General features: G+C 36.4%; 3 protein-coding genes and 1 long non-coding RNA gene across 5 annotated transcripts; 2 read left to right on the forward strand and 2 right to left on the reverse strand.

Moving 5' to 3' along the window:
- Nucleotides 1-3,855: 3,855 nt before the first annotated feature.
- On the reverse strand, nucleotides 3,856-38,976 carry plcb2 (phospholipase C, beta 2). The gene is made up of 32 exons (XM_049463530.1): nucleotides 38,853-38,976; nucleotides 37,579-37,656; nucleotides 36,508-36,576; nucleotides 34,412-34,552; nucleotides 33,368-33,447; nucleotides 32,597-32,650; nucleotides 31,884-31,959; nucleotides 30,564-30,664; nucleotides 29,250-29,407; nucleotides 28,078-28,224; nucleotides 27,007-27,164; nucleotides 25,827-25,909; nucleotides 25,627-25,711; nucleotides 24,408-24,642; nucleotides 23,892-23,968; nucleotides 23,276-23,372; nucleotides 22,629-22,713; nucleotides 22,202-22,326; nucleotides 21,481-21,632; nucleotides 20,467-20,631; nucleotides 20,170-20,269; nucleotides 19,570-19,674; nucleotides 19,411-19,466; nucleotides 18,245-18,317; nucleotides 16,966-17,421; nucleotides 15,821-16,007; nucleotides 14,867-15,008; nucleotides 11,108-11,172; nucleotides 10,438-10,476; nucleotides 8,835-8,886; nucleotides 6,835-6,927; nucleotides 3,856-5,652 (listed from the first exon to the last, which is right to left on the reverse strand). The coding sequence occupies exons 1-32, from the start codon at nucleotides 38,934-38,936 to the stop codon at nucleotides 5,473-5,475; spliced, it is 3,798 nt and encodes a 1,265-aa protein (XP_049319487.1). The 5' UTR covers nucleotides 38,937-38,976; the 3' UTR covers nucleotides 3,856-5,472.
- A 3,812-nt stretch (nucleotides 38,977-42,788) lies between these two features.
- On the forward strand, nucleotides 42,789-46,449 carry LOC107197737 (putative transmembrane protein INAFM2). The gene has a single exon (XM_015606965.3). The coding sequence runs from the start codon at nucleotides 43,485-43,487 to the stop codon at nucleotides 43,905-43,907; it is 423 nt and encodes a 140-aa protein (XP_015462451.1). The 5' UTR covers nucleotides 42,789-43,484; the 3' UTR covers nucleotides 43,908-46,449.
- Nucleotides 46,450-55,472: 9,023 nt separating this feature from the next.
- On the reverse strand, nucleotides 55,473-91,026 carry ccdc9b (coiled-coil domain containing 9B). Of its 2 annotated transcripts, XM_022672574.2 has the most exons (14): nucleotides 90,741-91,026; nucleotides 90,458-90,603; nucleotides 78,762-78,869; nucleotides 77,999-78,103; nucleotides 77,620-77,763; nucleotides 76,319-76,468; nucleotides 67,979-68,163; nucleotides 63,193-63,236; nucleotides 62,910-62,963; nucleotides 62,497-62,593; nucleotides 61,806-61,839; nucleotides 60,514-61,144; nucleotides 59,754-59,836; nucleotides 55,473-57,812 (listed from the first exon to the last, which is right to left on the reverse strand). In XM_022672574.2, the coding sequence occupies exons 1-14, from the start codon at nucleotides 90,757-90,759 to the stop codon at nucleotides 57,786-57,788; spliced, it is 1,827 nt and encodes a 608-aa protein (XP_022528295.2). In that variant the 5' UTR covers nucleotides 90,760-91,026; the 3' UTR covers nucleotides 55,473-57,785. The 2 variants fall into 2 exon arrangements, with proteins under 2 accessions (XP_022528295.2, XP_022528296.2); XM_022672575.2 differs by lacking the exons at nucleotides 90,458-90,603; nucleotides 90,741-91,026 and adding an exon at nucleotides 87,380-87,705.
- An 8,299-nt stretch (nucleotides 91,027-99,325) lies between these two features.
- LOC103036887 (uncharacterized) lies at nucleotides 99,326-101,552 on the forward strand. Its single transcript, XR_452795.4, has 4 exons — nucleotides 99,326-99,443; nucleotides 99,684-99,737; nucleotides 99,865-99,878; nucleotides 101,283-101,552. It is a non-coding gene; the product is annotated as an uncharacterized LOC103036887 (long non-coding RNA).
- Nucleotides 101,553-102,423: the final 871 nt, after the last annotated feature.

A 102,423-nucleotide genomic window follows, 5' to 3' on the forward strand; every position in this document is an offset into this window, starting at 1 on the left:
TGCAAAAACAATAGAAATCTGTAAGGGTGCACTTTTCTTAACGTGATTTTTTAAATGCCACTGCACGTTTATTAGCAATGCTACAATACCACTGTTTCTTTTTTTAGTGGATAATACTTCTGACTCCTGTTCTCTACTGTCTTCACATGACGTTATCAGGTAGTTACTGATGAATCATTTGACCTACTTTTCAGCACAGTGAATAATTCTGCACTGTTTCCATGCTTCTTACACAATCAGACGCATTCTTCTCCAGTAAACTCTAAATAACAACTCATCATTTACTCATAAAAAATAGAGAACATTTTGCTCTCGATTTGAGAAAAGTTTACTTCGTATTGTGAGTACATTTTACATTAAGATACACTACAATATGATAAAATACAATGTAATTAACATTTACTTAACAAGTACAACTTTCCTATTTGTTCCTGGCATAATGTGCATATCTCCCACAAATAACTCACCATCATTATGTAGCATTTGTAGCATATGGCTTTATATATTTATATAAAATATTAATTAATTTTACTCAAAGAAATTAAGCTAAAGTTTTTAATTCATCCTTTAATTAGCTGGTTCTCCCATTAAATGGGAAATATTTGAATAACTTAAAATAACTTCGGCTAAAGGAAGTGTATACAAAAATGTGGGCTAAATGTTGAAATATCAAAACTTTTGTCTTTTGTCCAAAAACCTTTGATTCAATGGAGGAATAGAGTTGTGTACAAAACGTCTGGTAAATATGGGTGACAAAGCCTTTGCCCAACAGCTGGTTTATCCAGCAGCTCCTCCATACACAAACAGTGCTGGAGAGCAATGCAGCGACGGGAATCTGGGCGTGAAAATTCATTTTCACTAAAACTGTTAATGGGGTTTATTCGAGAAGTTTTTTTGTAGGAAACGCTGTGGTTCTACGTGACCTTTGAAAATCCTGTAGGGAAATATCCGAAAAGGTGTTGTACAAAAACAGTAAGAAGACTTGATGCGAAAATATTTATATAGATTTATATGATCCTGTAAAGTTTGGTGATTCTACCTAAAAAAAGCTGTGGGAGAAGAAGCATTTAACATTTTGAGGGAAGAGTTCGGTCTGAATAAGTGGTAGACGATGGATAGATGGATAGATAGATGGATGAATGGATGGATGGATGGATGGATGGATGGGTAAAGTTGGCTTCTCCAAGCTAAATCATTAGGATATTTTAAAATAAATAAAGTTCACTAATGTTATTTTCAAAAGTAGTGATGTTTCCACTTTTTACACTGTATTACCAAAATTTACAGGGTTCTAAAAAGGCCTAATCTGGGCATTTTTCAGCCCAACCAAAACCATGCACCTTTTATTTAGACATCAGAGCCACAAATTCAACAATCTATCAGGTGCAGAGACACAAAAATAGCTGAAATACTCAAGACTGGATCTGCTGGCAGTTTTCCTGCAGGCACGTGTCAGAGCTCTTCACTCACCTCAGCTATTTAAAGAGAGCGAGCCATTCAGCGGCTCCTGAAATCATAACAGTGGTAATTAAGGAACATTAGAGCCCAATCCGCCGTCGTGACTCAAATCGCTGCACAGAGCAGCGCGAGAGCGAGTTCAGCAGGGCTCTGAATGCAGCTCTCCTCTCCCAAAACGCGAGCACACGCCACAGTTACGCGCCATGTGACGGGGACCAGTAGTCCGGACACGTGCCGATTATTACCGGAGCCTCAAAACAAAAGACTGGCTGTTTTCTGCACAGCTAACAAGTGCTGCCTCGCTGACAGCAGCGGCGGCTAATGGCTTTTAGCATTTCTGAGGTAGGTGTCTGAATAAAAGCAGACCCTGCCGTATTAAGAAAGGTCAGCAGGCTTGTTATTACATTTTACAAGGGGAAAGGCCACATGCTGAATATATGAATTATTCATCGCTAGCTCAACATGCGCTAGTAGTTCATTATGTGTTTGTTTATTTATTTCCTCCATCTTTGACTTAATTGCAATTCACTCGCTGCTGCTACACACTAACTTTCTACTACTTCCTACTTTTAATATTTATCTCAGAGCGTTTTCTCACCTGTAGAACTAGTTTCTAGTTTCTATGCACTGGATCAGTTGATCCAGAGTTCATTTACTTGGAGCATGTTTTTTCTCCCTCTGTTTGGTTTGGTTTAGTTTCACACAGGCATAATGCACCTAAACGCACCAAAATGCAACCCTAAACATGCTTTAACACAGAACACTGAAATCCTGTGCTTTCAGACATAGTGTTTTCAATGTACACTTAGTAATCAGAGTTGTGTGACTGCGAGCAGTGAATGCAGCACAGGCCCCGCGTATAAACAGCATGGGGCAGCAGAGACAGCATTTGTTCATAGCTGTGGTAATTATACTGTAGCGTTATCTTGTTAATTTTTCTGATTAAACTGTGCCTTATCAGCAGTTTAGCTCAGATAAAAAAAATACATTTCATAGCTGGGACGAATCGAGACTGTATTACAGCATAGTAAAAAGTATTCAGCCCCAATATATAGATATATAGATACTCAGTAGAGCCACCTTTTACTGCGATTACGGTCTTTTAGGGTCCGACTCTACCAGCTTTGATGATCTAGAGAGTGAGATTTTTATTTATTTACTTTATAAAACAACTGAATCTCCAGGTTGGATGGAGAGCGTCTGTGAACAGCAGTTTTCATGTCTCTCCACAGAAGATGAATGAGATTTAGATCTTTTAGGACTTTGGACCTTTATAACACATGAATATTCACTGATCTGAATCATTCCACTGTAGTTCTGGCTGTATGTTTAGGGTCATCGTCTTGCTGGAAGGTGAATCTCCTTTTAGTCTAAAGTGTCTGCTGAAGAAAAGCATCCCCAAGCATGATGCTGCCACCACCATATTTCACAGAGGGGATGGTGTGTGCAGTGTTACAGCACTTTGCATTTAAGCTAAAACTTTAGCACACATATCACTTTGAATTCAGGCAAAAAATATCGATATTGGTCTCATCTAACTACAGAACCTTCTTCCACATGTTTCCTGAATTTCTACATGACTTGTAGCTACGAACTGCAAACAACACTTCTTACATCTTACTTCCAACAATGGTTTTCTTCTTGCCACTGTTCTGTAAAGGCCAGATTTGTGTATTGCACGACTTATAGTTGTTCTGTGGAGAGATTTTCTCCTAATCATTGGATTTTTATTTGATTAAAATGTTGAAAACCATGTTTAACCACAATTATGTGCCACTTCACTTAAAAATCACTATCACTTAAAATCTCAATAAAATACATTTATGTTTGTGGTTGCTGGGTGACAATGTGTATGAATACTTTTATACACCACTTTAACAGGGAAATTGAATACATTTGATTGTTTTTCAACAAATAATCATTTAAATAGCAACAATAGAGTTAGAATAGAGCGTTAAGACAATGTGTGACTTGGTCAGACTGGTCGCCAGCAACATCACGGCCAAGCTTTCTGCGTACAGGACACCTTCCCATCCAAATGGATGAATAATTGCAGATTTGAGAGACGGAGACCTTTGGAGAAATGTGTGTGTAGGTGTGTGTGGAGTGTTTTCAGAGTGCCAGTCCAGTTTGAACTGTAATGAACTAACAAAGCGCCCGCTCTCAATCAGTGTTCTGAGAAAGCGCTATCAGCGCCGCAGACGCCGGCTTCACGCCGACTATTACCCGTAATAGTTTGGGCCATTTGTTGAGCGAGAGGAGTGTGAGCAGATGGAAGCATTAAGCATTACAATAATACGCTTTTGCTTCTGAGAATGCTCTCCATCTTTAATCTCTCTCTCAGAACTCTTACATAAAAATCACACTTCCAAAAGATGAACAATTCCACACAGACGTTTCCAAAAACTTTATTTCCAAACTTGAGTAACTGAAAATATGATATACAGAGTTGTTCAGCTGAAAATTTGAGTCTTTTTTTTTACATTTCACAAAAAAAAAGATAAAAGATAAAACCAAAGGGAGCTATAGCTAAATATATAAAGACTAATATGTTTAGGTTTTATTATAAACCATCCCCCTTTATTTGGATGGTGCATTGTAGATGCCTCATTGTAGATGCTAACCTAACAATCAACTGAATGTCTAATATAAATGCAACTTAATCCTAAATTGAACATTAATCAACCTTAAACCACCAATGATTGGGAGATCGCTGGTTCGAATCCCATTCATGCATCTTGCCATCAGGTGCTGGAGTGCTGAGAGAGCACAATTGTACTTGCTCTCTCTGGGTGAGTACAGTACAGTAGATGGCACTCTCTCTCTTTCCCCTCATCACTCCTAGGGTGATGTGGATCAGCACAAGGCTGCGTCTGTGAGCTGATGTATCAAAACCAAGTCGCTGCGCTGCTTTTCCTCCGAGCGTTAGCGCTGTGATGCTACTCAGCAATGCTACAGCATCAGCAGCAGCTCAAAAAGAGGCGGAGTCTGACTTCACATGTATCGGAGGAGGCGTGTGCTAGTTAGTCTTCACCCTCCTGGTGTGTTGGGGGGCATCACTAGTGATAGGGGGAGTCCTAATGAGTGGGCTGGGTAACTGAACGTGTCAATTGGGGAGAAAATGTGATGAAATTAGAAAGAAATTTAAAAAAGCAGTGTGTAAGACTGGTGGAGGAGAACATGATGCCAAGATGCATGAAAACAGTCATTAAAAACCAGGGTTATTCCACCAAATATTGATTTCAGAACTCTTAAAACTTTATGAATATGAACTTGTTTTCTCTGCATCTTCTTGTTATTTTAGCAATTTCTCATTTTCTTTAAATAAATGCTCTAAATTACAATATTTTTATTTGGAATTTGGGAGAAATGTTTTTCTTAGTTTATAGAATAAAACAATATTAATTTTACCCAAACATAAACATAAACATAAATAGCAAAATCAGGTGTTCTTTTTACAGAATGTAAATAATTCAGTGTTATTCATTAGTAAGATATATTTACAGAAATGAAGACCACCACACTACTCTCACTGGCAAATATATTAGAACCACCTACACTGCAGCTCTCCAGTGTGCCAGTTTACCGTCAGCATGCCCAGTTTCTCCTGCAGAGTCTCGTTCTGACCACAATCTGCCTCACCAGCTTCAGAAACGCATCAAATTCAGTAAATTCTTAAAAAAGAAAGGTGTTGCAAAGGGTTTTTTGAGAGTTACCAAAAAATAATCATTTTTGGTTACATAAATGTATTACACACTGAGGATTACTATTTAATAAATACGCTCATTTTGAACAAAATAGTTGCATCCAAAAGGAAATTGCAATGATATTTTCTCCTTAACATATATATTTTTAAATGCAAATATACAATATGACACAATAGTGTAGAGTGCTGTATATTATATTGCGCTTGACTGAATCACAAAACATATCAGTGTCTTCTGTTTTTAAGCACTCGAGTCTTACGTTTAGAGAAGTGTTTTAATAGAGGAAGTAGAGGAATCAGAGCTGCTATCAGCCGAGGAACACGTGTCCGTAGTGTCCCCCCTGAGCGCTGTGCTCCGCTCTCCTCTCCGCACCTTTCTCCACCTGATCAGGGAAGTGAGGACTGACGCAGGCGTTCACCGCCTCCCGCAGGTCACAGGGCAGAGACCACATCCTCTTAGCGTGATCTGACATGGCCTCCTGGTGCAGCTGAAGAAACACATTAAGTATTTAAATTAATACAGTGCTAAATAGTTTAATATTTAACTTGTTTAACATTTAAAAAGCCCCTGGCATCTCTGGTTCCCCTTGCAAAACTTTCTGCATTTGCTTTTTTTAAGTAAATTTAATTTCAGATAAATTTAAGTAACTTCAACTCAGTTTCAAGACTTAAATAGAGTTACACAGAGTAAATAAGTGAACTGAACTTCAGTCAATCCTTTCTTTTAGTAAACTTTCCTTCATTTATTTTTACTGAATCAATCCTTTCTTTTAGTAAACTTTACTTCATTTATTTTTACTGAATCAATCCTTTCTTTTAGTAAACTTTACTTCATTTATTTTTACTGAATCAATCCTTTCTTTCAGTAAACTTTACTTCATTTATTATACTGAATCAATCCTTTCTTTTATTAAACTTTACTTCATTTATTTTACTGAATCAATCCTTTCTTTTAGTAAACTTTACTTCATTTATTTTTACTGAATCAATCCTTTCTTTCAGTAAACTTTACTTCATTTATTTTTACTGAATCAATCCTTTCTTTTAGTAAACTTTACTTCATTTATTTTTACTGAATCAATCCTTTCTTTTAGTAAACTTTACTTCATTTATTTTTACTGAATCAATCCTTTCTTTTAGTGAACTTTACTTCATTTATTTTTACTGAATCAATCCTTTCTTTTAGTAAACTTTACTTCATTTATTTTTACTGAATCAATCCTTTCTTTTATTAAACTTTACTTCATTTATTATACTGAATCAATCCTTTCTTTTAGTGAACTTTACTTCATTTATTTTTACTGAATCAATCCTTTCTTTTAGTAAACTTTACTTCATTTATTTTTACTGAATCAATCCTTTCTTTTAGTAAACTTTACTTCATTTATTTTTACTGAATCAATCCTTTCTTTTAGTAAACTTTACTTCATTTATTTTTACTGAATCAATCCTTTCTTTTAGTAAATTTTACTTTACTTTACTAATTTCGCCATACAATATTACTCAAATAATTTATGATACATAATATATTATAATTACTGAAATTTAAAAATACTGTCTCAACACATGGATGGCATGTAATACATTCTTTTTAATATACTACAAAATAAATATTTGAGATTATGTAAATATTTGAATGTGTGTTTTAAATAAAAATATTAAAATTTTACCTGTCCGCTTTTGGCTCTGATATCAGCCAGAGTATCAGCCTGTTTCTTCCTCAGCTTCTTCTCCAGCTCCAGACTCCCGCTGCTGCCTGTGGGCTGGGTGGTGGAACAGACGTCATGTTAATATTGCCACATGATTCATACCGCACATATATATTTCTCACATTTCAGTTTATGTAATTGAATGCATGAACATGTTTAATTTCCCGTACACGTCTTTTCACTCAAATGTCAGATTCGTGGATGAATGACGTGTGAGATCACAGTGCAAACAGGACATTTAGCTTTAGCCAAAACTGGAGAGTGCTATCAACTTCAGAAAAAATATATATATTTTACAGATGTATGTATGTATGCGTGTGAGTTATGGGTTGGCTGATAAGGCACTAAAATAATATCACTATAATTCACTGAAAAAACAGGAGAATAGGAAAAGTTTGAAGAAAAAACAGAAGAAAATTGAAATAGGAAGAAAGAAGGAGGACAATAAGCAGAAAAAACTAAGAATAGGGAAAATTAGAAGAAAAAACTAAAGTAGAAGAAGAATACGAAGAAAAAAACAGAACAGTAATGAAAACTAGAGGAAAAACAGAAGAAGAAAGAGAATACAAAGAAAAAACAGAAGAAAAAGGAAAATTAAAAGAAAAACAGAAGAATATGACAAAAATGAGAAGAAAAAAACAGGAGTAAAATGAGAAGAAAACAGAAAAAGAGGAAAATAAGAAGAAAAACAGAAGAATAGGAAAAATGTAAAGAAAAAAACATGCGTCTTAAGATGTGGGGAAATAGAAGAAGGAAAGAAGGAAAATTTTAAGGAGGATAAGAAAGATATAAGGAAAGAAAGCCAAAAAAACAAGAAGAGAAAAAAAATAATATAATAATCAAAATAATGGATTAAGAAGAAAAATACCAAAAAGAAGAAGAAAGTGGAGGAAAAGGAAGAAAATTCTAAACATACTATTAATTCTATTCTACTATTATACAGTTACACACTTTATACAGTTTACACAGTATCTCTCTCTCTCTCTTGTTCTCTCTCTCTCTCTCTCTCTCTCTCTCTGTGGTAGATAAAGAAACCTATACAGCTTCTGAAATGCCTGTAAACGTTCTCCTGTACTGCAGATCAGTGTGTGGACGGCGGGTGACTGTCCCACAGAAACACTGAATGAAATTTGATGAGTCAAAACATGAAGAAAATTAATCACATCCCACCTGCTAACCCCGATGTCTGAGTGTGTGTGAGTGAGTGTATAAGTGTGTGTGTGTGAGTGAGAGTGTGTGTGAGTGTGTGTGTTGCAGTAGAACAGATCTGAAGCTTTTTTGTGTATAAGCTCTACAGTAGTCATGGTTACTGACACTTGTTATCCGGGTTGATTTCTCTTCAGTTTCAGAGTCTCACTGTCTCCTTTTCTCTCCTGCAGAAGCTCTTACTACATGAGTGTTCATCACACCTTCATTCATTCATTCGTTCATTCATTCATTCACTGTCTCCTTTTCTCTCCAGAATCTCTTACTACATAAGTGTTCATCACACCTTCCTTCTCATTCATTTATTCATTCATTCATTCACTGTCTCCTTCTCTCTCCTGTAGGATCTTTTACTACATGAGTGTTCATCACACCTTACCTTTCATTCATTCATTCATTCATTCGTTCATTCATTCATTTATTCACTGTCTCCTTCTCTCTCCTGTAGGATCTTTTACTACATGAGTGTTCATCACACCTTACCTTTCATTCATTCATTCATTCATTCATTCACTGTCTCCTTCTCTCTCCTGTAGGGTCCCTTTTACTTTCACACCTGTCCATCGCACCTTCCCTCTCGCATCCATCCATTCATTCATTCATTCATTCATTTATTCATTGTCTTCTTTTCTCTCTCCTGCAGGGCCTTTTTTATATTTCACAACTGTAACATCACTCCTTCCTTTCCTCCATCCCTTATTCGCCTATTCATTCAGTCATCCATTCACTTTCTTGGCTCTGTCAGCATGTCTTACCTCCGTGTTGTTTTCCTCGTCTAGCTGTTCGCAGCTCATTCCCTTTTTCAGCCTGAAACACAACAAAAACTCATCATATTCTAAACGGCTTCAGCGGCCAAGGACATCAGAACCGGCCCTCAATACAGCAAAAAATACACATAATAAAAAACTAAAAAAATGAGGAATTGAGTCCCTGTTGCTAGAGGTTGCTAGGAGTTTGCTATGTTGATGCTAGGTGGTTGCTATAGTATTGATCAATTGTTGATGTGGTGCTGCTACGCAGTTGCTATGATCTTGCTAAGTGGCTGCAAGGTGCTTGCTACGATGTTGCTGTGTTGTTAGTATGATGCTGCAAATTGGTTGCTATTGTGTTGCCAAGAGGTTGCTAGGGTGTTGCTTAGTGGGTGTTAGATGTTTCTATGGTGCTGCCAATAGGTTGTTGCTAAGTGGTTGCTAGGTATTTGCTACAGTTCTGCTAAGTGGTTGCTATTGTGTTATTGTGCTGCTATGTAGTTGGTTGCTGTGTAATCCCAGGAGGTTACTATGATGTTCCAAGGCAGTGACCAAGTGGTTGCTGCGGTACCCTATTTACTAGTTTGAGGTTGAGTGTATCAGAAATCAGTATTTAAGCTCCTGAACATATTCACTGGCTTTCTACACAGTGCTTTGCAAAACTATTGAACCCCTTTAAAGCTTATTTTTTTACATTTTGATTTAATTTCAATTCTGTTGGTCAGAATGGAAGGATACATTTGTGTAATAAAGAGATAAAGATACAGGCAGGAAAAAGCTACACATAATATCTGAAGTGTTTGGATATCCCAGTGACCACTGCTGAATCAACTGTGAGTAAAGCTGCATCATAACACCCACATCATACCACTTACTCACTCAGTGACCAGACAACACTGTCCTGCTCAGCTGAAATGTGTGAGGGCAGCCGTTCAGAGACCAACAGTACGTTTTAAAGGAGAGACAGAGTTTCAGTGGTGGAGACTAGAGTAAAGCTGCTTTAGTCACCAGTATCAATAACTCTGCCCACAGCAGATCTTACCACTGGGTGGTGGTGGTGGGGTAGCAAAGCTAAGCTAATTTATGTAAACAAAACTGTAATTCTTAAAATAAAATCCTTTTCTTTTAAAGGTAAACAAGCGCTGTAAACTGAAAACTGTTTATTTGGGTGAGTAAAGGACTTTTGTTTATTAACAGTAAGCTTGGGCCAAATTTCCACTAAGGCTGGGTGCAGCAGCATTAGCATTAGCACTGGCAGCTAACTGCCACCCAATAGAGCTACACTGAGGAACCCTGAGTGTTACAGTAAGCAGAGCAATATTAACTAGCGGTTCGTCCCACGTAGCCAATAATACCTTTAAACAGAGAAAGAGCTAGTGCTTAGCACGGTTAGCAGCGAATGCTAATGCTGCTCCAGTCTCGGTGCTGGAGAACTAAACTGAATCTCCTGTATAACTCTGTACTTCAGTGGAGTGTCTTTACTGCTCCTTAATACCTGACTGATAGAATTCATACATAAGGAGCACCGGATTATAAGGAAAATTAGAGGATTTTCACTTTTTAACACACCTGTGTTATTGTGATGTGTGTGTGTGTATTATCAGCTTACTTGCACTTCGATTCCTTCTTCTTTCCTTCTTTACTTTCACTGGAAAAAGAAAAAAAACAGCATGGTATTGATACTTATAATCTCTCTCTCTCTCTCTCTCTCTCTCTCTCTCTCTCTCTCTCTCTCTCACACACACACACACACACACAAACACATTTGACTGGTAGCACTCCCACACAAGAAAAAGAAAAAGCAAAGCCGGCCAAGGACAGCAACATGAAAACACACAAAAACACACAAAGAAATGAACACATAATCAAACCACCTCACTTTACTCTAAATGTAATTCTCAGAACCTCTGTTACCAGCAGTAATTCAGTAATTGAAATTACAGCAAAGTACAAAAAACTAAAACACACTAAAACAACTGTATTATACGCCTTTAGCAAACCAACAAGAAGAGATTCATTATCAAAATATATATATATATATATATATATATATATATATATTAGCAACTCACACACACACACACATATACACACACACACACTCACACACTCTCACACAGCACTCTGATCCATTAGGAGAATGAGAAAGCTAAATAGCCTGCAACACAAGGTGACTCATCACTCATTTCTCTGTTTTTCTCTCGCGCAAAAGGTCAAGGGCACACACACGCCCACGCAGCCCAACACACACACACACACACACACACTCACTCCCAAACCTGGTTAGTGCCTTCGTTTCACTACAGTGTCTTTCTGTGGCCATCTCCAGCAGCTTGGTCACTCGCTATAAAACAGGAGGCAGAAATCAGAACACAGGAAGTTGCAGTTTCACACTGATAAAAAAACACACACACACAGCACACACCAGCTGCCCTGTCTTAAAATCAATCTCCACCACTCAGATATATAATAATAAAGCAAACACTTTCATTTTTATTACAGCATTATTATTACTAAGTTTTCCTCCAATCCGAATGGATTCATTCCAATTCTATAATCTGACTGAGGTGTTTATATCTACACTTTACCCCTCAACAGAGTCTGCAGAGTAAACTCTCTGTTTATATACACGCTACAAGTACAAGTAATCCAATCAAACATGACACAGTGTATGCATGTGCAGCATCACTTAGTGTACACGTAACCATGACAACCAGCATCTCTATCTCATCTCTGTAAAAAAAAAGAGCACTTAAAAATGATGAGTTTCTTTGATTTTACCAAATTGAATATCTCTGAAATATAATCAAGAGAAAGATGGAGGAATCTGAACTGCTTGAGGAGTGAGGAGCAAAGCAGCATAAAGTTCGCCAAAAGCAGTGTGTCAGACTAGTGGAGGAAAACATGACCCCAAGATGCAAGAAAACATCCTGATAAAAACCAGGGTTATTCCACCCAATATTCTGATTTCTGAACTCTTAAAACTAAATATAAATATGACCTTGTTTTCTTTTTTTGCATTACGTGAGGTTTCAGACATTTCTCATTTTCTGTAAATAAATGCTCTAAATGAGAATATTTTTATTTGTAATTTGGGAGAAATGTTGTCTGTAGTTTATAGAATAAAACAACAATGTTCATTTTACTCAAATATAAACCTATAAATAGCAAAATCAGACAAATCGATTCAGAAACTGAAGTTGTCTATTTATTTTTTCCAGAGCTGTGTGTAAAATTATATTATACTGTCTGTCTTGTTTATTTACTTGTTTATTTTTTTATTAGTTTTTTTGTATTAGTTGTGTATTAGCAAACTATATAAAATATCCTAAAAAACAGTTTTTTTCTACTGCTGGAGTCTGTGTGGGATTGACTGTGTGTGGTTAATATATCAGGTTAACAGAGTACAGCATCCTGATCCAGGTGAGCCCCCAGACGAAGCCAGAAGAGCCCTGACTGACTTCACTGATCCATAGAGATAATCTGACTGGAGGAATCAGTTCAGAGAACAGCTGCTGTGATGGAGGATCAATGCTGAGCTGAGCAGAGGGAACATCTCTGTATTGACCAGCGACAGTTCAGATTCAGAACGTGATGATTCCTGATTGTTATTCATTACCTGACGTGCTGCACCGGGTGAACTGAGGACAAAACAACCCCCCTGACCGGAGTGTGTATACACACACACACAGCGGATCACTAACCGGCCCCACAGGAGCCTGAATAAACCAGCGCTGAGTAAATCAGTTTTCCCCAGAAGCAGACTGCAGGCTTTAATGAGTGATTCTAGACTCCTCGCTCCTCACGCGGAAGAAGCTGCTCTGCAGTTCTGTTATATAACATGAAAAGTTTGTATTTTTTCCTGCAACAGGTGATGGACAGCCATTCTGTAGCTGCTTCATCACATGGATGATGTTCACGTGGAGGAAAACAGCTGCAAAACTTTCTCTGGTAGTGAACTGAAAAAAAGCACAGGTCTTTTTATTTAATTTCTACTTTTTATCCCATTTTTTTCCCAATTTACAAGGCCAATTACCCAGCCCACTCATTAGGACTCCCCCCATCACTAGTGATGCCCCACACGCCTCCTACGATACATGTGAAGTCAGACTCCGCCTCTTATTGAACCTTTTTGCCAAGTAGCATCACAGTGACTCGGTTCTGATACATCAGCTCACAGACGCAGCCTTGTGCTGATCCACATCACCCTAGGAGTGATGAGGGGAACAAGTGCCATCTCGGGGCTCCAGCAGCTGATGGCAAGCTGCATGACCGGGATTCAAAATGGCAATTTAAACATTTAGACATAAACTATACTTTTTCTACTTCTACTTATATTTTTACCTGCTTAATTTATACTTTATCTGGCTCTGTTTATTTTGTACTGCTGATGTACTTAATAAAAATATGTAATATAATGCTTAGTATTATTTTATAATACTGTGTTTTAATGATAAAAGTATACTTTTACTAAATGTGTTTTACTAAATGTGATACTTCTGCAATAAAACTGTACTTCAGTGAAATTTGCTACCAAAACATTAATATTGTGTTATCAAATTAAAACTGTGATGATGAACTTTTATATGTTGAAATTATACTTTAAAAGTTTGCTTTAGTTTTAGTTTATTTTAGTGTAGGTAAATTACTTTAACAGCTGAAGCTTGCAGTTTTTAAAAGTTTATATATATATATATATATATATATATATATATATATATATATATATATATATATATATATCATTACTTAAAATGAATGTGATGTTAAAACTATATTTTAATCACACATTTAATATGTTTTTAATGTTCAGTTGGACACAGCTCAGACAAATATACTTAAAATGTATTAAATAGTGGAGAAAATAACATGAGTAGTATAATTTATATTATTTTAATTACAATTAAGTAGTAATTAAGTACAAATTAGTGGTTCAAAAATAACATAACTTAAGTACAGACCTACATCAGCATAATTTAAGCACACTTTTAAGCACATTTTCGCAAGTGATAAGACAAAGCTGATTTTAAAAGAAATGAGCCCAAAAAGTTTGGTAATAGCAAATTAAAAATAAAATGAAGGACAATAAGCTATATTGACTTTGAAGATTTGAACTAACAGAACTAGAATCCAGCTCTAATAAATGTAGACCATATTACCATTAACTTTATTGTTCTAACACAGCTGATTTACCTGACTGAGGGTTTGTTAATTAGCAGGTACAGGGAATCCGATTCCTGCTTTGTTTAAATAATGAGGTCCCTGAAGACATTATCCTAATTAATGATGAACTATATAGTTAAATGAATTACCTCTAGACCAGAGGTGCATTTCAATCACGTTAATAGTTCCCTGTGAACTGAACTACACAGAGTGTTTAGTTAAGGGTGTTTTTAAACCTCAGAGAGTGAAAACATGCTGCATAAGAAATTTAAACTATGTGGGGAAAAAACAGCTCTGGAAAAAATGAAGATTTCACTTCAGTTTCTGAATCAGTTTCTCAGATTTTGCTATTTATAGGTTTATGTTTGAGTAAAATGAACATTGTTGTTTTATTCTATAAACTACAGACAACATTTCTCCCAAATTCCACATAAAAATATTCTCATTTAGAGCATTTATTTGCAGAAAATATGAAAAGGTGCAGAGCTTTCAGATCTCAAATAATGCAAAGAAAGTTTTAAGAGTTCAGAAATAATCAATATTTGGTGGAATAATCCTGGTGGTTTTTAATCACAGTTTGTTTTCATGCATCTTGACATCATGTTCTCCTCCACCAGTCTTACACACTGCTTTTGGATAACTTTATGCTGCTTTACTCCTGGTGCAAAAATTCAAGCAGTTCAGTTTGGTGGTTTGATGGTTTGTGATCATCCATCTTCCTCTTGATTATATTCCAGAGGTTTTCAATTTGGTAAAATCAAACAAACTCGTCATTTTTAAGTGGTATCTTATTTTTTCCATAGCTGAAGATCAAATAATTTAAATAACAGACATACTGTAACTCGAATGATTTCTGAGTTGGATAGTTTTGGTACCTCGGTGGCGTGCTGCTCCTTCTTCTTCCTCAGCTGATCGTATTGCTCCACCCACAGCGCCCTCAGCTCCGCCTGCATCTTCTGTTTAAGGTCAGTGACCCGCTCAGCACTGGGTCCTGCGTCTGCCTTCTCAGCTCCTGCCCTGAAACAGTAAGAGTCAGGATGGTCATTACAGTCTGACCCCGAGACCCTTATGAGCCAATCTGGCTTCAGACCTAATCTGGTGTTCAGTGATTTAACGGTTAGCTTTAACTCTGAGCCTGAGGATAATTACACTGTGTAAAAAAGATGCTAATCTATGAATACATTATTTTACTGATGTTACAATATGAACTGATCTGTGATAACGTTAGCTTTAGCATCACTGAGTCAAAACATCTCCCAAACATAAGGCAGGTCCTGTGGTATAAAAGACAGGATCATGGGATCCTGTCTTACATATGCTGCTACCTCGATTTACAAATGAAATGTCAAATTTACTGATGATCAGTGATGGTTTAATGGAGAGACATGTCTGGCATCAGCTGGTGTTGATCCACTGTGTTTTATTATCAAGACTAAAGTCAATATCTTACAGCACTTCATGCTTCCCTCTGCTACTGATAACTTTTATGGAGATGTGAATTTCATTTTCCAGCAGGATTTGGCACACTGCCCACACTGCTAAAAGTACCAATTGGTCTTATACTGTATATAATATTCTATAAGATACTGTATAAGATACTGACTTTTGGGATTTCATTGGCTCTAAACAATTTTTTAACAAAAACAATTTTAATTATTGTTGATAAACAATCATCAACAATAAAAGAAACAAACTCTTAAAATAGATCACTCTGTGTTTAATATATCTATATAATATATGAGTTTCACATTTTCGCAACTGAATTACTGAAATAAAGTCATTTTTTAATGATATAACTAAACAGAAGCAGCAGTAGGTGTCTTGTTTACTCTTTCTTCTTGAGCGAGGTCTTCTTCTTGATGGATTTGAAGAGGTCACTGTATTTCTGACTCAGCTCCTCTGCTTTCTTCTGGAACTTCTTCTCCAGCTCCTTCATCTCTCTCTCTTGCCTCTTGGTCACCTTCACGAAGCTCTTGTGCTCCTGCAGCTCCGCACAGGTGACGGAGGACGGAGGCTCTGTGTGTGGAAACAGGTGGAGGTACAGTAGGTGGGTGAGGTGGGGGAAGGTGGTGTAGGTTTTAGGTAATAAGAATTCAATCGTTAAAGAAGGAATTGCGGTTGTAAAAGTTAAGCCCTATTTAAACAGGATTAGTTTGATCTAAGGGTGGAGGAATAATGTATTGGTATTACAGGATGTCAGGAAAGTATATGACTGATTAGCCTGGGATAAGAAATTTTTGAATAAGTGGCAGAGATGAGAGCGTCTACTGGTGTTTCGACCTCCAAAACACTTTGAATATGTGATAAAAAAAAAACATGCTATAACCTACTTACACAAGAATTATTTTATTTTTTTAAACTAAACACTGAATTTGTGTCAATTTCAGTAGAGGTTTCTGATTGGACAGTAATTACATTTTTATTTTGCCACAAATACTATGCTGCTCCTAGACGAAATGCAATCCTGAGCATTGTGAGTTTCTTTTTCTTTTCTTTTTTGCAGTTGAGCTGATTGCATTGCACTTGAATGATCTGTGGTGGCATTTAATAAGGCATTTAATAATTTTACAATATAATACAATAATATAATATTATTTGTGCAGCTCTGTATTTGACAACTCCTTTTTTTAACAGTATTTGACAAAATGTTTACCCATAATTTGATAAAATTACAGAGGATATCCGGTAAAAATTACTTTTTTTTTATTTTTCAGACAATTATCTCATGAGTATATGAGATGAGATATTTTTGCAGATGTCTATGAGGTATTCCTGTACATAATTGATACTGATCCCTCATGTTGGCTTGCCATGAGCACATTGGTCAGTGTTCAACTTATAAACTATACAGTTGTGTGGATTACCCAGCTGCAAGCTGTCTTCTGATGTAACATGATTATATATAACATGATTTCAGGATCTTAGCCTCTTAGTCTTTTTCATTCCTTATTATAATTCCAATATATAAACACACCTGAACCGTCACAGACTGTGGAAGCATCAGGAAGCTCTTCAGCTTCTGTAGCTGATCCAGAATCAGTTGCGGATGCAGATTCCAGTCCAGAGTCCTGCTGCTCTGTGGAGTTTAGTTCAGAGTCTGGAGTCGTGTCAGGAGTTGAGTCTGAGACTGGAGGAGGGTCTGGTTTTACCTCTGGTTCCTCCACAGTGGGCTCATCCTCTGGAGCACTGCTGGTCTCTGCAGGTGGATCTGGCTCTACAGGAGCTGCAGGTGTTTCTGCAGGAGGATTCTCAGCGTTAGGCTGGAGCTCAGGGGCCTCTGGTTTCTGGTCGGCTGTATTCTGATTTTCTGGGTCAGTGGGCTCTGGAGTGGATGAGGGGGGATCTGTATCAGTGGAGTCTGGAGGAGATGATCCGTTTTCTTTAGGAGGATCAGCAGCACCCTCTGCTGGAATCTTGGACACATCAGGTTCTGTAAAAGTGTTGATTTATTAAAGAAAAACTTAAAATACACTGTTAAAATGCACTGAAAAAAATGATGCTTAAAATTTACTTCATGAAAAATTTTCTTTTTTTGAGTAAATTTAATTTCAGATAAATTTAAGTAACTTCAACTCAGTTTCAAGACTTAAATAGAGTTACATAGAGTAAATAAGTGAACTGAACTTCAGTCAATCCTTTCTTTTAGTAAACTTTACTTAATTTCTGCATACAATATTACCTAATTAAATTGACTTAATTTATACAATATTACTCAAATAATTTATGATACATATTATTTATTATAATTCCTGAAATTTAAATATTTTTAGTTAAAACACTCATATTACACTTGGTCTGTTTACAAAATAAATCTTTGAGATTATGTAAATATTTAAATGCGTGTTTTATTTTTGTAATTAGGTAATTTTGTATGCAGAAATCAAGTAAAGTTTACTAAAAGAAAGGGTTGATTCAGCAAAAGTAAATTAAGTATCTAAGGCTGGAGCATTAGCATTAGCAGATAACTGCTAGCGGGTAATGCTAATGCTAATGCTGCTCCAGCAGTGCTAGTGGGAGTTAGCACCAGGCTACAGCCACTAATGCTAATAGCGGTTAGCGGCTAATGCTAATGCTGCTACAACTGAACTGAACTCTGTACTTCAGTGGAGTGACTTTACTGCTCCTTAATACCTGAAAGATCACTAAAGATTTTTCCTTTAATTTTGAATTTAAAAGGATTTTAAGTGCACCTTAAAATGCATTTAAAATCTTTAGAGCTCATCAAGAAGAAAAAACACATCAGTCTGACTCACCTGCAGCAGGAGCAGGTGCAGAAACATCTGCTGGAACAGGAGGAAGCTCATACGGGCTGACGTAAGTAGCGCTCTGAAATCACCCAACAGATTACCACCCTCAGGTGGGTTATTATGAGCGATGCTCTGTTCACTCAGCTACATATTACTCAAGAGAAATTGATGTTGGATTACAACTCTGATATTTATATGTCAATGACATTTAGTGTTAACTCATTTTTGTAATTCATTTCCTTGATATTTTGCATGATTTTCAGAGCTTATTGTAAACAAAGAGTGCATCAAAAAGAAAGAAAAACAACAGTAAAAAGCCTTGATTTCCTAAATTGATAGATACTGTATATGGTAAGATCTGCATAATACTTTATAATGCATTAATAAGAAATTATTAACACAATCTGTTAAATGTATAAAAGCACTTTTTAGATGGGATTATATTACATATTATATACATTATAACCATGTTTATTATGCATTATGAATTGTAATTTCAGTGCAATGCTATAATATATTGCATATTTTTACACAATAAAGCAATGTTTATAAAGCAATATGCATGTACTATCCACCTTATAATCCCATACTTTTGCTTGGTGTGCATTTTTAATGGTTATTAGTAATTTGGGATTAATAGGACATAACAAATATAAAAGCTAAACTTTTTACAGGAAGCAAAAAAAATATTTTATCATTTAAGATGTCCCTTGCCATTTGGAATCAGAAGATCTAATTAGTCCAAAAACTAAATTTTAGCTTTCTACTGTGAGATATCCCCTTTTTTGTTTTTACCAGTTTAAGTATATATATACTATATACACTACTCAGCATGAATGTGATTTTAAGTCTATATTTTAATCACACTTTTAATATGTTTTTAATGTTCAGTTGGACACAGCTCATGCAGATTTACTTAAATTGTATTAAAAAGTGACAAAAATGACTAGTAATAACTAGTACTAGTATACTCAGTGTAAATTTGACTAGTATACTCAGTCATTTTTAAATTTAGTGAAATTGAGTGTAATAATTAAGTACAAATTAGTGGATAATTTAAGTACAGTCCTACTTCAGCATAATTTAACTATACTTTTTCAAAAGCAAAGCAAAGCTGTTTCTGTGGTGTCAGTTCTGTGTGTAACTTTGTTTGTTCTGCATTTAAAACTTGCCTCCTGTTTCGCCGGCTTTGTGGATTTGACTGGATTAAAGAGAGCATCTGTGAAATCTGAGAACCAAACACAGCACAGAATTACAGCACTGATTAATAAAACTCATAAAAAAACAAAATAATTATTTCTAAAATAGATCAATGTTTTATTTTTGGGTACCAGCGAAGGCAGCAGGGATGTAGTCCTTCACCTCGATGTAGACGAATAACGCAGGCATAGTTAGAGGGATGTTACACTCACTCCTCAAACAAATATGATGAAATCCTGCAGATGAGATTAAAAAACATATATACAAATTCATAAATACAAATATTGTAATTTAGAGCATTTATTTGCAGAAAATGAGAAATGGCTGAAATAACAAAAAAGATGCAGAGCTTTCAGACCTCAAATAATGCAAAGAAAACAAGTTCATATTCATAAAGTTTTAAGAGTTCAGAAATAATCAATATTTGGTGGAATAATCCTGGTGGTTTTTAATCACAGTTTTTTTCATGCATCTTGGCATCATGTTCTCCTCCACCAGTCTTACACACTGCTTTTGGATAACTTTATGCTGCTTTACTCCTGGTGTAAAAATTCAAGCAGTTCAGTTTGGTGGTTTGATGGTTTGTGATCATCCATCTTCCTCTTGATTATATTCCAGAGGTTTTCAATTTGGTAAAATCAAAGAAACTCATCATTTTTATTTGGTCTCTTATTTTTTTCCGGAGCAGTATATACACATTTTTTACATATAGCATAAGAAGCTTTGCTTACCTGACTGAATGGCATCTATAGGGATGATTCTGTGACCAATGAATTTCCCTCCTTCCTCAAAAGCCACTATCCTGAGAGAGGCCATATCTGGGCACAGAATCTGTTCACAGACCATCAAAACCCTTAAACACACACTTTAAAAACTGTCTACTGATAATTAATCAGAATTATTCATAAGTACTGATTTATTATGCATTTAAAAATTAGTTTTAGGACATTAACCACATCTTTCTGCACCAACACCATCCCAACAGCTATATATATATTCTAATATTATAGATACTGTAGACCTGAGACCTTCTCAAACACAAACGGCTCCTCGTTCCACACAGGGTTGATGGCGTTGGGCACCGGGGACGGCTTTGTGCGGTATTTGCGCTTTGGGTCTCCAGGCAAGCCGATGATCTCCACCTCCACCAGCGTTTTTACATTTTTATCAGCCAGAAACTGACCTGAGTAGATCTGAAAAAAGGAGAAGAGAAATGTACACCAATGTCTGTCCTGTATTTAGAGTACATTGTATTTTCTATAAGAGAAGGTTAAGAAAGTAACCTGCAGGCTAAACTGCTTTTCTATTGGCTTTTGGCACAATTTATTCCAATACTATTTAATACCACAGTTACTGACACTTACCATCAGTGTGTAGTAGGGGTAGGCAATAATATCATAATGGTATTTTTGCGAAAATGATACTCTAAATAATCACTGAATAAAAAAAATATAAAACAAATAACCTACTGCAACAAAGTGAAAATTAAATGTTATTATTGCATACGATACGATAATTAACACTGTTTACTCTATAGCGTAAAAATTCAATTCAGTGTAGAATTGCTTTGCAAAGCAACAGACATAACAAAAGATATGTTTTTCGTGACATTACTTTAAATTAATTGCCCCAATTTTTTAATAAATTAGATGCAATTTCTTGCATTCTGTTTTTTGCAGGTTGTTAAACACTTTATTTCACCTTCAAAAGTGACTTAATTCAATGTTCGCTATCGCACACCCTGGCGATGCTCATTCCTATTCTACACCTCGTCAACAGTCTATTTTCATGCCTTGCGCACACGATTTATTAATAAATCTACACTGATGCCGTGGTGGTCTGGAAGTGAGGTGTGTTCAGGTAAATGTCTGGCATGTTTCTAACTTGTTGTTGAAAAATACAGGTCTGCCACTGACTGATTAAAACCCTGACAACAGTCAATCCATCACCCGTCCATTCCTATCTTAGCTTTACACACTAATTCAATAAATAAACAACAATAAACAGAAAAAAGAATAAAAAACGGAAATACGGTAACTTGCCTTAATTGTGAGAGTATTGGCCACAATGGTGTCGATCCTGTCTGAGAAGGGGTCAAACTTCTTGTCGTTTCTCCGCAGCAGGTCGTGTTTGAGAAGATACCCCGTCCTCCCGTTATACTCAAACATAGCCAGATTCAGCTGCATAGGGAAATCTGCACATAACAACACAGGAAGTTAAACTGATAGTTCAGAAACGAACTGGGTCATGGGCAGTGTTGGGCAAAGTAATTAGTTATAGTTACTAGTTACTTCTCCAAAAAAGTAACTGAATTACTAAATTCAGTTACTTTACTATACTCCACTATAAAAGTAACTAGTTACCAGTAAAAGTAAATATTGCATTACTTTAGTGTTACTTTCACCCAGCCTTAGTGGAAATGTGGAAATCTAAGCTTACTGTAAACAAATGGAAGCGCTTTGCTCATCCAAATAAACAGTTTTCAGGAGAGAAATCTGTGTAAATTAACATTGTGCTCATTTGACATTAAAAGAAAGTGTTTTTTTTTTTTTTTACCAAGAATTACAGTTTTGTTTACTTAGCTTATCTTAGCTTCACACCTGCTGAATCCTGCTTATAATGTGAAAAATACACTTTACTTTTCTTTGCTTAAAATAACACATTTCTGAAAGAAATGATGTTAGGATAACAAGCAAAATGCTTTCCAAATGTATTTACAGGACCTTCTGATAAAAAAACAAAAAACAAAAAGCAGGATTTTACCCAAAGTCTGGTAGTTTAGTGCCACCATCTGGCAGCCTGCGTTCCAGAAAGGCTGAGGGTTGTAGTTGGAGGAGTCCATTCGAGTTCCTTTAGGGTAAATACGGCTCATCTGACGCTTGTTATATCTAAATTATTAAGTAAAAGAAGCAACACTGTGCTAACAAAGGGAGAATTATCACATTACTCTGTAGGTAGAAGTATACTGTAGATACTGGTGTTTAATAAAATACTTCTGTAGAAGTTGAAGAAGAAACAACTCAAACGTTTTACTTTTTAAGTAAAAGTGTTTTAAAAAAGTACTGATTTTAAAACTACTTTAAGTACAAAAGTAAAAGTAATTGTAGGAGAAAAAATAAAGCCATTAAGAACAAAAGCTTAGGCCACGCCCACAGAGTCCTATAGTGCACTGATGATATTAAAAGGATACTCAACAAACTCCACAGCCGTCTTGCTGATCAGACTCTCACCCTTGGTTTCCACAAAGGAGGAAATCACGTAACTCTTGTTCTTTTCTATGTTTGGAAAAAAAGTTCAGACAATCAGTTTTATGATATGGCACACCCCTAACTGAGACATTCAAAAAATACAGGAATTTTATCAGATTTGTAACAGAAGTCAATAATTCAGAGAAAAACAGAGAAAGTATATTTAATGTTTATTTTCATAAAGTATATTAAATAGCAAATGCACTTTTAGTATTCTTTACCTAATTAAACTTACTCTTATGCATACTTCCTTTACACAAGGGTAGAGCCAGCTATTTTTTTTTTTTTACTAATTTTATGTGATTTAGAATATTTTGTATCATGTTAACATGTTAAATTACTGTTTATGGATGATCTAAAAGGTCTATAATAAATCTAAAATTAAAATATTAAACACAGGCATTCAATGCAATAGACTGCAAAAAAAATTACTTAAATATTTTTGTTAATTGGTTTTAATTTTTATACAGATTTCTCTTTTTGTGTGCATTGCAGACAGAAAACAGCCTTCTTATATTTTTTTGCTGGAGCATAATTCAGATCTGAAAAGATTAAAGCCAATATAAAACAATACCAGACCAGGACTCACTTTTAGCGTTCTCAAAGGAGATGAATTTGTTGGGCTGGATGTAGTTGACCAGTGAGGACATCGCCTCATACGCTGTTACTTCCTGTCCAGCTGTACCCTGATGAAGAGGAATAAGAAGAAACATAAATTCAAAACTTTATTTGTCGCAAATCTCATCTACAACAGGAAGTGACATCAGCTGGTTCTTCTGAAGATCATGGGAAGTTCAAAATTAAGTTCCTCATTAGTTTTTTTCTGTATGTTTGATCTTATTGTAACGATGACTGAGGAGCTTAATCTCAACACTCAGTCCTGTTACCTAAATTCATTCCTGTTACTTTCAGTCCTGTTGCTTATAATATAAGGAGTAACATTAGAAACCTCGTAAAAAATTAGGTAAAGCTCCCTGAAATTGACCAGTACATGTTTTGAATAGTTAAATATATGTGTTATTAAAATCAGAGTTGAAATAAAATTACAAAATAATTATATATAATATATATATATAAAATTAGCCCATATACAATCCAGGCAACCATACAGAAATATGGACTTCAGTGTATTATATAATAATTAAAGGAAGTGTATTATAGTATATTATGCAAGGATTTCAGACATGAGAGGAGAATTACAGCACCTCATCTGAGTTCTTCATCTTCTCCTCATCCTGCTCCTCCTCCGGCTCTTGCTCCTCCTGCTCCTCAGCCACCTCCCCTTTTAAAAGAGACAACATACATGGGGTGCATGATAAGACTATTATTTATAATCAAGATAGATGGAGGGATGGATGGATAGATTTTGCAATAATTTAGTACTCAGGGGCAAGACTTGGATATACTTTAGAGTAGTCAGAGGTGAAATTATTTTGATGGGAGCCATGATGCTCCTGAATGCACCCCATCCAGGAGGGGGAAAAAAATCACTGCCCGCTTGCACTAAAAACTGATTGGCTGACTCACAGACTGTTTGCAGAAAACAGGCCAATCAGAACCCTCTATGTTTTGCAAGCACTTGGGCCACTCGTTCCAGGTTCCGTGAGTCATTATTCATATGCGGTAGACTCCTGTGTCTTCCGCGAGACTTGGGACGTCTGAAGATGGTAAAGAAAAAGTCCTTGTTTAAAATGCAAATAAAATGTTAAAAAGTATTTTACCTGTAGTGGGGGCGGGTGCTGGCTGTGCTGTGTTCTCCCCCTGGTTGTCCGGGTTTGGAGGGGTAGTTTGGTTTGGATCAGATGAGCTGGAGGCTGTTTGCTGCTGATCTTGACCTGCTGCTTTCTTTGTATTAGATTGAGCTGCTTTAGCCTGAGGCTCACTGTTCTTTTTATTCTTTATCAGGATTTTACCCATCAGCTCTGCAGGACTGGGGATCTGCTGACCTGGCTTCAACTAAAACACATAATAAAGAGTGTTATTATTAATGTCAATTAGGTTTTTGCAGTGAATATGAACTATGTACGGTTTATTATATGCAGGAAACTACAGAACAGTGAGCAAGTACTGCAGATATATTTACCCCTGCTTTTATCTGCCTTTTAGAGCACTCAAATGATGAAAAAAACATTTTAGTAAACGACACAGACAGAAAAATGGAAGCTTCTTCTAACTGGTGTATGCGAGATATTGTTTATGTCACGTAATTATCTATAAATTTATTGTCTGGTCCCAAAGCAAAAATCATTGCTGATTATTGATGATTGACTATATATTGATTATAAACTTTCATCTTATTACCCAATCTCAGTCCTGATGCTGTCAGTCTGCCTTCTCTGGACTCTGAACTACTAAAACATTATTAAATTTCCAGCATGCACTTATACCGGACTTCCCTAAATATGCTGATCATGTGATGCTGCGGCATTCCGGCTCCCCCAGTTACTGATTGTTTGCACCTGGTCTGGCTTGTATATACACACCTCTTTTTCTGTCCCTCGTCGAGTATTAAGTCTAGTTATCTATCACTTGGTTTTATCTACCAACGATATTTGCCATGCCCTCTTTAGTGTTTGTTTTATTGCCAATTTCTTTATTTTTTAGTACTCCTTAGCCTTAGCCCTAATTTGATGGATTTGCTGTGTATGAACCTGTTTTGCCTGACAGCGCTCTGTTAGGTTGATTACATTTGCTGTTACCTTACTATTACTGACCCTGCCTGTCCCATACTACTCCTGTAAGCCTAGCCCTTTATTAATAAATAGTGTATTTGGTATTCATGAGTGTCTGTCGTTCGTCTGGCCTGCATTACACCAAATTCATGCAGATGCATTGAATAGATCACTGACAATCTGCTATATTGCTATATTCTGCAGTAACTGATACCATAAATAAATAAATAAATAAATAAAGGGTGTACTATCAGTGTGTCTCACTTACAGGATACTTCTCCAAGGGTTCAGTGAGAAGAGCATCTCCAAATATGGTCTTGCAGTAGTTGGCCATCTTCTCCTGCTGCTTCACTCTAGTAGACAGAACACAAATCACAGTGTATTTAATAGTGCATTACACAACTGCAAGAGAATAACCAAACAGTATTAATAGATATAGCAAGAGAGCATGCAGTAAAAGTGTCTTACGAGTCCACGTGGTTCTCGAAGGAGAGAATTATGGGATATTTGGAGGTTTTGAAAGCACTTTCGGCTATAGCTTCAATCACATCCTACCACAGACAAAAAGAAAATGACAAAGGTGTTACAATTTAAGCTTCTTATCTGTGCAGTAAGTGTTTATTAGCTCAGTAAAACACTGAGCATTACAATAAATACCAACAAACATTTTACGAAAAACAGAGCAGCTTTTACAGCCCTGTTTTCCTTAAAACATCTCCTAATTTCTAGTTATTTCTAGTTCTCATAATATTAATCAACACCTGATTTGGTAAAGTACAGGTAAATTTGGTAAATCAGGTGAGCTGCTGACATAACTGAACATATACAAATGCAAATGGGAATTCCTTGTTATGTTTTACTGTATGTATGTTTATTTGCATCTGTTCAAATTATATGTGGCATATAATCTGGAATATAATCAAGAGGAAGATGGATGATCGCAAGCCATCAAACCACCAAACTGAACTGCTTGACTTTGCTTTTTGCACCAGGAGTAAAGGCATTAAGTTATCCAAAAGCAGTGTGTAAGACTGGTGGAAAAGAACATGATGCCAAGATGCATGAATTAAACTGTGATTAAAAACCAGGGTTATTCAACTAAATACTGATTTCTGAACTCCTAAAACTTTTTTCTTCACATTATTTGGGGTCTGAAAGCTCTGCATCTGTTTTGTTATTTCAGCTATTTCTCATTTTCTGTAAATAAATGCTCTAAATGACAATATTTTTATTGGGAATTTGGGAGAAATGTTGTCTGTAGTTTATAGAATAAAACAACAATGTTCATTTTACTCAAACATAAACCTATAAATAGCAAAATCAGAGAAACTGATTCAGAAACTCGAGTGGTCTCTTAATATTTCACAATGCTATAGAACCTTATGTAACAAGATAAATAAATACATCAAATGCTGCTTAAGGCTAAGAGGCCACTTCTATGTATGTAACTGATAAATAAACAGTTTATTATCAATCTTCCCTCATTAAATATAGAGCTAAATTCACCTGTAACCTGCATCTAGACGCCTAATATATCACTCTGACAGCTCTTCACACACAGACACACCATTCAGCCTCCAGAGTGTCAAGCCTCCTCTAGTATTTATACCACAATTACAGCCGCTGCTCTGATTGGTGGAAATCTGACCTTGAACAGGATCTCGGTTGTCATGGTGAAGCCGTGGGTGATGATTGGCTCCTCCTCCGGCGGTTTGCCCTTCCAGCAATCCAGCTCCAGACAGCGGCAGCCTGCCAGCAAACACTGCCGGTACATCTCCGGAGAGGACACGCCGGAAAACTGCCCAGCTTCACACACACACACACACACACACACTGACCTGTTACTATTAAATAATAAACAAATATATAATAAATACTCTATTCTAATACTAGAATAATTCAATTGGTCAAACTGAAACAGTTATCATTCCAAAAATATGCACACAATGTCCAGAGGATGATATCAAATAATTCCAAATAATCCCTGATTTATTTTTATAATAAATTAATATAATAAAGAGTCTATTTATACAGGAGGTAAATCCTGAGAAAAATAACACTAAAACGAAAACACTAAAATAAACACAATGCAAATACCATTTTGCACTTTCTTTTTCCAAACGTGTGAAAATATTATGACACAAATTTAAAAACGAAAATCAGAATTAAAATAAAAACCCAAAATGGAAAAATCAATAGCCAAAGTGACAGTTTGGGATTCAGTTTTTGTCTGGCTGCATGGTGCTTTAGGTGTCAAAATTAAAAAATGCAAACACAAAGGAATAAAAAGAGAAAGATTTGCCCTGTCTGCTGGTGATTTACTTTTTTTACTTTACATTTTTCACTTTTCTTTTTTTTTTTTTTTTTTTTTACAGTGTGCTTAGGGTCATTGTCTTGCTGCGTGACCCAGCATGACCCTCTTGAGTTTCAGTTCATGGACAGATGTCCTGATATTTTCCTCCAGAATTCTTTCATGTTGCTTATTGTGATGCAGCAAAACAGATCCAAACCATGATGCTACCACCACCATGTTTCACAGATGGAAAAAAAAAATACTTATGCTGAAACATATACCTATAAATAGCAAAATCAGAGAAACTGATTCAGAAACTGAAGAATTTTTCCAGAGCTGTATATCTATGTAAAATTAATAATAAACCAAAAGCCATAAATAGTAATGCATTTTTTAATACAACTATCAAATTTCAAGCCGTGTTACCAGTGAGATAGGTGTTGTGGGAGGATTTGACGAAGTAGTGAGGGACTGGCTGGGTCATGTCGTGACACTGGGCCAGTTTATCTAAAACCACAGGTGATGTCTCGGGTCCCATTAGGAAGTAGAGCAGACCCTCGGGGGATATCTGACCTGCAACAATACAATATAAAATTCATTTTATCAGGCTTTTATACTAAACAAGAAGAGCTTATGTGCAAAATAACCCCCTATCTCACATTCTGATATAGTTTATACACATAAGAGAGAGTATTTACCACTATAACAACTCAATAATTTAAGTTTCTCTACTAGTAAAATGTTAAATCTGGATTAAAATGACGTGATTATTTTTTTCATGTTTATTGCATATATTAGACTTTTTCTACCCAAGCTAGAAACAGAAAAAGTTCTTGTCATATATTAAATTAGAGTTATCTTTAACATATTAAGGCAAAACAGAGTGTTCACATTTCTCATTCCACCTTAAAAAGGCGCATATGTTACATTGAGTCTCTCTAGTAGATGTTAAGTGATTTGCGGATGTCTGTTTATATTTTACAAAAATCACAGACAGTTCACATAAAACTAAACCTGTATTCTTATTAGAATCATCTGTTCCACCTTAAAAAGCTAAAAATGTCCAATTTAAAGCTCCTGAAAAACGCATCTTCAGTCTGAAGTCTGTGTGTGTGTGAGCCACAACAGCATTTAAGGTGGACTGGTAGATTTGACCAATCTTTTCCGCAAAATCTTACAGCACTTCATGGCTCTCTCTGCTACTGACAACTTTTATGAAGATACGGATTTCATTTTCCAGCAGGACTTGGCACACTGCCCACAGTACTGCCAAAAGTACCAGTTGGTCTTATATAATATTCAAATTTTCTGAGACATTGATTTTTGGGTTTTCTTTGGATGTAAACCATAAACATCAACAATAAAATAAATAAATGCTTAAAACAGATCACTCTGTGCGTAATACATCTATATAATATATGCGTTTCACATTTTATAACGTAACTTTTCAATGATAATCTAACTATTTGAGATGTTCTAGTGTATGCATCCTCCTGGGTATTTGTTTTTACATCGGAATAAAACTGTACCGTGAAATCTAAAACTGTATTAAAGTGTCTAAAGGTGTGTAGAAGAGTGAGATGTGTATCAGGACTCACTGCGGTTAGCGTTGGAGGAAGTCTCGTACTTCTCTATCAGAGCTTTCACCTGCTCAGATCTCAGAGGAGGGTAAAGCTCATCGTTCAGCCGAGAGTCTCGCTGCTTCTCATGCAGGAACTTGGTGAAATTCTCCTTCGTCATGTAGGGTTTAGTCGAGCTGAGAATTACAACATTAAAATAAACCCACAAGTTTTAAACAGTCACTAAAATAATAATAAAATAAAGCAGATTAACAGAATATTAATATATTTAGTTTCATTTGTTCATATGTGACAGTAGCATTTTTCTTAAAAATAAGGTCATTTATCAATATATTTGATTAAGGTTTGTGATAAACATTCTGAAATCTGAAAAAAATTAACAATATTTCAAACTTCTCCTGTTTTCTAAATTCTCATGCTGTTCCTTTAATCCTGTGGTTATTTCTCCATTACTGAAGTCCATTATAGTCATCATCTCATTATACAGTGAAATGGATATCAGAGGCTTGTGTGCAAATGGCATCAGGAATAATGTAACATGAAACAAATTACTAAAGGCGCACCGGATTGTAAGGCGCATTTTAGGCAACTCTAGTAAGGAACAGGGGTGTCCCCATGTTTTCCTTTTAATTGAGTAGGTCTTGCAGCTAGGGGACGAGACCTGTAAAGCTAAGCTAAGCTAAGTAAACAAAACAATAACATGAAACGAGCTGTTTATTTGGGTACAGTAAGCTTAGATTTCCAGATTTCCACTAAGGATGGGTGCAGCAGCATTAGCCTTAGAAGTTAACTACTAGCACTAGCCGTGGTTAGTGGCTAACCGGCTGAGAAACTGAGTGTTCTGGTAGGCGGGGTGACATTAGCAAGTGGTTCGTCCCTCATAGCTTGTTTTAACATGATAAATGCACAAACTACAGGCCAATAATACTTCCCTCTGAACGGCGAAAGAGTTAGCGCTTAGTGTGGTTAGCGGGTGGTGCTAATACTGCTCCAGCAGTGCTAGCTAGGGTTAGCAGCAGAGTACAGTCCGATAATACTTAACTATGAATGGTGAAAGAGCAAGCACTTAGCATGGTTAGCAGCTAATGCTAATGCTGCTCCAGTCTCGGTGCTGGAGAACTAAACTGAAACTCCTGTATAACTCTGTACTTCAGTGTTCAGAGTGTCTTTACTGATCCTTAATACCTGACTGATAGAATTCTTACATAAGGAGCACCGGATTATAAGGAGCTCTGATGATTTTGGGGGAAATTAAAGGATTTTAAGTGCAGATTATAGTGCAAAAAAAACAGTAAGAAGAAAAAAAAATAAGTGTAGAGGAGAAAGACTCACTAGGAGGTGAAGATTTCATAGATCTCTGGGCGTGGGCACAGGTTTATCAGGAAGGTCTTGAACGAAGCTTCAGTGAAAACATCAGGCTTCATGTGATCAAACTAAAACGACACAAAACACTTATAAAATACAACAAACTTATTATTATTACTACATAGTAGCAATTAAAATACATCAAACTTGCATGAATTACAAATCATGCTTTAAATAGCTGCAAACCAATATGCTCTTAAAGTATTTTTAAATTAAGAATTACATTTTATATTTTTTTGTCAGTAAATTACACAGAAATTCTGATATTAAAATTGACTTGTGCACCCTCACTCCAGTCTAAGCCAATAATCTCCACAGCTCTTTTAAAGTGATTGTTGGCTTCTTTGCTTCTTGCTTTGATGCTATGTGTACTAGTGCATCTCAAAAAAATAATCATTGAAAAATTACTTTATTTCAGTAATTCAGTTTAAAATGTGAGACACATATATTATATAGATGTATTAAACACAGAGTGATTTATTTTAAGTGTTTATTTATTTTATTGTTGATGATTATGAAGCTTACAGCCAATGAAAACCCAAAAATTCAGTGTCTCAGAAAATGTGAATATTATATAAGACCAATTGGTATTTTTAGTAGTGTGGGAAGTGTGCCAATTCCTGCTGGAGAATGAAATCCACATCTCCATAAAAGTTAGATAGAGGTAGATGTTTTTCTGCAAAATCTTACAGCACTTCATGCTGCCCTCTGCTACTGACAACTTTTATGGAGATGCAGATTTCATTTTCCAGCAGGATTTGGCACACTGCCCACACTGCTAAATGTACCAATAGTTTTTCTATTGGCTGTAAGACATAATCATCAACAATAAAATAAATAAACGCTTAAAATAGATCACTGTGTGTTTAATACATCTATATAATATATGAGTTTCACATTTTCAACTGAATTACTAAAATAAAGCAACTTTTCAATGATATTCCAATTTTTTGAGATGCACTAGTATGATGCACTTTATATGTTCTTTTCCTACTTTATATATTTCTATAACTTTGCCTCTAATTTCACTGGGTGTCTGAGCAGCGTTCCTAAATTAGCACATATCTTCCAGGAATCTGACTTTTGTATTTATCAGCATCTAAACATGGTCTTTTTGATTCCATTTTTTACAAACTAGCTAAGGGTTTTTTGGAAGGAAATAATAATGCAGCACTTTTTAGTAAGTTGCTCTTGATAAGGATGTTAACTAAATGCTTTTAATGTAAATTAATGTAAAATAAACATAGAAAACAACACAACAACAACACTCATACACTAATATCTCACCTTTCCCTTGGGGAGGTGTGCAGCCGCCAGCGCACTCTCCACCCTTTTCTTATCTGCTGGAAACATCTTATAGATACTACAAAACACAGACATGTAAGATATATAGAAGTCTGCACAGTATAAACACTAATTTAACATGCATCCCAATATAAAATACATGTGTTTGAATATATAATTGTTGTAATTTAATACAAATAATAAATGTATATATAAAATGTTTCGGGGTTTTTGAGCTCTCTGGTTATTTAAAACATTTTTATGACATAACAAACATTTTCCCAAAGATACAGATATAATTTGAGATCTTTGGAATAAAAAGATCTTAATATATTATAAACAACACGATAATATAAATTATTTTAATAATGATGTTAAATGGTTTTCTCTGTGTGCTGTGTAAAAACTGTTAAATTGTTATTGTTAATGGTAATGTGTCACATAGTTTTGGCCAAATAATGTGTGTTTTATCATTTTGCAAAAGCAAAAACATATATTTTTATGTTTTTGAAGAACTGAAAAAAGAACTAGTGCGTAGAGAATTCAACTATATATTTTTTCTAATATATAAAATGTGTGTTGTGTCATAATAATCTGCAACATAATAAAGTAATTGTTATGGAACAACAAAGGAAATTATAATCAAAGGTATGAATAATTGCTCTCTAGGGCTTTTATATTTCAACATGGGAAACTTAAAATAAAGTCTTGCTTACAGTTTAACCGGGATCTTTCCATCTTTATGGGTGTGCAGCGAGAGCCGAACATACCTGCACCAAACAGAGTTTAAACAGACAAGATAAAATACCTTTATTATATACAGCTCTGGAAAAAAATAGAGACCATTTAAAAATCATGAGTTTCTTTGATTTTATCAAATTAAAAACCTCTGGAATATAATCAAGAGGAAGATGGATGATCACAAACCATCAAACCACCAAACTGAACTGCTTGATTTTTTGCACCAGGAGTAAAGCAGCATAAAGTTATCCAAAAGCAGTGTGTAAGACTGGTGGAGGAGAACATGATGCCAAGATGCATAAAATTAAAAACTGTGATTAAAAACCATCAGGATTATTCCACCAAATATTGATTATTTCTGAACTCTTAAAACTTTATGGATATGAACTTGTTTTCTTTGCATTATTTGAGGTCTGAAAGCTCTGCATCTTTTTTGTTATTTCAGCCATTTCTCATTTTCTGTAAATAAATGCTCTAAATGACAATATTTTTATTTGTAATTTGGGAGAAATGTTGCCTGTAGTTTATAGAATAAAATAACAATGTTCATTTTAATCAAACATAAACCTATAAATAGCAAAATCAGAGAAAGTAATTCATAAACTGAAGTGCTATCTTCATTTTTTCCAGAGCTGTATGTGAATGTTGTAAAATAATACAATAATAAATAATTTTCTAAACAAATTATTACATGTGACGACTTTCTACTTCTTATCATAATAAAAAATGTCTGTTTGCTCTCTTACAGCTTGTCCAAAAAGATCTGTCTGCAGACGTTGGCTCTTTGAGCATTGTAGGCGATGGCCAGGATGTCATCAGCCCAGTTCTGCATAAAACACACAGAGGAAAGCACAGCTGTTTTTCTCTAAAAATCATAAATAAACTAGATTTAAATATAAAATTAGATGATTTTTTTACTAGGCCCAGGTTTCGGTCTGGACTGGCTGTAGAAACTTCTGACTGGGTTTCCTGCCATCATATTTTAAATCAATAAATGTAATGTTGTTATGTGACCATTAGATGAGGCTAAAGGGGCAACGTTTAAAAATATATATACATATCTTAGTGCAGGGAAGCATTATACTGTAAGTAAACAAATGTAATATGCCATAATGAGGACACAGAGTCTACAAAGCATGTAACCTCTAAATAATGCTTATCTGGTCTTAGAATTAGAGCAGTGTTTGTAAATCCTAGTCTGCACATTTTAGTGGTTTTCCTGTGTTAACACACACACCGCTGACAGTCTGAAATAACTTGTTAACTATCTGATGAATTGACTCAGGTGAATCAGGAGAAACACAGTAAATTACACTTTAAAAACACAAAGCCTGGAGCTCTAGCTCTCAGAAAGTTAGTACATTCCTAAAAATTCCTAGAAAAATCCTAACAATGTTCCTAGAAAGTAGGAACATTATTACATCACTATGTGTGCAATCTCTGTCTGTTTACTGTTTCAGCCACTAGAGGGCACAATATAAACAACATGTGCTTTTCTACATTATTTTATGCACCGAGATCTGATTAATACAACTTTATTTTTACAGTTTAATTTCATCACTGTCTAGCCCTGTGCAGTATAGCTGTGCACTGTTTGTTATGTGCAAATAAAATATTATAACATCTATTTATAGATCTATAATAGTCAATAAGCAATGGCCATGAGATACATGGTTTTGAAATTATTTTATATTGTCTATATATACATATATATAGCGCCAGACTCTGTAGGTAATATTAAAATGCAGTATAATGAGGGAAGATCTCTGGATCTGGATCTCTGGTCTTACCTGAACCACTTTATCTTTGGCAGCAAAGAAGTTGTGGTAGGTGAGATTGACCATGTCGAGGCCGGAAACGATGGTGAAAGCTTTAGCTAAATGATTACTGTCAGGAAAGTCCATGTTGAACACATTACGCACTTTTGGTTGCTGTGTACAGAAAAAAAAAACAGGCACATAAATAAACCATGAATGTAAAATCAATGCTTTTCATTTTATTACATGAAAAAAGACCAACGATGGTAGTAGTCTAAAATAAGTGTTGTGTGTAAATTTAAATTGATTTACAGGGGTTGTACAATGAAACTGAAACACCTGGTTTTAGAGCACAATAATTGATTGTGGTGACGGACAGTTCTGGTGGAAACAGGAGAGTTGAGGTGCACATTGAATTCTGCGTGATTTGATCAGCCGTGGTTTTATGTTTTTTGGATACAATCCGGGTTAGCACCCGAACATCCCTTTCAGACAGCTTCCTCTTACAGCGTCCACAGTTAATCCTGTTGGATGTAGTTGGTCCTTCTTGTTGGTATGCTGACATTACTGATACTCTTATTCTTATGATTCCAAAACAATTATACTTTTTCACAGGAAACATTATTTAGAAGACCCATGTCAATTTATAAATGTACAGCTATGGAAAATATAATATAAGAGACCATTTAAAAATGTCATTGATTTTACCAAATTGAAAACCTCTGGAATATAATCAAGAGAAAGTTGAACTGCTTGAATTTTTGCACCAGGAGTAAAGCAGCATAAAGTTATCCAAAAGCAGTGTGTAAGACTGGTGGAGGAGAACATGCTAAGACAAATGAAAACTGTGATTAAAACCAGGGTTATTCCACCAAATATTGATTATTTCTGAACTCTTAAAACTTTATGAATATGAACTTGCTTTCTTTGCATTATTTGAGGTCTGAAAGCTCTGCATCTTTTTTTTTATTTCAGCCATTTCTCTCTCTCCCTCTCTTTCACACACACACACATACTCGCTCAGGGTTACAGGTGTTTAAACTCTGGACGGCCTCGCCTCTACTTTCCATACAAAGGACATCTGTGATTTTAAGCCGAGCCCAGCAAGCAAATCCAGCTCAATGCAAATTTTAAACAACACAAGAGACGACCAGCTGTTTGTGAGTGTGCAAGAAAGTGTGTGTGTGTGTGTGTGTGTGTGTAGTCTCAAACGGAGATTTCCAATTAAGAAAATGTATTTGTTTCACACACTCAGCTTTTTCTGTATAATAAAGAAGCTCTGACTGATCTGTGATCAGTATTACAGTACTATATCTACTGTTCTTTACTGCAGAGTAAAGGCAGCACTTCTGCTCTCTGCACACACTGACTCTCCTCAGAGGTTCTCAGGGGAGAAATTGTGATGTCTAAGTCAATTAGTCTTCCTGTAGTGGAGGATCTGATCAATACATGTGTGTGTGAGAGAGAGTGTGTGTGTGTGCATGCGAGTGTAATGTGATCATGGCTTTAGATCACAGTATTGCTCTTCTGAAGGACAGTGTTTGGCAGGCAAATATATACAAATTGTTCTTCAATTTGAAGCAGAGATCACATTGTCACTGTCACACAAAAACCTTATAAGTCTATAAGACTTTTTTATTGTTTTATATAATGTCTACCTGGCAGTTGTAATTTATTTTGTGTGCAATTTTATTAACAATGAATAGACCAATAGAAAATGCTGCAAAACGATTAGCTTACAAATATGCAAATGGCTCAAACGCGCAAAAGACTTACTCATGGGTGTATCACATTTTGGGCATAATGTGAAATAAACCAATCAGCACTTAATTTTCAATCCCTTTAAGAGACTTTGGCAGATGGACATTGGGAATGCACCTGTGTGGACAATTCACTGCCAAGATAGCAATGAGCGCCTGACGGTTGACATCTGCCTAGGTTATATTCAGTCAGTGGTGCACTGGTGTTTGCCATTGAAATACGTCAGAAATTTACCTAAACAGCCACACCAATTGGTGCAGATATACCACAAGCAAGACTCTTATTTTCAGGCACATACTAAACAAAATTAATTATTAATTCTCATAAATATACATAAAATGAGATGAGTATGAATATATGTTATTTACTTTGGGCAGTTTGGCGTATTTCCCTGTCCTCGTGTCTCTAATGTTCGCAACGTCCAGGATTTCCAGTTCCTGTAATAAAAAGAGAACAAAACTCACCATAATGACCCCAGATCAGTCTAGACCAACATAACACAGCGTATCAAATGCAGTCTAAATCAAATCTAAGTGATCCTGTAAAAAACTATTTCATCACATGCTTCTGGGCAGACACTTGTTTATTCTCAGATGATTAAATTATCAATGTTCCCAAATGATCTGGATTATTTAAAATCATTAAAGTGCTGCAGCAGAAACGATGCGCATCACTTTATACACAGCAAATCTGTGTGATTTGATCAAGAGGGAAAGAACTGAAGAGAAATTAGCAAAAGAGAACAACAAGAGTCAAAAACAAGAAGAGAAAACAAGAACAAGTGATAAAAGAAGGAGAGAGGAAGAGGGAGGAGAGAAACTGAAGTAAATATAATAATGAAAGGGTGTGAGAGAAAAAATGGGGAAGAGATGTAATAAAGCAGGAGTGAAGAAGTGAGGGAGAGAGAGAGTGAAGTGAGAGATAGAGAGAGAAGTGAGAGAGAGAGAGAAATGAGAGAGAGACAAGGAAGAGAGAGAAGGAAAAGAAAGAGTGAGAGAGAGAAGGGAGTGAAAGAGAGGAGAGAGAGAGAGAGAAGCAAGAGAGAGAGAGAAGAGGGATCCAGCTTCTTATTCAGAGTGACAAATAAAAAAAAACATTTTTTTTTATTAACAGACTTAAAGATTTAATCCCAAATGTTTAACAATATTATATATAATTATTATAATAATCATAATGATTATTTCTGTTATAAATGTTCTTACTGTGTCTGTTGTTAATTGTTATAATGCTTTGGCAACACTGTAACTCACATTTCTTAAGCTACATTGAATTGAATTGAATTGAATTGAATTGAATTGAATTGAGAGAGACAGAGCAAAATAAAGAAAACAGGGAATTACAGAGAAAAAGAAAGGAAACGGACAAAGACAGGATATGGGAAAAAATAAACTTGTGTTTCAAGTGATAATGATCTCATCATTGAATATAGAACTGCTTACTTTGCTCTGATTGATCCAGAACAGGTAGAATCCTTTTGGGTCCATCTTCATGGTGACGTGTGACGTGCGGGAGGAGTCCTGACAGAGAGCAACACACACTCTGTTCATTTTTGTGTTGCATTTTTGAGGGTACAGATAAGATCACATGATTACACAATTTTACACTGTCCTGTGATGCTTTCAGGACGTTCAGTATACAGTACATCACTTATGTGTTATATTTACAGCTCTGGAAAAAAATAAGAGACCACTCATAAACATTGAGTTTCTTTGATTTTCCCAAATTAAAAACCTCTGGAATATAATCAAGAGGAAGATGGATGATCACAAACCATCAAACCACCAAACTGAACTGCTTGAATTTTTGCACCAGGAGTAAAGCAGCATAAAGTTATCCAAAAGCAGTGTGTAAGACTGGTGGAGGAGAACATGATGCCAAGATGCATAAAAACTGCTCTAAATGAGAATGTTTTTATTTGTAATTTGGGAGAAATGTTGTCTGTAGTTTATAGAATAAAACAACAATGTTCATTTTACTCAAACATAAACCTATAAATAGCAAAATCTTAATTTTTTCCAATTTAATATTTTACATTCTATAGAACTGTCTCTGACCTGATTTTGAATCAAAAATCAAAATAAAATAAAAATATTATTGTGTCATCTACATTACATCAGAATTTTAACCCTAAAATATTTACAGTCACATGTTACATGAATGAGCTGCTCACTGATTTTTTTAGATTTAATTGTGTATTTGGAATAAATATTCAGAAAAGGGTCTCGGCTCATAGGGGTTAATTATTAACAAACCAAATACATAAACAATACAAAAATATATAGTTTTTTCTTGATAAGGACAGTAATGGGTTAAATGCCTGAACTGGGTTGATATTTTTTAAAAAGGTACTGAAAAGGAATTAATAGTGAAAACATTTTGGTTGTACTTTAAAAGTGTATTAATACAGTTTCCATGGTTTAAAATAGAACCAGAGCCTCTACTAAAGAAATCTCGAGGAACCATTTTTCTGAGGGTGCTGCTTTCTATTAACATCCAGTTTACTGATTATTCTCATTCATATTTATTTAATTTGGTTCCTTTATACAAGTCAATCACTTCAGCACCTGGTTTGTTCACTATTTGCTGCAGCAGCATCCTGAGAGTGAGCTGACCTGCAGAAACCTGTCAGGAATATCTGATTATCAGGAATATCTGATTATCAGGAATATCTGATTATCAGGAATATGTGATTAAGGGCAGCTGGAGCACTCACCTCTTTCCATTTGGTGAATCTCTCTCCTTTGATTAAATAGTCTTTAACCTCAGGCTCTTTCAGAAAGTAGCGCTTCCTGATCATCTTGGCCTGCTCAGCTCAGTGTGTGGAGACCAGGGATCAGGAGAACACACACACACACACTCACACACTGACAGCGGTGGAGGCGACTCCACCAAAACCACCTTGCCTTTCATATGCATTGCAAATGAGTGAACTGAGGGAGGACCCAACCATTATTGAGGAGAAATGAGTTTCTGGAGCGTTTCTGAGGGTTTTAACCATGTTTTATTATTATATAACCACTGCAAATCATTGGGCATCTACAGCTCTGAAAAAAAAAGAAACCACTCAAAACCTCTGGAATATGAAGAGCTCTCTTGATTTTTTCAGAGCTGTAACAAATGTGAAGAATTTAAACGAGTATCACACACAGATCATTTCAGACCTTATTGATGGGAATATTTCTTTTTTATTATTTTTTATTTGTTGAGGAATTGAGAAAAGAGAACATTTTAAAGTTCATAAAATTTTAATAACGAAAAAACACAAAATATGACATTGATGTGTCTCCAAACTGTACTGTATATGCACAGCAGCAGTTAAACCGAATTTTTGCTTTAAAAATTTAATAAAAACGTTTCTGATTAATTGGTTTATTGGTTTATATATCTCATCAAGCTGCCGGCGCTCAGAGGGAGCACAATTTATCCTGCTCCCTCCGGGTGGGTACAGTAGATGGCGCTCTCTCTTTTCCCCCTCATCACTCCTAGGGTGATGTCTTCAGCACAGGGCGTCTGTGAGCTGATGTATCAGAACCGATTCGCTGCACTGCTTTCCTCTTAGTGTTAGCGGTGTGATGCTACTCGGCAATGCTACATCATCAGCGGCAGCTCGAAAAGAGGTGGAGTCTGACTTCACATGTATCTGAGGAGGTGTGTGCTAGTCTTTACCCTCCTGGGGCATCACTAGTAATAAGGGTAGACCTAGTGAGTGGATTGGGTAATTGGCTGTGCTAAATTAGGGAGAAAATGGGAAAAAAAATTAAGTTAAATTAATAAAAAAAAAAAAAGCTTATATTAGCAAGGAGTGCTAGATAGCTACATTTTGTTATTTTGTGTAAACTCGCTTGAGGTTCTATAAACTGCTCATGAACATTAACAAAAAAATGAATTCTAGTGAACAAAGACCCAAAAGAAAAAGCCTTAGCTTTATCATAGTGTTCAGTTTAGACCTGGAATATGGTGGCCTGTATTTTTACTGTTCAGATAACTCATTCCCACAACATAACCTGAGCTAATTAGTCATTAATCTGAAGCAGAGTACAGATTTCAGTGGCTTCATCACAGACATCTCTCCCCGAGTAGTTTGGGTAATAGTCAAATCACAGCTAGTCCAACAAAAACATATGAAAATCTCAAGGTCAGGTGTTAGCAAACTCCTAACCTCACAGACAGCCGAAGCTAAATTACACCCATTTATTATAATCACAATTTATAGTCAATCAATATGTTTATCTACAGATGTATATTTTAAAAAATAAATATATTTATCAGCCCTAAAAGAAATACCACCTCCTTGTTTCTACACTAATTTCCCAACGTTTCAGCTCCACTGAGCCAATAGGAACACTTTGTATTTCTATAATTACACAAAGACTATAAAATAAAATAATCTAATTATCTAATTTTACACACTTTACCTGTACATACAGATACTTGGGCGATTTTGTTACAAAAAGATAAAACTATACACTTAAATTTAACATTAAAATGACATAAATAAATGACAATAAATGAATAAATGATGAATTAATGCTTATTTAAAAAAAATGGTTTAGATTACCTAGATACCAAACAGACTTTTAATGCTATATATTGATGCTCTGGATCGAGATACAGTCTACAGATCTACTGTAACAGAGCAGATCTGTTGAGTGCTGAGTTTTTCACCTGAGATCACTCTGCCACCCACTGTCTGAGGTTAGATGTGCGCCATTTATTCATTCATTCATTCATTCACACACTTTTTCTTGGTATTGTATTGGTATATTGTGTTTAAATAATTAATATAAGCATTATTAGCATGCACTCTAAGAAAAGTAAGTACAGATTTGTACCTAAAAGAGTACAAAGCTTGTCGCTGGGGCTGTACCTTATTTTAAGGTACAAAAAAGTACCTTTCAGTAAAAGTCCTTTTTTGTACCCATATTTTTGTGCCAGTAAAGATTATAAAGATTGTAAACATTATCATCAACTAAATATGTGTCAAGAACTTGATGATCCAAAATTGTCTGGCTTTCAAATGAAAAATGTGCAATTAAAATATATATATTTTATTAGTACAGTGATACAGAATACTGAATGTACCTTTTGTCTAGTTAAATGGTACAAATCTGTACTTATTGCTGTTAGAAATGACTTTGTACTTCAAAGGGAACAAATCTGACCCTGTAAAGACCAATATTGTACCATTGAGGGTACAATTATGAAGAGTGTACCTCTGAGTACAAAAAAGTACTCATATCGTACCTCTGTTTTTTAGAGTGTGGCAACATCATATTAACCAGTTTTACGTACTGTTTCCAACAAGAACCTTGTACTTGTACTTTTAATATTGTCAGTCCTGAAGCTGTCAGTCTGCCTGTTCTGGACTCTTGAACTACGCAGATATCATGCAGTCAAACTATTTATTAACACAGATGAAAGGCTTACAGGGTAGTCAGAGACAGGCAGGGTCAGTATCAAAATGGAAGCGTAGCATCACCATAGCATCACGTGATCAGCAGGGGAGTCATGGAAGTCTGGTGGAGTGCATTCTGGGAATTAAGTCTTTCTTGTTAAATCGAGAAAATGAGTGGCAGTTCAGTAACATTATGAGAAATCTAATACTGGAAAAGACAGTTATTTTAGTAGGAATATAAATGGTCTTCTATTTGGCAGAAAACCATTGAACAGATGCTTCAAACACTTCCTGTGCAGAAAACTGAACACACTGTGTTTGCACATCATTAAAGAAACATGAAAAATCTATCCTGCTTCTTGTACATTATGTGGTTACAGTTAAATACAAACACTATAAAATATTCATGACATATTTAAGAGTGATCCATTATTCATCATACCATTTCAGAAATGGAGAGGGGGTTTATACAGAAGATCATGCATCTATTTTTGAAAGTAAAGTGGATTTTAGCAGAAGGATACCTTTAAAAATGTAACAAATATTAACTTTTAAGACATTTACATTATTTTTATGATCAGGCCCACATATAATTTATTAGTTAAATATTTAAATATATAAATCTCCAAGAACAACATCACTAAATGAGTATTTTCTGTTTAAAACAGAACATATTATCTCATTGGTCAAAGGAATGTATGAATTCTGTCTAAAAAGTGAACACCACATAGGTTTGGATATATATATATATTTACACTGACCGCTGTCTAAATGAAAAATCTCTTAACGCCAATCATGGTGCCAGTTCAAGGAAAAGGTCTTGCCTTTCAGGAGAAACAGCCAATCAGCTTGCTAGTTTTGGAAGAGGCATGTGCTAGTCTTCCCTCTACTAGTGTTGGGGCATCACTAGTGATGCACATTCTGACAAATAAAATAAAAATCAAATCTCAAATTAATATTGGTGGTGGGGTTACTGTCCGTGGTGCTGGTTTGTGATTTGACCTCCTCACCCCAGCTATCACCACTGATGAACCCAATCCGGGTACTGTCTACAGTCAAACAAACCGTTTAATCACGTTTAATCAGAAGCAGCATCACCACCACATCCATCCCATCCTCTCTCCATCTCTTAAATCCTATTGGCTGGATGGCTGGATGCGGTGCCCCTTTAAAAGCCCCTCGGCCTGAATCCCGCCCCCTCCCTCCTCTGCTGTATTATTTTTTACCTCTCTCTCTCTCTATCTCTCTCTCTCTCTCTTTCTCTCTATCTCTCCAACACAGCAGTGTGTGTGTGTGTATGCGTGTGCGCGAGAGCGAGCGCTTCTGTATATGTATGTGTGCTTGTGCGCCCTCGCGCGAGCAAGGGACATAGACAAGAGAAAGACAGCGAGAGCGAGCGCGAGAGAGAGGCTGGTCGCGCGCTCTTCCCCAGCGCGCATCTTCTTCTAATGCGTTAATGCGTTATCCTGCGGACGCGCTTCTGTCTGGATCTCTTTGATTCTTCTTTTTTATATCTATTCTTCTTCTTCTGGAGGAGCAGAAGAACATCTGGATGCTGCTGGTGATGCTTCTGCTGTTTCTGCTGGATGCGACCCCTGCCAGATGTGGTGCGGGGGGCTTCTTCACGGCCCTGACGGATCTCTGAAGCGCGCGAGATGGACGAGAACATGCGAAGAAGGCCCTTGTAGGAAGAATCTTCCTCTTCTGAATCCCCCTGCTCATCTTCATCTTCTTCATCACTGTCATCACCACTACTATCATACTCGTCTTCTTTTTCTTCTTCTTCTTCATCAGCAGCAGCAGCAGCATCATAATCGTATCCTCAGCATCATCAGCATCACTGTCACCATCATCATCATCATCAATCTAAACCTCCACCTCCACTGAAGCCCATCCAAAGCAGTCAAGACGGACGGGGTGGTGGAGAACCGCGCCAAGAAGCGGGGCAACATGCGCGAGCGGGACTTGGCTCCGGGCGCTGACCGGGGCAAGCCGGCCACCTACACCGGGGACAAGAAAGCCAAGATGGCCGCGAAGACCAACAAGAAGTGGGTGAGGCTGGCCACCGTCTTCGCCTACGTGCTGTCCGTGTCGCTGGCCGCCATCATCCTGGCCGTCTACTACAGCCTGATCTGGAAACCCGCGGCCGCAACGTCCCCGGCGCACCCCGGCACCACCGCGCCCCCGCCGGGGAACGCCACCGGCGCCAACACCACTCTTCCCAACAGCACGATCCCGTGGGCGCACGAGGCGAACGGCACGAGCGACAGCAGCCTGAACGCCACATCAATCGCGTCGATCATCGTGCAGGATGTCGCGGCCAACAACACCAGCAACAACAGCAGCAGCGGCGGTGGTGGTGGAGTAATCTGAGCCTGGAATGGAGTTTGGTTGGCTTTGGTTGGTTTGGTGTTCATCAGACTGACTCCCATCATCAGAGACACCAGTTGGATCCATCATACATCAAGTTTGTGATGGATGATGATGGATAATGCTAGACACCTTTTTATGACAGCACCGGTGGACTGGACACACCGTTTTGGACGACCCAATGGACACCAGTGGACACTGTTCATTTAGACGCACTATGGTTGAGAACATTATGGACTCTGCTAGTAACCAATGTTGAACTATTTCAATTGAACCGTTTGATTGACCCCCCCAATGGACATCAGTGGACAAAGCTTATCAAGCAGATTATCAAGATTATCAGCTATCATCATCATCAATAGCTAGCGTGTGGGGCTCTCACATGTGGGGCTTTCACGCTAACTCACGAAACTAAGTGGACTAGGAAGGTTCCAGTGGGTTCCAGGTTGGTTTCAGTTTGGTTCTAGGTGGGTTCCAGATGTACATGGGTTTATTGAGTAGGTACAGTATGATGTAGCTAGCTAGTTTGTTGGTGTGTTTCCCAAAGCGGGTCCATTGGGATCGTTGCTACTCAACTTAAAGGTTCAATCCCATTTCTCTTTTGTACCCCTACCCCTTGTTTTCAAGCGAATATACGCTGGTTACAGATATACACACTAAAAAAAACAGAGGTATGATATAAGTACTTTCTTGTACTGAAAGGTATACTTTTCATAATTTCACCCACAAAGTTAATATTAATCAGATGTGTTCCATTCATAGTACAGGAAGTACAGATTTGTACCATTTATTCAACCAAAAGGTACACTCGGTATTCTGTATCACTGTGCTAATAAACAAAATATATTTTAATTATATGTTTTTCATTTGAAAGCCACACAATTTTGGAACATCAAGTTCTTGACACATATTTAGTTGATGATAATGCTCATATTCTTTATAATCTTTACTGGTACAAAAAAAACATGGGTACAAAAATAGACTTTCACTGAAAGAAAGAGCTTTATAAAAAGCTTTATACTCTTATATAAGTACAAAACCGTAATTATTTTTGGAGCCCGCAAGTTTAACAACCTAGCTGCTGCTGGTTACCTAGTTCACTTTAGGGCTTTTATCATTGTCTATGTCTTAATTCATCTGTGATAAGGAGCTGAAATTACCTTTTATTAGCTTTTATTTGTTCCACCTTAAATCTTTAAATTCTACAGCCTCTGCCATTGCCTATTGCATTATTTAAGGTGGAACAGCAAAGTTACTAAATTAGCTAGCTAATGAAGTGAACTACTAGTGATTGTTTTAAAGAAAATTGCAATAAAACATTGAAAATACACGTTCAGTTATGGTGATATAGTGGTTATCATAATGTTTACGAAGGAAAATAGGAACATGCTCAAATTTGTGGGTTTCTATGATCAATTGAAGGGTCATACAGCTCTACCACTGGGGGTAGGGGGAAGTGGTAGGACCAAGGGGTTTGAGAAATGAGATTGGGCCGTATAATCTGGCATGGCATGTATAGCCCATGCTGGTTTAACCCCTGCTGGTCCCATTCATTGCTGACATCATCCTATTTATCATCCTATATGATGGCCCCCTTGTGGAAACCATGAACAAAATGTTCTTATTCCCAGTTGGGCTACCCATGGGCACCAATGGATACCAACTGGACACCAGTGGAATACAACTGGACACTGATTGGACACTACCTTGGACACCACAATGGAAATTAACTAATTGGATCCCAATAGACGTCACACCTTGATTCTCTTCCCTCTTCCCTCTAGATTTGTACTATAAATCCAATGAAGAATGTAACTTCCTCTCTTTTTTACTGGGTTTGCCTTAATCGATCACACAGACAGACTGCACTGGCCGCCACTGGGAGCACTGGGAGAACTGGGAGAACGAGAGCATGTGGGCCCGTCTGAAGCATTAATCTCTCTCCACTTGCATCAATCAGTGTGCTTGCGTTATTCTTACTTAATAAGCATTATTAGCCTCTTATCCTCTCGCAGAGTTGCAGAGAGAGAAGCGCATCTAGTATGGAATGCAGGCTGAACCTAATGAACTACTGTTTTTTATTATTATTAGTAGTTTATTTTATATTTTTAGCTTTTTTTTTTTAAATAATTTAGGACACAGCCCTCATTTTTATTTAATTTTATTGTATTTTTTAAATGAAAAGAAAAGAGAAAATGTGAAAGGAAGAGGAGGAGGAGGAGGGTCTGTGTCCCTAAAGCCGTACTAATTAATCAGGAGGCCTATATCAGAGGAGCCTGCGTTCAGTTCCGCTCAGGTATGTGCAGAGATAATTCGCGCCAATGTAAATGCAGATGTGTATTTGCTGATGTACATATAAATATATAAATATATAAATACGATTAGGGGCGCACGCTCTGGACTTTCTGCATAGATACAAACCTTTTTACGAGAATACTGTATTCTGAGTACGTATATAAATATATATGTATAAATATAAATACATGTATATATCTAATCTACGAAATGGCTAATAAACGCCCTTGTAAGAAATAAACAAACACAAAGTATTAGAAGTCTATTTATTGTCTTTTTTGGGTGGTTTATTAGAAAACTTTACGGTGTAACTTTAGAGAACTTTAAGGTGTAAAATTGACTTTTTTTGTAGTAAAACATGATAAAGAGTACTTACCTTTGTTAAAAAGCCCACCTCCGCTCTCCTGCAGCTTTCTGAGATACAGTAATTTTGTGCTTTTTACCCAGAACTGTACAACAGCCGTATTGGGGCATATTTTACATTTTACAATCTTTTTACACCGTTATCCAGCTCAAAGTAGCTCCACACCTCCTTGCTAGAATCTGGAGAGCCCTGATATTTAAAACAAGGCATTAATAATTTAAAAAGTGCAGAAGAAGCTTATTAAACACCACTGTTTACATCCTATAACGCTACTAGCTTCAGCTCAAGCGCCGCCATCACTGTACTGATAATAACATAGACATATATATACATAGACTCCTTATAGCCTGCCTCCTGCTAGCTATGTGCCCGAAGCTGAAGCTACATCCCATTATGGGATGTAAACAGTGTTTTTAATAAGCTTCTTGTGCACTTTTTAAGTTATTAATGCCTCGTTTTAAATGTCAGCGCTCTCCAGATTCTAGCAAGGAGGTGTGGAGCTACTTTGAGTCTGAATAACAGTGTAAAAAGCGATTTATCGAGGCAAAATATGCCCCAATACGGGCATTGTACAGAATGCAGGGTAAAAAGCACAAAATTACTGGATCTCAGAAAGCTGTAGGAGAGCGGAGGTGAGCTATTAAACAAAGGTAAGTACATTTTATCATGTTTTATTACAACAAAAGTCCATTTCACACCGGAGAAGAACTAAGAAAGCCAGGCAGTGAACAGTAAACATGTTGCTTAAGTCTCAGTAGATGTTGGTGGATAAAGGAATCGTGGTATTTGAGGTCGTGTGAGTGAAAGAAGCTGCTGATGAGTAGAGAAGCTGGATGAAAACACAGTGGGCAGCTGCGTACAGTGAGAAAACGCTGTTTTTTGGTTATATAATGTTATATAATCAGTGTGGAGCACTGCGATTAGAACTCAGATCAACCCCTGCTGAAGTTCTAAACACGACATGATCCACAGATCCTCACTAAAAGCAGTGTAAAACAAGGAAAAGTGAGTTAAAACCACCATTCTAAAAGAAAAGTGCATTTAAGTATCTTTTTTAAAAGTATACTGAACATCGAAAAGTACATACAGGGTTCATACAGTCATGAAAAACCTGGAAAAGCCATAGAATTTGAAAATAGTAATTTCCAGTTTAGCAAAAAATAAAAACAAAAAAGAAATGTCTGTAGTTTATAGAATAAAACAACAATGTTCATTTTACTCAAACATAAACCTATAAATAGCAAAATCTGAGAAACTGATTCAGAAACTGAAGTGCTCTCTTATTTTTTTCCAGAGCTGAATATTTTCTATCAACATAACATTTAATTTAAAGCATATTGCTTAAAAAAATTTAATTGCTTACATTTTAAGGAAATGCAGAGAAAGCGTATCTAAAAAAAGTATATTCACATGAGTAGCCATGGGCTACAGACTGGGCTGTTTACCCCATTTCACTTTTCCTGCAGCATCTTAGTGTAAATTCTTTTAAAAACGTTGGCTGATAGAGTATGGGAGTGTGTTCAGTGTAATTGTCTTTGTGTTTAGATGTGTATGGTAGAGAAAGTAAAGAAAAAACGACAGAATCCAATTTTTTTGTTTTTGAGAGTCTAATTCTTTAGTGATAAGGAGCTGCAGTAAATAGTTACAATTATCTATTTTCCTTTTCTTCATCTTCTTTCTGTTCAAATTTTCTCATTCCTCCTTAAATCATGCATCAGCCTCAACTGACAGAATGTGACTGCTGCACCGGAATTGGAACTGGAATTAGCTTAAAATGTACTAGACCAGTAGTGATTTTTTAATGCTTGTTATGAACAAAAGAACAATAGTACACTTAAACTACAGTAAACTAATATAATGCAATGGATAAAGCATCATTTTTAAAGAAGAAAATTCTGGATCAACATTTGTGAATATCTTCCTATCTTCTGGAATCTGGCAAAAATCAAATTTTCATGTAGCCTTAATGCTTCACTCTATTCTTCTATTCCATCCAGTATCAGGAAATAAATACCCCTAGTCGTGAACTGGTGAACGTGCACTACAGAGGGGTAGGGCTGATTGGTAGGGGTCAGGGGTTAAATGGGATTGGACCACAGTGTTCAGTCAGTGTAAGCTCTTGTGATCAGAACAGATACATTTATTGGAACAGTGATTTATTGCTGGATCTCTTGGTCATCCCCCTCAAATCTGTAGGCCCGGTGTGTGTGTGTGTTTTGTGCGTATGTGTGTGTTTTGTGTGTGTGTGTGTGTGTGGTAATGGAGAGCAGTGTTTATGGGCCTCTATCAGGATGTGGTGTTGAGTGCTCGTTCATCTTCTGAGTCATTTCTAGCCATTTTTCACTCTTTCTCTCCCTCTTGTTCCACTCTCTCTCTCTCTCTCCCTCTCTCTCTCTCTTTCTCTCCCTCTTGTTCCACTCTCTCTCTCTCTCTCCGCAGTGCTGGGTGGGTTATCGATTTAGCGCTGTAAAGTTAAACACAGGAGCAGAAGTGCATTACACAATCCAGCCCATCCAGCTACTGCTCTATTTCCAGCTCGCTTCATCACACACCACTGTGCTCTGTACACACAGAAAGAAAGAAAAGAGCGAGAGAATATAGGGGAGAAAGAGAGAGAAATACTGTATATGTGTGTATTATAGTAAAAGAGATACAGTATGTATATAAAAGGGTAAGGGGTAGATACAGTTTTCACAGTTCAAGACCACACTGCAAAAATCTAAATCTTACTAAGTGAAATTGTCTAGTTTTAAGGCAATAAATCTATTTTTTTATCTGATAATACTTTTTGTCTTACTAAGCATTGTGTACGTGTTAGAATTTTAGATCTTAATTAGTCTTACTTAGAATTTTCACCTTATTTTAACTAATTTGAACTCAAAATAAGCCAAAAAGCTAGTAATCAAGTTATTTTGATTCTTGTGTCCAAATGTAAGGCAATAAATCTGTGATTTTCGCTTGATTTAGTCTTTGCAATTGCTTTTTTATTAAGAAATCTTACTAAAAAAAATTGCTTACCCAATTTGCAGATTTGTTTGCCTAAAATAAGCATATATTTCTTAATTAACATATATTTTTCTAGTTGTTTCCGTTGGATTTTTTTTTTTTTGCAGTGCATCAAAAACATTATGCTGAAACTGGCACTCAACAGGATCAAGCAAAGAAAGAAACAGCAAGAGCTCAGAGTTATCATCTTTAAAATACAAGTTAACAGAAGCAGAGATAAGAGCACCTAAATGTTTCACACAGTATTTTGGTTTCGTTTAACCAATATATTTAGAAAGAGAGAATAGATTTGAATCATGAGATACAGAAAGAAAGTGAGAGAGACAGTCAGTGTGAGGACCAGAGAGCATAATGTGAATGTGTATAAAATATGATGAAAAAAGAAGGTAGTATATGTGTGTGTGTGTGTGTGTGTGTGTGTGTGTGTGTCTAAATTAAGAGCAAACTTTTAGTTAAAACATCCCTGAGTCTGCACTATTTACTTTGCTCTCATGATGAGTAAACAGTAAGTATAGTCACCGCTGCTTGTTTTAACCCTTTCAGACCTGACTTATGTTCCAGTGATTAAAAAATATAAAAATTCTATTTTTTTGCCTCTAATGCACTTAAAAACAGGCTAAAAAGAATAATAAATGAATTAATACATTAAGAAATAAAAATGAAACATATTTGTAATTTGTCTGTTTATTGCAGACGAGTCATTATATTTATTTATATATATTTTCACAAGTATAAAAAATATAAAATATATTTTAAAAAAGTTCATAAAAAAAATCTTAATATGATGGGAAAAATGCTACTATGCTTTATTTCAGTGTGCAGAGTTTTCCTGCTCAACTCTGTAGCTTCAGTGTTAGCATTGCCCAGGAATGTAGGCCAAAAGCATATTGTCGCTGTCCAATGAAAAACACTTATCTCCAAAACAGCAACTTTACGGGAGAGAGAAAAAACCTTGTCAACTTTCAATGGAAGTCAATGTAAAAAGAGCTTATTTCAGGTCATTTTGAAGAGTTTCTATTGGTCCGTTCATCAAGAAATTTTGGCACAGTGTAAGGAACAGTTTGTATGTTCAAATTATGTAGTAAACTAAAAATCGACAAAAATGGAGATAAGTGTTTTTCATAGGACAGCGACGATATACAGTAAGATTCTGATGTGATGATGTGCTAGTGTGTGAAGTGATGTACCGAGGTGGAGAGAGAAAGAGAGATGGAGAGGTAGAGAGATGTCCCAGTGGACCGTGTTGTTGCTGATGAAGAAGACTCATTCTCATTACCCTTCTGTTCACATTGAGCCTAATGATCTGTTGATGAATGAACTAACTGTGAAAGTGGTTTCCAACCGTGGTCCTTGTCCTCCATCACCCCCGCACCTTTTAGTGCTGACTCTGCTTTAACCATATACAGTGGCATGAAAAAGCATTAACCCCGAACAGACTCTTTGATTTTTGCATTTTTGTCATACTTACATTGTTCAGGTTATCAAACAAACTTCAATTTCACTACTAACCACAACCAGCCCTGATTACCACCAGACCAGTAGAATCAAGAAATCACTTAAATAAAACCTGTAAAATATCTCAAAAAGTAGCACATTATTCCCCCGAAAATATCTGAAAAAGTCATTGATCATCTATCAGTCTGGAAAAGGTTATTTCTAAAGCTTTGGGACTCCAGAGAACCACAGCGATTCACTATTATTCACTAATGGAGAAATCACAAATGGAACACTGGTGAACCTTCCCAGGAGTGACCAGCCGACCGAACAAAATTACTTCAAAAGGGCATGAAGAACTCATCCAGGAGATCACAAGGAGGTCTCCATGGGAGAATTCCAAGATAAAAAATCACTGCTGACCAAAAAACAACACAACCCGGTTTTGTAAGGTGTGTGTCCGATTACATCTGACGTAAAACTTACACATAATTACAGAAAAAAACATCATACTGAACGTAAAACATGGTGGTGGTAGTGTGATGGCCTGGAGCTTTCTTAGAACATTCCTAGTTAGCATACAAATTAGCCACAACCTTGTGGCTAATTCTCGTACCCAAATCTAATCCATACCACTGGCAGTAATGATGGCATGAGACGTTTTCTGAAGTACTGGGGCAGCTCTGTGCTCTGTGTTCTTTCTGTGTGTGTGTGTGTGTGTGTATGTGTGTGTGTGTGTGTGTGTGTGTAGGTCCACGGTGTCGGAGCAGGACCCAGGTGCAGCTTTTTTAATGCGCTATGCGTCAGGAGAGTTGGGAGCCATTTTAGCACATGCTGCAGCGCTAACCTCCAGGAGACGTTTAAAAAAGCCGAGAGTTCGGAGGAACAGAGGCCTACCTGCACATTTCATCCTCCACCATCTATAAACAGATCTACTGAGGGTTTATATGGAGGGAGATGGTGTAAATAATTATATGGAGCAAATAAAAGTCTAGAGCTGCAAGGATTAGTCAATATAATCAATATAAACAATGTTGATTATAAAAATCTGTTGAATTTTCAGTTTTTTCAGTGTCGACTTATCTTTAGTTTGCACCACCACTGCACTGCATTAAACAATGTGCTGTAAACAGAAACACAACAGGAGAAGAATAATGTGCTCACTCTGATCCGTCTGTGTCTCCAAAAGTGTTCTAAAGTGCACTTTCATCATGCAGCTTGCCATCAGCGGCTGGAGTCCTGAGACAGCACAGTTGTCCTTGCTCTCTCTGGGTGGGTACAGTAGATGGCGCTCTCTCTTTTCCCCTCATCACTCCTAGGGTGATGTGGGTCAGCACAAGGCTGCGTCTGTGAGCTAATGTATCAGAACCGAGTCACTGTGCTATCCTCCGAGCGTTAGCGCTGTGATGCTACTCGCTAATGCTGCATCAGCACAAATTTCTAAAAAGAAAAAGAACAGAGTAAAAATGTAGATTTATTCACATAACAAGCATCACCAGTGCTAAAGATAATTAGAGACATTAAAGACATTTATTGATGTAAACCAAATGTAAATATCATATTATTAATAAAAATAATAATCATAATAATAATAATAAAGATAGGCCATTATGTGCTTTCTTCCCACTCATAAACTCAAACACTGCACAAAACACATGCAATTATTGAATAATTACAGTGCATACTTAGTAATTCTTAATAAACTTGGTAAGTCTTAAGAGTAATTACTGGATATTAGGCCTATAAATAGTGGTTTAAATAAACATGGCAAACAGAAGAACAGAAAAAGGCCTGAATGTTAAACCCCTCCTTTTAAATAAAGTAGTGCAGGTCGTGTTTACCTCACGTAAGGACCAGGATATTGATACAGCATGTTACATATTGTTGTTTACAGTGGAAAAAAACTCATATATTAGCTATATTAAAAGTCCCTGTGCTTTATTGTACCCACTGGTTTGTGCACCACTCTCTCTATTATGTGTATTGTACAGTGAGTGCACAATCACAGTGCACAGAGACCAAATTGAGACACTTTGAAGATCAAAGTGACACCTTCTGTCTTACCCAGCATGCTCCCTGTCATATGACCCCGGGCCCTTGCTGTGGAACACAGAGGGTCCCCTGAGAGGAGCGCGGCTGCCCCAGAGAGAGCCTGCTGGAAAACGTAATTAAAAGAGTAGCAGAAGGGGACGCTCTGTTCAGGAGGTGCGGGGAGGCATTTCCAGAGCAACAGGCCTGAGGGAGGCAGGGATGATTCAAGATTAATAAGAGACTAATCCCAAATGAAGACTCCCTGAACGCCAGGCAGCAGCGGCCCTTTCAAACAACATCCTCACGTCCTGCTTTATTTTCTTCAGGAATATATCAGGAGGCGGCGCGCTGTGATCTTCCTCTATGGTGCCTCCATAGTTCATAGAAACCACCTCTCTTTTTTATTACCTCACCTTTAAAAATCAGCATTTACTCATCACAGCTAAGCAGATGAACTGATAAATCTGACTGATAATAAAGCTGCTGGTAAAGATGGATGAGGAGAAATCAGTTCAACAGTTTCCTCTATTGCATTTTCCTTGCAGTATAAAGGACAAATAGGCAAACATTTCAAAAATTTTCTCCAAGGTAGTCCCTCCTTATCGTGTGTTTCTGTCCTCATTTATTTATTTTTTTAAGTAATTCAGAGGAGAATTTTAGAGGTTTGTGTGCTTTGGGTCATTGTCCTGCTGCAGAACCCAAGTACACTGGAGCTTGAGGTCCCAGACATATTTCTTATGTTTGTTTCACTTCCTCTTTTCTAACTTTTGCTCACCTTTTGTATGGTTAAGCAGAAATAGGGAGATGATATCATTGTTGTAGAATGTTCTGTCCCGTGCAGAAAGGGATATAAAGATGGTTCTAAGGGAGGTGAGAGCCAGAGCATGTTCTTATCTTTCTATACTCTGTATTTTTCTTGTAAAATATATGTCCTAATACTTTATGTATGTCTTTGTCTTTTCCAGTAAATGTATTTTATTATTACAATAACTGCTTGGCTCAACTTGTGTCATTTTTATGGTCCAATTTCCCCGACATTCTCTGGTTATATAGTATCTTTTCTACTATACAGTATTATTTTAGATCAATAATGTATTAATATCTCCTGTTGTATTAGTAGTGTTTCATGCCTCAAAAGAAATTGACCAAAAGAATAATTCTCAGATGGTTTCCAGCTCACTATAACTGTACAGAGTGGTTTGGGTTTGGGCGACTGTATCGAGTTCCTGTAGCCTTTTAGTCATCCCATCTCACCATTCTCTCTTAATTTCTCCCATTAACAGGACATTTCCGTCCGTTTACTGGATGTTTCTCCTTTAATGCACCAGTCTAATGATCTGAACTGAATTTCCTGAAGCTGCTGGAGTGTATGTGTGTATTCTTCTATACTCTTCACTGCTGCCACATAATTGATTGATTATATTATGGACATGAATGAGAAAATATAGAGTAATATGATTCCTAATAAAGTCCTAATAAGAGATAATATTGTAATTACAACCTATGAGCACAACCTGAATACTAATAGAAGGTAGTAATGAATAATAATAATTATAATATCTGGCAGATAATGAGTGTAGACCTATATCTTTATGCTGTAATTCATTTACCTCGATTTTATTTAATATACATAAATTTTAGGGTTGCACCTAACAATTATAATTGTTATTGATTAATCTAACGATTATTAATTTTGATTGGTCAATTAATCAAACGGCTCGTTATATAATTACTTTAATGTATTTTTAATTAGGTTTAAAGCAAGAATGTCTACATTTTCTAGACTAATTTTATCTTTATCATCTCTACTTTAACATATATACATCTCCATGGTATAAGCACTAACGAAAAATATTCATATAATATCATTAGATTATGATTATGATAACTGAAGAAGCAGGTTTTTAGTACTGTAGTTGTGTGGGGTTGTGGTGTATAGCTCTTATTAACCTATTATTTATTAAGCTAAGCTTTATTTTGTGTTAATCTGATGATTTTGAGCACAATTTTTTTTTTAAGCGTTTTAATTGGTACTCCAGCACACTCTCTTAATTTTAATGAATAATCTTAATTTTCTCTGAGTAATCTTACTGTAAGTATCGGTTTCACTGTTGTGTTAATGGTTATTGGTAAATGAGCAGACACTTCAGACACAGACGAGTGGCGCTGTGATAAAAGAGCTTTTAAACTGTTTTAACTGTTTCTAAAATAACTACTATTGATATACTGAATTCTGGGTTAAAGTGGATTATCTCCACTTTTATCAAGAAGAAGCGCTCCCGAGAGAGGGTGCTTTTCACGGCGGGGATGCTGAATTCAGCACAACACTTCTAAACCCACTGAGCAGAGAGTAATGACGTAAGCGTGCTCGGGCACGGATTGTTTAAACGTGCGAGTGAGTGCACCATTAAAAGAAAAAGATCAAGCGAAGAAATGAGTGTGAGCCAAAGTCACTTTTAATATGCAGTACACAAAGTTGGTTTCAAACCTTCATGAGCACAAAGTAACAGTGGCGATGTAAATATTTATCAGAGCGATATTAAAAAATACTAAATAAGAAAAAACCTAAATATTAAATTAGCCACTGACTCCATGCGCAAAAAAACAAATACTGATCATTTGTTTAAATTTATTACGCTTTTAGTTAGAAGCTCTACTGATACAGTTTTACTTACACTGAAATGGCCTGTAACAATTACTGTACTGCTGTAGTGAAACATTGGTGAAGAACCAAGAGCAGAACTGAGAACAGTGAAAATGAGAACCTGAAGATCACTCTTAAAACATGTGATCGAACCTACTTTACATTAACAGGCCATTTAATTATTTGTAATTTGCAATATTTACTGGTTTGACTCATTTAATAGGCCAAGCTGATGTTCTTTAATTTGGGAAAGTGTATATAGATTTTATAGTCTCACATCTATAAAGAAATATGTTTTGGATCACCGTATGTTTCGCACTATATAAGGCGCACAGGATTATAAATCACATTTTAAGCAACACTAGAAAGGAATAGGGGTGTCGCCATGTTTTCCTTCTAATTCAGCAGTCTTTCTGCTGGGTGGCGAGACATGTTAAGCTAAGCTAAGTTGAGTAAACAAAACTGTAATAAAAAAATACTTTCTTTTAAAGTCAAACGAGTGCTTTATATTAATCTACACAGATTTATCTTCTAAAAACTGTTTATTTTGGGGAGTAAAGTGCTTCCATTTATTTCCAGTAAGCTTAGATTTCCAAATCTCTCCAGCACTAAGGCTGGAGCATTAGCATTAGCATTCCACCCAACAGCGCTACACTGAGGAACCCTGAGTGTTCCAGTTAGCCAAGGCGATATCAGCTAGCGGTTCGTCCCGCGTAGCTTGTTTTAAACATGGTAAACATGCAGACTACAGTCTGATATACTCAACTCTGAACAATAAAAGAGCTAGCGCTTAGCATGGTTAGCGGGCAATGCTAATGCTGCTACAACAGTGCTAGCCGGGGTTACCAGTGGCCTACAGTCCGATAACTCTCACCTCTGGACGGCAAAAGAGATAGTTATTAGCGTGGTTAGCAGCTAATGCTAGCTTTGCTCCAGTCTCATTGCTGGAGAAACTTTACTGAAACTCCTGTATAACTCTGTACTTCAGTGGAGTGGCTTTACTGCTCCTTAATACCTGACTGGTAGAAGTCATACATACAATTTTTAAGATTTTAGGTGCACCTTATAATGCGAAAAATACGGTAATTAAACTACAAATGGCTCCTATATGCTCCATTATGTTCAGAAGTACTGAAAAAATGGATGATGATAGATTATACTGTAGTATCCAGTGTGCTGTTCTCTGCCTATATGTCAGAATATATCGCAAATATGAATGCGCAAATATATCACAAAGCATTTTTGTCACCTTTGACATCTGAACAATATTTAGTCGAAGCAACTAAAACCTGGAAAAGATGTCAGCTGTCAAAAGTTCACTCTTAAAGGGGTTTTGAGTCTCAACGTACAGCATTTAGCAAGTGAAAATTCAACAACTGGAACATTTCATCAACATTCTTACAAAATAAAGTGCTTAGAAACGTACTTTAAAGCAGTAAACATTGCTTTTAAACTGTCTTCTCTCCAAAATCCCACCTCCCCAAGTCTGAAAACGTGTTTAGAAAAATAAATATACTCTCTAATGGAAAGTAAAGAGGCTTCCGCATGGTGTCCAGTGACTTGATAAGGTGGAAAGCCGTGTGTGCTTCTGTTTAGGGGCAAATTTTAGAATCTCCTCCTTCCTTTGCATAAACACACAGGCGTCAAAGGACTTCAGTTAGACATTCAATATGCTGTATAGTGCTTTTAGCCTAATTTCCTTGCAAACTCATCAAACCACAAAAGCCAGGCTGATGTTAAAAGTCAGGCACACAGTAAATCAGAAGTAGATTTACTTCCAAACCTTTTAAAATGATCTTTTCAACAAGATACATTACCTTTACCTTTAGCTTTACCTTCCTGTTTCCTCAATCCTCACCTACTCATCACTCAGTCAAAAAAACATACCGTTTCAAGTTACCCCTCCAACCTATGAATTAGCAGAAAGAGTTAAATACAGTAGGTAAAACAATCAGTATGCCAATTTAGCGTTAGATCCACACAGAACCACTGCTGGAGTTGTAATGAACTTAAACAGGCAAACTGCAGAACGGCATTTTGCTCGTTTTGGTTTCATGGTTTCAGTCTTAAGTCTCGATTCAGGTGTGAAGATGAAGAAAGGCTCCGTCTAGACGATCTTCCCGTTCTCTCTGGCCTAGATGGAGGAAAGGGAGGAAAAAAACGACAAAAAAACAGATGTTAGACCACAGTGGCTGTGTTTACATACAAAGATTTACTCTAATCCGAATTAATTCATTCTGAATCATTCTAGGATCTGACTGAGATGTTAATGGATACGTTCATATTACCAGGCTGAAGTGGCTTAAATCTGAACTTTTGCTCAATGTGGTTTAGATCAGATTTTTTTGCTCAGTGTGGCTCAAATCTGATTTTTTGCTCAATGTGTCTCAGATCTGATTTTTTTTGCTCAATGTGTCTCAGATCTGATTTTTTGCTCAGTGTGTCTCAGATCTGATGTTTTTGCTCAATGTGTCTCAAATCTGATTTTTTGCTCAATGTGTCTCAGATCTGATTTTTTTGCTCAATGTGTCTCAGATCTGATTTTTTTGCTCAATGCGTCTCAAATCTGATTTTTTGCTCAATGTGTCTCAGATCTGATTTTTTTGCTCAATGTGTCTCAGATCTGATTTTTTGCTCAATGTGGCTCTGATCTGATTTTTTTGCTCAGTGTGTCTCAGATCTGATTTTTTTGCTCAATGTGTCTCAAATCAGATTTTTTGCTCAATGTGTCTCAGATCTGATTTTTTTGCTCAATGTGTCTCAGATCTGATTTTTTTGCTCAATGTGTCTCAAATCTGATTTTTTTGCTCAATGTGTCTCAAATCTGATTTTTTGCTCAGTGTGTCTCAGATCTGATTTTTTGCTCAATGTGTCTCAGATCTGATTTTTTTGCTCAATGTGTCTCAAATCTGATTTTTTGCTCAATGTGGCTCTGATCTGATTTTTTTGCTCAGTGTGGTTTAGATCAGATTTTTTTGCTCAGTGTGGTTTAGATCAGATTTTTTTGTTCAGTGTGGTTTAGATCTGATTTTGATGCTCAGTGTGGCTCAGATCTGTTTTTTTTTGCTCAAAATGGACATACACACACTACGTCATTTTCTTTGCCATGGAATAAACTCTAGTCACAGACTATATTTTGCACCTCTGTTAAAAAATGCATACAGATATTTATATTTGCACCAACATACAGCTTGTCTAGTCCCTGTAGAGAGTCTAGTACCCAATAGGACTCTGTGAAGAAGATAAATCTGTAATTAGGCTCTTGTCACTGTGCCTGTAATGCCATAAGTGGGATAGATGGGTATAAACCCCCCCCCAGCATCGAGCTGTTCTATGGAATGATGGTTCTCCTGGTGCTTTTCGGCCATAAATTGTGCATAAAACGTGATTCTGATGGAACGGAGCCTTTTCTGAACATGCACAGCATCACTTTAAACCTCTTACTGAATCACTCGAATCCCTACTGGAGCTTCAGTGAGCTGCTTTAGTTGCATAAGGCAGAGATACTTCAAATTTGCAAGTCAAATTAGGAATTCTCATCAGCCTGCAGTCAGAACTCCAGGAAATCCAGACTCCTCATGAAACACTGAGAGGAAATTTAGGCAGGGTTAAACCAGTACAGTGTGGAAATAAATACACCTACTAAAACAAGTAGGAACGTTAATTTTGTGATCAATCAAATGAATCACACGTTTTTTTCCTAAGACTTGAGCATTTAATAGTGTACAGGCAAATAAAATAATGAATATAAATACTTTTTTTTTTTTACACCACATCAGTTTTTTAACCATGTAAAAAAACATGCATACATGCATATATTAATGAGTCCAAAACTGGCATACTGCAAAGTTGAGTCAAAAGTTTTTTTAAGTGTGCTAAAACCAGACTGACCAATTAGAGCTAAGGTCCAGGGTGCCCCAGAGCATCTGAGTCTCTTCTATAAGTTAAGATATAAGTTCTCTTTTGCTGATGAGAAATAAAAAGGAGCAGAAAGCAGATCGATAAACTGAAAGAATTTTGATTTATAAGAAGTATGGAGTGTTTAAAGAATGATCTGTTTTAAAGTTGCTCTTACCTTCTCAGTGCTAGTGCTGTGGTCGGGAAGAGGCTCCCCAGATTCCAAACTCAAAACTGAGAGACTGGAGTCAATCAGCTCTTCTGTTACAGAGAGTTACATAATCTTAATACCATAATACCAATAATCCAGATTACTACCAAATATTACCATAATGCTGACATTAACCTTAAAAGGCAGGGGTGGGATATAGGTACCGACTACCCTACAAGACCTGCCTGGTGTTTTAGACATGCTCTAACCCAGCTGCCTTAAATATACTGATTCAAACAATCACAATATATCACCTAGCTCACAGTATTGCAATATATTTTGACATATTGGTACTTTTGGCAGTGTGAGCAGTGTGCCAAGTCCTGCTGGAAAATGAAATCCTCATCTCCATTAAATTGGTGTTGATCCACTGTGTTTTATTATCAAGTCAGTTCAGTTTTGTTTTCCCACAAAATCTTACAGCTTCCCTCTGCTACTGACAACTTTTATGAAAATGTGGATTTCATTTTCCAGCAGGACTTGGCACACTGCCAACACTGCACAAATGTAATATTCTAAATTTCTGAGACAGTGATTTTTGGGTTTTCATTAGCTTTTAAAATAGATCACTCTGAGCTTTACATTTTCAGCTGAATTACTGAAATAAAGTAACTTTTCAATTTTATTCTAATTTAACTTAATGTAATTTAATGCAAATAAATTGCTGTGTGAAATCCTGTGTTTTTTTAAGTACATTTCATTAAATTCACAGTGAACTGTTTCCTACCAGTGCTTCTGGAGGTGCTGCTCTTCAGACGCTCCACAGGATGAAAAAGCTCCTCTTCAGTGGAATCGTGTTTGGAGGCGTCACAAGCGTTTTGAGAACCGATGCTGTGATCTGCCACTTCTTTATGTCCGCTCTCAGTCTCTGGATGTTCTTCTACAGGCGTGTCCTGCTCATCTTCCTGACCCGATGTTCTGCTCTGATCTTCTGAGGGGAGGATGGCTCTGGTCTCTTGTTCCTGGGTGTTTTTGATGCAGTCCTGGTTCTGATCCGAGGTCTGCTGTGCTTCCTCCTTCTCCTCAGCTGCTGTTTTAGTCTGTGACGTGCTCTTTAAGGAACTGGCCTTCGTATCGGTCAGGCCGGTGTTGGTAGTGTTCTTCTCGTAAGCTCCCTGAATGAGGTCTTCTGAAAACCGAACCTTTTTCTCAGTGCTTTTAGTGCCGGGTGACTCCGTGTTCGCTGATTCTGGAGGATGGTGGTGTTCTGGAAGCTCTGATCTGAGATCAGCACAGGCTCCCACGGATAGTCTGAATCCATTCTGGGTCTCTGTTTGTGGAGAGCTGCTGTCGAACTCTGAGTCACAAAGAGCATCCAGCTCCTCCAAAAACTCCTCTAAACTGGTGTCTGGACATGCCTGGTAAAAAAAAAATTTTTATAAGAAATGACTGTCAATGCCTATCCCGCCATCCAATCTCCAGACCTGAACCCCACTGAAAAACTTTTAAAATATAATCAAGAGGAAGATGGATGATCACAAGCCATCAAACCACCAAACTGAACTGCTTGAATTGATTTTTGCACCAGGAGTAAAGCAGCATAAAGTTATCCAAAAGCAGTGTGTAAGACTGGTGGAGGAGAACATGATGCCAAGATGCATGAAAAAAATACGTGATTAAAAACCACCAGGGATATTCCACCAAATATTGATTTCTAAAACATTAGTATTAGTATCATTTAAATAAGCATCTTTTCTTCTTCTAAAAAAAAAAAACTAAAAACTAACTGTCACACAGCAACAGTTCCGTGATTAATCTGTATTTCTGTATTTTGGGAGGGAGACAGGGGAGACAGTAATAATATATTAGTAATATATAAGTGCTTGCACTTGTGGCTTCTGTATCTACTCTAACTGTAGGTTAAACCTCACTTCTAAACAGAAATAAGTGGAATCTGTAATGAATCTGTTTTGTTTATTCTGCCATTAGACACATTTAAACAGAAATTCACAATTTAACAAAATAACTGGAAAGGAAACTCGCTAAACTGGAAACTTATGGTTTAAGTATAAAACTTACCTGTAACTGATCCTCTTCCACTTTTGCATCCCATCTGAAAAGAAAGATATTTAGGTGTAATTTAGTTGTTAAGCATACATGGAATTTGGATGTTCTTCCACTATTCACTATTTTTTCTTTACCTCATCGACCCTACCACACAGAAATACTGAGGAATCCAGACTAAAATGAACATATTAATTTTCTTTAATATACTACTAAACATGTTACAGAAAGACAGTACTGTGTATATTTTGCAAAAGATTACATCTTTTCACTTTAGGAACACTGTAGCTGTCAATAAAATCAGTCAATTAAAATGTATGATTGCTTTTTCCTAGCTTTACTTGAGTCCTGCTCTTGAAGCCGGTTTTAATCTGTTCTTTCTGTGCTCTTCACCCCAGCTGCCATTTGCCATTCTTTTTGTAGGTCACTCGAGGTCATCCTGCTGTTGTTGACTGACATTCAAATAAGTTGATGGTCAATTTCCAGACCTGTATAACTCTGTACTTCAGTGGAGTGGCTTTACTGCTCCTTAATACCTGACTGATAGAATTTATACATAAGGAGCGCCGGATTATAAGGAGCTCTGATGATTTTAAGGATTTTGTGAGCATCTTATAGTCTGAAAAATACAGTGTAACTGGGATCACAGTAAAGAATAGAATTCAGAATGTGTTTAGCTGCAGCAGATCAACAGTCTGTTTCTCACCTCCTGGCTCTGCCTGTCAGACGATCCTTTCCTTTCGCTTTGCTTCCAACAACCGGAACATTCTTCTCTCTTTTCTCCCGATGTCGAGCTGAGTTACCTTTAAAACAGATTTAAAAAAAGGAAAATAACCCACTGATCCCATCATACAACATCCTGTTTCAATAAAGGGTTTTACATTCGTAAAAATTAAACCTGCGTTATTTATTATTATTTTTTTTTTTACAGTTTATTTAAATAGGCATAAGGTGTAAACATCAGTATTAAGAGTAAATTAATTCACGTTTATTTACTAAAACTATGGCCAACCTGTTGAATGTACAGTATATCGTTCATCAGAATACAACCTTTTATTTAGAAACAATATATTTATCAATACATAAAATCCACTACTGTAGTGAATAAAATGTCCCTACCTCGACTTTCTGCTGGAGAGGATCTTAAATGTCCTCTTTTGCTGCTTCTTCCACCTTTTAATCAAGTAAAACAAGCTTATTGTTAATGAAATATTAATAAACAAAAACTATAGATAACAAACTCCCACATGTTAAATATCCTCTAAAAGAGAAATGGCACAAATAATAATATAAACATACTAAAATCTGCTTCAATCACCAGTAATCCACCTTTAGTTTTATTTGTAAAGTAAAGATCTGGTGTTTTGGCTCTTTTTAAAACCCCTCTGATTGATTTTCTCACCTCTGCCTGCTGCTCCTCTCTCTGCTGCTCCTTTCTCAGAAAACCTGCAAAGACAATTTATTGACATGGAAACAAACTCAGCTGCTACAGGAGGAGAAACTGAATCAATGGAACAGAAGACTGAGAGCCACAGAGTCACAGAGCTGAACACACAGGAGAAAAGCTGAAATCATGCAGCAGAAAAAATAAAGATGATGAGAAAGACTGCTGATGTGTTTGTATAGCTGGATAATAAATATCCATATTCATTCTGGGAATTTTTTTTTTAAATCCTAATAATTTCAACATGGGTGGAGGAACCATAGTGTTTCCTTTGGGGAAATAAAACAATTATCAAAAGATTAAAAACTGTTTAACAGCTGGTTCAGCTTAGAGTTATAGTGAAGAGAAATGTTCTCTTAAAAAATAATTAAAAAAAATATGTTCAACAAATATTCAGATAAAAAAGTAAAAAAAAAAAAAAACAGTTCCATGAATTTTCAGATTTGACAATTTAGTTCCATCCTTTTTTTATTATTATTTCAATATCAGCAATCAACATGTTACAATTACTTTTCCAGTAATTCCATGATTTTTTATATTTTATATTTAATACATTATTTTTGTTAGGTTCAAACAAATCAGTTCAATTCATGAATGCATGAATTCAAATCTAATTTCTGGAAGTTTCACTGTCAGAGTTCTGAATGAAAGAGGTTTGATTTCAACACATCACAAGTAAATTTTAATTCATTAATTTCCCTATAGAATATTTGATTCAAATACTTATGTTAGTTTTGAAGCTCCATAGATGTGTAAATAAATAAAAAGTGAATAAATGTTATGGAATGGTCTGAACACACACATCATCATTATATTATAAAAAAAAACAATGGAAATTAAGCTTTAAATGATGTGGGACCCTTAAAAATACATAACTGTACACGTCTCAGTGTAATAGTTATATATCCCTCTATAAAACAGTGAGTTACAGGTGATGCCAAACGAAAAAAAAATAGCTATTTTTCTTTTCTAAGCATTAAAAATGACTGTTCATGTTAAAGTCTAGATTCAGAGCGAGCTCTTATTCCTAAAAAGGCTTTGAAAATAAAAGCTGAGCTCCACTCAGAACTGTCAGCTCGTGTGTACTCAGCTCTCACTCCTGAAACCTTCATGTTTCCTGCTCTCCTCAGTTTACGGTATGTTTTTGCAAACTCTCCCAAATAAGGCAAGGCATTTTAAACCCTAAAAATAGTCTGGAGTTCTCCTCCACAGCAGTGCCTCTCTCACAGGGGAATCTTTCAGTATCTCCACGCTGTTCAGCTGAGGACTTCCAGACGTGGGGGTGTTAAAACCCACTGGGTACCCAGCTCCCAGATTCCCATAAAAACATGGGAAGAACAGAGAACAGAAACAGCAGGAGGGGCACGGGCCGGAGGCCGAGGATCTGACCCCGCAGATATGTGAGAGGTACTACTGGGGAATAAACGAGTGACCAAACAAGCCTATAGAGGCCCAGATGCACTCATGCTGTTTTTCCATCAGTAAATAATGAAAATGTTGAGTTTCCTTCCATTCAGAGTTTAGTCTGGAAAAATTGGGGAAAAAATAGCTTTAACCTTTCACTTTAAATCTGATCAGATCCGCTTCTAATCCCAAATTAAAGTAAATAGTTTTCTGAATAGATTTAAACAGTCCTGTGATGGAAAAATCAGGAGCACACGGCACCAATCTCTCATCAGATAAACTCTCCTAATCAACTAATCAAATCATCCAATTCTGAAAACAAACTGTTCTGTAAAACAACCTCAGACTCACCGGCGGTTCTGCTCAGTACAATAGAAATACAATGGCCTTGTCACTTATTTTGTTTATGTGCAAAAAATGCATGTTTAACTGGTAAGGAGATTTTTAGGGAGTTCATTTAATAAGATTTGTAGTGAAATTAAAGTTTTACACAAAAATATCAAATCTCTAATCAAAATTAGATCCAATCAAAATGCAGATGATATAAACATAGAAGAATATAATTTTAAATATGGTATATGATATTATACCCTGAAATTATCATATCAGGGTTCTGCTTTTTTTTTTTTTTTTTTTTTTACACTGTTTTTAGCAAAAGAAAAATTCACACTGTTCTTATTTCCCATTATATATCTACTAGAGACAGATTATATCTGTCCAGTATAATTTATTTTACTTTAATCCTGGATATATTGAGATATTTGGAGTGCATTATTAATATTATTAGCATCATGACCTCATTCTGGATCATTGATTTGTGTTACAAATCTGATAAAATTCTTGTATTTTTTAATATCTCAGTTACTCACAGACTAGATGCCATGTCATATCATATCGTATGCAGCAATAAAATTACATTTTCATTTTGTTGCAGTAGTGTATTACTGAAATTTATATATACATTTTTATTCAGTGCTTTGTTATATCCCCAAAAGTATCATTATCGCAAAAATACCATGAAATATTGTGATATTATTTTAGTGTATATATATATATATATATATATATATATATATATATATTATTTATTTTAAATCTACACACCCATATTTATTTTATATTTTTAATTTATTAATATAGATTCATTCCCACATTTCAGATCTGCTAAACATTACAGCAAATAAAAAGAGATGGCCACAAAGGTAGTGAATATGTTTTATAGGTACAGGCATGGGCTCTTCTGGGTTTAATTTATCTTATCTGACTGTTTTTCAGGTGTCTTTTTTGTGCTGTCTAATTCTGAGTCTCTTCCTGTTCACACTGCAGAATAAATTCACCCTGCGCTCTCTCTCACTGACCTGAGCTGTCATCCTGTGAAAGACGCTAAACAACTGCTTTTAAAGCAGGTTTGAGTGGGCTGGTTAATGTTCCGGGCTTTTGATGGATTAATACACGACATGCTCCTGCTCTCCTTACAATATTCAGATGTAATATGCAGATTAGCATCTGCTGAGGCTGTGCTGCACTCTGTCATAATGTCATTTCTGAGAAGTCGTTATGCTTCACACTGGGGTTTTCAACAACAAGAGCATTCAATAAAACCTGACATCATGCTTTTATTCTATGGAACGAAGCCACCAACTCCATATACTATGCTGATGTTAGCAATTAGCAGGGGATTAACCCCTGATGAACGCTTAAATAGAGCATTATAAATATTTTTTTTAGCTTTTTAATCACTGTCAATTTAGGAGACCATCTCAGAAAAAAGGGAATTTACAATCAGTGCTTAAATTTCAGGCTAAAATATGCAAGTAAATAAATAAATAAAACTAGCAAGAGTCATCATGACTAAAAGGGAAATAAAAACAAATGGACACTGCTTTACTCACGGACTAGATGATTAATTTCCTTATAAACACTGACGACAGCAGAACTAAACAACGTCTGAAGAAGGTTGGGCAAAAGACTTGCAACTTAAATACACCACCAGAAACTAAAAAAAAAAAAAAAAAAAAAAAAAACTGAATGCCAATGAATAGCACAGACATGACTAAAAAATAGAATATTTAAAAAAAAAAAAAAGTTCAATTGGTACTTTTGGCAATGTGCCAAGTCCTGCCGAAAAATGAAATCTGTGGTAACTTCACACTAGACCTCGAGCAGTTTGGACTGTGTGTCTCTCCACTCTTCCTCCAGACTCTGCTCCCTTGATTTACTTTAAATGAAATAAAGTAAAATTTACTGATGATCAGTGATGGTTTGAAGAGACATGTCTGTCATCTGCTGGTGTTGATCCACTGTGTTTTATTATTATCAAGTCTAAAGTCAGTGCAGTTTTGTTTTCCATAAAATCTTACAGCACTTCATGCTTCTTCCCTCTGCTACTGGCAACTTTTATAGAGATGCTGGATTTCATTTTCCAGCAGGACTTGGCACACTGCCCACACTGCCAAAAGCACCAATTGGTCTTATATAATATTCTAATTTTCTGAGACACTGCACCTGTATATAAACTGTCAAATCTAATATCTCAACAACTGCCCGTGTCTAACCTGAATAAAACATTTTGATTTGTTTAGGTTTATGCCTGTGTGAAAACAAACCAAATAGAGAGAGGAAACGCAACTAACTCTAACAAATAATACAAAACTTATCAACTGATCCGGACCATAGAAAATTTCACAACTACAGGTGTGAAAAGGTCTTTTATACTCGGCTAATTAAGCTGCAGCAAATTCAGATTTTTAAAAATAGTTTTCTCTAAACAAACAATTTATCATGCATTATTTATTCCAGCGCCCCACGTTACGGCTTTATCTCCCCTCAAACACGCATTCTTTAGGAAGAACAAGTGTGATTAATCACAGTTAATCATAGAATATTGTTGTGATTAATCTGATTTTTCTCTTTTTTTTTAATCGATTGACACCACTAATTTTCTAGTTTCAGTTATAGCAAAACCCCACCCACGTTTGGTAAGGATAAAACTCTGGTAATTATGACAATACTCTCCCTATTTAGCTCCCTATTTAAAGCTAATCCCATCCAAACGTTGCTTTGGTTCAATATTAGTACATAAATAAATAAAACAGCACAAGCACACAAAAATAACTTGAGTCAGCTTCCAAAATAAACTGCAGTTTATCTTTACTTAAAGAGGCAGTTAGAAAAACAGGAGACAAACAGCTCAACATACAAAAGAACAACGAAACAGAAAACTAAACTAAACCACTACAGATCAAAAAAACATCAAAGCAAGGCATGCCGGTTAGTGACGGTTAAAGATGCGACAGATTCAGCGCATGCTTCATGCGGCGAGGCAGCAGCGGCAGCTTACATAAGCTCGGGTTTGTCCATGTCCCAGGCTCTCCTCCACTGACCCTGCGAGTTCTTATGGCGCGCCACTCGCTCTCTATCGATCTCCTCTCGCTCTTTCTTCCAGCGCAGGTACTCCAGCTGCTCCTCGCTGGACGTGGGGGTGTCCAGGTCAGAGGGGTGAAGGGCGTCAGATACCTCAGTTTGCTAAAAGGGGGGAGAAAAAAAAGAATAAATTAATCATAATAATAAAAAAAAATAACTAATAACTAATAAACTAAAAGAGCCCTTGTATCGGCATTTGTATCGGTATCGGCAGTTTTATGTCTGAATCAGATCAGAGCTGAAAAAAGTGGATCATCCCATCACTAGTTATTATTTATTATTATTAAAATAATTATTAGTGACAAATTAGCTAACATACTAACTTAAGCAGCTAATGTTACAGGAGAGAAAACTAAGGTTATTGAAGTGCTAGCTAACATTAGCAACAAGTTAGCTAACATACTAATGTTAGCAGGGAGCTAGCTAATGTTACAGCAGAGAAAAACTAAGGTTAGTGAAGAGCTAGCTAACATTAGCAACAAGTTAGCTAACATACTAACTTTAGTGGGCGAGCTAGCTAATATACTAATGTTAGCAGAGAGCTAGCTAATGTTACAGGAGAGAAAACTAAGATTAGTGAAGAGCTAGCTAACATTAGCAACAAGTTAGCTAACATACTAACTTTAGCAGGCGAGTTAGCTAATATACTAATGTTAGCAGGGAGCTAGCTAATGTTACAGGAGAAAAAAACTAAGGTTAGTGAAGAGCTAGCTAACATTAGCAACAAGTTTAGGGGCCGAATTAGCCAACGTTACCGGAAAGAACTAAGGTTAGCAAAGAGCTGGCTAACATTAGCAACGAGTAAGCTAACATACTAATGCTAGCTCCCTGCTTACATTAGTATATTAGCTAACTCGCCCGCTAAAGTTAGTGTTAGCTAACTTGTCACTAAATAATAAATTAATAATAAATAAAATAAATAAATATATAAAAAAATTACTAGTGATGGGATGATCCATTTATTTCAGCTCCGATCTGATTCCAAAATAAAACTGCCGATACCGATACAAAGGTCGATAAAAGGGCTCTTTTAGTTTATTTAAGTTTATTTTTGGCACTATGTTTAAGGTTACAAAATGACGCTGAAACAGACAACACAGCCCTTTACTGTATATAAAGTGTTTCAAATAAATTACTTTGGAATGCATTTACATTCAATGCACTTTTGTATGCTCTTCAAAACACACAATAGTTTTCTTTTAAATTAAATATTAGATTTTTTTTATATTAAAATTGAATATTGAGGAAAAAAAAGGTGTTTACTGGTTACACAGAAGACTTTTATTTTGACACAAAGCATAGAGGATTAGCTGTAATGGCTAATGGCTAACTGGTGACTCTAACCGTATTTCCTAGCTGAATTAATCACTGTTTTTCATAATAGCTTGATTTCTAGGAGCTTGTTAGAGTGGGTTGAATCTGTGGTTTGATATTTTATGTGGATTATGGCTATAGTTCACTTGAGTTATATACCCTATTTTTTTTTTTCACACTATAAGGTGCACCTAAAATCCTTTAATTTTCCCAAAAATCAACAGTGTGTCTTATAGTCTGTAAAATACAGTAGGTAAATTATAGTTTCTACATGTACACAGTGTAGAAGCTTGAACTTTAATCTCGTGATAATGGGTATTATAACAATAAATATATTCTGATATTCTGTAATTCAGGATATCTATATACATGTCTCCTAAATCTGCTTGCTGAGTCATTTCTTCCAGTCCTGAACCTAAATCGTGGTGAAGAGCCAGAAGTTCCAGACAACCACATCAGAAAAGCACAGCAAGCAATTAGTCCAGTCCTGTGTTCCTGTGACGTTTAAGGAGCTGCATGTAAACAGGAAGCTCTCCTCTGGGTACCGTAAGGAACAAAACATTCAGGGCAGACGTCTGCTCTTCCCTCAGGAGCTACAGGAGTTTTACAGGAGCTACATGATATCAGTGACCATGCATTTATTTACACAACCGGATACCAGCAGTAAATCATAAGAATTTGTAGGTCATACAAATTTTATTTAAATATTGATAAATACAACAGCGAGTGGAAATGGAGGAGCTACTGAACGTTGTGATGTCATGTGACCGAGAAAAAAGCCTAAAAAAAAAAATCACTGGTCCTCCTGTTTTTTAATTGCAGTCCGGATGCAGGAGTTTTATCACTAAAGAGTAAAAATGTGAAATATTTGCTCAGATACACAAGATGTTAACACAGACCTCTGTCTGTAGGTCCAAGACTAAGGCAGTGACTCCTCGTATCTCTCAGAGTCTAGAAAAAGCAGCAGAGATTTGCAGCCTCTGGTTTTTATGGGTCTGTAACAGTTTTTAGTACCAGATTGTGACTGTTTTTCCCAAACTGCTCGTTTCAGTAGCCGCTCTGCTCACATCCTGCTGAAGTTCTTTTACTTCACTGAACAATAAAACCCTAAATACAGGTGAGTGCACAAACTGCTGCTGCTGCTGAACACAGAGAGGATTTATAGAGGATTATTTCAGGAGGCCACAAAAACATCATCTCCAGACTCTAATAACCTTCAAGTGTCCGGATACTAAAAAACTGTGTATTAACTACCATCTTCATCTCAGCAGAGCTGTAAGTTCCCTAAACCCCAATACACACTCTTATTACTGTCCTTCTCACAACAATACAGAGAAATATCGGAATATTTTTTTTTTTTTTTATCATGATTTGAATTAATAATAAAACATAAAAATCATTAAACTTAGCGAATCTAACACTAATTATTTTTATTTAGATTTAGAATTGAAAATCCCATTAATAAGCGCTAAAGAAATATGTGCACTGTTTGATGTTTTTTCTAGTGATTTTAAATGTTCATAGTTAATTTTATTTGTGTAAATAAAAAATTTTTTTTTTGCAGCTATAACTGCACAGCTGCACCAAAAGATGCAGTGTGGGTACGAGAGAGAAGCATGTAGCGCTAATGCTAATTCTAATGCTAATGTGTAAAAGCAAAAGACGCATAAATTCAGATTTGATCGATCACATTAATATCGCATGTCCGTGGATCAGATACATATCCGATTTATGACCACATATGAAAGTGACTTAAATCTGATTAAAAAAAAAAAACGGATTTGGCACGTTCACACAGCCATAAAAAAAATCCACTAAGCTTTTTAATGCTAAATGAATAAATTGAATCACACGCTCTGATAGCTTGTGCTTGACTGCAGACTTGCTTTAAGCAAAAAATGCAGACTCTGCATCTGCAATGCAGTTGTGCTGAACAACAGAATGCAGCAGCAGCAGTGGACCTTTCAGCTGCTGCATCCACTGCATCATCATAATAATGTTTATAAAGTGCTTTATTAGTGAAATTAATAAGAAAAGGATGCACTCAGCTGATCAATCAATGCAGGGAATCAACAGAGCTGAAAACCAAGTTACACAGCTTTATTCTGTCCCCTGCTCTTTTCCTATTGGCTCAGTTTATCTCTCTGTATCTGCAATATCCCAATCTGGCATTCAAAGCTGCATTTCATTTCACACTCAGAGGAACAAGGGCACTCAAGGACACCCTCGCCGATGCACTGATAGAGCAAGAAATAGAAAAAGAGAGAGAGAGAGAGAGAGAGAGGGAGAGATGTGTATAGGGAGGGGTCAGAGTAGGTAAACCCATTTAAAGCCTCATCTGCTTAATTATTTAATCAAATCTCAGGAGATAAATGTGGAGAATTAATGAGAAAATATATTTAGCATTTACTAAAAATATATTTTTATAAATGTAAATAACATGCTGGCTCAAATTAAACTGTATTGTTTTGTTCATTTTTAATAAACTTAATAAAACCTAATTAATTGTCTCTCAAAGTTTTAAGTGGGGAAAAAATAATGATTTAATTTGATTTTACCAAATTGAAAACCTAGAATATAATATATAATCAAGAGGAAGATGGATGATCACAAGCCAGGAGTAAAGCAGCATAAAGTTATCCAAAAGCAGTGTGTAAGACTGGTGGAGGAGAACATGATGACAAGATGCATGAAAAAAAAAACACTGTGATTAAAAACCAACCAGGATTATTCCACCAAATATTGATTATTTCTGAACTCTTAAAACTTTATGAATATGAACTTGTTTTCTTTGCATTATTTGAGGTCTGAAAGTTCTGCATCTTTTTTGTTATTTCAGCCATTTCTCATTTTCTGTAAATAAATGCTCTTAATGAGAATATTTTTATTTGGAATTTGGGAGAAATGTTGTCTGTAGTTTATAGAATAAAACAACAATGTTCATTTTACTCAAACATAAACCTATAAATAGCAAAATCAGAGAAACTGATTCTGAAACTGAAGTGCTCTCTTCATTTTTTTACAGAGCTGTATTATGAAAGAGCTATGATGCCCTCCACTGGACACAATCAGAAACAACATACATGTAAGAATTGCCTTTAAGAAAAACACACACAGCAGTTTTACAGATATATGGGTTCAAGCATCTTATTAGTGGACTAAGCACCACAGTGATAAATAAAAACTACAACAGCAAAAAGTAAAAACTCTCTCATACTGAGAGGAAGAAACCTTGAAAGGAACTAAGACTCAGTAAGAGGAACTCAACCCCCTCTGCTTGACCCAGACAGAGCAAAAATTTAGAGAAGAATTTAAAGAAGAATGGGGCAAAAAACTCAGTATCTAGATGCGAAAAGCTGGTAGAGACAAACCCCAAAAGACCTGCAGCTGTAATTGCAGTGAAAGGTAATATAGGTATGTCAATGTAACATGTTAGAGTTAGGGTACAAATGCAAGTCTAGTTTATTGTCTTCATCTCAAAAAATAAGCAAAGAACAAACACAGGCTACAGAAACAGACTATAAAACAAAGGATTAACAATAAAACTAATAAACAAACAAGCAAAATAAGCAAACAAAAGAAAACAAAACAAAATAAACTAAACTAACACAAAACTGCGAGACTGAGGATCAAACAAAGAAAAATTAAACGAAGACAGGGTCAAAATACGGAGGCTAGAGCTCACATACAGACAGAAGATCAAACACAAAAAGCATGAAAGAGAGCAAAGGAAAACATGGGGTATTTTTATAAAGGCACAGACAAGGGACACCTGGGGAAGTAACGAGACATGTGGGGCTAAACGGCATATGGCTGGGAACATAAGACAGGAAAACAGAGGGCAGGAACATATGGGACCAAAAGAGGGAAAAACAAGATAGACACAGGCTAAGGTGTGACAGTCAAACTATCAAAATGTGTCCTAAATTTTTAGCTCTCATCACCAGTAGGAAGTACAAATGGAGGGCATGACAAAAAATAATCACGACTAATCGACTTATCGAACAAATAATCGGCAGATTAAAATAGTCATTAGTTGCATGCCTAATAGACAGAGACACACACACAAAAAGACACACACTCCATTCTCACAATCTGGCAACCGATTCTCTGGACTGCTACATAATTTGTCCTTTCATAACAAAGAGCTGCTAAATGTTAATTAGATTAAAAGCCTACTGTTCAGTACTGCGGCCAATAGAGAGAGAGAGAGAGAGAGAGAGAGAGAGAAATGTAGAGAGAGAGAGCTGTATAAAAGAGGCAGTGAGTCAGACTGTCAGCTCGGTAGTAGCGCTCTTCCCATGTTCACACTGTGTGTGTGTGTGCGCTGTAAATCGCCTCAGTGCTCTGGCTCAGATAAGAGGAAACAACGGTGCTACAAACTTGCTGTCAGACTGCAGCACCATGCTCTACTCCTGCAGTGATCAGTGATCAGCTCGCAGCGCACTGACCAATCACTGAGCTCCTCTGAGCTCCAGCGGCCCTCGCACACTCGCTCACTCGCTCGCACACTGCCTCATGACTCAGCTCCGCTCCCACGAACGCTAATTCAGTCTGTCTCAGCTGGATAGATTTCTAAATTCCAGCCTACACTCCCTCCACAGCAATGCAGCACAAACACAACGCCAATACAGCCTCATGATCCCACCCCTGCTCTAAATCCTCTTTATAAACTATACTCTATACCATCAACATCTGTACACTTGGGGTGGGCGATATGGCCCCAAAATAATATCACAATATTTCATAGTATTTTAATAGATCATTATTTACCGTATCTTTAAATTTGTCCCCAAAATCATCAGAGCTTCTTATAATCCGGTGCTCCTTATGTATGAATTCTATCAGTCAGGTATTAAGGAGCAGTAAAGCCACTCCACTGAAGTACAGAGTTATACAGGAGATTCAGTTTAGTTCTCCAGCAGTATTAGCATTACCTGCTAACCTCACTAAGCGCTAGCACTTGAGAGGTTCAGAGGTGATTATATCGGACTGTAATCTGCGTGTCTATCATGTTAAAACAAGCTACGTGGGATGAACCGCGAGCTGATAGCACCCTGGCTTCCTAAAACACTCAAGAGTTCCTCAGTGTAGCGCTGTTGGGCGGCATTAGCTGCTAATGCTAATGCTGCTACTGGAATGCTAATGGAAATCTGGAAATCTAAAGTTACTGTAAATAAACAAAAGCGCTTTACTCATCCAAGTAAACAGTTTTTAGGAGAGAAATCTGTGTAGATTAGCCTTCAGTGCTTGTTTGATTTTAAAAGTAGTAGGATTTTAAAAAAAATAAGAATTACAGTTTTGTTTACGTAGCTTAGCTTAGCTTAGCTAAGACCTGCTGAATTAGAAGGAAAACATAGCAATAGGTGTCTTTTAACCTGGTGCACCTCATGTATGAAAATATACATTTATTCACAGAGTGAGCTTAATAATCTGGTACCTTTTATACTGCAAAAAAATACAGTACTTATTTACTTACCAGAATATAAATAAGAGGCGGTAATGAGTTAACACATTATGGTCTGGGCTGTTGGTTTCAGATGGTTAACTCCACATTAAACTGAGTAAAATGTGACTGAAGCAATGTCTACATCCCAAAAAAAGACCAATCACTGGAGAAAAGACCACTAAAACACAACACACAAAGCCTGAGATTTAGACTTTCCATCATTCAGACAAATGAAGAAGCCCTGCTGAATATTCAACAGGCCCAGGCAATGCACTGCTGTGAATGGCTGTCCGGCCGTCTGCCTCGGCGTCAGTCAGCAGCAGACCGTCCCCCTGTGCTTCAGTCTGGATTTACTGAGAGTTAGGGGAGGGGCTTGCTTTCATGTCTGGGGTCTATTCAAAACAGCCGAGCACGAGACACTGCAGAACCAAAGAGCCAGAAGACCCAGACGCCACGAGAGAGAGAGACAGAGAGAGAGAGAGGGGAGTAATCATCTAAAACAAAGCAGCAGAGTGAAGGGTGAAGAGGAAAGAGCTCAGATAATTTCAGGATGTCCATATGGAGTTCTTCACAACGTGGGTCCTCAGGGAATTAATACTTTCCCATGAAATGTGGAGAAAAAAAAAAAAAAAAGGTACGGCTGAGAACTAAAGGAAAAGCCCTGCAGCTCTCATATAACAGCAATTAGCTGTGGGCGATATGGCCATAAAATAATATCACGATATTTCATGATATTTTCGTGATAACGATACTCTTGCTGATATGACAAAACACTGAATTAAAAAAATCTATCAATATTTGAAATAGTGCTGGGCAGTATGACCTAAAAACATATCACAGTATTTTTATTATAATTATTATTATTTATTTATATATTTTTGCATGACTGGGCTTTGATATAGGTTTGCAACTTACTGTACTTTTAGTCAAATTAACACAATTTAAGACCTTAATTATCTGAATTTTAATTTAAATTTTAAAACTTAAGGACTTGTGGGAACCCTGGAACAGCGAATCACGTGACACAGGTGAAATGCATACAATCATAAAATCATTGGCGTATGTATATATAAATATATAAATATATATATAAATATATATATAGCTAAACTCTGATGCTACTTTAACAGCGTGGGGGCAAGGTGTAAATATAGACTGTTGACTAGGTGTAAGATAGCAATAAGCATCGCAAAAGTGTACGATAGGGCCCACAGTTCACTAATACTAATTTTTTTTGGTCACATGACCTATTATTATCAACATCTTGATTTCTTTCTGGTAAACTTCTATCCAACTGTCAGAGCAGATGCAGTGTTTGTACATAAAGATACTGAGTCATGAAAACATTAGACAAAAAAAATACACAATGAAACCCAACACACTCATTATACGCCTACAGGGACATGCGGAATACTGAAGGAGTATAATACAGAACATTATCCCAGATACTGCATCATCTCTGCATCCTTTTAAATGAAAAAAAAGTCAACTTACCTGGTTTCCTGTGTTTCTCCTGGTGTTTACGCAGTTTCTTCCACCTGCTGACGCTTCCTGCACCTCGTCTTTCTCCTCACTGGGGTATTTTACTCCAGAAGAGCCTGGAGGACTGTTCCCATCCACCCGCTCACTGACCACCCTCTTCCCCTGCAGAGACAGAGCTCACAGAATTCAGCACTTTTCCAGTTTATATCCAATCAAAAACTACTGTAGTACTGTCTCAACTAGGGGTGGGCGATATGGCCCTAAAATAATAATATCACAATATTACATGGTATTTCCACGATAACGATACTCTTAAAAAATATATTTTAAGAGTGCACTACTGCAACACAATTAAAGTTTAATTTTATTATTGCATACAATATTATAAGGCACACCCCTAACAGATATATATATATATATATATATATATATATATATATAAAAACAAGTATTTTATCAGATTTGTAAAAGAAGCCAATGATCCAGAATGTCATGATACTAATAATAATAATGCACTCCAAGTATCTTCATATATCCAGGATTAAAGTAAAAATAAATGATACTGGACAGATATAATCTGTCTCGAGTAGATATATAATGGGGAAATGAGAACAGTGTGATTTTTTCTTTTAATAAAAAAATATACCAATTTTTATCAAATCAAAAACTATTCTAGGACTGTCTCAACTAGGGGTTAAAATAATATCACATTATTTAATGGTATTTTCATGATAACGATACTCTTGGCAATATGAAAAAACACTGAATTAAAAAAAAAATATATATATACATATTTCAAGAATACACTACTGCAACAAAATGAAAATTAAATTGTATTATTGCATAATATATATGATATGGCAAATTTAATAACTAAAATATAACAAAAAAAAACAGGAATTTCAAGCAATGCTTCTTAAGAACAGCAAACTCAAAACTGGTGTTGTGTCTTATTTTTATGGCAGGGCAGCTTTAACCAACACATCCAATCCCATCAGATTGATTGGACTGACTCCTGGCTCCAATTAGCTTTAGAAAAGTCATTAGTCCAAGGGGTTAACATACTTTTTCCTCCCCTCACTGTGAATGTTGACATGTTTTGTTCAATAAAACCATGCAAACATATATATTTTTTGTGTGGTATTAGTTTAAGCAGACTGTATAATTGCAACTGTATACGCTGTACAGGGCTAGGATAGTAATCAAAGACTGGTTCTCTTTCTCTGTGCAAATTTAACAGAGTCACAATGTGATTTCATTTTGGTGCATATATAATAATTTTATAGCTGCCTTCCACCAGGTTAGAGACTTGCCTTGATATTTCCTGGCATGGTGACCAGCAGATGCCTCCTTTTTCCTCGGCCTCCGCTGAAATTCCCCGGCCTCTCCTCTCCCTGATCCTGCTGAACTTTAGGGCTCAAACCTCCTGAACCCTTCTTAGTCACCACACGCTTCTCCTGCAGCACAAGATAAAAGAATGACATTTTTTTTTAAATCAGAAACACTGCAGTTAATTATCCGGTTAATAGGGGGTGGGCGATATGGCTCTAAAATAAGATCATGATATTTTACGGTATTTTGGTGATATGACAAAACACTGAATTAAAAAAAATATATTTCAAGAACACACTACTGCAACAAAATGAAAATTAAATTTTATTATTGTATACAATATGAGATAAAGTCACTCACAGTGGGGGACTTGTTGATGGTGATGGTGAGGTCCTCGACTTTTCCCTTACGGCTCTGCAGGGCCATTCCCTCCTGTTCCGCCCGCTTCTTATCCTCCTCCACCTCCTAAAACATCCCACAAAAAACACAACAAATATATTTAATCAGCCTGATTCCTTCAGGTAGATTACTGCAATCAACTCTTTCCAATAGATATTTATTGCATTTTACCATATTGACATGCTAATACATAATAGATCAGGCTAAAAAATTAACGTAATAAACCTATGATGACATAACTTGTTAATTAAAAATCCCCAAAAAGCCCTTTTAGGGAGTGTAGTAAAAGTAGTTTTTGGATGTACAAATATGATTTATGTTTAGGTGCATCTTAAAAAAAATTGAATATCATTGAAAAGTGACTTTATTTCAGTAATTCAGTTCAAAATCGGAAACTCATATATTATACAGATGTATTAAACACAGTTGATGATTATTGTCTTACAGCCACTGAAAAGCAGAAAACTCCAATAATATATAAGAACATTTGGTATTTTTGGCAGTGTGGGCAGTGTGCCAAGTCCTGCTGGAAAATGAAATCTGCATCTCCATAAAAGTTGTCAGCAGAGGGTTACTTTTTTATTAATTCAAAAGATCAGGTATGTGCTAGTTCAATTGAGGAAACACCACAAAATAATAAAGATGCAGTTAGAAAAATTAAAGAAAATGAAGCCTGATATTTGAGCTAAAGCACAGAAACCATCAGATATTTTATATTTTGTACCTGATACCGCTTCATAAGAGCTTCATTCTTCTTGCGCAGAGCTTCTATCTTCTTATCCAGCTCAGCATCTTTCTGCTCCTTCTTCAGCAGCATCATATCGGTGGGGCTCTGTGGGAAAAACCCGACCATTCATGAATTATGATTTATATTTTCCATTTCTGAAACTTTGGAAATTGACGTGTATTAAGTTTCTGTACAGACTTAAACATATTTTTATTGTCTTTCAATCAAATACTCAAACCTTAAAAAAGAAAAAGGAAAGCAAATTGAGAAAAAAGAAAGAGATATTTTTATATGCAAAATATTCTACTAACTCCAGAGTAAGGGTGGGACAATATAGATTTTGTAATATATAATTTTTGTTTCCCATGCATTCTTGACATTCTTTACATGCCATAAAATACTGATTTTTATTGACACTCTAAACTCCCTAAAATTCACCCTCCAATTTGACTTACTAAAATTACTGCTTTATTACTCCACATAGTGGCGCTATGAAGCAATATAATAAATAAATTTGTGAATCTGACACCAATAATTCCAGGTATTTGCTTATTCAGGAGTATTGTATTTTTCGCACTATAAGGCACATCAGTTTATGAGGTGAATTATGGGAAACTAGTAAGGAACAGGGGTGTCGCCATGTTTTCCTTTTAATTCAGACCTGTAAAGCTAAGCTAAGTAAACAAACTTCTTATAAAAAACATTTTCTTTAAACAAGTCAAACGAGCGCCGGATGTAAATCTACACAAATTTCTCCTGAAAACTTCTCTACTGTCTTTGCTAGCACTTAGCACGGTTAGCGACTAATGCTGCTCCAGCAGCGCTAGCCAGGGTTAGCAGTAGGCTACAGACCGATAATACTCACCTCTGAACAGTGAAAGAGCTAGCACTTAGCGCTGTTAGCGGGTAATGCTAATACCACTCCAGTCTTAAGTCTCAGATATAACTCTGAGTACTTCAGCGGAGTGGCTTTACTGCTCCTTAATACCTGACTGGTAGAATTAATACATAAGGAGCACTGATGATTTTTGTGGGGGAAAATTAAGGATTTTTAGTGCGTCTTATAGTGCGAAAAATATCAAGTGTGATAACGGTAAAACTGTTGATTTCTTTCAATTAATGTAAGTTCAGTATATATATATATATATATATATATATATATATATTTTTTTTTTTTTGGTGTAGGAGTGTAAGATTAATGCTACACAATTAAAAAATCTTAAAGAAAATATTGTTATAAATGAGCCTTTAGCTTATTTACACCATATTCTACATCTAAATCCCTTCTTCAAAAAGTGCCACACACCAGACTAAACCTTCTTATGCCAACCAGACACAGGGTTGAGCTGTGGAATCCTCTGCAGATGGACACGTCATTACCGGGGTCAGTTTTAAACATGCAATATGATCGGCCTGCATGCTAAATATTCCGCCGCTGTGCAAGAATGTTCTCCAGGGCTTCCCCTCCTCCCACAGACTGAAGCGTTACATAACCACCACAACAAAATGACCAAATTAACAGAGTTACACATCACCCATCCATCCAACCACCTTTTTACACCTACCAGCTTCACTATAGAAAGGTTTAAAACAACTTGGTAGCAAGTTATTAAATGCAATTTAACCATTGCGGGTCATGTGGAAGCCAGAGCCAATCCCAACAGTCGATGGCACATCTTTGGACTGTGGGTGCACTCAAAGAGATTGAGTAAAATCCACAAAGATAAACCCCTGGTCACCCCAGCCAGGAATTGAACACAGGCCTTCTTGCTTTAAAGCACCAGAGGAAAAGGAAAAGCATTAGAGGGTGAAAACCAGTGATCATTCCATTTTCTTTTGACTCTAATAAGATTGCAAACAGTATAAACACAGGTTATTCAAAGTTTTGTATGCTAAACTTCACTTCACTTAATCAATATACCGTATTTTTCGCACTATTAGGTGAACCGGATTATAAGGCACATTATGCAACACTAGTAAGAAACAGGGGTGTTGCCATGTTGCCACGATATACTCACCTCTGAATGGATAAAGAACTAGCGCTTAGCATGGTTAGCGGCTAATGCTAATGCTGATCCAGCAGTGTTAGTTGGGATTAGCAGCAGGCTACAGGTCAATAAAACTCAATAAAACTCACCTCCGAACGGCGATAGAGCTAGCACTTAGCACAATTAGCAGCTAATGCTAATGCTGCTCCAGTCTCGGTGCTGGAGAACTAAACTGAAACTCCTGTATAACTCTGTATTTCAGTGGATTGACTTTACTGCTCCTTAATACCTGACTGATAAAATTAATACATAAGGAGCACTGGATTATAAGGATTATAAATAATTTTGTGTATACTTGTTAAAAACTGTAGATCTTCTGCCCATCTCTGCTACAAAAAAATATGCTTTTGTGGATATAATACCATACAATCATCTATTGACATTATCTGTGTTTTTTTTTTTTTACCTCATTATTATCGATAAATCACTCCTGTTCCCACTTTTTTTTTAAATGTGCTGCAGGCCTGTAATGCAGGAATATATATATATATATATATATATATATATATATATATATATATATATATATATATATATATATATATATATATATATATTAACAAATTAAATAAAATATCTCTTAAAAATTCTCTTGCATTTAAGCTCTGTCTCCTACCAACGATAGGAAGGTCATCATCTAATAAAAAATGCATTTCAAATCCCCATGTGCAGCTTTAAAGTGTAGGGCATTTTAGTGTTATTTATATTGCTACTGCTACCATCATCAGACTATTAAACTCCAGAGGACGAGCGCCAGACTTCCAGGTGAGTGGGTCCTCTGAGACATCCATTAAATGAGTCAGATCATCACTCGTTATTGCCACATCATTAAGCCATCCTATTACATCCCTTTATATGTGGTTTCAGTAGCAGGCTTTTTAAAAATGAATTTTCTGCCTCTGCAGATGATTGAACACTCTGTAATTCCCAATAAAGGAGAAGATAACAACATCCACTACCAATTATATCACCCAAAACAAAACATAGGGCATTCAGGACTCTATTAAAAAGATATTCATACCATTATTCAGTTCATAGTGTGACCACATTAAACAATGAGATAATGTTAAATACCAGATATCTGAAGTCAAATAATATATATTTTAATTTTTTTATTTTAATCAGATTTAGTCTTTTACATCCATTGAAATGGCTCAATTTTACCTGCAATCTAAGTTATATGGATGAGCATATTGCCCTAAAATAAGATTTCAAAATTATAGGGTATTTTTGCAATAATATTCTTGATGACAAAAAATAATAATAATTTTAATACTTCAATACTGCAACAAGATCAATAATAAAGTTTTGTTTAGTATAGATATAACACATTTAGTAGAAACAAAATGTAATTTTTTAATTTACCAAGATCCTTATTTTGTATAATAAAAAAGTAACATAGCAAAAAAAACACAAAATGAGCCCCATTAGTTTCTCAGGGGGTCCTCTGTGGGGTAATTCTCCCCTTTATGGGGGGTTCCATGAAGATCCACATTAAAACACAACAGGGAGTGAAAATGGAGGAGCTACTGAACGGGATGTCATGTGACTGAGAAAGCCTATTTAAAAAAAAATAATAATAAAAAAAAAAGAAAAAGAAAAAAAAAAATCACTGGTCCTCCTGTTTTTTTAATTGCAGTCTGGATGCAGGAGTTTTATCACTGAGTAGAAGTTTGAAATATTTTACACAGACGCCCCCTGAGAAACTAATCACATCCGGACAGGGCTTTAGACTGCTTTCAAGAACATCTCTATTATTACTATATAGAGTTTTTCTATTGCGTAATCTTTTTTTGTGATATTATTGAATATATATGATATGATATGACTACTTAATAAATTAAAGATGAACCTTCTACACTTAAAAGTCCACATCAGCTGTGTCTCCTACACTGTATTGATTTATTATGTAGCTGTACAGCAGTACAGTACTCCAGCCGGACCGTCTGCATGTGCTCAGAGACCCGAGTCTGAAACCGTACCGTGTGTCTGATCCCCTCCGGGAGCCTCAGTTAAAGCCGTGTGAGTAACAGCAGAGTAATGCAGAGTAATGCCGGTTCTTTAAAGGGCTGTGAGCGAGGCTAGAGGGCACATGTCTGACAGGCCTGCAGAGCGAGGAGCTTTCTGCACAACTGGAGCTGGGACGCTCAGCGTGGAGTCACCGGCTGAGTTTAACAGTGTGAGGAGAAAACACTGCCTCCTTACACTGCTTCACTCCAACAGATCCCTCCAGCCAGGCCTCACAGGACATAAACAGCAGGCTCGTGAGGCGGGACACAGACGAGGTTCAGGACACTAGAACAGAATGAAGAGGCACCCTGAGGAAACACCATCAGATAAAAAGTGAAAGAGTCAAATTCCATCATCTGTGGAGTCATGTCACAGTGAATAAAAGCTGTCTAAGGCAGGTGGAGTCACACTTTTCTGGACAAGCTGAGATATACCATTTTTTTGTTTTTTGTACTATAAGGTGCACTTAAAATCCTTTAATTTTCCCCAATATTGTCAGTGCACCTTATAATCCAATGTGCCTTATGTATGAATTATGTATGAAGTACAGAGTTATACAGGAGTTTTAGTTTAGTTCTCCAGCACTGAGACTGGAGCAGTATCAGCATTAGCCACTTACCATGCTAAGCACTAGCAATTTTGTCATTCAAAAGGCGAGTATACAGAATTGTAGCCTGCTGCTTACCCCGGCTAGCACTGCCTAGCCACTGCTAATGCTAATTAGTGCTAACTGCACTAAGCACTAGCTCTTCTGCCGTTCAGAGGTGAGTATATCAGACTGTAGCCTGCGTGCTTACTGTGTTAAAACAATCTATGTGGGAAAAATCATAATCAAATATGTTAGGTGGCATTATTCACTATGCTAATATAATGCCAATGCTGCTGCACCCAGCCTTAGTAGAAAACTGGAAATTTAAGCTTTCTGTAAATAAACGTAAGCGCTTTACTCACCCAAGTAAACAGTTTTCAGGAGAGAAATCTGTGTAGATTAACATTCAGCACTCGTTTGACTTTAAAAGAAAATATTTACAGTTTTGTTTACTTAGCTTAGCTTTTAGTTACCCCCCAGTGGTGAGACCTGCTGAATTTGAAGATAAACATGGCGACACGCCTGTTCCTTACCAGTGTCACTTAATGTGCCTTACAATCCGGTGCGCCTTATGTATGAAAGCAGACCTTTATTGATAGTGCATCTTCTAACCTGGTGCACCTTATAGTGCAAAAAATACAATGTCTTATAATCCATCACTTTAAGTATGAGCTGCTTAAATTATCATTCAAAACATTGACATTTCCATCAATCTGCTCCTATCTGATACACCTTATCTGGTTTATATAGTTTCTGATGCTGTATTTTAAATTCCAGGATCTACAAAGACGCTAAACTATATATTTATATGTTGAGAAATGTGACGTTATTGTTTTTTTTCCACACATTTCTCGTCCTCCAAGAAATCCGAGAGCATTTGCCAAGTATGTCATCTGCGAGAACGTGGAGAACTCCCACCACAGTCGCCACAATTAGCTGCTGTTGTGAGCAAGTCTCCATTGCACAAACCTCTCATCATCTGCCAGTCAGCAAACGAGAGATAGAAAGAGAGAGAGAGAGAAGCAGGAAGGAGGAAGGGATGATAGGCAAGGGGAGGGAGGAGCAACAAAAAGCTGCTGACCACCCGCTGTCGCGTCAGGGATGACATAAGAGAATCCTCGCTGGTCCATGTGACATTCATTCCCCTCAAAGCAGAATAGTGAGTCACAAAACACAGTCTGCTTCTGTGAGCGCGAGAGCCGCCTCTGCCAGCACAGTCTGGAAAAAGGCTGCAAACACAAGCAGTGATAGAAAACACCCCTCTGACACATTAGCATTAGCTATTACAGCACAGGGCAGAAGCCATAAAATAAAACAGCTACCAATAAATATTTTGATGCTCACGATTGAGCATGCTGACATAGCCTGCTAATTATCCAGCAGCAGTGCTAAACCACTATTGGATATATATATCCGGACAGTTTCCTTTAGCTAAAGTTTAGGTCCACAGTAGCCACCTGTTAAGCATGGTGGTGGTAGTATCATGCTTCTGCAGCTGTTCCTGCAAATACTAGACTAGTTATCCAACAGCGCAGGATGGAAAACTCCTTTTAACAAAATGTTCCAGCAAAGCTAAACTACTATAGACTACATATCCAGACAGTTTCCTTTAGCTAAAGTTTACGTCCACAGTAGCCACTGTTAAGCATGGTGGTGGTAGCATCATGCTCTGCAGCTGTTCCTGCAAATACTACATTAGTTATCCAACAGCCCAGGCTGAAACACTTCTTCATAATTGCATGTACAAGCAAGGCTAAACCACTATTGGCTACTTATCTGGACAGTGTTTTTAGCTTAAGTTTTGGGCCCACAGTAGCCACCTGTTAAGCATGGTGGTGGCAGAACCATGCTCTGAAGCTGTTTGTGCAAATACTAGATAAGTAGATTAAATGTGCAAATACTAGATTATCCATCAGCCCAGGCTGGACCACTCCTTATAACAACATGTACAAGCAAGGCTAAATCACTATAGGCTACATATTTGGACAGTTGTGGTTTGACGTTAACATACACTTAGCATGGACATGCAATTCATTGCAATAATGGACCTTTATTTAATTAATTCATTTCTATAAACCGGTATTTTTCTGGGGCAGAATGAGTTACAACATACATCTTCACAGTTGGGTCAAATTTAGTGCATGTGAATAGTCCAAAATGTCTGAACTTGCCCACAAGCCCACAGCACCAACTGTTAAGCATGGTGGTGGCAGCATCATGACCTGCAACTAACATCTATAGCTGGACAGAAGAGGAGAGAGTACAGAAGAGATGTAAAAAGAGTGTAAAGGAAAGAGAGGGAGATGCAGATAACAGCAAGAGTGATCGGTGAACAGTTTTGCTCGTTTTTCAGCTTTAATGCGAAGAAACAGACCTCAGCGTATGAATCGTAACTTTATTAGCATTCCCCGCGTTCTCAGCCGTCTTAACATACTGAGGCAGACTGACAGCTTAGTAAGCACATTCAGCGAGACCTGATTGGAAGCGTCAGCGAGAATAAGGGGGAGGGGGTGTTGGAGAAATCCCTTCAGCCAAAGAATGCTCACCAAAGAGAACCACCACATGACCCAACACAACATCTTAATAATAAGGCATAGCTGCCTATATACAGCTCTGGGGAAAAAAACTATAAGAAAGCACCTAAAAATGATGATTTTCTTTGATTTTACCAAATTGAAAACCTCTGGAATATAATCAAGAGGAAGATGGATGATCACAAACCATCAAACCACCAAACTGAACTGCTTGAATTTTTGCACCAGGAGTAAAGCAGCATAAAGTTATCCAAAAGCAGTGTGTAAGACTGGTGGAGGAGAACATGATGCCAAGATGCATTAAAAAATCTGTGATTAAAAACCAACTGGGGTTATTCCACCAAATATTGATTTCTGAACTCTTAAAACTTGAATATGAACTTGTTTTTTTGCATTATTTGAGGTCTGAAAGCTCTGCATCCATTTTTTTTCTCATTTTCTGAAAATAAATACTCTAAATGACAAGATTTATATTTGGAATTTGGGAGAAATGTTGTCTGTAGTTTATAGAATAAAACAACAATGTTCATTTTACTCAAACATAAACCTATAAATAGCAAAATCAGAGAAATCAGATTCATTCAGGATGACGTGTGAAAGTGTAGAGTGTCTAACTCTGTGTCGGGGGACACAAAACTGCACCTCTGGCTTATCTGGGTTGCCAGGGTACCTAAACACACACACAGACACAGCCCCGCCACACCACCAAACACGGCGTACACACAAATCAACACAACAGAAGGTAGGGAATGTCCCAGTGGCCGTGCCAAAAACGAGTCACTAATGCATGGGGAGTTGGGGAGGGTGTAAATACAGACTAGATGATAATCTTAACACCCCACCTCACACACCCAGTCACCCCCCCCCCCCCCCCCCACCCCACCTTAAAAAAAGCCCTAGCTCTTCTCTGCTTCTCTGAAATGTCACAAGGCAAATATCCAAACATATCATCAGCCTCAGACGATCAGCTGACAGCAGTGCGCCTGCCTGCCTGTCCAAAACACAGGCCTCCTCTTCAGCAGCAGCAGCCTCTGCTAGCTCTGTCTGCGCATGTGGACAGGGGTGTGTGTGTGTGTGTTGTGTACTGCATGCGCTCACACACTCACACATATATATATATTTACACACACACAGATGCACTTAACTACCATCTATAGCTGGACAGAAAGGGAGAAGATAGAGAGACAGAGAGAGAAAGATGTAAAAAGAGAACAAGGCAAAAAAAGAGAGAGATAGAAAAACGCAGATGACAGCTAGAGCAAACCAAATGTGGCAAATAATAGACAGAGAAACAGAGAGAGGGAAAGAGAGTGAGAGTGAAAGAGAGAGAGAGAGAGAGAGTGAGGGAAGGGAGAACTGTAAAAGAGAGGGAGGGACAGAGAGAGAGAGAGAGAAAAAGAGAGACACACACAGAGCAGCAACAATCGCACTCACATCTCGGTCCATGTCAGCGGCAAAACCTGGGTTGCTTCCAAACGCACGGCAGCCGAGAAGGCACAGTGAACTGCATGGAGTGTGTGTGCATGCCTCGATTACTAATGAAACCCCCGGCAGGCTGCGAGCCAGAACCTCCGACGAACGAAGGGAGAGACAGATAAAAAGAGAGAGACAGGGAAAGAGAGAGAAAGAGACAGAAAGAGAGAGTATCCCTCTGCTAACAAATTTCACATCAGCGGCCCACTTAGTCGCAGCACATACACACGCTCACTTTGTCCCTCTCTCTCTCTCTCTCTCTCTATCCCTCTCTCTCTTTCACTCTATTCCTCTCTTGCTCTCCCTCTGCCACTCCTCCCTGTGCCCCCCACCCTCCTGTATGGGTCCATCTCTCTCTACTACTCAGCTGCAGTTAAACTTACCCTTCCTTCATTCACCCCACCCCTCTCTCCCTCTATCTTTCTCTCTCTCTCTTTCTCTCATGGTGCTGGCCAGGCCAACACCCTCCCCTCCCTAAATGAATGAATAAATAAATAAATAAATAAATAAATAAATAAATAAATAAATAAATAAAGACACAAGACAAAGCAGTCCATTACTCACTACTACTTTCCTACAGTGTAAAAAAAAAAAGTCTCACACCCACACAAGCAGAGCCAACACACTAGAGGTGGGCGATATGGCCCTAAAATAATATCACAATATTTCATGGTATAAATCAATAACGATACTCTTGGCGATATGACAAAACACTGAATTAAATAAAAAATTTTTTTGGCTCTGTCCAAAAATTCATGTTTTCTGGTCAGAGGTCATGGGCAAGTTATCTGAGATCCTGGGTCTGGACTACTTGTTGATGATACCACCTCATTAACAGTACCCAAACATATACTTCTTAATGATATATTTTCTCATCTCTAAAAAAACAAATCTATGCAATTGAAAAAACAGAACTGTTTATAGAAATTTCTTAAAAACACTGGCGTAACCTGCTCACAGATAACTGTAACCTGGAGAGAATGAATGCAAGTTTAAAAATATAGTATAAAACTGAAATCTAAAAAATATATATATATATCGTACAAAATATAACATTTCCATTTGTTATTAATTATTATTTTTTCCATTTTGTTCAACTGTGGTTAAACTGTAGTGATGATTTTTTTAATACTACTACTAACACCACTACTACTACTACTACTAATAATAATAATAATAATAATAATAATAATAATGTAAAACATTAAAGTGTTTTCTCTATAAACAATTATCAGTGTTCAACTGTGATGCAAAACAGAGGCAACATAACATAAGTCACTTAAAAACATTTTTTTTTTACTTTTGCACACATTGAAAAAAATAGGAAGTTATCGATTAAATTGTAGTGAAGATTTTTTTTAATACTACTACTAACACCACTACTACTACTTCTACTACTACTACTACTACTACCAATAATAATAATAATAATAATAATAATAATAAAAATGTAAAACATTGAAGTGTTTTCTCTATAAATAATTATCAGTGTCTATTTATCATTATCTGAATTGGCCATATCTTTAAAAGCTGTGCCTGATTACATAAAACCCCACAAAAATAAACTTTTTTTTTTACCCCGGGTAGGGTGGATCCCAGTAGCACAAAGTCGAAAACTGAAATGTTTCAGAACTGCAGATGTAAATATGCAGCCTAAAAATATTTTATTTATTTTACTCTTAGTCAAGACTTATTTTGACCTTCCAGTTAGCCTGCTCATCCCTAAAGTTAGAATGTTAGCATGTTAGCTAGCTCACTGCTAATCTTATTCTCTTCCTGGTAACATTAGCATTAGCATTAGTATGTTAGCTAACTTGCCGTTAATGTTAGCTAGCTTGGCGCTAGTGTGAGCTAGCTCTCTGCTAACCTTAGTTCTCTCCTCAGTAACGTTAGCAAACTCACTGCTAATGTTAGCTAGCTCCCTGCTAACCTTAGTTCTTTCCTCAGGAACGTTAGCTAGCTCTCTGCTAAAGTTAGTATGTTAGCTAGCTTGACACTAAAGTGAGCTAGCTCTCTGCTAATCTTAGTTCTTTCCCTAATAATGTTAGCTTACTTGCCACTAACGTTAGCATGTTAGCTAGCTCATCACTAATGTTAGCTAGCTCCCTGTTAACCCTAGCTCGCTAATATGTTTTCGCACCAGCATTAAACGCATTGTCTGAAAATGTAATACCTACAGCAAATTTAAGACAATTTAAGACCTTAATTATCTGTATTTTAATGTAAGACATTTGAAAACTTTGATTTCACTGTTCTGATGGGAAAATTGTACTCTTAAATTGTTTTAAATTATTCCACCAAATATTGCAAAAAGCACTTTTGGTGCATCAGAGTGAGGGAAAGCTGTTATAAGTCAGAATTAACCTCATTTCTATGCTTATATATTTTTTACTTAATTAAAATAAGAAAATAACTTAGCATCACTTTCATGCTCTGTACAAGTTTATACCCCTTAACAAACCAGCTAAAAATTACAAGCTGTGGATATTATATAACACTAATTGAGCTAACTTAGCTCTAAGTTTAGTAAAAAAAAACTGGCTGCCTTTCTTTCTCCGTGAAAATCACACTCAGACAAGTAGAGTAGCAATGCTGAGGTACATTCATGATTAGGTTAGCACCACAGTAAATGTATTGTGCTGTGTCTGCTAGGATATTAAAATGGTTATGTATTCTTTAAATATGTTTAAAATATAGTTTTGTAATTATTTTAATTTAAAAAAAGCAAACAAAATTATCATTATCATTATAAGTTAAGTGTAAACCTCAAAATAAACTAAATAAAGCATATAGAATAGAAGCACAGAGAAGCTTTATATAATATAGACACATTAGCTAAACTATTCTTACATTTTTTAATAGGAACTCTTGACTAGACTATCACAAGATTAACATTTCACAACTAGCTCTAATAACTACATTGCAATATAATGGTTTAATATACTTGTTTTAAAATACAGTATATGTGTATAAAATATATAATAAAATCAATAAATGCCAATAGTTCTGTTGACAGTTCTCCAGAACACCAACACTCACCTCTGGATGAACCTGGTCAGAGATATGGAGGCTCTGGAGGTAATCAGAGAGGGTGAAATGGAAGTTTGCATTGCTGTCCATGTACTTTTCCTCCTCTTCCTCCACCAGGCCTGAAGAAAAGCCACCCCATGGGCCTTCTACTCTACCTGAGGACCACATCTCACTTTACTGCTGCAGGTTAATATCTACAGTTCTCTAATCAACACTGTAATATTTAACTGGTTATTTAGATAAACAGTTAAATGCTAAAGTTAGCTAGGTAAGTTATCAGTCTTATCGTTACCTGGTATATAGTGCGCCATGAAGAGTCCAGGCCTCAGACCAACAGCTAGATAAATAACGTTATACACACACTAACTATCTACTATACTCTCAGATTTATTATTTAGCCTTTAATTCACCAGGACTGAACAAACACCCGTTTAAACCCCCGCCGCTGCTGCTGCTGCTGCTGCTGCTGCTTTACCCCGAGAACACACAGACACACAGAGAGATAAAGCATCTTTACTGATCACTGTCTCTCACTGATCATCTCCATATCAATATACACTCCTGTACCTGAGCGCTTCTTCCGCTAGAGGGCGCGTCTCCTCCGCGCGTTCAGCAGATACAGGGGTGCGTCTCAAATCTCACACTTCCACCCTCTGTAGTGCAGTAAAGTAGTGCACTTCAGGTCCGGGTCTCAAACAAGGGATTACAGTCCGCAAAAACAGGATTTAGCTGCAGTGTTCAGTTTTACAATGTTTTTACCATATAATATTTTACTATGTTTTTAACCATGTCTTTAGTTTGACCATACTTACAGTGTTTTTATAGTTTAAACATGTTAACCAAGTTTTTACCATTTTTTTGGGCCCATATTCTTGTAGTTTTACCATATTTTATAGTTCTGCCATGTTTTTATAGTTTAAACATGGTTACCATGTTTCATCTTTTTTTTTTTACCATATTTACAAAGTTTTTATAGTTTGACCGTGTTTAACTTTTTTTTTTTTTTTTTTTTACCATGGTTTAATATTTTAACCATGATTACCATGGTTTTGCCATATTGAACATGTTTTTACTATGTTTTAATATGTTTTACCACGGTTACCATATTTTTTTTTACCACATTTATGTAGTCTCACCGAGTTTTATACCATGTTGCCCATATTCTTAAAGTTTTACCATATTTTATAGTTGTACCATGTTTTTATTGTTTGCACATGTTTACCATGTTTTCACCATGCTGACCATGTTTTAATAGTTTAAACATATTTAACATGTGTTTACCATGCTGACCATTTTTTTTTTATAGTTTTACCATTTTTACCATGTTTTCACCATGCTTTATAATTTTACCATGTTTTTATAGATAAACCATGTTTTTATAATTTTACCTTATTTACCATGAGTGTATTTTGCTTTTATAGATTAAACATGTTTTTATAGTTTAAACATGCTTTTATAGATTAACCATTGTTTTATAAATTAACCATGTTTTAAAAGTTTTACCTTATTTATCATGCTTTATAGTTTAAGTTTTTACCATTTTATACCGAATAACCCATACCAGAACATTTTATCCAGAGCGATGAGTGGTCCAGCAGACTTTGCGCTCCTGCACCTTCCTTAAAAGGGGATCTATAGGGTTGTGTTTGGGGTCGTTGTGGTGTTGGGTAACTGCAGTGCGGCCCAGTATCTGAAGGAAACTGCTTTGCTTCTGGTCTGAGCACTGCAGCAGGCTGATCTCTCATTCCTTCAGTAGATCACCTCATTTGTAAAACATGCAGATTGTGGGCGTATGATTTCCACTGAAGCTAATTATTTTAATTATAATGTGACCGATGGTAAAAGCACAAAGATGAATTCCAGTGAGTTCAGAAGCATCTTCAGGGCATTTAACCCTAAGTGGTAGTGGTGGATTTTGGCAGATTTTGTTCTTGCCTTGCAGAGTTACAGTTACAAAATCTGAATTTCTGTAAGCTTGTATTTCACATACTGAAGACAATACCGATTAGGTCTAGTCCTGCACTTCTTAGGGACAGTCTTACAGGGGACTAAGGCACAAGGCACTGTGGTTTTAATAGGACATGCAGCGTGCGGCTGCAAACAGTGAACGCTGCACATACCACTCACTTAGTGTGTAAACAGCATGGAGCAGCAGAGACAGTGTTTGTTCATAGCTGTGGTAACTAATTAGTGTTATCTGGCTAATATATCAGATTAAACTGCACCTTATTAGCACAAGTGAACCGCTCCAGAGTTCGTTTGGGACTGGACCGAGATCACCTCCTTTAGCAGGTCTCAACAAAGTCCATTTTAATCAAACCAAATAGTGTCGGTGTGAAAACGTTAAGTTGACTGAATAGTAGTGTGTGGTATACTATGTCTGGTTCCCTGTCCAGGGGGAGTTCCTGAGTCGTAGGCTCCAGATACATTGCATCCCAGACCAGAGACAAGTAATGTGTAGAAGGATCGTTTCTGTTTGCTAACTACTGAACAATATGAAGATTGAGAGTAGAAAGTTCAAAGAGGAAAATTCAAAAAGCTTCAGCCCAAGCTTGTCAGGGCATCTCCAAAAGACAACCGACATCTAGAGCTGTCATAAAACTTTAACTGAGCATCTGAACTCAAGCGTAAGTTTATATACTGTATATATAACTCCACTGGCTCCAGGATGCCACACCCTGTGTGCTGCCAAACCAGTTCAAATGTTTTTATTAAATTATTTCAGTAAAATGCTCTTGTGTTTGTGTTGACTCTCCTGTGTGTACGCACATGATCCATGCCCACATGACTCTCTATAGTATTTAATTATCTCATCCTCTTAATCCAGCAGAATCAAATGTTTATCTGATTTATCCCCATAATTTGTACCCATTAAATCAAACCCTAAAGACTAAAGCTGCACTCATTGGTTGCCAGAGTTTGCATGATCCCTCAGCTTAAGCTGGTAGTGAAACTGCTGCCAGAGGAGCCACACACTTCACCAGACCTGCTGCAGGCAGTCGCTAAGTTGTAAACAACAGCAGAGCCAAAATAGGTGTATCTCTATTCACAACTAGTCGTACGAGGAGCACCAGCCTATCAGCTGCACCACTATAGTGCTTAGATCATGTTCAGAGCTGGGAGTGTCTCACTGTCTGAGGACAGCACCTGACGGCCTACCTGTCAGACCTGAAATGGGGAGAAACATCAGATTACTAATAATAAACCTGGTCAAATCTTTGTCTATGCTCTACATACAGAGATGAATAATGCTGCAATAAAATATAGATGCAGATAGCTAAAAAAAAAATGATAATCTAACATTTATTATTTTCTGACCTTAATTGAACTGTAGGAAGAGTTCATACAAATTCAAAACAGACTTAAATATTATCTTAATAATCAACCATAGTGTGTATCTGAGTTAATAAAAATAATAATAACACGGAGGAGCTGCTGGATAAACCAGCTACTGGCCAAAAGTTTGGACACCCCACGCATCCAGAGCACACTAGCATCCATAGATTGTGAAACACCTAGCAACCACGTAGAGAGGACATAGTGACCAACAGATACCATAGCAACACCATAGCAACCAGCGATGAATCAGCACTGAAATTACACTCACATTCACAAAGTAAAATGAACATTGTTGTTTTATTCTAAAAACTACAAACAACATTTCTCTCAAATTCCAAATAAAAATATTGTAATTTAAAGCATTTATTTGCAGAAAATGGCTGAAATAACAAAAAAAAAAAAGATGCAGAGCTTTCAGACCTCAAATAATGCAAAAAAAAAAAAAAAAAAAAAAAAAAAACACATAGTTCATATTCATGAAGTTTTAAGAGTTCAGAAATCAATATTTGGTAGATTAAACCTTGTTTTAAATCACATGACATGTTCTCCTCCACCAGTCTTACACACTGCTTTTGGATAACTTTATGTTGCTTTACTCCTGGTGCAAAAATTCAAGCAGTTCAGTTTGGTTTTGTCACGGATGACCCAGGCAGGGAGACGAGGAGGCGGACACAAGTGCAGGTAGGGTGAAAATAAATAATTTAATAAATAAATAACAAGAAAAACAAGGAACAAGTAACATGAAACAAAGATACACAAATAACCAATAACCAAAACAAATCAAAGAACCTAAACTAAACCAACTAGAGATAATAAATAAACAAACAGGAAATATATACAAGGAGCTAAACTAGGAATCAACACAAGCAGGGTATATACAGGGAGCTAGGAAACAAAAAATAAAACAAGAAACTAGAAATAAACAAGGAAATAAACTATAAACGAGAAAACAAGAAATAAACAAGAAACAAGGAACCAAGGCTAAGACAGACACTGAGAAACGTTATGAAAACACAGAGAGACGAACGACAGGTGAAGGTGCAAAGACCGACGGAGGACAAGGTGGCAGAGGAGGGCTATTTATAGTAACATAAAACACACTAGAATTGGAAACACCTGGGGAAGGGGCAGAGCTACAAATGAGAAACACATGGTGGAAATCTACTGACAAGAGACACAGAGGAGTAAAGGTCACGTGAGGAAAACACACAGAGACATGAGACAGGGCTAAGACATGACAGGTTTGATGGCTTGGTAAAATAAAAAACTCATAATTTTTAAGTGCTCTCATAATTTTAGACTTTTTTTCAGTTCTTCCTGCTTGATATAACAGTGAAACAGTAAAAACCTGATTTCTTGCTAAAACAATGGACTGTATTCTGAATACAGTGTGATCAGGCTTTCAAGTCTGAACAGCATGGCTGGTGGTAACATGCAGAACGCAGAAAGGTACATGTTGTACTATAATAACAGAGAGCTGGAAAAATGGGCATGGCTGCAAATGTGATTAGCCAACAACAGACAGGCCTCCCAGCGTAGACAGACTACAGTAAAAAAAACAAAAACAAAAAAAAACAAAACTGGCATATTGACATATTTGGGGCAAGGTTCCACCCAGGCTGCTGTCATTTACAGATATTCTACACAGCAACTTGACCTGATCCTCGGGCCGCTGAACGTCACCTGTATCACTCCAGAGAATCTGCCCTTCCTCTGCAAACAATTCCTCCTGATGCAAACTCTGAGAAGATCTTATTTCAGGGTGTGGAGCTCACCTTAGACCTCCTTCACATTCCTCATTAAATATCTCATGCTCTCTATAAAAGAAAAGGGCAACAGGGCAGTGGAATACACTGCTAGTCACTTTTAATACTGGGTGATACAATGGGCTTTATAAACAATAGAGACAAAACCACTTTTATAATAAAAATGCTTAAAAGTTTCTGAAGAGTTTCTGGATTTTACCAAATTAAAAAAACCTCTAGAATACAATCAAGAGGAAGATGGATGATCACAAGCCATCAAACCACCAAACTGAACTGCTTGAATTTTTGCACCAGGAGTAAAGCAGCATAAAGTTATCCAAAAGCAGTGTGTAAGACTGGTGGAGGAGAACATGATGCCAAGATGCATGAAAAAAACTGTGATTAAAAACCAACCAGGGTTATTCCACCAAATATTGATTTCTGAACGCTTAAAACTTTATAAATATGAACTTGTTTTCTTTGCATTATTTGAGGTCTGAAAGCTCTGCATCTTTTTTTTTTGTTATTTCAGCCATTTCTCATTTTCTGGCACTGCCAATATTACACGTTTTAGCACGAACCTCGAGTGTTTTATTGCGATTATACCACCGTTCCATTATCACTGTTTATTGAAAGATTTAGAGTTAAAGAGAAGGAGAAAATTCGATCTGATTGGTTATAAACAATCCGCCATTTAAAATAGTTCCATTGCTGCTCTGTTTGTAGCTGTTACCCGCTAGGTAACCTGTATGTGGCGGAGTAATGTGTGGAGAGCTTTGGTTACAGTGCATTACCGGCTGATACCGGTACTCATAAAACACCTCTCAACCAATCACATTGCAGGGTTTGAACTAAGTGTGGTATAATGGGCCACATTTGAGTTTGATTTTCTTATAAACTAAATCAGATTAATCTTACATTGCAAAATGCAAAGTTCTTGCAAACCAAAACATTTAGGAGGGACAGATTAAACATAAAACTCTTCTCTGACTGTATAAACTCATTCTATAGAGTCTGTGCTGTGATTTGTGGTTGTTTAGTGCAGGCGTGAATCTTTCTGGAGCAGTCTTTTCTCTTCAGCAGGTGTCTGCTTGTCTGGTATGCTTTTAGTATGATGGCGTAAATACAAGCCATAATTATAGATCCTGTCTTCAACTTTCAGCTCTGTTGCACAATTATTCAAGGCGTTCCCTCGCTCCAATTTAAAAGAGTGAGAACATGGCAGACCCCTCCCTCTACAAACATGCAAACAGCACAATGAGTTTATTTTCTCACAGTTTGTATCTGTCAGATACAGTCGTGCTTGAAAGTTTGTGAACCCTTTTATATTTTTTTTATATTTCTGCATAAATATGACTTCAAACATCATCACATTTTCACAATGGTCAGATTTTCAAGTCCTAAAAGCACAGAGAAAAATCACAGGTAAACAAATGAGACAGAAACATTATTCCTGGTTATTTATTTATTGAGAAATATTATCCAATATTGCAAAAGTACACACTAAGGAAAATAAGTATAGATTTGTACTTAAAAGAGTATAACGCTTGTCTCTGGGGCTGTACCTTATATTGAGGTACAAAAAAGTACCTTCTCAATACCTTTTTTGTACCCATGTTTTTGTGCCAGTAAAGATTATTAAGATTATAAACATTATCATCAACTAAATATGGCTCAAAAACTTGACGATCCAAAATTGTTTGGCTTTCAAATAAAAAATGTGCAAATAAAATATATATAGTTTATTAGGACAGTGATGCAGAATACTGAATGCACCTTTTGGCTGCAGGTTAAATGGTACAAATCTGTACTTATTGCTGTTAGAAATGACTTTGTACTTCAGAGGGAACAAATCTGACCCTGTAAAGACCAATATTATACCTTTGAGGAGAAAATTATGAGTGTACCTTTGAGTACAAAAAAGTACTCATATCGTACCTCTGTTTTTTAGAGTGTATGTTAAGCTGTAGGATTAGTGGTTAATTTAAAGGTGAAAATAGGGTCAGGTGTTTTCAATCAATGGGATGACCATCAGGTATGAGTGGGCGGAGCAAGTTTTATTTTAAAATGTTCCATGTTTGTGGAGATTTCTGAGGACCTTGAAAAAAAAGTTTAGACCATAAAAGAGTTTAGACTCCACCAAACAATCATCAGCCAAACAGACTACAGTGTACAAATGGAGAAAATCCAAGAAAAAAAAAAAAGGAGTAGTCGAATCCTGAACAAGGCATGTAATAAATAGTCTGTGAGATTTTTGCCCCATTCTTTGTTATAAAACAGCTGAAGCTCAGTCAGGTTGGATGGAGAGCGTCTGTGAACAGCAGTTTTCTCATCTCTTTACAGAAGATTAATGGGATTTATGTCAGGATTTTTATCTAAACCATTATAGCTCCACTGCAGCTCTGGCTGTATGTTTAAAGCTCACCTTCCGTGAAAATCCGATTTTTCTTGTTTTTTGTGGAATACAGTAGGTCTCTCCGAGTTGAATGTGTACACCTGCACATTAAACTGTTTTGCAGCCCCCATTGTCTGCAGGAGCTAAGCAAAGAAATCCCCCCTACCCCCCTCCGAAAAACGGGTGAATTTTGAATTATCTTTCTGCCTACGTAGGCAGAAACTCACAGACCAGCCCACCTTGGCTCGAGAAACTCCCAGAGGCGGAGCTGAAGCGACGCAACATCACCGCTCATCAGTTAGGAGGTGGGAGGCAGTGAGCGGCAGAGCGGCGGAGGGGCGTCGCAGTGCTCTGAGCCAATCAGAGGAGAGATATTTGCATGCTGTTTGCATGTATGAATATTCATGAGCAAAGCTGGAATCCGGTCATTTTGGACACACCCCTAAAACAGTCCATTAAAAAAGAGCTATACAGAGACACCTGAGCACTTTTTTTTTACAAAAACGGCTCACATGTCATTCATTCATACTAGAGACCACAACTAGACATTTTAAAATGAAAGAAAAAACGACGGAAGGTGAGCTTTAAGGTCACCGTCTTGCCGCATTTGTCTTGTAAATCTCTTTTTTTCCAGTCTCGAGGATTGCTGAAGAAAAGCATGCCCACAGTATGATGCTGCCATCACCATGTTTCACAGTGGGGATGGTGTGTTCAGGATGATGAGCAGTGCTACTTTTCTGTCACACAAGGCTGAAAAGTTTAATTTTGGTCTCATCTGAGCACAGAACTTTCTTCTTTCACATGTTTGCTGTACAAGCAGCACTTCTTATGTCTTTCTTTTAACATTGATTTTCTTCATGACACTCTTCCATTAAGGCCAGATTTGTGGAGTGCACGACTTATAGTTGTCCTGTGGACAGATTCTGCTGATCCTCCTGAGCTGTGGATCTCTGCAGCTCCTCCAGAGTGACCATGGGCCTCTTGGCTGCTTCTCTTCTCTGAGAATACTTTTCCTATTTTTGGATAAAGGATTGAACAGTGCTCCTTGTTATGCTGAAAGCTTGGGATATCACACTGCTGAGTTTCTTAAAATCTTTAAAAAATCCATTTTTCCAAGCTTGTGGTTATAAGGTGACATAATTTGCATTCTGCAAACTTGTAATCATCACTGCAAATTATTTACAATGTCTAAACATTTTAGAAGAGCAATTGAATTAAGAAGATTGATCAGATAATTTTGGTTGATTTAGTGTAAATGTATTAAAAAGGTCAGATGCTTTAAAATGATTGTCTATCTTTTTTATTTTGACCTTATCTTATATGTAATACATTCTTACACATTTCTGAAGGCTGCACAACAAGACCGCCCACTTTAGCTCTCCTCTCTCCTCATTTCATTCACTCCTCCACCTTTACCTGCCTATACCTGTTTATCCTCTTCTTCCGGGCGTGGCTGCATCATAAATTCACCCTCAGCGCTGTGTTTCTCTCAGAGGTGAGCTATCAGAGACTACAGGTAAGATCCTCTACACTGACTTAAACACATGCAGAGAGATATATTTTTATTTAATCGCTTGTTTATAGTTTGTTTTATTAGTTGTTTGTTGGAGATATACAGTATTTTATACTCTATACTCTGCTACTAATAATAATGGTGGTGATGGTAAAATTTGTTGTTGAGAATTGTAAAGAATTATGTGATAAAATTAGAAATATATATTTTATTTACTGGAATATTTTATATTTTATCCTACAGTGTTGATCTTGTTAACTCTAAAAAAGTGCTGCAAAATGAGTGACCCCAAGCCACGTAAGTAATATTTTTATTATTTCTTTTAAACTCATGGAAAACACTGAACATATATATGAAAATATATGGAAATAAGTCAAAACTTCATCTTAATCTTTATCTCTCTTCTTTTCTCTTCCATAAACAGCAGCTAAGCCTGAGGTAACGTATTAACTCCTTTTCTCATGCAGAATAATATAACATACATCTGTAACTGCTAATAATATATGCATAACAAATATATTTGCTAATGCAAAATCCATAGCAAATTCCCATACCCATGCACAAATCTATTCAGATAGGATTGAATCAATATTATATCAATATTTTTCCATTTCCATGTGTCAATGTTGAATCAGTGTGTTAATCTAATATAAGTGCACTGATTGTATGTTAATTCATCATTAATTTAAAGTAATAGTTTTTTTTATATATATTGCTGCTTGTTTTACCCTTTCAGATCTGAATTATGTGCCAGTTATGGAAAAAAATATATTTAAAGGCTCTTTCTGTCTGTAATGCACAAAATATTTCTAATATTGCTATCCTAATATTAAACCTGTATTAAAATAAATCAATTTAACTAAATATTTTGTTCCTAAACATGATTAAAAAGTGTTCTAAATTGCAAATAATTACTAAAAATAAGCTTGTATTACTTTGCATCTTTTTCATTGGCTGTACAACAAAAATTAAACTTTACTTGTGGTAAATCTGTATATTTATCGCTGTCCATTAAAAAAAAGAAATTCTGTAGATTTTTATTTTAGGATACTTAAACTTTAATTTAAACTGTGACAAAATGTCTCGATGAATGGACCAATAGAAATTCTCCAAAATTGCCTGAAATAAGCTGTTTTTACATTGACTTCCATTGAAAGCTTAGTAAATTTAAAAGTTTTGAAAATGCTTGTTTTTCATTGGACAGCGACGATATTTGATGGTATTTGTATTCTGTTTTTATAGAATTGTACTGTTTTATTTTAGTGTAGAAAGGTTTATTTAAAGGATCATAAATTATAATACTCATAATAATAATCATGATAAAAATAGCAACTTTACACTGAGGGTCACAATTGTTAATCCCAGTATTTATAACAGTCATAAACATTGCTAAATGAATAAAAAAAATGAATTAATTATAACTAATACATTTAATATTATAATATTATAATTATTACATATTGCTAAATGTTAATGCTTAAGAATATGTTGTAAAAAAAATAGTGATTTTCAACCTATTTATATAATTAAATCACTAAAATAGAGATTAATAATGTCTTAACTAGTGTCAATAAAGTGATTAGTTGAGACAATCTGTTTTCAGTATTGATTTCAACCAATTAAAAGCCTTTAAATGTTGATTTAATATCAGAGTTTCAACATGACTATCAGTGTCTATGTTATGCAATTTTAAATAAAAGTTTAAAATTGTGTTTTAATTGTGTAAAAGATGTTTTTACAGCTTTAAACAATATTAAAGCACGCAATGCACATATAATTTAACATTTATTCAATGTTTTTTGCCATATTATTTGTATGTATTATGTATTTTCCTCCTCGTAGGAAGGAAAGCCCCACGGAAAGCCTCAGGGAGAGGGAGGCCCCGGAGATAAGGGTAAAGGAAAGGGACCCGGAGGCCAAGGAAAATCTGCTGAAGCCCCGGGTCACGCGCACGGTCACGGACACGGTCACGCTCACGGAGACAAAGGAAAAAAGTGAAAAAAGTGATGAGGAAGATGAACGCCGAGGCCTGATAGACACTGTGTTTTTTTCATGCTTGAACGTCAAATAATGAAATGAAATGAAAGTGTAATTAAAGTTTAATTAACTAAATACCATGTGTTTGTCTTGATTTAAGTAAAGTATTGCTTTACTAAAGTATTTAAGGGTGTAATCTGAGCAGATTGTTGCAGATTGTTGTTTCTGCATGGTTTTAAATGTTGTTTAAAACAGCTGGAATAGTGATTTTTCAGTGCATCAGATCACACTGGGTGTGTCAGGTACACATTGTGGGCGTGTCAAGGTGAGCTCGGTGCATGTAATGGAAATTTACAGAGCAACAAAATTCTAAATTCTAAATCCTAAACGTATTAAATATTGTATTAAATAACATCAGGATAGAGCAATAGTTGATTATAATTCATTATAATAAAAAAATCCAAAAAGTGAAAGAAATGAATAATTGAATGAATTATGTCTTTTTAACCCTGGAACACTAACGTTAAAATCAGTAACACCTTCACTAACGTTGGGTATACACTCACTGCATGACAAGTTTTGGAACCCTTTTTTGTATTTTACAACAACATACAACATCACATAAAATAAAAAAATAAAATAAAAAAGGTACCATGGATGACCCTATAAAAAAAAAAAAGATTGGAAAATCAGGTAAAAAAAAAATGATTTAAACACTTAAACACATCAGCATCAACGTCAGGTAAATTACACCCATAAAATATCTTACTCTCTATCAAAAACACCGGATTAAAATCATCTGAATGCATGGGAGGATGTAATTAACCATAACATTAATGACATAAGTGAGCCCTGAATCTGGTGGCTGGAAAAAAACTTTCCAAACCAATCTAGACTTTTGTGAAGAAGTGTTTACCCCCTAAACCAAATAACTGATTGTTCCACTCTTTAGGGGCATCAACTGCAATTAAGTGTTTGCAGTATAAGTCAATGAGTCTTTCACAGA

This window comes from Astyanax mexicanus, chromosome 14, assembly GCF_023375975.1.
Source record: "Astyanax mexicanus isolate ESR-SI-001 chromosome 14, AstMex3_surface, whole genome shotgun sequence".
In the NCBI taxonomy this organism is placed as follows: domain Eukaryota; kingdom Metazoa; phylum Chordata; class Actinopteri; order Characiformes; family Acestrorhamphidae; genus Astyanax; species Astyanax mexicanus.

Coding starts and splice junctions, on each gene's coding strand:
- plcb2 (XM_049463530.1), bottom strand. CDS start 38,936: ATGATCAGGAAGCGCTACTTTCTGAAAGAGCCTGAGGTTAAAGACTAT. Junction 34,553..36,507: donor AATACGCCAAACTGCCCAAA/GTAAATAACATA, acceptor TTCTGTACACAG/CAACCAAAAGTGCGTAATGT. Junction 20,632..21,480: donor CCAATACTCTCACAATTAAG/GCAAGTTACCGT, acceptor TCCTTTTTTCAG/ATCTACTCAGGTCAGTTTCT.
- LOC107197737 (XM_015606965.3), top strand. CDS start 43,485: ATGCGCGAGCGGGACTTGGCTCCGGGCGCTGACCGGGGCAAGCCGGCC.
- ccdc9b (XM_022672574.2), bottom strand. Junction 76,469..77,619: donor CCATGCCAGGAAATATCAAG/GCAAGTCTCTAA, acceptor CTGTCTCTGCAG/GGGAAGAGGGTGGTCAGTGA. Junction 68,164..76,318: donor GGAGAAACACAGGAAACCAG/GTAAGTTGACTT, acceptor CCCCCCTTTTAG/CAAACTGAGGTATCTGACGC.